The sequence below is a fragment of the Apis mellifera genome, linkage group LG4 (genome assembly GCF_003254395.2).
Source record: "Apis mellifera strain DH4 linkage group LG4, Amel_HAv3.1, whole genome shotgun sequence".
NCBI lineage: Eukaryota > Metazoa > Arthropoda > Insecta > Hymenoptera > Apidae > Apis > Apis mellifera.
In genome coordinates this window covers 2,122,575-2,244,470 of record NC_037641.1, presented here as the reverse complement: position 1 = coordinate 2,244,470, position 121,896 = coordinate 2,122,575, and the positions used below count along the sequence as shown (strand labels likewise).

Here is a 121,896-nt window from a genome sequence, read left to right as displayed (position 1 = left end):
TGTATTTGACTAATTGTTCAGTCAATAACTGATGTGATATTATAAATTTTGAAGATTTAAAAAATGTAAATTTGAAATTTTTTTCGAGACATAAAAATTATATGCTTCATTCAGGAATATACGATTTCTATCTTCTGCACTTGTTTAACATTTATTTTAAATTATATATAATCATCAAATAGTTAGTAGTTTTCATTATCATTGATTTAAGTAAAATATTAATTTACATATAAATACACAAAATTTAAAGTATTTCAGTTCTATATACAATATATATAGTCATATAATTAATCATAAATTAAATGTTTTCATAAATAATAATAAATTCATAATCATAAATTAATTTATTACCATATATAACGTAAATTATTATTTATATTTAATGAAATGTATTAATATAATGTATAAATATATCATTAATGATATAAATCTCTGAAGAAACCATATATGATGAATAAATTATTATTTTCTATTTTACGTAGATTATGCTTGAAAATCTGAGAAAATGTTTCTTGAAATTTACAAAATTAACGTTATAAAATTTATTCGATGAAAATTATAAAATTGTAAAATTAAAACATAAATAAAATTAAAATATAATTATGTATAAAAATATGATATATATCATATAAATTTCAATATTTCAATATTTATTTTAAATATTTGATCAGGTATTTAAAAGTATTTTATTCAAAAAACTGCAAGAAAAAATATACAATTTTATTAATAAAAGTAATAAATAACTTTTTAATAAATATCTATGTATAATCCTTAAATTTTTGAATGTAATGAGAATAATATTTATTTGATTAATATTTTTAAACATAAAAACTTTTGCAATTATGATATATTAAAATTGAAATAAATGTAAAAAAATTATAAGTATAATATTTTCCATGCAAAACTATCAATTGCTAACTCTAATTAATTGCTTTATAATAATCTTTATAAGGATATGTATATTTTAATATGAAATTTTATAATTTTATATTTTATTTAAATTTTACAAGACTCTAAATTTTATTCAAGATTTACATTAAAATAAAAATTTTAATTTTAATCAATATGAATGTTATAATCTTATTTTCTATTAAATAATAGAAAATAACATTAATGTGATAGAATCTTTGAAATCGTAGTATAAAAAATTTATTGTATGTTATATATATCTTATATCTTGTTTTGATTTTATATATATATATTTAAATATACATAAATTATTTAATAACAAATTAACATATAGATTAATTATCTTCGACTATTAAAACTAAATTTTAAATTCAGTTATTAACATAAATAAGATATTTATTAAAATGTGAAGTATTTTTAGACATTATAACAATCAAAAAGTTCATATATGTTCGATAAAAACATTATGAGTATCATTTTAATATTTCATTTTAATAATTTGAGTGTTAAATAAAGTGAGATGACTGTAGAGTTAGAAAACTTAGCTAAATGTGTGACAATATAACTTTTCAATAATAAAAAAAACGATAAATTTATATAAAAATTTCGAAATAGTTTATTTTAATAATATGCAACGTTCAAATTACATTTATTAATATTTTATTTAACAAAAACTTATTTCGAATAAGTTACATTTTATTCAAATCCATAAATATAATATAATTTTCTTTATAGAAAGAATAGTAGAAAAATATATCATTAAGATACATCATGAAATAATGACAATATTCCATATAAGTGTTTCATTGATATCATTCTCTATCATTTATATGTAAATACATAAAATAATGTCAAAACTATTTAAATTACTATTTCAAAAATCTTTACAGAAAAAAAATAAATAAATACAATTCAACAATATCGCAAAACAATTCACAACTTCATTTTTCATGAAGTTTCTAAGGTCTGATCTAACTTCCTTATTAATCAATGATGAAAAGGAAAAACTATATTATCTTTCAATCTATCAATCTTATTTCTATCAAGTTTCGATTTTGGAAATTCCAAAAATTGGTTCCAATTCGTTCGTTTCAAATTACTATATCTTTTCCAGGTGAAAAATTTTGATTCGTAACGAGATCGATCAATATCTTCATCTGAATCTACATAATCGTTTTTCTCCTTTCTTTTTTTCAGCGAAATTTTTTCTTTCGAATGTTTTGTAGATATGGATAATTTTGACGCGAAACAATCATTGTTTATCGATGAATTGTGTTTGCAATAGTCGTGAGAAAAATCGTTTCGAGCATCATTATGGAAATCCAATTGTGATTGAAAAGGGAAATGCGAGAATGATTTAAAACGAGGTAAATGGGGTAGGTGAGAGGGCATAAGCCGACGTTGACGCACACGTTGCACGATTGTTTCCTTCATTTGTCGCCTTTTGTGCCAAATTCTCTCAGCGATCCAAATGGAAATAGCGACCACACCACCAGCGATCAAAATGAAGAAAGCGGAGTAAACATCGGCTAGTCTAGCACTGTGAAACGTAGTTGATGATTTGCATCGAGGCATCTCTGGTAACATTTGTTCCGTTATTCTGTTCAAAACACCTCGTTCTCGTATTTTTAGAATGCTGAAAAATATATCATTAATTAGTGATTTACTTAAAAATTTTCTTTTATTTTTTTATTTTTGAAAAAATGATATTATATAGATTGATATTATATAAAATGTTAAAAAGATAAGTAAAATGAAAGAAATCAGAATAAAATGACATTAAAAATTGACATTAAAAATTAAAAATCCAGAAGATTCAATATTTTAGAATACGTACTTTAAATTAATGATCTTTTTGTAAGGACAAGAATTAGCCATGGGTAGAGCCACCATCGTGAACGTTTGTGGAAGGGATAGCTCCTTCAAAGTGCATCTTTCTTGAATCAAGGTGGATCTGAGAGTGCGACGTGCAAGAGTGGCGCTTACGAAAAAACCATAATGTCCTTTCACGGCCTTCATGAGTCCAGAACTCGTATCCAATTTAGATTCTCGGCTATTGTACGCTCTTATGTATAATTGTCGAAGATTGCTATCGTTTACATTCTTTTTGCAATAAAAAATTATTTAAAAAATTACATTTGAATAAAGTTATAAATTTGAATTTTTTTTTTTTTACAATTTGCAAAAAGTTATTTTCTCACCGATTTCAATAAGTATATTTTTAGACATATACTTTTGATTTAATTATTTTTTATATTTGACATAATTGATAATTAATCTCAATTTTTTATTATTGAATACTATATCAACTATTTATATTATGATTACATTATATTACATTATAATTATGATATATTATATTCTTAACGATATATAAAAAATGAAAAAATATATAAAATATATAAAGTCGCAGAAAAGTCAGTTTTCTTAAGTTTATCTTATATTGTATTTTAAAATAATTAAAATCTGATTCATTCACAAGATTGCAAATATTTATACAAATAGATATATAAATTAAATAAAGCAATATAACTTGAATAAAAAAATATGATTTATGATGATTATAATATATATTTTATTTTGTATTTTTTGCAAATAGATATGCTTTACATATTTATATTCGAATATATATATATAAAAATATACAAGCAATATATTTCATGTGTATGCATTATATCGCGTTTATATTTATCTCATCAAATTAATTTCATTCATCAATAAATCTTTATGTCATAATCAATAATATCATTCATCAATAATAATAATAATAAACCAATATCTATTATAAATTATATCAAACCACATTTGTCTTTCTTTAAAGTAATTGACTGTTAAAGTGTAATTTGTATTTTGAATTTGTATAGTTCAATCTGATTATAGCAACAATCAAAATTTTCTGAAAATAACTTTTGTTATCTAAAACATTAAAAATTCGACAAAATAAAATATTATTAAAAAAGAACTGAATCAATAATGAATTTCATTAAATAAATTGCAGATTTTTACGTAAAAATATTTTGATAGATTGTATATATTTTGGATATTTTAATTAAAAAGTATATGCATATATATTAATTATTATTATCTATTTCTTCATACTTAGTTGTGATTATAATTATCTATGGTAAAATATCAATACCATAGAATTAGAATAGATATAATAGTTTTAATTTAATTTACAATTGATATGTGTTTCAACAGGTTTAAATTGCTCAAAATTTAATATATAAGTCTCCATAGTACAAGCAATCACATATTGATTTTATATACAAAAATAAATAGAAAACAAAGAATAATATTTTTTATTTTGAGACTTTGCTTTCAAATAAATAAAATTTGAAAAATTTTCAAATATAAATAAAATTGGTTATTGCTCAGATATTATTGCTCAGATATGAATGAATCATTAATAGGAATTAATTTTACATAAAATAAGAGAAAAATATAGATTAAATTCTTTCATTTAAAAATTCTGAGAAAATTAAATTTGAAAATTACATGATTCCTTGATAATTCGATTTTAATTTTCTCAAAAACAAGAATTTAAGTGATGAAACAATTTTATTCTTTTATTTCTCGTTTATTTTTACATATAAAATAATTATTAATTCTTCAATCGAATTCAATCGAAAAATAGCTAATTTTGTATTTGAAAAATTTTCAAATTTAATTTATTTGAAAACAAAACCTTAAACAACTTGTATCATGATTTTAGAAACATTCTATATATTAAAATATACTTATTAGCCACAATAAAGAGATTGAAAATTATCGGTTTGCCTTTAATAGATTTTATATAAATATTTATAAATTGTTATAATATATATTTATCTATAGTAGTGTACCCGATAGTTATGACAAATAAATTGAAAAAAAAATTCAGTTTTAAAAAAGAATATATTTCTGAATCCAACTATATATAAAATTGCAAAAAATATTAAACATTAATGAGGAATAACTAGAATCGAAAAAATATAAAAGAATATATAAAAATTGTAATTTTTGCATATTTATCATACGTAAATATCTTTAATTTATACATCATTATAGCAACAATAAAAAAAAATGTATTCCAAAAAGATATGTTTACTAAAAATTTTTATTCTAAAAATTTTTTGCAGATAACTAAAAATGATCGAAAATTAAAGTCAATTACTAAATATATATGCATATAGATTGCTCAAAATAATGTTTTTAACAATATATTTCAAACTTATTGAAATTGATAAGAAATTACTTTCTTGATAAATTTATAATAAGTTTATTTTTTTTTTAATAAACTCACTCTAATATATTCATCATCAGTAATACTGTATCCCAATTTAAAATCATGCGATAAAATATCGGTGATGGACTTGATACCACTTGCTTGCACTGATAAAATTGAAGTAATGAAACCGGCATAAGCATTATACATCACCAAAGCGAATATCAAAGTGAATAATAATATTGTTTTTCCTGATGGATTGCATGGTGTCCATGGAGAACCTGTTTTTAGTAAAATTCTTTTTAAATATGTATTAATAATATATATTAATTCAATAATACTTTTTATAAAACCTTGCATGCACATTATACTGATGCACCAAAGTGCAGCCTCTCCTATTCCAACACGTTTCGCTTCCTCATAATGTAAAACAGTTTTTGCTGTGTAAATGATCAATCCCATAGATATTAGTATCATAAAATAAGTGAATGCGACGCAACTTAATAAGTAATTATTAAATGGTTGACGAAATATGTCCCTCATTGTTCCACTTTCTAATGGATGATAATAAATATTCCTCCTATAAAAAATATATATATTATTTATAATATATGATTCTCGATATATTTGATTGAAAACGTACATTTTAATTTCAATATATAAGTTAAGTAATATAAAATTATACAAGATAATCTGAAATTCACAATGAGATCAGAGAGATTTTATGGATCAAAATAAAATAAAAATGAAGAATAACGAAATTCGGAAGTTTCATTTTCAAAATTTATTTTAATATCAATCGAATTTATAAGTTAATTATTGAGTTAATCAATATTTATTAATTCATATAATAATAACCGATATTACTATAGATTATTATTCTTAAGATATGAAAATGAAATATAAAAAATAATTGATAATAAAATAATTTTATTATTGTACTTTCAATTATTTTTAATTTTTAATTACTCTTTTATTTTTTATTTTTATTTCGAACCATAAAATCTTCCTGATTTGATTTATATTATGAATTTTGAATTCTGTATAAATAAGAATAACAAGGAATAAAATGAAAATATCATTTTTCTACACGAAAAACTGCTATTCTTATAAACTCATAGTATTCAGTTCGACCGAGTAATATGTATCAATAAAGATAAAAAGGAATAAAATGTTTTTCTTTTGAAGCTTAATTTTTTAGAAAATAGAATTTGAAGAGCTTTATAATATTGTATTATAAATTTAAATTAATTTGTAATACAAATTATTAATACTTTTTCACTCATAAAACAAATATCATACACTTAATTTAATTTGAAATTCCAATTTAATTTGAAAAAAAAAAATAATATTAATGATTTAATTTACATAATGGAAAGTTGATTAGAAATGCTTTTGTATTCAAAAAAATGAAAAAATGCTGATTTCATTTCCTTTAACAAAAACATTTTATATATAATTCATTCATAATTCATTTTTTAAATTTATTTATTATGTTTGTAGGCGCATAATTTTGATTTCATTAAAATTAAAATTGAAATTTAAATATGTGCATATCATATCCTTGTATTAATTTTCGAGTTATATTCAGAATATATTATTACAAAGTAAAACGAATAAAATTATAAAATAAAATTAAAATTATACAAAATAAAGCGAGTAAACTTTGAAAATGTAACCATGTATTTTTTTTATATTCGAAATAATTTTTTTTAAATTTCTTTTATCTATTATTCGTTTCCACAAGTGTTTTACTTATCAGTATTATTCAGTTTTCAATTATTATTCGTTTCCAAAATATTTCAATATCATTTAATAAAAGAATTCTAAAATCTCATAGAATTTCTAGAATTTATTTTATGCACGGCTAAAATACAATTTATCAAGCATCCTATTTGTAAACAATGTCTATACAGTATTTATAATTATTGGGTTGCAAAAAAAAAATATGTAAAAAATACAAAAAATATTCTATTAGGAATATTCCATTATCGGTTACGATAAGTGCCACAACGAACTGCATCTTAATTGTTAATGCATATACAAATGTGTTTTTTTTTTAAATTTCATTTTATATTTTTTTCTTATTTTTTTTATAAGAAATCATCATAACGAATTAAATATTATTCGGTCGAAACCCATATAATAATTTTCTTTTTTATACAGAAATTTTTTAAACATTTTAAAAAATTTTATTATTGTAAAAAATAATTTATAAAATATCTCACATATAGCGAATTAGGGGATGGCTAAATGACATTTCCGCTTGTCGTTCTTTGTTTACAGTGATGTATCCTAGTCCAATATCTACTTCTCCACTCACAACATCTCCAAGTAGATTACTCCAAATTTTGTTATTCAAAGTACCTAGTTTCTCGTGTGACACCAATTCAATGCTGCAAATATTTCACTCATCTAAATACTAAACAGATTGATAATTATTTCAGTACTATACATTACTATTTTGTTTACTTTATGGCTATATTACTTTATTATTTTATAAAAAAAAAATTTTATAGAAATGGTGATGGTTCGGACCAGTTAGAAAATTTAAGATTCTAAAGATTAAATCAAACAAAATTTATTAAAAAAAAGAAAATCAAAAATAACAATTTGATTTTATCATGATTTTACGTAATTATTTTATGATTTGTATTTTATAATTATTTTATATTATTTTAAATAATGTCCAAATTACTAATAATAAAAAATTAAAATTAGAAATATCCGGATTAATAATAACATAACTTTTTAATAATCATTATATTTATTAAATTATAATAGTTTATAAATCATAATACTTAAATAAAAAAATAAAATAATGTATTGATACAAAAAAAAATCAAATTCTTTAAAAAAAAATTAAAATATTTTTATTAGATTAGATTATTCAGTTTCACAATTTTAGGAAATATATAAATCATATTTTTTAGATTATTTCTTATACCCTTAATTATTAAATTCTGTGCATCTATTTCTCATTTGATAAATAAGACAATATTTTTAAATGAATTTTCTCTATTAATTAATAATGTTCACTTCTTATTGATATTGTTCTCGATTATACTTTTGGACTTTTTATTTATTAATAATATATAATTATTTATAAATAATTAATTATTTATTAATAATTATTTATTATTAATTATTATTAATAAAAATTATTATTTATTATTAATAAAAAGAAATAATGGGATAAATTCATATTTGTTTATCTATTAGAATATAAATATACTTTAATTATAATTTTATATCATACAGTCGGGTAAAATTGTAAACTCCACTATTATTTATATATATTTTATTCAATTGTTAGCTCTAATTTGTTCCTGGAGTTATGGAATATAGTAATAAAATTAATTATTATGGAATCCGTCAAGGTCGATTCACTATCAAAGACAAAGTCTATCTTTATTGGCCATATACCAATGACGGTTCATTGTCACTAAAGTTCGAAGTTCAAGAAGTGGTTCTTGTTATTTTGATAGTTTCTGCAATTCCGATATTCTTGTAGGTCTAGTGTTCTGATTCTGTTCTTCTAGAAGTTCTTGCAAGTTTTTAAGAATTCTTCTTCAGACTGAACTCTGAAGTCCCCGCGATATTCTATTCTAAATAAACTTGCGGATCTTCAGTGGAGGATATATAAATATTTGCTGAAAATCAATCCTCTGATTGAGCGGTACCGCGGACTAAAGAAAAATTCCTAGAATAAGTTTGAAGGCTACGCCATTAACAAGTCTGTTATTTTTCCAAAAATGTTCTGCACGTGTTTCCATTTTCCCTCAGATAGAATGATGCTAATTGCCGTTGAGAATATGGCTATAATGGTTATAAAAATCTGCTATAAAAATCGGCTCAGAAAATAAGACTATATTGATACTATAGTTATACCGAATTGTTTCTAAATATGCGAAGCAAATGATTAACAATATTTTTTTCTTGAAAACGATATTGTCCTTATAGCATTATTCTAAGCTTTTTGTATATGTCTGGACACCATCTCTTCGGTGAATACAGTAAATAATTTTTAAAGATAAAAATTTGCAAATATTTATTATATAAAATATTTGTATTATTTATAATAAAATTTTTTTAATTTATAATAAAATTATATTTATAATAAAAAAAATAATGAATATTCATCAAATTTGATGAATCCTAAATGTATATAATGAATTCATAATTTTGTATTCAAATATAGATTTTGAATATATTATTTTTGTCTTTTATTATTTTTGATTTTAGTTTCATTTGTATAAAAGGAGCTTATTTATGAAATTATAAGCAATTTATAAACAATTAATTTTGTAATATTAAATAAATCAACTCCGAAATATAGTGTAATCTTATTTTAGTGCAAAATTAAATTAAGTCAGTAAAATATTTATAAATTATTTATAAATTAACATTTGAAAAATAAATTACAAGGAATATTTTTTTATATCAATTTTAATTTTTGTATTTAATCTTGATTCATATCTTAAATTTTCCATTTATTTTGTCTGAACAGTTTTCATAAATATAATTGCGGAAGTTTTTCCTTTGCAAAGAGTTACATAAATATGACTTATTAAAATAAAATAAAAATATTATCAATTTTATGATAACTAGAATCACCAGACAATTATCTTCCATGATATGTTTTTTTTCATATTTTGTTATAAAAACTTATATGTACGTTTGTCAATATCTTAATATTTTTTCTTTCGATATGACGCAATTTTTAACCTATGATCTGGAATGAACTCAAGTATTTTATTATAATAATAGTAGTAACAGTATAATAATAATAATAATAATAATAACGTATTAATTATTCTTGTATCTTCATAAAATTATAATATTGTATGTAATATTGCTATAGATAAAATATGATTGTAAAAACAAGAATATATATTTATGAACACGATCGATAAATGGTATTGTCGAAATCAAAGAAAATTCTGATTTAAACGAAACTTTGTTTTGAACGAAAGTTTGTAAAACATAATAAATTATAATATATTTTTTTTAATGGAAAATTTTGAAAATGTAATTGATTGTTCAAATTCAAATTCTTTTTTTATTTCGTTTTTTAAACATTAATTTTATTTTATTTTATTTTTTTTAACATTAATTTTATGAGATAAAATCAAATTTTAAATATAATTTTATAGCTATTTCTATTCTTATCTTGTAAAAAAGTCTTAAGAAAAACATATTCAATATTCAAAACAAAAAACAAAAGGATATTAATTTAAAGAATTTAATAATTAGAAATGATTCAAGAATTAAACCTTCAGCCATTATATTTTCTGTTTTTTATGGAAAATTTGTACAATTTTAAAAAAAAGTTTGATAAAAATGTATACAAAAATATTTATTTTTCATGCATATATTTTATTTTAATTCCGCATTATTAATTTCATTCGAAGATCTCATTAAAGTTTGAGATTCCCGAAAAATACTATTCATGTTGAAATATTATCGATTTTTTGATAATTAATTAGATAATTAATTGTAAAAGAAAAGAGAATATTTTCAACAATTCTAACAAAAAAGTTACAATAATTCGACAGAAAAAAATTCATAATGAAGATATAAATAAAATATGAAAAATATTTTATATTAGATATAAATTTCGATCAGTCTGAAGAACATTTCAATATCGCAAAAATATATCACGAGATATATATATTTTAATAATTCTATTAAAATTTTATTACAGAATATACAATATGAAAAGTATAACACTTGCTATAATTTTTCTAATAGTGAGACAGAAGAAAATATTTCGAAAAAAAATCAATTTATTATTAATATGCTATAAATATATAAATAAATGTATATAATATAAATTGCACTGTAAAAAATTTCCAAAAAATATATATTTTTTTTAAAAGATTAAGATCACATTGAATTTTTTATATGATGCTATATATTTCTTATTTTATTTATTATTATTATTTATATTATAAAGATCATAGATATGGAAATTATTAAATTTATTTGGACATTAAGTAATAATATGAAATCAGAAATATATGAGAATTTTTTTATATTTTATTACAATTTATAGCATATTCAAAAAAGAATAATTTTTCTTTGAAATATTTTCGTGTCAGATTTTCATTCCATGAAAAAAATTATATAATTATATCCAATATTTATTTTCAATCTATTAATATTTTTGAGTATTAAAAAATGTAATTTAAGAAATGACAATTATTTCATTACTGTCAAATTAATCTTAACTAAAACGACTAAAGAAATAAAAATAAGCTTATTTCCATATTAAAAAAAATATATAAAATTATTAAATTATTATTTTTTTATTTTATGAAAATGAAAAAAATTATGATTAATAATTTTTTAATAACACCATTAATTCTATTTTAGAATTAAGAATTAAGAAAATTGTCAATACTAAAAAATTTCTGTCAATACTAGTCAAATCGAAATACTGTTATATTTTATTAATATGATAAATATTTTTATACTTATTATATATATTTATAAAATAAATATAAAATAAATAATAAATTATGATATATTTTTAAAATAAATAATAAACTATAAAAAATATCGAAATATCTTAATTATCTTAATTAAATCTTAAAAATTATAATATACTGCAAAAATTTAATTGTAATTCCTTTAATGATTCTTCAAAATTTTCTATCTCGTTCTATTGATATATTATTACGTATTTTGACTAAAATAATTTAAATCCCATAAAATTCAATATAATGTATTATACCTTGCATTTACACTATTAGCGACGAAATTGGCGAAATCGAGAAGTGGCGCAATATCATTCATTTCTTCTTCATTTATATCCATTTGACCATCGATTGTTTCATTCAAAACGCCAAAGATAATCGGTTGTCCTTTAAATTCGTTTCTCAGTTTCACGCTGATCGGATTGTTTAAAGACCATGAGTTCAGATTCCAAGAACCAAGGAAATTAGTCACCAAACTGGTATTGTCCGAATATCGGATCTTGTACACATGAATAAAATAAAACAGCAACGTTCCGTTCTCAAGAACCGCGTAATTCAAGTTGATCGACGCATTTTCATTGAAATGTTTGATTGGTTCCGATTCCCGGAAATTGAAATGATTTCCATAATGTTGTAAAGATGCACAAGTTCTAAGAGACATAATTTTCATTGATGGATTTGCGATATAATGAAGAATAAATGAGATTAGTAATTTCAAACATAAAAGTTAATTAAGGATAGTTATTTCATAAATTAAACATTTCGAATAATTTGGTTAATTAAAACTATAGAAATCAGATATCGTAGCGAATTAAATGGAACTTTGAATATGATATTGAATTTTTAAGAGATTATTAAAATTGCAAATTTTATTCAAGTGACTAAATATCTATGTTAAATAAGAATTGAATCACTATGAATTAATATTAAATTACAATAAATACTAAATTATTATAAATCAATATTAATTTGTATTTAATGAATAGAATTATGTGATATATGAAAACAATTTTAATACTATAAAAATGTTAAATTTAATTAAATTATAATTTTAATTAAGAATTCTGAATAAAACATCAAAAGTCAAACAATAATTTAATCATATTCTTAATTTTATAATATTCTTCTTTTATAATATTCTAATGATCAAATGGGGTCAAGGATAAAGATAAATTTAAAAATTTAACAAATTTTATATCTATAATTTTTGAATTATATATAAAGAATAACATATTTGAATTATTTTTTTTTGAACATCAAAATTCTTCTTAATAAGAAATATAATATGTACATGTATAATGAATGATAGTTATAATAATAATAGTCTAATTTGAATTTTTTTACAAGATTTAAATTTCTAATTTCTTATAACATTGAATTAACATTTAAAATATTTTAATTAATTATGTAAATAGTTTTATGTTTTTAGAATTTATTTATTTTTTTCCCCATTATCATTTATGATAGCAAATAATGCGAATGTGATTTTTAACACATTTCTTATTTAAATAATCGATGATCGATCAAAAATTAAAATTAACATAAAACATAACATACATTAAACATAATATAATAATTATTTATAAATTCCCACCGATTTTAATGATCTTGAAATATGTTGTAAATATAAATATTTCAAACAATGTTTTTTTATAGCACAGTTTAACATAGTTTAATCTTAATTTTTAAGATAATTTTTCAAAAAATTACAATAAATTTTATCTATAGTAAAAAATATTCATAAAATGAGATCTCAAATCTAATTTTTAAATTTTTGAATATGTTCAAGCAAAATTTTGAAGAATGCATTTTTTTTGAATAATTATATAGTTATATAAGAATTAAAATTATAACAAAAAAAATAGAATTAACTCGTAACTATTAACTTTATTAATTAATACTTCATTGATCCTAGAAATAGTAGAAAATATAGATTAGATTAAATTAGATTTTAGATTTTTAAATAGATAGATTAAATTTTCCAATTTTTCTTTCGATATAGATTTTAAAAAATCTATCTTAGCCTGATTATAATATATTTTATTATAATTACAATTGCAATTTTGTACAAATTTATATATAATTTTGTTTTTAAAGATTTATATTCAAATAGTGTACATCTTTCTTTTTATCATAATTTTTGAGGCCATCTTTTGGACAAAATTATTCAAAATTTTTCTGTCCAGAATCCATATATTAAATATAAAAATTTAGGAAAATTCAGATTTCTTTTTGTAAATAATTTTTTAGTAAATAGCAGAATTCATTATAAATATATTGATAGTTTCTTGCGAATATTTTAGAAATTAAAATAACAATATAGTTAAGAAAAAATTATTCAAAATCATGCTCTCATATTTCAAGTTATCGAAAACGGTATCTTAACAATTTTTTATAAATAATTATTTATAATATAACATGCATAAATTACTTATTCCAATATATTCGAGATAATTTCTGGATCATTTCATATGTTGTTGAAGGTGTTGCCACTATTACATCACTATCAATACCAATATTCAAATGTCGAAGCACAGTATCGATTGTTGTATCCATATTTCTCATGGTTATCATTAACCACGAAATATAATAATTAAATTGAAATTTTTGCGATGCCTGGAATATGATTCATTTCGAATTAATTACTCAGAACTTAAATCATATAATTATAAAATTATGATTAGTGTATATCTTTTGTTTTTTGACAATAATTTCATAATAATTATTATGGTAATCTATAAACCATTTATAATTTTATTCAAAATTTTAAAAACTTAAAGTCCATAAAATAAAATATTAATGATAAACGTAGAATAATTAACAAAAAAGTAACATCGAATAATTAACATCAAAAATTATTTTATATAATAATTCAACAGAAATAAATATTGAAACTTTATTTTTTCTTTGAAATATTTATTTAAAATTCATAAATTTTAAATAATTGTCCATTTATCTATGAAAACAAATATTTCATAGAGTATATATTAATATAATCCAAAAACTAATGTTAAAACTATGCAATTCAAAATTATGAAATATTACAAATATTGAAAAATTCCGCCTATAAGATTATTTTCATTCTGATTCTTACCACGTAAAGTATATTATCAGGGGCCGTTAGGTTAAGTCCATCCAATAGAACGATCGATCCAATGCGATGCTTTTGGATCGTAAGAGCATCAGGTATATTTGGATTAGTAGCTGATTGAATTGACATGCCGATTCCTTCATCGGATAAGCATGCGATCAAAGGCCTGGTGTAAGTAAAGACACAATCTGTGCCAAAGATAAAGTTAAATGAAAGCGAAGATATATTTTAATTGTGAACGATATATAGAGGTCATGTTATTGAAACTCTCGATTAAATTAACATTCGTTAAATATGATATTAAGCATTACATTCATATTTCCATATATGGAAATGAAGAATGTCGTGCACGTGAATCATTTTGAAGAGGAAAATATCATCATTGATAATTATGATATTCCAATCAACATGTATATGTATGTATGTAATTAAAGTTTGAGAAGTTATATTTTGTTTTCTAATATTTTTTATTGACAGCAATAATTAAATAATTTGTAAAAAAAAATTTTAATACAAATATAATTTAACAGCGAAAGTTACAATTGATGCTACAATTGTAGATTTTTACTGCGTAATTATACTTCTGTCCTTGATGTTTTTAACGTCTTGGAAAAATAAGCAAAGATGATCATACATAAAAAATCATTTGCATCAAGCCTTATAATTAGATGTCAAATTCTTTTGAAATAGATAAGTTTTTTCTAACAATCGAGATAATCTTTATTACAACAATAATAATTTATTACATCTTTTATAATTTATAACTTTTTTCTTATTTTGCAATTTTTTTATTGATATTTATCTAAAAAAAGGAAAGAAAAAAATAAAAATTTAAAAAAAATTAGTAATTTTTTAAAAACGATTAACTTTATTATGATCAACTTTTTTATAATCATTTTTTCGATTCAAATTTTTCAAGTGAAAAATATTAATTTAAATTATTAAAGATAGAATAATATTTATTTTATTATATTTTTCAAATTAATTTATTATCTAAATAATTCTTTTATTATAATAAATTTTTTGTTTGAAAAATATTATTGATATTAAATTTATATTTTGAAAAATACATATAAGTTTTATTTTACTTACCCAAAGAAGTTAAATTCTCAAACAACACTATTTGATCCCATGTTTTCCATTTAGCAAATTCCAAGATTAATTGCAACGTTAATGGCGAAGGTAAAATACAAGTGCTAGTTACCATATAAAACGGTAATATAAAAAATTTCGTTTTCATTTTTGTATAAATATGAAAAAAAAATGAAATATTTATAAATTTCTAAGAAATTTATTCTAATTCATTATTCAGAATATCTCTCTGTAATCAGAATTTTTTAAATTATTTTTAAGAATTTATTTTTTTTAGAAAATAAAGTCCATCCATTTAGAATATCTAGCTGTAATATGACATTTAATTATGAAATTTAAAAAAAATTTTTCTTTTAGAAAAAAATAATAATAACATCTATTCTTTTAAAAATTTCGTCTTATAAATACATAATCCATACATGTGTATTATTTTTTATCTTTTATCTTCATAATTATAATTATGAAAATTTGTGTATCGATTATGCTTATAAAATTAATATTTTCGGTAAATTCGTATATTATTCAATAATTTTTTTTCTAACTTGTTTTATTTAATTTATTTTAATAATTACTTTTATAATAATTTAAATTTAATTAAGAATTGGTGAAAATCCTTATTGTTGATCTAATTTCGATAAATATTATGAAATATGAAAAAATAGCTATTTTCACTATATATATCAATATTTGTACGAAACACGAAACGCTTTAGACAACGATCGAATGTAGACTGAGGATTATTTGGATGTAGTTCTTTCGTCTTTAGTTTCAATGCATGTGAAAATGTTTCAATAAAATATTATTTATTTTTTTCATCATTGAAACTAAATTATATATAAATAATATCATGCATGATATATATTTTTCTTGCAAATGGAAATTTTTCAACTTTGCATATTAAAGAATCAATTCTAAGCTGAATCATTATTTTAAGAAAAAATTGCCTAAGGTAATATAGAATAATTTTCCATAATTTAATGTACTAAAAGTTCATTAATTATTCAAAAGATGGAAATCATGTAGAAAAAAAGATAAGTTCTTTTCTTTATTTCATATTCATGTTTTTTAGACAATACAGTAACTAAAAGAAAATGTTTTAATGTTAAAGTTCAAAATAATGTTAAAGTTTAAAAAATCACTTAATAAATCTGATGATATATTAAATCTCTACATAAACATACAGGAAAACAATTGGAAAATAACAAATCTATACTTATGTAACAATAAAAAAATATCAAATTTTTTCTTTTATGATCTTCATATATAAATTTTATTTTTATCAATTCTTATAATTGTTATTTAATTTGTTTATATAGTTACGATTATTTTTTTCTATTTTTTTTGAAAGTGAAATTATATTATACACACACACACACACACATATGTAGTTATATATATACATATAATTATTTAGAAATTCCATTTGCTGATGATGATTTGCGAGAGAAAAGAATTATAATGATGGATTCAGATTACTATATTTGAAAAAATCAACGAAGTGTATTGACGATACAAAACTCTTGAATGAGGACAATGATGTGTCGATAATAGTATTTACCTCACGTTGACAGCAAATCGATAGAATTGATGCAATCGATGCAATTGCAGAAAAGAATCGCTATTATCCATGATATTCACGAAACTGTGTATATAGTGTAAACGTATGTATAATAATATAATTTTGTTTTTCAAGAAAAAAACAAGTTCATGTAAAAAGTTTCATAAATAATAAGTTCATAAAATAATAAAATAAAAAGATATTTTTTATTTTTTTTATATAATTTTTTTATAATAAATTTAGAATATTTTTCTTTAATTGTATTAAAATTGTATATATTCATATATATGTATATTTGTAAAGATACTTTTATTAATATTATTTTTAAAATGAAATATTTTTATATCTAATTTTATTAAATTTTAACTATAATTTGTAACAAACAAGTTTATTTGGATATTAAAGTTTTAAATTTTTGCTTTTTTTTTATACACTTTAAAGTTAATAAGAGCAATCAATATAAAAAAATAAAAAAATAATTTATATGTGAATTTGCATAATTGACATTTAATAAATATTTTTTTATTATTTATATGAAAATCGTTTGCATATTAAAATTCAAATTTGTGAAATGAATCGTTCAAATATAATTGAATTAATTAAAATAAATGAAATAATTTTTTATAAATAATATTCTTTAAAATATTTTTTTGTCATTGAATATATATATATATATATATTCAAAATTATTTTTAAAATGGATATTTAATAAAATTATTAAATGAAATTATACTGTAAATATCTCTATAATATTTTCCAACGATTTTCTTTTGATAAATAAATATATGATGTTATATACAAACATTCTCATTAAAAAAAATTGTTGACGTTCATTATGATCAATTTTTTAAAAAAATGTAATTTATTAAATAAATAAGTAAATAAATAAATAATTAAAAAATAATTTTCCAATAAATTTTTTTTTACTATTCAATGATATGCATTTAATATGGAAAAATATATAAATATACAATTAGTAATTAAAATCAAAGCAATTAATTTATTACAATAATAAATTTATTTTTTATTATAATATTATAAATATATGTAAAATTAAAAATATGACGATCTGAACAAAGATTCATGCTAATGAAACTTCAATATGTAACTATAGATGTTACATCAGTCATAATTATACTTTAGACTTTGGAATTTAGATTAATTTGACGATACTGATATATAGAAAATTTAAAAACAGCTATGACTAAGTAATCATTAAATTTCATTGAAATTTCCTTAAATTTTTCTTTTTTTTATTGATCTTATAATAGATTTTAATATTAATTAGATAGTATTAAAAATTATAATAATATAATTTATCATATTATGATATGATATATCATATTATGATATGATATATAATATAATATAAGATTAAAAGATATATTCATATATTATTACAAATGAATTGCCAATATACATATTTTCTAAAAGTAAAATTTCAAGTTCAAAATTTCTAAACACATATATTTGATGCACCAATATACTATATATTTATTAAAAGTAATAAAAAAGTAATGCAGACATGTATAATAAAAAAAATATAAATATGTATAAATATGCAATTAATTTTTAAAAAATTATTTCTTAGAAAAAATTGTCTTTTTGTCGCATATACATTTTTTTATATTATAAATTAAAATTATATTCAGTAATATATAATATAATATACATTGAATTAATAACTATATATTAAAAAATATATTTTAATAAATAAATTTATAAAATATGTCGATATTAAATTTTAATACTTAGAACATATTCATTTTTATTTTATTGAAAAATAAAATTAAAATAATGTTATAACTATTTAACCGACTGTTGATAACATTTTATGAAAATAAGATTTACATAAAGTTAAGGAAACTACAAATATATATTTATATGAATATTAATTAAATATATTTTTATTAACATTAATAATAATTAATATTATTAAAATAATTAAAAAAATTTATAATAATATTATAATAATAATATTTAAATAAATTTTAATTTTAATTTTAAGTAAAAAATTATAAGCAAAAAAATTATATAATAATACTTAAAAAAAAATTTTAATCATTGTAATAAAATTTTAATCATTGAAAAAAAAGTTTAATTATTGAAATATTATTGTACTATTAATCAAATTATTCAATTTATATTTCAATTTTAATTATTATTTTCAATTAATTTAATGCTAATTAATGAAATATATAAAAATAAATTAAATTTATGAAAATATTTATCAATACAATATAAAAATATGTAAAATAAGGGATAAAATTGATTAAAATTAATCAATTCTAAAATTTTAAATATTGAAATTGAAACGAAAATTAATATTTTTGAGCAGAATATATAATTATTTTTGTTTCGAAAAAAAAATGTATATTTAAAATATACTTATAAGAACAAAATATAAATACAAATATAATATAATATTTATATAAATTTATATATTATTATATATATTATATATATATTTATATATATTTATTATAAAATTTTTATAAATATAAATAAAAAATAATAAATAATTATAAACAATAATAAATAAAAAATAAAAAAAAATAAACGAATAATTTTTCTATCTTATCTTTGTTTTGCAATAATGTAACTCGGTGGTAATGTATAAGATGAAGTATGCAATATTAATGAACTTAATTAAGAATAAAAAAAATTCTTTATATAAAATAAATCAATAAATCAATAATAGATTTTCAATCTTAATCAATTGCTACTGTGATATGATTTTAAATATATAATTGGTCAAATGAAAAATGTATACATTATATACAGAATAATAAATAAATAAATCACACAATAAAAAAAAAACATATTTTAATCTTAATATTCTATCTCAATCATATAAAAATATATAAAAAATATATAATTTAATAATATATAAATTTAGTAACCATCAAAACAGAAAGAAAACTCTTATTAATTTTTGTAATTTAATTTATTATAAATATAATAATTTTTAATAAATTATAAAATAATTATAAAATAATTATTTATTATTATATTTTCAAATATATAATTATATAAAATAAAAAAGTATTATAATTATTTTTTATTGACAATATTGTAATAAAATGAAATAAATTTCTAATTTTTTCACTTTCTTTTATCTCTATCTTATATAATATAATAATATAATAAATATTAATATTAAATTAATATTAAAATTTTTATATAATTTTATTTAAATAAAATATTTTTAAAAATTATAAAAAAGACAGATAAGACAAGATAGATATTATAAATAAAAAAATATATATTTTTAAATATTTTTTATATTTTGTCATTGATATGAAAGAACATGTCAAAAGCGATACATTGATGTGTGTGGTAAAGAATCACAAGCATTTGTTCCCAATATCAATGCAAGAAAACTCCGCATCGAGGCGCTGTCTACTACTTCCGTCTAGTGTCAAGCGTTAGTCGTGTTTGTGTTCGTTGGCAATCCTATTTAGTTCCTGCCGCGTGGTGCCGGTGTTTCAGTCTTGATTCTCCGTTAGATCATTCAGGTTATTAGAAAGTGTTATAAAATATAGTAAAATCAAAGATTTGATATAATTGGAATCTTTTGTGTCTATAATTTCATACAGAATCGTGTTTGTTGTACATTGTGCATAGTATTGGAAATCGACGTTATATATATATATACATCAACCTAATTCAACAAATAAGGTTAACCGGCGATAAGTTTAAGATAAGACAATAGAAATAGAGGTACGTTTTCCATTTTTTTATTATATTTCTTATTCATTATTATTATTCATATAATTATTATTGTTGAAAATAAAATTTCATTCAAAAAAATAAAAAATTTTAAAATAATTATAAAATAACATATAATAATCGGATAATAACCGGAAATAATTTCCAGTGAAATAATTTTTTACGTATCTTAGATATTCTTTTCTTTTTTTTAACGTTTTCACATTGAAAGGTAACTCAGAGATTGTAATAATTTCTTTCTTAATTTTCCGACATCATGATATTATTGTATAATCATATTGAATGATATATGTTATATTTTTTATAATTTTGAAATATTCAAAATATAACGATATATATAATGTATTATTTTGCATCTGATGATAACGATAAATTCTAACGATTAATTCTAAGAAATCTTTAAATTATTTTTTTTCAAATGTGAAATAATATTTTTTTTTTCATTTGATCGAAGGAAGGAAAATTTTTTTATAAGATATGTGTTACAACGATGAAAAAAATAGAGTAGAATTCAAATTTGGAAAATAATGAATTATGCTATTTTTTTTTTCTATAAGTGTCCAATAGGAAAGGAAAATTAGTTTATAATCGGTCTAATTAATAAGTAGATAATATATTCTTAAATAGTTCCATTTAAAAAACAGTCGATTAATATCGATAATGTAATTTGCATTTATTACATAACGTAATTTATGAATATATAAATAATAAATGTTCTACTACAATTACAATACTGCGATATAAATATTGGCTTGAAAACTCATTTAGAAAGATATTAAAATTTTTATTATTATATGGTAACTAATAAAAATAGTAGTACTTTTATCATTCTATTATATTTATCTATTTAAAAGTATATTGATGTGTTATTTACTATTGAAATTAAATTCTCACTTAATGGTAGAGATTTATTTTGATTTATTTCATATAATTTCTTAACATTTTTATTAATTTATAGAAGAATTTCATTTAATTTTGATAGTATTATTTTGTTTTTTAACATTTTTTTAAATTTATATAGAGAAGCTGTATTTATTTAATTTGGATAGTATTATAACTTATAGCAAAAAATATTTTAAATACAAATTGAATAAGAGTAAATATAAGAGAGTATATTATTTATGATATTATTAGTTTTTTCGTGAAAAATATATAGTATATTATGAAAATATATAACATATATAGTTATAGTAAAAGTTACATGGAAATTAATTTTGTTTTTTTTTAAATAAATATATTTTATAAATAGATATTTATTAATATATTAATCGATATTTTATAAAAAAAATATTAATTTATATAAAATTATTATATTATATATTATGCTTAAAATTTATTTTACTTGTTGCATATAAGACAAGAAAATTAACAAATGAACATCATTTTATATTCATTTTATATTATTTCTCATGTGATAAATTTTTATATTAAAATATTTTCTAAACTAATAATTTTTAGACATACATGGGTTAATATTTTTTTATAGAAGAGAATTTTATATAAGTTTTTTATAGAAGAAATGATAAAAATATATAATTTCATTAAAAATGAAAATATATAATTTTAAAAAATTGATCTTTATATAATCTTTATGATTTAAAAAAAAATTAATACTAGAATATGCCTTTCTTAATTCCATTCAATTTTTATCTAAAATATTAAGTACAAATAATAATAGTGAAAAAATCGATATATCAAAATCAAATGAAATATTACATATATGTATATATTTATTAGATAAAATTTGATGATTTTTAAATGAATTATTTATTCTCAATACTTAATTCTTGACTTTGGCATATGTAAACATAATTTGATTCGTTATTAATTTATAAAAGATATTGATATAAATATTATTAATATGTACATAATATAATATGTATATATAAGGTATATAACATATATTAAGTAACTTTATTATTAACAATATATTTATGAATTCTATTAATTTACTACAAAAAAAGATAAAAAATTACAAATTGTACAAATGTATTTATGTCATAAATAGATGTAAAGAAATGATTAACTTCAAATTTACTCAAGGTCATTTGATTTCAATTCTATAATTTCTTAAGTGATTTCGACAAGATATATCATTGCTTTTAGGCCAAATAGTATGTCAATGTCACATCTATTGAGCTAACTATTCGTATACATATATTTCTTTAACTTTCGTTGTTGACAATATTATTGTGGAAAGATCTTATCGAATTTGCCTCGAGCGATTTAGCGGAATATTATAATTTGTCTGTACACTTTGAAATTGAATTTAATAATCTAAACAATAAATATGTAATATAACATTAAATATAGTATAATATAATATTAATTATAGTAGTATTATAATAAATATATAATAATATAATAAATATATTAAGTAAATATATTAAATACATTAACAAATTTTAAAGATATTTTAGATGATAAAATTAAATGAGAAATTTTGTATGTATAAAAATTTGTCTATAGGTAGTTATTATAAATAAATATTCATTTTATAATCAAATTATTAGTAATAATTGCACCTTTTGTAACAATTAGTTAATTTGTGGTATTATTTAATCATAATTTCATACGTGATCAGATGTTAGGATGTAATCGGTCACCGGAAACGTCAATTCGATTAGGGTCGATTAGTGGCACCGCTTCGATCTAGCTTCTCTATACTTCTCTATAAGCCTTCGACGTAGTGCAAAATACTTTTGCGCGTCAAAAAATCCATCAGACGACACATGATGGATTATATGAAAATGATATAAATTTCAGTGAATGACAATGTGATCATATATGTGATTTATAATTTATATAATATATATTTATTAATTAATAATATTCTTAAAAACTTAATTATTTATTATAAGATTACTATAAGAATTAAGATTAATTAAGAATTATTTAATAAATTAATGATTACTTAATTATAATAAAAAATCAGTAATTTGAATATGTTTTAATATATATCATTTTTAATATTAAAATAAATCATTATATTTGAGTTTGGATATATATAATGTATAATAATTTATATAGGATTAGTCACATAAATATATAAATAATTTTCTCTGAAATTACTGCATCAGATAATTGACATAATTCTTTTTTTTTTTAACAAAAAATGTTCCTAATAAATATTATTTCGATGAATGATATTTATATAAAAAAATATTAATATATTGTTCTATTCTATATATTGTTAAAAAAAAAGAAAAAATGAAAAGGAATTTTTTAAATTTCAAATCATATCACTTTAAAACTTTGCAATATTTTAAATTATTAGTCCTTGTCGATCATTTATTTGAAAAAAAAATATATCAATATCTCTAAATTGTGATAATTTCAGAAAAAATATGTTTTATATAATTTATTATGTAAAATATAATATATATAACAATAAATATAATATAATATATAATAATAAAATACTATATATAGATAATAGATAATAGATAACATTATATATAAATGTTATTACTTATTCAATTTTGTTCATTTTGAATTTATCTCATTGAAATAAAAAATAAGATATAATATGAGCATTTAAATGTATATTAAACATAAATTAATAATAATAATTAAAAATGTATATTTAAATATAAATTAATATGAATAAAAAATTAAAAATTATATATTTTGATAAAATATGAGCATAATTATAATGTAAAAAAAAATGGAAACAACTATCTCTAACTATTTGGTATATGCGTAATTTAATTAATATATATATCTATAGTACATTTATATATACTTACACAGATAAAGCATATTTTTAAACATAATAAAAATTTGCCTATAATTTCTAACTAAATTAATTTTCACAAATATGTGAAAATATATATATATATATATATATATATATATATAATTAATTAAGATTCTATCATGTCGATAATATGCATACTATTATATCATTTATTTTATCTATTAATAACATAACACAAAATTATGATTTTAAAGAAAGAAACCTAAATATAATATTATATATATAATATTTTCTCTAATCTCTATAAGAATAAAGATATTAAAATTTTAAATTAGAAATTCAATATTTCAAAACATATTTATAACATAATTTAATAATTCTATTTTGATATTAAAAAATTCAAATTTTGAATTATATAGAATTACTATTATAGTAAATAAATGATATGTATTTAAAACTTTCTCGTAAATCATAAATTGTTAGTAATAATAAATGTGTTAATATTTTTTCAATAAAATAAATGATTTAATGATTTCATATTATTAATTAATTCATAAAAGAAAAAATTGATGTTTAAATATATAATCGCAAATTAATTTCGCAGATATCTGCGATATTATATATATATATAATTGATCGAGTACTTAATACACATTGTTTTTATTATATACAAATTTTAAAATCTTATATAATTATATTAATTATAAATATTTTTATTTAATTCATTATTTTATTTTCAAATTGTTTATTTTAAAATTATTTTAATATATAATATATATATATAATATAAATATACAATAATATGAATAATTAATTCATAATAAATATTATTTAAATTTTAATTTCATTGTTACATTGAATTTATTTAATAAAGTTTCAATAAACATATATATATTTGAATAATTAAATTGTAATAATAAAATTGTCATTACATGATATTAAGAGTATATACATCTTACAAATTGTCATATTAAAAATTTTATTAAATGTTTTTAAAATTTATTTTAAATTTCTATATGATAAAATCTATTCATGATTTCATTGATTTTTTTAATGACAATATACTTTTATGTATTTGAAAATTTCATTTTAATGAGAATGTAATGTATTTCTCAAATTGTCTAATAATTAGATTTTTGGATTTTCATAATTAGATTTAATAATTTTTCAAATCACTGAAAATCATTCTTGGAATTTGTGAAAACATTTGTATGTTTATTTTTTTATGCATTTTAATTTTTGTATAAGTCTTACATGAAAAAAAAATTGAAAAAAACAGTCTAGTAATTTAAGATCTATATTTTCTTCAATAATCATTATTTCACAAGTTTTACATTTTTGATATGTAGAATGAAATTATAATCGTAATATAATCAAATAAAACATGAATCTGTTTTCTGTTTAAAAAAATCTGTTTAAAAAATAAAAAATAATTGATATAACATTTTTTCCTTCATTTTTGAGAAAATCGATTTTGATGATTAATAATAATTACAAACAATAGAATTTATTTTAAAATTTACAATCCTGTATTCTATGTATCGATTATCTTTATCTGAAATAATGTTTATTCATAATATTATTAATTCGTTTATGTTTTTAATATATTCATCTATTATTTTTCTTGTTACAATGCAATGACCCTTTTTCATAAAATTTTTAAATTAGAAAAAATAAAATATACCAAATAAATGGATTATTTAATATATTTTTAAGCGAAGATTACATTTTTAATAACTTCATTGTGACATCAATGATTTTAAATTTTTTTTGTTTTTTTAGTGATACGATATTTTGATGTTATATTATATATAATTGATATTTCTATAAGTTTATGTATATTTAAATCCATTGATGTTTATCGTACTTATTTTCAATCTAATTATAAATTCTTAAGTTGGGACAGTTTAGAATATTTTGTTAATAATAATTTTAGGATTGTTTTTTTTTTCTTCAATATTTTATATTTTCATAGAGTTCTGATTTAGCGTTTTATTTTTGTTTTTATCTAAGATATTTTTTAATAAAATGTTCATCTTGTTTTCTTATAGAATTTTAAGTTATTATTAATAGAAAAAGTCATCTAATAATTAATAATTAATAAAAGAAAAATAAATTCAATACATTGTATCATTATTTAAATGAGTTCTTGAAATTTATTTATTTTTATATCATTAATATAGATATAATAAACTTATTAGAAAATGAATGTTTGACTTTAGATAAGTCAACTCTTAAAAATAACAAATTAATAATTTTCTCTTAATATTGAATTTATCGAATATTTCTTCAATTATTGTGTATAGAATTATTTGTGTTTTATTAATATAAATATCTATCGATAAATTTGCTATATTGATTCTTCTCTATTTGCTAATTAATTCATTAGTAATATTCTTAATGGCCAAAAACATAAATTCTATTATTTGGTATTTTGGAAGCAAAGTGAAATTAGTGGGATGAGAAAATTTAGATTTTTTATTATTCTTTTACTTTTATTCCATCTTTAGTTATATGATGATAATTTGTCTTTTATTTGAAAATATATTATTTTGTGTAACGTAACTAAATTATAAACTAACTTCATATTTTTTGTGCCAGAATTTTTGATTGCTAATAATATAAAGTGATTTTTATGTTAAAATTTTTGTAATTATTATTTCGATATTATTATTAAAAAAAATTAAATTAAAAATAAAATTCGATATTATTATTATTAAAAAATTATTCATATAATTAGATGCAGTTTAATATTAATGTTACAATATATATATTATATAATATTATAGATTCGAAGTTATTCGAGATCAGAAATGTTTACATTTACAATAACTACGTTTATATTATTATTTGACAATAATCAATACTCAAGAATTCTTTCGATGATTTGTTATTCAGAATTGTTCAAGAAATGATACAAAACAATGAAGAATTTTTTTTTTCTATTTTTTTCTCAATGTTTCTTGTATAATATACGTAAATATTTATATAACAATATAAAACTAATTTGTTAACTGAATTGATTCATCAAATTGAAATTATTATTATTATTATCCGTGTTATTATTGTTATTGAAATAGCATAATTAATTTTTTATATAAAAAAAATAAACATTATTGAATAATTAATGTTTTTTAATTATTCATAATATTTATAATATGAAATAATTCAATTAAATGTATTTATGTAAATTTTAAAGTTTCATAGATTTCATTAATTTAAAATTATTAGATTATTATACTCATTTTTTTAATATTAATATTTTTAAAAAGCTTTTCGACTTGTAAATTTTTAAATTATATTATATTCTTAATTTTTTTAATTTTAATATTTTTAAAAAAATTCTTGATTCATTAATTCTTTAATTATTAAATTTCTTCATTTTTTCTAAAATTTTAAAATAATCTTATATTTCAACTTTTTATTTTTTTTAATTCCTTACATGAATTTTTTCACACTTCTATCTTTCTTCTATTTCAATCGGAATATCTTTCATTTATTTCTACTATCTCACCTTTCTTTCTTTCAACAGTCATTATTATATATGGTAAAAAGATTAAAATCAATTAAAATTTAGAATTCGAGCAACTCTTGTCTTTCTACTCTTCTAAATTTTTTTCGAATTTCAAATTAGCAAATTTGTTTTTTTTCTTTTCTTTTTTTTTTTTTTAATTAGAATTTGAAGATAAATTGATGTTTTTCATTAATAATATTTAACTAATAATTAAGAATGATTATTTGTCATATTAACTAATTCTTACATTTGTAACTTTAATTAATTTAAAATACTAATATCACATCATCAATCATATCGTGTATTACATTATAAAAAAAAAGTATGTTAAATATATAAAGTATCGTTAAATAATTCAATTAACTGAATGTATATGTGTGAGTTATTATCAGTAATATAATCTTCCAATAAAATTTAAATTTATCAGAATCAATTTTAATTTCTAATAGAAATATATATATTGAATTTGAATTTGAATTTGAATTAAATCTAGAATTTCAATAAAGAGTACAAGTTAAGAATCAAAATTTTATATTAAACGTTCATTGATAATCACTCATAATATTATCTATTTATTCAAATTCGTATATGTCAGATTCATATTTGATTTTAAAAACGAAGAATCTATTGTATTGATTTTGTAAATTTTATAAAATTGATTTGTAAAATTTATAAAATTATTTTTAAATTGTATAATAAATTTTTATTATATTTTTTTTTTGTCATATGTATAATGAATAATTTTTTATGAGTATGCTATTTTTAATAAAGTATTATTTTAATGAAATATTATATAAATTAATTAATTGACGAATTTGTTAATATTTTTATGAATATACATGATATAATAAAATCATAAAATTCATTAAAAATTAAAGAAAAATATTAATTTTAAGAATTAATTGATAGCAGTTAAATACAAATAAAAGTTTTTCAAATAATTTTATTGAAGTTATAAAAAAAAATTCTTATAAAAGTTGTTTAATATATAATGACATATTATATTTGTGTCAGAATACATAAAAATTATATGAATATTAATTTTATTTTTTAAATGGAAATATAATTTAATGTGATAATATAATAATTTTTAATACACTGATTAATGTAACTCTATTTTTTTATAAAATAAATAACTATTCATTATTTCAAGGAATTATATAATAAATATAAATAAAGTTATGCTCATTTGTTCATTCTTTCCTTATATTTTTTTTATTTTTATTAAATTTACAAATTAAAATATCTATTAAATTAATAATATTTCGATATAAATAACTTATAAGAAAAAATGAATTATATAATTTTTTATAGAACATAGTACTTTAATATCATCATTTCATTTAAAAAGATAATTTTCATATGATCTATTATACATTTATTTGCAGAAAAATTATTAATATTGTATAATATATTCCTTTATAAATAATATTTATAAGAAGATTTTTTTACAATTTTTATGTAAAACATTTCAATTTTTTCAATTAAAGGAAATAATAATAAAGAATTCTTTAATAATAAAGAAATATATATAGATAAATATAGAATATAAATATATATAGATATATATAGAATAGTATAGATTATACTATAAAATATAGTATAGATTATACGATATGAATATAAATAATATAAAAATATAAAAATAAACTCTATTAGTTTTACTTTATAGTACATAAAAAAAAATATATGTTACAATTTCTCTTTTTTTTTTTTTTATAATAAATTAAAATAAAATATAATATTCTCAATATATAAACATACTATTTATTATGAATACTTACAATTATTCTTAATAAATTAAATACAATTAATATCTACACTTCACATATTCACTAATAATAAATCTAACGAACTAAAGATCCTTTTAGGATTGCTCCTATATTTGAGAGTGATCTATCATCCAAACAAGAGGATTGGAGATGAATTAATATATAAATCTGTTTAAATAGATGAATGAAATTGCTATCATTTAAGATAATTTTTTTTAAGTATTTTTGTCAAAAAAGTATCAATATTTAGTAGAAGTAAAATCATCAAAACATCTAATCTAAATAAATTTCTAAGACAATGATAATGAAGAAAATTATAATGTCAGTCTCTAAAATTTAAAAGATGTCATCATCATAATGCAAAATCATAAAACAATGCTATATATACTACACCACAAATGTATTTTGAGTTCTAACAATTCTAACATCAACTTTTATATCGTGTATATAATATATTCTTTGCGATATCTTTCTTTTTGAATATTTATACAATAAATATCAATTATTTATTTTACTTGCTTACTATAATATTACATAACTATAATAATTAGCTGTTGTATTTTTATATCATTTATTTGATCAATTAAATTATTAAAAAAGAAAAACTTTATGTGAATTAAATTAATCTTCAATTAAATTAATATTAATATCTAACTAGTTTTATAGTTATTAAAAAATTTTTAAATGAATGAAATATTAAATTGTTATTATTAGCTATATTTAATATAGACTTACATAGATTTCAAATAAAATTTTATCATTAAAAAATTATTAAAATAAACATTAAATAAGTAGTATTATAATATGACTTATATTTTTGTATATATAAAATTTTATTTTTATGTTAATAAATCAATTTCTTAGATCATTTTTTATAAAAATATTTCTAATAAAAATATATATAATAAATATAAATATTTCTAATAAAAATATTAGTGCCATTATTCACTGTAAGTCTATCACTGATGACTAGATCGTACGCTTCCGATGATGATAGGCTAGTAACAATTACGTCATGTATATGTTACACATTGTATATGTACACACGCGCGCACGCATATATACACACACAAAATAAAATATATCTATATTATGAATTCTAGAAATCGATGTACATAATTTTTCTCGCAATTTTTTTCTGTATAGAGATTACATAAAGAATGCGTAATAAGATTATAAGTAATAATGAATAATAATGATTTTCACTTCCAAATTAATATATAAGTCAATGGATGAGAACCGCTGATTCACATACATGCGGATAAGGAAGTATATAAGTACATAAACTGAAGTTCCGCGATTCTCTCTCATACAGCATCTCGTTCACATTGTTCACGTGCACACTATACTTTGTCGCGCACGTGATCAACCGTTACGCATGCGCGTTCATCATTGGCAAACTGGCGGGTAGTAGCATAGTATATATCTAGCATAGTATATATCTTTTTAACTTTTTCATTATATATATTCATTATATTTCATATTATATATGTATAAAAAAAATTTTTTTTTACATATTCTATCCATTTATTTAAAAGTATTCAAATAATTAGAACAATTACAATTCATTAGATCAAGGTTAAATATGATCTGTAATATAAATTTAGTAAAACAAATTTTATTCAACAATTACGTAAGTAAACATTCCGTGTATGTTACTATTGAATTATGTTATCTATAATTATATAATTTGTATCTATTATTTTATGATTTTAAAAAAAGAGATGAGATTAATATAATTCAAACTAAATTTTGTTATATTATTATTTATATTATTGTTTTTTTATTTATATTATATTGTTATATTATTGTTATATAATTTGAAATACGAAATATATAAACATATGATGGAATATAAAATTGAAAAAACATTATAAATTTAATACATAACATTGTACATTTGATAAATAATATGTACAAGTTTTATTGACAAACGAATTCGATCAGATTTCGTATCGTTATCAACATAAATTCAGATGCAATGTCAGAAGTAAAACTTAATATGTATCTATTAAATGACGATTAACATTAGTTACATTTAAAATAATATAAGTGGAGATTGTTAAAATAAATGAAGTGATTTGAAGTTATTTTATATTAAGTAACATAATTTCCTCAATTTTTTATGTTATATTTTATTTTGTATGTTATTTTATATTATTTATTATGTTATATTATTAAAATTTCTAATAAAAATAACAATCAACAAAATAACATATTTTTTGTTGAAATAATATAAAAAAATATATCACAATCAAATTTTATTCATTTCACATAAAAATATTAAGTATACCATAAGAATAATTATATAATAATTAATTCTTTATTTTTTTATTCTAGATAATATGTTACATTTTTTATATTATCTTTTTCAAAAGATAGATATAAATTACAATTCAAATTAACAAGTATATAATATTTAATGTTTTTGATATGTGAATGATTTTAGAAAACATCCAATTCTTTCAGAATTATCTTGCAGCATATATAATTTCTTAAACATGGTTTTTTAAATATTTGAAGTTATATTCGAGTTATTTGTTGAGCATAAAAGTTGATATTATTGAAAATATTTCTTGCAAACAAAACTAATGTGTGATAATAAACAATGAATGTAACTTATTAGTATTTAAATTTTATTAAATGGAAATTACTCTATTAGTCACAGATAATGAATATCTTTTTAATGAATGGAAAAATCGAAATCATTTTCTTCATCAAGTTTTTCGTAAGAATTTTTTTTTTTAAATTAATTTGTTAAATGTTAAATTTAAATTTTATTAAATAACAATAATTTATAAAATAAAAGTTTAAATCAATAATAAATATTCTTAATTTAAAAAATTGTTAATAATTTTATATATTTTTATAATAATGATAATGATAAATAATAATTAAATAAAATATGATATATAATAAAACAATATTTGTTATTTTTTCCTTTTTCATATTTAAATTTTATCTTTTTTCATATTTCAATTCAAATTCATCAAAAATAATAAATTTATATCAATATTTATTCAAAAAAAATTATTTAAATTCAAATGATAAATTTAAACAATAAATCTAAATTCAAAAAACTTTTATTAATCTAAATCTAATCTAACTTAATCTATAATTTATAAAGTTTATTTAAATAAAAATATAAACTTGATTTGAAAAGAATAATATTTGTTAATCTAATTTTTTGAAAATATGTTTTTAATTATTATTAATATTATAAATTTATTTTCAAATTTATAATATCTAATGAATTTTTTTAATATTTTCGTATTTTATTGAATTTACTATTATATATTATATATATTAAGTTCTTATTAAAATAAAAATTTAAAAAAATGATAAAATTATAATCTATAATTAATCAGAATTTATTAATATATATGAAATATATGAAATATATTAATATTTTTAAAACTTTACTTATTTGAAGTCACTTTTTTACAAAATTATAATTAATATATTGTAGATAACAAAATATATTTTTGGTTCATAAACATGAAAATTAGAATTTTATTAAAAATTTTAAATTATGCATAAGCATGATTACAAATTTTCATTCATAATATGAGTGATATCATTGAAAATGCGTGCACACGATTTTCTCTTTAGTAAGAATTAAATAATATTACCTTGTATATAAATATGTATAATATATATAAAGTTAGATAGATTGAATTAACATCATCAATTACATTATACTTGTACATAGATTATTATAATACGCATGAATTTTAATCATGAAATATGTTGTATCATTGAAAACATTTATTTATAATACTTTCGTTTATGTTATATATATTATTAGAATTAGTAGAATTTGAATATTTATGTATTTTTTTCAAAGTTATAGTTTCTTTTTTAAATTCTAAAACCATAAATATTTTCTATTATATAATATTTATTGTTCTTGTGCCAATAACATAACATATGTACATGTATATGTAAATATTTATATTTTCGTGTTAGATTAGATTAATGTTAAAGAGATATTTGTAATTATTTGTATAAAACTATCTGATTATATTAAACATAAAGTATATTTTTATTAAATTAATGTATTATTTAGAAAAAAATATTAAATTAATTTTTAATATTTAATTAATATTTAATTTAATATTTGTTACTTTAAATCAACAAAATTTGAAAATCTTTTGAAATCTGAAAATTTAATTTGATAATTAAAATTGAAATAAATATATATATATATAATAAATGTATAAGAAATAAATATAAAATATTCATAAAAAATAGATTTTCTTTTTATTTATTATCTTCAAAAATTTCATTTCTAATATTTTGATCAAAAATTTAAATGTTTTTTATGTAATTCAGACCGTGACGGTTACATTTACTATTTGAAAATCAGTTTCTTATTATTCAATCCACTTTGAATTACAAGTTAGTTTGTTTCCCCTTCTCGGACTCTCTTTTAATCTATCTTGCTCGATCTTTGACTCGATAAATTCGTGTTTTCTCGTGCTCATAATGCATAGCTGTCTGTCACACTCTACCTACCACATGGACACGTGGTCGTTTGCTGGCGCGCCAAGTACGACGCGGGAACACGTCGATACGATTGTAGTGTACTGTACAACCAGTTCTGTGTATTTCGATGGATACCATTCGCCAGTTTCAGGTGGCGAGAGCAAGCAACACGCAACGCGATTGGCTCAGGCCATCTCAGCTGAGCCGTAGGTCGAGCAGCGTCAGAACTTGTCTGATTTTAGGTGTCCCTCTATAAAAGACCTATTCATTATTATCGATGCCATTCTGTCAATCTTCCACGAAATAAACAATATTTATAGTATGTAGTTCTTTATATTAATGTTTTTTGTAGTAGATTAATAGATTTTAGATAATATCAATATATTGATAAAATCATTTAAATATCGATAAATTAAAATGAAGAAATATAATTAATGACAAAAAAATATATAGGTATATACACATAATATATATTTCACTTTATTAAGTATTTTTTATTCAGTTTTTAAAATATTATTTTTTATTTTTATTATAATATAATTTTTATTACTTATTTTAAAATTAAATTAATAAAATAATGAATTTATAAAAAATATATTTCAAACATTTCAATTTAATTTTTTTTTCTTTTATTTTGATTTTATGTAAAATATAATATATTTGATATAATGTTCAAATAATATATTTGAACATTAACAATAGTTTTATTGAAATTTTTAATCTAAAAATCTAATTTAAAAATAATGAAATATTAATAAACTTATTTAAATTTTTTTTAAGTTAATAACAATTTTATTAAATGAATATTGAATTAAGATAGTCTCAATGAATTATTAAATTTATTAAAAAAATTTTTATTTTGTTATTGTTTATATTCATATCGACTTTTTGGAATTACATTAATATAATTATATTAATGTATTAATATGAAATTTTATCTATATAAATGAATCTATATTTTTTTAACTATTATTAGATTACTTAATGTAATAATATTAAATTACTCAAATTTTAAGAAATTAAACATGATAACTAAAGATTATAAGTCAAGGATAAAAATTAGTGATGTAATAGATAAAATCGATCGATCACGTGTTGATTTTATTGCTTTTAAAACTTACTACTTTTACTATATTTTTTAAAAATATTCTGATATATTATAATATGATATCAATATTCAGAAATATCATTTCATTTATGAACTAATGACATATAATTAAGTCTTAAAGCATTAATAAAAATATATCGAGACTCAAGTATTCTAAGTATTTTTTTATGTAAAAACATTTTTTTATGTAAAACATTAAAAAATTATGTAAATAAATTTTAAATATAAACATAGATTAGATAAAATGGAGCTATTCTATTTTTGTTTCAAATATGTATTTTAATTCTCTTTTATATATTTAAGCGTTTTGAGATATTACTTAAAAATAGATGCTTACTTTTTTATTCAATTCAAATTGATATTATTTATAGAATTTTTCTCATTTATTTTTTTTTTTAAATTAATATTATCCATTATCATTTGATTATTTTCACAGAATCAACATAAATATTATAATTAATATTCGCAAATGAATCATATTGAAATATAAATTATACTGACTCATCATTGATGAAATGATTTAGATTTTTATTTTTAATAATATAAATACCAAATTATAAGCAAGTAAATTTCAAAAAGATATAAATTAAAGATAAAAATTAAAAAAATGTTTCGAAGTTTTATTCAGAAAATTATTATATTATAATTAAATAAAATTTAGTTTAGTTAAAATTAATTTTATATAAATGTAATTTATCTATTTAACATTTAATTTCATTTTATTATCTTCTTATTATAATTAATATTTATAAAAATTATAATTAATATTCTTTAGATATCAGATCAATAATTCACATTTAAGATATCCTCAAGATGTTATCAGAAAATTAAATGCGATATTTATTTTTATCCTTTCATTTATCATTTCATTATTATAAGAAATAATATATATAAATAATATATAAAATAATAATAATAATTTGTAAGACTTGTACTTGATTAAATAAACAAAAATATTAAAATTTAATTTTTTTTACTTATTGAAAATTTTAAATATAAAGTGAAAAATTGAAATAATTGCTTAAATATCTTATATACATATAATATTTGATTGACATTTCATGTTTTGCAAAAATTGCACGTCATTTATTCTATCAATTATCTAGAATTTTGCTTTGTTAATTAGTTATTATTTCCAATAGAAAATTTCTATCATTTCTTAAAAATATTTTTGTAAAAATTACATATCTAACATAAATGAATAAAAATGTGCGTGTACTTAAAGTCTACATGATTATACAACATCTATTATAATCTCGATCAAGTGAATGCCTGATTCGATCCAAAACTTAAATATAGTCTCTAAAATGTAACTTTATTAAATTTCGAATATCATTTATTTTTTTATATTACTTAGTATTCTATATTATTTAATATTCAGATAGATTTACATATATATATATTTTTTTTTATTATATATGATATATTGTCAATATATCTCTTCTTATATATTTATTGTTATATTATATCAAATAACAATTTCGATTTCTTCATATTGACTTATAATGACTTTTCTTAATGAAATCTAATGATTAAGTTCATTTAATAATCAATGAAGTTACAAGAACATTAACCACATAACCTTGGCACTGATAGTTCTGATCATCAACTAAATTCTTCTGCATATGTTAATATAAATTATTTTTAGTACGAATAAATATATATATTCTTGAAACAACTTCAATTCATGAGATACACAGATAAATGTTGTTTATATTTATTAATCAATTGTTTATATTTTTAAATATATTTTTTTTCTCATAATAATAAATATCTATAATTAATATCATATTTAATATCATATTTGTTAGATATATTAAACGTGACATGATAATATACGTGATAATGATAATCTATAAATAATCATTGTTAATCATTTCATATTAATAATTTGTGCCATTTGTTTCTTATTTTTTTATAATATTGCAAAATTTATTACAATAAAAATTAATATATTAATATATTTAATATAGATATTACAATAATACTGTAATACCTACAATATTACAGTAAATAATAAACTACAACTACTATATAATAAATTACAATATATTATAATATATTATTTGAAAAATGAAAAAAAAAGAATAAAAAAAAAAATTACAGAAAAACGCGCAACTTTCTTAAGAGTGTTATAATTTCGTTATTAGTTTATATAAATAAGACTAGTTTACATGTAGTTACATGTATCTTATTTGATAATCTTTATCTTAAGATACAGAAAATATTATAATTTTACACTGAATTATAAATTTCTCATAAAGCAGTCAGAAATTATTTGATAACATTTATATATTATATTATTATAACATTTATATATTATATATTTATTTATATTAATAATAAACATTTCTTGAACTTATACTTTTATGCAAAATAAAAACATAATACGTGTTCTTGATTAACATAATTTAAAATCACACAACATTTAAAAAAATTATTTCAAATAACAAATATATAAATTATAAATTATAAATTAATTTATAAAATAAATTATTATTAAATAAAACTAATTATTAAATAAAATAATTTCATTTATGTAATAATTGAATAAATATTGTGTTAATTTTACCCATTATTTTATTTGTCTATTATTTTAAGCTACATTATTAAGTTTATGATTTAAGTTTTCCATAGTTTAGTTTTCTCATCTTTTTCATATCTAATTCGATACACAGATTCTATGTGCACACACATATATCGATTTTTATGCATATATACAAATACTGAATAATAAAAATGAATAAATAATTAAGGAAGTATTAAATATAATACTATAATTAAAATATTAAATTTCTATCCATTTCATTTTTTCGATATTAAGAAATTCTATTTTCCACAATAATAATTTTCTTTAAAAGCAAAGTAAAAGCCTTTGATGATCTAAAAATTTTAACATCATCTTTTTCCATTTAACATAGATTTTTCCATTCTAAACATACTCATGCTTATTCTATATCATATTTTCTCCTTTTATTTTACATTCTTTTTCTTTTATAATCTTTCAAAATATTTCTATTCTACGATATCTTCATAACTTTCATTTTCATTTTTTTTTTTAATTTTTTTCATTATTCTATAAATATATAAATATATATTTTTTTAATTATCTTTCATTTAAAATATCTCAAAATTAATATGGCAAAGATGTCACTTAATTTTAGTTTTAATATGAATCATTTTTATTTTCTGTAAGATATAATATTGAAATTTTTTAATTAAAATTTCAAAAATTAAGGATTGAATATGCATAATATAAAGCATAAAACTCCATAATACATAAGTAAAATGAATATCTAATAATATTAAAATAAAATAATCCTTTGAGATGATCTTCAATTTCATTGTAATATATAAACATCATAATTAAATTAAAAATTCCCCAAAAATTGATTATAATATTCTTATAATCAAAAAAAAATATATATATATATATATATATATATATATATATATATATTATAATATTTTTATTATAATAAAAAAATTTTTTTCTTTATTATTATTTCGTAAATGTCCTTTATTAATATCTCTAAGTCTTTTATCATCCAATTAAATTCTTTACGTCAAAGTTAATGTCATGACAATGGATGTAACTTTGGTTTTACAATCTTTTATATAGATCAATATTTGATAAAAAGTTTCGAATAGTATTGCGACATATCTTAGTGTTACTATGTAATAAAAGATGTCCTGTATAAATTGGTGGCGTTAGGACAACATGATGAGCTTGCGTCGCAAAGAGGATGCGCGTTTCCCGATCCAGTTGCCAGTCGATAAATGAACTTGTTCGGACATTGACTGGATTTTTTGTCCTTTTTCTTGGCATTATTCTCTTTTATTTTTCACGATATATTTTTTAAATCAGCAATAACTATTCTTCAAGATATAGAAAGTGTTACATATAATTTGCTAGATCATATCCATATAAAGTTTCTTTAACAATATATAAACAAGATCATATGTTAACATCTGTGATATTCTTGCAATAATAGTGAAAGTGTCATATCTTATGGACGACTTATATATTAATTTAAACGAAAAAAAATATATCATATAAAATATCAATCTATATTTTTAAAATATTTTTGAAGATTCTAGAAATCAAAACAAATACAAAAATGTCATTAAGATTTATTTATTATGTTATAAGAAATTGCAATTGCGTCAGATAAAATAATGAAAAGAGTGAAATCACTTTGTCTTTGTTACATCGCTATTGCGTTTTGTTTTCATGTTACTTCATCTAATGATATAAATTTATATTAATACAATTTAAATTTATAATAATATAATAAATTTATATTATTACAATTTAAATTTATAATAATATAATAAATTTATATTATTACAATTTAATATATAATATATATAATAATATAAAATAATATTTTGACTAATATTCTTATATATTAATTTTTGCATTTGTTTTGATTTCTAGAATCACTTTAAAGATTCAAAATATTATTTATATTAACATTTTATATATGTATATTGAATGGAAAATGTTTGCTCACATTTTAGATCAAGAAACGTTTAGTAAAAATTTATTAAAAATTATTTACGGAAACTTGGTAAATATTAAGTCATTAACATAGATAGACAAAATTTAATAGTTGAAATTAAGAATAATGTTACTTCAATAATTTATTATTTATTATTATTATATTATAATTATTTATAATTACAATATATATTAGTTGAAGTTATATGAAGAACAGATCAACTATCATAATTAATAAATATTATTTAAGTATTTTAATAAGTAATTATTTAGAGTAATTTTTAAAAAAATAAAAGAATTTTAGTTATCAAGTGAATAATGGGAATTACAGGTAGTATTAAAAGAAGTCATGATTAAGAAAATGCTATTTTCGCATCGATATCGATTTCATTTGGATATTCCGTTTTGAAAAAAATATTATATGAAATATTTTGTATGGTAAGTTTTCATTGGAAATGTTTCACGAAATTTTTATGTTATACAACGTACATAATATATTGATAAACTATTATGATTATATAATATTATTTCGTTTCTATGGATTTAGTTAATTTTAGTATCTTCTTATTATTATTTCTTTGTTATAATAATGTTTTATATATTTTTTTAACGTTTTTTTGCATTTATTTTATATTGATTTTCGAATGATAAGATTAAAAAATAAATCATTTATTTATTTAAATAAATAATTTAATCATTTTAAATAAATACAGTACAATATAAAAGTAAAATATTATTTATAAGATGGACCACAGATTATTTATAAACGGTTTAATAATATATATATACTAGTTCTTAATCTAGTTTCAGAATACTAACGTTCCGTGAATTTGTTACGAGTGTTCCGGTAAATTATGAAACTATAATGTTTTCTTTTTTTACTGTTATGTAATTTATAATCCATAATTTTTAACAAAAAAATATATTCGTAGAACATTTTTGTTGTTAATTTTATAATTTTATAATTTTCATATTGAAATATATCGAGTGAATTTTTTTTTGCTTTTATAATCGATTTTGTGAATAAAACTATTTACTTTTATAATGTTTATAATAAAGAAAATTTTCAAAAAATATAAAATAGAATATATAAATATATAAAAAAATATTTTTTATATTAAGAATATTTAAAAATAATGATATAATTGTAGAAAAAAAAAAATATTGAAATCAATTTCGTGAGATAAAATTCTATAAGATTTTAAAATTTTTCCAAACAATTATTCATATAGTTAAAACGAATCTAAACATATCAAAAATGTTATTTATAAAATGAAGTTGATAAATAAATTATGAATCAATGATTTTATTATTTGTTATTTTTTTGAATATAAATTAATATTCATATCTAATAATTAGATGTAACAGTTTTAAAAAATTTTCCACTTATCTTTTGCCGATTTTTTGCTTCTATAATTAAATATAAATTTTGATTTCATTAAAAAATATAATAATATTTTTTATATTCTCGCATTTATTAATCGTATCATTTTTGATTTTACATTTTTTTCTAATTTCGATGAGAGCAATTGAAGAGAATATATTTCAGTTTTTTGAAGTTCTCACTACATAAAATATATTTTATTTAAGTATAATTTCTTTTAAGAATAAATAAGTATATATGTCTGGCGTAGCCAATTATCGCATATAATAACTACGTATAATGAGCATATATAATCAGTCTAACTTAACTAAAATGTTAATAGTAGTTTTATTAAAATTAACAATGTTAGTTTTTTATTTTTCTGTAATTTTTGAAATCATTTCAGGTTTATCCTAAATATTATAACAATTCATCGTTGTAAATATCCATAATAGAGAATATTCATATAAATTTGATTTCTTTTTCCTCTTTAGATTTGCGAAAATATATCTTTTGAATATTTTTGATTATTGTTATTAAATTTTTTATCAAATCTTTCTGGATTGCTTGTAAAAAATATTTTGAATTTAAAAAAATAATGAATCTTTTATTGAATAAATTTCTAATGTATTTAATGTATTTCTAATATATTCTAATGTATTTTTGAATTGTAATTATTTCACATAAGAAATTTAAATCAATTTTAAAAAGTTTGAAAATTAATTATTTATTTTATGTTGATTATTGAGCAATCAATCTTACTTAATTTTAAAATCATCTGTATAAATAGATATGATTATATAAAGATATACATTATTACTTTGTAGAGTACTTAAAAGTCAGAAAGTTTAGTTTCTTAAAGTCTAGTTTCACTCTTTTTTTTAATATCAACATTTATGTATAATAGATTGATATATCATAGAAATTATAATATTCCTTTTTGTCAATAATAATAGCGTTCAAATTAATATTCCAGAAATTTTAATATTTCTTTTTTGTCAATAATAACAGCGTTCAAATTAATATTAACTTTTGTTAAGTATTTGTTCATTCTTTTATAAAATGAAATAAGAAGTTTTTTTTTTTATAAATATATTTTGATATATTGGATTATTAAAATATGTTGCAATATTTATTACATAGTTTATACGAAAAAAATTTGATTTGATATTTTTTAAGAATATTTTTTATATTTCAATAAGATAAAATTAATTTCAAAGAAATCTATTTGATGATTACAAATATTTTATTTTTTTCTAATTTTCTAATAAGTGCTAATATTCTGGAGAAATTTTTTAAATCATAATTGTTATTAAAATTTTCGATAAATAAATTTATTGATTCATATTCTGTGATTGAATAACTTATAAGGGAAAATTAGAAAAATTTCACGAAATTTCTTTGATTTTTTCTAATTTTTTTTCAATATGTATCATTTTTATTAATAGAATATACATAGTTCATTCAAGATTTTTTTTACATTTTTTTCCTGAACTGAAGATATTCAAGATATGTCATAGTCTTTTATATTATATTTTATTTTTTATTTACAAATGTTTTCTGAACACATTTAAAGTATAATTTATTAATGTTATTAATAATCATTTTGCAGCTTTTTTTCGTTTCATGATGAGATTGAATGTTTCCTATATATTTATTATTAAATGAAGGTATTGAATGAAGATACTTCTTATTTCATGAATTATATTGATAATTATATTTTAAAGTATTATATTAATATTTTTTTTATTTAATGTATAATAAAATATGATAAGAATAATATTACTGTATATTTGCCCATAATAAATTGAATAAATATCAGTTCCTTTTTTTGTATTCTTCGGAGATCAATGAATGTTTGATATTTTTAGTGTTACCCTTGATATCGTGATTGGGTCATTTCCATGTGAAATAACTATTTATAATATTTCCTTTAGAGTTATTTTTGTTGGATTCCCATAATGTTCTCTTCTAACAAACTAAAAGAATCTAAAAAATTACTAAATAACTACTAAATTACTAAATATCAAGTTAATAATTTTGATAAAGTAAAAATAAGTAGTTGTATGATATATATAATATATATATATATATATATATATATATATATATATATAGAAATTTTTTCTACTTTCGAAAAAGAGTAATTTTTAATATTTGCAACAAAATTTTCTTTTTTTTTTCTTAAAATTTTTTTTAAAAGTTTCTTAGACAAATGATTTCTAGATTGATATTATTTATAAATATTATATTTCTAGATGTATTTTGTATCTAATATTTTATTCTAAGATTTCTATAGTTAATTTTTATTACATTTTAAAAAATATGATAGTTAGAAAATTTTTCTTTTGTTTTAAAATTATGAAAATAAATTATAATTACTTTATTCATTTAAAGATATAATTATCAAGTATTTTAATAATTCTCTGTCTTTATTTTTTATCTTATGATCATTTAAAAATATCTTAATTATATTGCTGAGAGATGGAATATATATCAATGTTAATTCATATTTGGATTTTCTGTAACATTTTTAAATTAATAATAATTGAAAGTATATTAAAAAAAATATCGAGTAATTTCACAAAAACAATCATTTTTTCATATTTTACATTTTTATATAAAATAAAAAAAAACTTTCTTTGTTTAATTTTTTTTCTTTATTGATTTTCATATTTTTGATGGACATGATTTATTTGAAGATTTTTCCAAATTAAAAATAAATTTTTTTAAAAAATTTATTTTTTTTAAAAATAAATCTGCTTTGTTCTGCAATAAAATTTTTTTATATTCTACGAAGTTGAAAATATGAAATTATTTTTTTATTATATTATTATTTGTCAAATCTTTTCAATAAAGAAAAATTTTTTATCTAGAATTTAGAATAATTATGTAATTCCAATTTTTGAGTTATTAATAATAGATCTGATCTGATCTATATTATTATTTGCTATATTAGATATCTTAGAAATATTAGATATCTTTTGCCAATTTTTTGTCCTTCTCTTTTATTTCAATACAAATTTATATTATTTCCTAATAAATATATTTTTTCCTAAAAATATTCAATAGAAGTTTATTTATATTCTCGAATTTTTTCCATTAATTTGGAAAATGGAAGATTCCTGAAAAATAACATAAATAACATGCGATAGTAGTTTTATATTTAATTTTGTCTATTCCTTTTCAATAATTTACCAACGTATGATGTTATAGAACATATAAAAATATATTTCTCTTGTAATTATTAATTAAATTTACAGAATTATTCTCTATTTGAATTATCAATAATGTATTCTGCTATTTGTTTACTTGAAATACATATATGAATACATATATGAATATTAAATTCTTGATACAAATCGAATGTTTGCTGAGTCGGTTATATTTCCTTTGAAACTAATATAATTTTTAGTGGAATACCGTCAATGGAATCGAACAATAGAGTTTTGTTTTTTGTAGCTGATGTACTACTTTGTTTTAGTGTCATAATTGTTATTATGAATTATCGGTATAGTAGTAACTAGTCAGTAACTGATTAATATTCATATGGTACTGCATATTGCAATATTCTTACACTTATATTACTTTTATTTATTTAATATTAATATATATCTATATTTTTCATTTTGTTAATGCAAAATTTGATTATATTCACGATACTTTATTAAATGGAATTTTTCTTATTCAAAATTGGTTTTCTTTTTTTTTTTTTTTTTTTAATTTTTCTTAATCTTTCTTGCCAGATCCAAAAATATTTCAAAAAGTATATTAATTATATATCCTAAATTATAATCCTAAATTATAATATCACTCTTTCAAATGAATATTTAATTGATTAATAATTGAAAAAAGTATGTATCAAATATTTTTTTGATTCTTCATATATAAATTTCATCAAAATTATATGTGCAAGTTTAATATGTTCCTTTATTAGTAATTTTGATATTCCGGAAATTTTTTCTACATGTCATCGAATATGATTTTTAAAAAAATTAAGAATTACTATTTTATGCAATTTTTTTATACATGCGTATATGTAAATATATATATTTCTGTAAAACAAGATATTTCAAATAAATTTTTATTTTTTATTAATTGCATTATTTTGTATTTAAATTGCAAAATATATATTAAATTTATCGAAATATGATTAACGAAATATATGAATATAATACGAATATAAATACATTTTTTTTACTATTTTATATTTTTTCATATATATTTATATAAATATAATATGAATATTTTTTGTTTATGTAATATTTTTCTAAAAATTATAGAATTTTTGTAATATATATTAATTTTTTATTAATTTTTTACAAGTACATATATTAATGTGATTAGAATATTTTAATTATAATTAATAGATTAGTTAGACAAAATTCTATAATATGAATACTTTCTATATATATTTATTATATATTTTTTTTACCAAACGTATCTTGATGAAAAAAATAATTAAGAAGATATATAGTTATAATATATAGAATTGTAATATCAAATTTATATTTGAAATGTCATAATAATTAATAATTAAAGATATAATCTAAAAAATAAATTAAAATAAAAATTAATTAAATTAGGAATTTTAATGTTTAGATAAAAGTAATAGATGATTTACACGTCGATAAATCATAATTTTTAAAGATGAGTATAATAGTAACAGGTTGAATAATCAGGGCCACAATTATTGATCGTTCTTATATAGATATATATTCATTATATATATATATTCATTATTTGATATTTAGTTTTAAGAAACATGATTATTTTATTGAACGTAATTTAAACATGATTATATCGAATTTGAATAGAATTTATATTTATTTATTATTATTTTATGTACAGAAGATTTAATGAAAACAAATATGTTACTATTAGCAACATAAAATGTTAGTAAAAAACATACAAAATATTAATAATAATAATAATAATAATAATAATAATAATAATAATAATAATAATAATAATAATTAGATAAAATTAAAAAATATATATATTAAGAAAATTAAACATAATTTTGAATTTTTTCTCAATTTTGAATATTTATTTTAGTTTTACTTTTAATTATTATTTTATTATGCATAAAAAAATCAATCAAGGAAGCTTAAAAAAATATTATATTAAAATATATATATTATATATTATATAATTAATATATAAAATATACATAATTAATATAATAATATAATTAAAAATATAAAAGTATATATTAAGAATATATTAATATTATCATAACTAATTAATTAGAAAAATTAGAAAAACTCACGGATTTTGAACAGAATTATTTTTAATCATTTTTGTGATGTATAATGAAAAAAATTTTAAAAATTGATAGTTTAACTCAATTTTTAAAATAAATCTAAGAAAATTAATTTATATTAGCATATCAAAAATTAAATATATTCTAATTCAATTCAAATCCAATATTCATGAAATGATCGGTTATATATATTTATTAATATTTTTTTTTTATATATTTTCAAAGTAATTAGAATATGATTATAGTTTAAAATTATTTTTCAATTATTTATATATCAACAATAAATTAATTAAAAAAGTTCCGTTCAAATTCATGAAGAAATAATAAATTTTTCATATTATTATTTTATTGCAAATTTTTTATTTTTTTTAATTTTTCCTTTTTTAAAGAAAAAGCCAAAATTAAATTAGAAAATTGAAAAATTAAATTGGAAAATTTATTGAAATGCAGAATTATTAGTGTTATATTAATGTTAATAATAATAATAATAATAAAACAAATTTTAGAAATTATTATTAGTTCTATAAAATTTCAACGAAAACTTATATTATAGAATATATTATATTATAGAATATTAATTATTAATAAAATTTCAACAAATAAATAATACGTAAATATTTTTAAAAGTGTAAAATAATTTTTAAAAAATATCTATATTTATTGTTAAAATATTAATAAATAGAAAATAATAAAAATATAAATATATAATAAATTGTGAATCTTTATAATTATATTTCATTAAATAAAATAAAATTTATAAAAGAAAATAAAAAATTATAAATATATATTGCATAAATGAGAATTATTATTTTGTTAATATAATAAATATAAAATATTATAAATTGTAATTTTAATTTTAAGAAATTATAATTTTTAATTCTAAATTATTAGAATTTAAATTTTAAGAAAGATAAAATATATTTCGTAAAAAAATGGAAATATGAAATAATAGCATTATTTATATTATATATTATATTATATATTTTATTTATATATTATGAATTATCAAAGATTGTTAAATGTAATAAATAAAAAAATCACTTTTTATATTCATGTACTTTATTTAATTATCAAAAAAATATTTATTTTAAAAATTATCAAAACACAATTATTTTATTTAAAAAATTTCAAGAAAATATTTTAATGTATTTAAAATCTTTAAAAAATATTTACAAAATATATTTTTATACTTATTATGTATTCTTTATCTTTATTTATTTATTTATATTTTTCTATTCTTATTTATTTATTAAGAAAATGATCAAGATATTTATTTTAAAAATTATTAAAAACAATTATTTTATTTGCAAATTCTTTTAAAACAAACTTTTAACTTTCAATCTTTTAAAATCTTTAATAAATCAATAAATTTTTTTTTTGTTTTTCATTAAATTCTATTAATCATTTTTATTCGATCACAAATAAAAAAAAAATGTCATAAAATCCAAAAAATTTTGTATCCTAATTTACAAATATAATAATTTTTTTATATTCCGTTTTAGAAATAAAGAAGAAATGGCACCTAATGTAACAAGTACTCCGTCAGGTATATTTGATGGAGATAATCGTTCAGATCAAACTATAATCGAGACACCTAAAAAAAAATACAAGAAACACATTATCTGGAGAAATGTGATTATCTTCTCTTATCTTCATCTAGCCGCTGTGTATGGATTGTATCTGGTTTTTACGTCTGCACAATTTAAAACTACTTTGTTTGGTAAGTGAAATAATAAATTGTTCAATTAATTAACTTCTATATTATTTTAAAATATTTTACGTTGCAAATTTTATTTTAACAAATAAAATAATTTTTAATTGTGTTTTTAATATTTAGTTAATTATTATTTTTAATAATACATACATATATGTGTGTGATGTTATTTTCATTAATAAAAAATATATAATAAGTAAAATATAAATTAGAATCTTTTATTTAAATATATAATGATATATAATAAAAAAGATTAAAATTTAAATATTTTATTTCCATTTTATAGCATTATTCCTATACGTATGCACTGGATTGGGAATTACAGCTGGTGCTCACAGATTATGGGCACACAAATCTTATAAAGCGAAATGGCCACTTGAGTTAGTATTAGTAATTTGGAATACTATGGCATTTCAAGTAAGTCATCAATTTATTAAATATTATTATTATTAAATACATTATATGAATTCAGAATAGAAAGTACTGATATAAATTAATAAAGTAATTTTCATAACTAAAAATTAAATTGAAAATTTTATCGTAATTTTTTTTTTTTTTGCGATGTTGTGATATTGTAGAAGAGAAAAATTTTTCTATTAAATTTTTAATTGCTATTCTTCCATTCAATTGTTTTTTTTATAGGATGCAGCAATTCATTGGGCTAGAGATCACAGAGTTCATCATAAATACAGCGAAACAGATGCGGACCCTCATAACGCGACGAGAGGATTTTTCTTCGCGCACATAGGCTGGCTCTTGTGTAAAAAACATCCGGACATTAAAGAAAAAGGCAAAAGAATCGATATAAGTGATCTGGAGAAAAATCGTATATTGGCATTCCAGAAAAAGTAAGCATGACTTACTTTAATTCTTTTTCGTGATCAAATGAAATAAAATGTTTGACCTTTTTCCTATATTAAATAATAAAAAGTGATAGAAATATATTTTATATTCAGAGTGTTAATATATTCATTTATGGAGACCAAAATAAACATATAAAAGTAAAATATACAGAAATTAATTAAAGCTTATTTATTAAGAATTTATAAGCATATTGTTACATGAAGCAAGACAAAGACAAAGTAAACTAGCGATGTGATAAAAATAGAGACGCTTACTATGCCGCTTCATTTAATGGAAATTTAAATTATTTATAAGTTAGAAAATAAATTTCAATTGACCTCCAAAGATATAATGTTAATGAATATATTAACATTCTAAAAAGATAAAAAAATTTGATTACATTCTTAATATATTTCATAATATATTTACAGATACTATTTAATTCTGATGCCTCTATTTTGTTTCGTTTTACCGACTATTATTCCAGTCTATGGTTGGAATGAAACTTGGTCTAATTCATATTTCGTGGCCACAGTTTTGCGTTATGTTTTCGTGCTGAATATGACTTGGCTTGTCAACTCCGCTGCTCATATCTTTGGAAACAAACCATATGACAAGTTAGTGTGATTATCATTTAAAAAATAGATATTAACATTTTATATTTTTTTCTGAAAATAGTATAAATAATTATTTACTCAAATAATAATTCAAAAGTTCAGTAAAAAAAGAAAATAATAAACATAATGAAAATAAATAATAAATAAAATAATTAAATTATTTTATTTAGGTTTATCAATCCTTCGGAGAATAAAGCGGTGGCCATAGGAGCACTTGGCGAAGGTTGGCATAACTATCACCATGTATTCCCATGGGACTACAAAACGGCAGAATTGGGAAATTACAGATTTAATGTTACAACAGCTTTTATTGATATGTGCGCAAAACTTAGACTCGCATATGATTTGAAGTCAGTTCCTTCTGATTTAGTGAAAAAACGAGTGGAAAGAACCGGCGATGGAAGTCATAATCTGTGGGGTTGGGGTGATAAGGATCAAACACAAAAAGATAGGGAGGTGACGATGGTATATCATAAAGCTTATTAAAATATGGAAAAAAGACCATTAAGAAACATAATTAACAATGCGAGCTAGTTGTTCACTTGTTTCCTACAAAACGATTGAACTATGGCTCACTTTGTACATATTTAGGGGGTGAAGGAATACAAACTATCTGGGAATCATTGGAAATATTTTGGAATCGCTTAATATTTTTAATTACCCAGTTATATTAATCTTAGCTGTACTCTATTTTTATCAAAAATATGAATCTGAAACTATTCAACTATTCAGTGATGAGTAAAACATTTATATATTGTTTTGTTATATTTTCATAAAAATTGATATGCACAGTAATAAGATTTCTTGTTTTTAGAAATATACATTAATGTATGTGTTGCTATCTAAAAGAAATTTTTATTTTTACATTATTATTAAATAATTTTTAGCGTAATAGTGTTGTGCTGTAAATATTGATTTTTACAAATTAAAAGATATTAATCGATTTGAAAAACTAATATATCGAAAATTAAATAACAAATATGTCGATTATGCGACTGATTTGAGGTCATTTGGCGGGTTCTAAATGTCCTTAATAATCTCGCGAGAAAATCCTTAGTGAGATATTTCAACGAAATTCGAAATTACAATGATATTCGCATGCGGAAATCATTTGAAATTAGATACAGTAGAATTGCGATAATTCTTTGGAAATGCTTGTCAGATTATCAAATATTTCGAATTCTAAGACTACATCTGAAATTTGATAAGAAAAAATTTATAATAAATTAATAAATTAATAAAATTTATTAAGAAATATGAAATAAATATTTTTTTACGAAATATGTTTTGTAATATGCTTATTGAATAACAAGCTAAAATAGAATTATGCGTCTTGGATTATTGAATATCATATTATCGAAATTCTACTGTCTTCTAAAAACTTATATTAATATTAGTACTAGTTCGTTAAGTACAGTCTATATAATCTATAGATTTTTGATTGAATAATTTTCCTTTCCATCTAATCCATACGTAAATTCTATTATTGAAAAATTGATTTTCTTTTTTTTTTTTATTTACTAGTTTAACAATTTTAAAAATCGATGTTAAAGAATATAAACTTGAAAATTCTTTTAATATTTCTTATAAGAAAAAAAATGATTAGATGATAGTTAAACAAGACAATAATCTTTTGTTAAATAACTTCTTTCACATATTTAATAGCAAATTAATATAATTCTTATATATGAATAATTCAGTACTGATTTCTGTCTCTCGTTTCAACTTTTATTTTCCCGATTATTGTTATTTTTATATTATTTATAAATATTTTTTCTAAATATTGAAGATGTATCATAATAAAACCTCCCTTTCTTTGTTTTTTCTTACTATTTATTCTCTTTCTTAGTATTTTTAGTCACAATATAATATTAGTCACAATATAAAATTTTATTTAGTAATTATAATTATCTATTTTTGAAACATGAGAATTTAAATATATTTTATTTTTCTTTTTCTCTTCTTCCATTTTTGTTTGTTTGTAATACTTTAATTCTAGAAAGCGAAAGCGTGAAACAAATACAAAGTTGATTTATTTTTAAGTAATATTTTTTTTGATTATTAATTTTTTATTAACTGTACTTTTATTAATTTCAACCATTAATTATTTTCATAAATTTATTAATACAAATCTAAAGATTTTTTTTTTGTGTTATAAAAAATAACATTTCTTTTTATTTTTCAAAATTAATAAATTTGTAATATGTATATGTATGTGTAAAATTATAAAAGATATAATACCTTTTGTCCTTCATTATCTAATAATGATATTAAATAAAAATTGCAGAAAAAAATTTACCAAAAGTAAAAAAAAGAAATATTTCACGCTTTCTGAGATTAATAAATAAGAAAAAATAAGAATAAGGATATGGTATCTTTTTAATTTATTTTTTTCTAATAATTTTATTAAAAATGGGTGAATGGAAGATATAAAAAATCTGTAATCGACGATTTTCTTTATTGTAATAAATAAAAAGAACTTGATTTTAAAAAGAAATAAAGAAAATAATATAATTGATTTTTTTAAGAAACAATGATTTTTAAACATCTTTAAAAATTATTATATTCTTATTTTGATCAAATTTTATTAAAAGATTTTGTTAAATCAATTGTTAATAATTTATATTAATTTCTGATATAAAAATATTTTAAAACTAATTTAAACGATGAAATGAAAAAAATAAGAAAATATATTTAGATATATTCTTAATTAATAAATATGCAAATAATGCATAGATTTTTTTTGAAAACTTAATTTAAATAAAAATTTTTTTAATAATCATTAACTTATTGTTTTGATATTAGATTGAATAATTTTTATGTAACGTAGTAAATCGTAAAAATATGTAAGTATATAATAAGGAACACTTTTTTTTTAATTGTTTTTAATTTTATTTATTCAATTACATTTATTCGAAATCTTGTAATATTTAATATGTCAATAAAATAAATATTTGAAATGAATATATGTAAACAATGAAATTGAATTTTGGTGAATTAATTTAGTTTAACTAATTTTGCATTTTTAATTCAATGTTTTTTTATCAATTTTGTTTTCTCCATATTAAATATAGATTTTTCTTTCAACTTTTCGAGACTATCTTCAAGAGTGATTTCTTTTATAGTCATTTCATGAAGCATATCTCTGATATCTTCAGTATCGACTGTTAGTAATGAATTAACCAGATTAAGTTCGTGCGCCATTTTAATAAAGAATGTGGTCCAATCATCATCATAAATACCGAATTCACCACATTTCCAATCCCATGGAATTTTGTAATGATATTTCGGCCAAAATGATTTTTTCAAGAAGAAAATGCTGATAGTTTTTGATGGAATCCTGAAATCATAATTAGATTAATAAATTGTGATTGGTTAATACTTCTTTTTGGTTATAATAAATATAATATAGAATTATGCGAATATTTTTAGTTTTAATTTATTTTTTTAATTTAATTTTTTAGTTTAATTCCTTTTTCTTGGTCAATTTTGAATTTTCAAATTGAGAATTTTCATTTCAATTGTTACATATTTGTCTATTAATTTTTATATTTCTTTAATGTTATTTCGATAATTAATTTAATATTAGAAAATGAATTTTTTTGACAATGAAATTTTCTATTTAATAATTTAACTTCAAAATGCTTCTTCAAATAATCAAAATAATTGTGAAACAACATTAACAATAAAAAAATACAATTTTATTAATACATATATTGAGAAAATTCAGTGAAATTATTTTCACCATAAATAAATAGTACCCAAGTCAATCAAATTCATAGAATTTGTATTTTAATTATTAATAAATAAAAATTAAATAATTAAAAAAAAATTACATCTATATTTGTATAAACTAACGAATTTTTCAATTTTAATATAATAAATACAATCAAATGATTATATATAAAATTCTTCATTATTTCAATGATTGCAATATTTTATTTAATATGGATGCCATTATTGTCAATAATGACAGTACCATGACTTTGTGGCATTTTAAAAAATAGTTTGTATAATAAGCTAATTGTATCTGAAATGTGTATTAACTTTTCTCCTTCCTTGATATTCCAGACCAGAAATGCACTATTCATTAGCCAGGATATATTTATTATAATAGCGAATCGTAGGAATCCTGTTATTAATATAGTCTCAATCAATGATTCATTCCAATATTCCAATGGTGCATTCAGAGGCAATATAAGTCCAAATATTAAAAATAAAGGCCAGTAGAAGCTGCGAATAAACGAAAATTGCTGATAAGTAAATATATTTGATTACAAATATATTCTGTAAGAATTTTCATAAAATATCGAATAATATGAAAATAATATATGTGAGTAATATTGTTTTAATGGAATATTATATTTACAATTCTTTTTGTCTAATTAAACAATGGCTTACAGGCAAAATTGTAGTAATTAGTTTAAGTTAATAGCTCATATGTTGGATTATCACTATATCATTTCAACATTATATAAACCATTAACTTAAACTTACTATTCATATAGATATTTTCATTACAACATGTTTCAGCTAAAAAGAATTTAGAATTTTATAATTTTTCATATAATAAATAAATAAATAAATATATATATATATACATGTTTAACTGAAACTTACATCTTTTGAAAATAAACATAAATATCATTCTCGATATCGCTTAGATCAATTCTACGTTTCATCTCTTCAAGGTTCATATTAGGCGACAATATATTGCTTAGATAATGACTATAGAGAAATCCCTTCTTATGATTGTAAGGATCTTTATCAGTTCCATAATATTTATGATGGATTCTGTGATATAATACCCAGTTATATATCGAACCCTATAAAAAATATACTATATTTTATAATTTATTAAAAATAAAGATGAAAAGAAAAAACAATTAAATAATATGAAAAATCTTTATTTGAAATTTTATTATTAAATTATCTCATATATATATATATATATATATTTTATATATATATTATATATATTTTATATATATATATATATATATATATATATATATATATTTTATATATATATATATATATATATATATATATATATACACATATATACAATGTAAATATTTATATATGTAAATGTCTAGATAAAAAAAATAAAAAGACAATTTATCTCATTTTTATAATTGTTTCATTAACACCATGACTTTAAGATATTTACCACTCCTGTTGAAGTATGAGCGAGCATGAGAAAAAGTTTAACCAAACTCTCGCTTTCATATGTCCTATGAGCCCATAATCTATGAGCACCTGCTGTCATTCCAAAGTAACCAATAGCTGTTATGAAAATTGCTGAAAAATTAATTAATTAGCTAAATTATAAAAAAAAAAAGAATAATGTATCGGAATTTGATAGAATAATGAGATATTTTCATTTGTCTATTTGCAATGAACAAAGTTATTGATCATTTTGATGACTGATTTCAGAATATTAATAACTGTAATTAATAGTCCATATGCAATTATTATTAATTCTATAGTATATTTTTGTAATATTATAATTCTTAATTTTTATAATATTTATTTTTTTAATTTTTTATATTTTTTTATAATGTAATATATTTCATATATATTATAATAGATATAAGATCATTATTTCTTCATTTGTTAAGTTATTTTATATATTTTATACTGATGTTTAAATGCGATTAAATATGATAAGTTATAATATGATTATTTTTAATTTTATTATTCATTTCTTGAAAAAAATTATAAATTATTGTAACCATATTATAATCGCTATTATATCAACGAGTATTGTTAAGCATTGAAAAAATGATTTGATATAAATAGTATAAAATTAATAATATTAATGAAAAATTTTCTGAAAAATAAACGATGTAGAAAAATTTTCTTACTATAGAAAATTGTCATCCATTTGGCAGAAGTGAACATTAACCAGATAGCGTACACTCCTAAAACGTGTATGTAGATATACCATAAAATGGCTATCCATTTCACTTTTTGTTTCCTTTCGTTCATTATCCTGTTTATTTTAACAAATTACAAATTATATTATATTTACAATACATTTCTTATCATCATTGTTTCATCAATGTTTTATTTATTTTCAAGTACATTATATATTATTTTGAAACTTTAATAATAATTTCAAGGAATTAAAAAATGAAAATTATATTCAGAATACAAATATAATATCTATAATAGAAATTTTCATTAAAAAATTAAAAAAGTAGTTTTGAAAGGTAACTTTTTTTAAGGATAAATCATATATAAAATTATCGAATTAATCGAATAAATTGGAAATATAGTTTAATTGAAAATGTCACAAGAGATTAAACAAGAGAAACGTAGATTAAGAAAAGATTAAAACAAAATAATTTGAAAAATTAAATCATATATCCAGTGGATCAGAATATTACCTGCTTTATAACACGAAACTCACTTTTGAAAGGTTGGAAAAGAACTAATTGAATAAATCCAAAATACGAGCTTCATTTGATTAACCTCTGGACTCCGTTTGTTTTCTATTATCATCTAATTCACATTGTCATTTCCTTTAGACTACCTTGAGACTTCTTAAAAACTATTTTCTACTTAATTATTAAATATTTTAATTTTTTTTATTAAATGAATTGATTTAAAAAATTATTATATTTTGCAGGATATTAAATAAAATAATCAAATAATTAATAATGATATTTATTTAATTTAATATTGATTATTAATAATCAAATAAATCAAAAATAATTTCAAATTATTTACAATTTCAAATTATTTATATTATTATTATTATTATTATTATATTATTCATATTATTTTTTTATATTTATTAAAACATTCATATATATACATAATATTTATACATGTTAAATGACGTAATCAAGTTTAATATGTATTTATAAATCTGAATAAAATACAATGCAAAAGATTTCATAAAATATTATTACTAAAAGATAATGATTCATTAAATAATCATTTATATGTTATTTTTGTCAGACAAAATTTTAAATTTCAAAATAAATACTTGCAATTTTAAAAAAAATATATTTCTAAATTTATAAATTTATAAATACTTTAATATTATAATCTATTTTTTTTTACATAATAATCAAATTTTGAAAACTAAAAAATACATTTTTTTAAATTCTTATAATTTTAAAAATTCAATTATAAAAATTTTGTTTATAGTTTAATATCTTTTTTTTTATAATATATTACTATAATAATTAGAATAATCTGAAATGAAATTTTCAATTATAATTTATTTGATATATTTTTTAAATCTAATTTTTAAATTTTGAATGGAAATATTGAATAGAATTTTTAATTGTGAAGTCAATTTTGAATTAGAATTAAATATATTGAATGATATTCTTCGATAATTCTAATGATAATTTTAAATTTACTTTTTAAAATAATTCAATTTAATATTTTCAAAATAAATTTTAGAAATAGATAAATAGAAATAATTTGTTAAACATAGCAATTATATAAAAAAATGATATTTTATAGGATTCAGCGTTTATAGCGTTCAATGTATTAATTATATCTTTATATCCAATATATAATACTGAAAAATTTTTATTAATTTTAAAAAATAAAGAATATATTAATTTCAGAATTTATAAAATATGTTAGAAAATAATAATTTGCGAAAATTAAAATTTTATATTTTATATATTTATTTCTCTTTTTTATTAACTTCTTTAAATTTTAATCAATTGATTACTAATATTTTTTGGAAAAACAATTTACTTCTTATATCCTAAAAAATAAAAATAGATATTTAAAAAATGAAAAAAAGAATATAAAATTCATTAACATTAAAATGCTTACTTTTCAACATAATCATCATTTATAGATATAAATTTCTTCAATATGTAAGATATATTTTTATTTTGTTAATGAATTGTTACTATGGTCGATTTTGAATTTAAAAATTCAATATCTTTTTCACTTTATTGTCCATGAATATTTGAATTATGTGAAGTTTTTCAAAGTAAATTTTTCTCTTTTCTAAATATAAAAAAAATTACAAATTATAAGTGCGAGTATATGAAATGTAGAAATGGAATTCAACTTTAATATCTTTAGAGTACTTATGATTATGTATATTACACATAGATATTTATCAATCTCCAAATGCATCAGTTATAAATAGTAAAAAAACAAAAATTGTTTTATTTATAAAAATAAAATAAATTTGTTCATTTGTATATATAATGATTATTAATTGTATATACAATGCTTTCTAACGAAAACTCAAAAGCATACAATGCTTTCTAACGAATCGATTTCTTTTAAAAAACTGATAGATTTGTATTGGGAACTATTTATTATTTATTACAAACAATATTCATGAAAACTTTGAGTAGTAATTATAAAATGCAAACTATGCGTATATTATGCATATATTAAATCTTAACAAAATATAAGATTCAAGAATTATCATAATACAACTACAGTTCAAAAAAATCACATAAAATTCGGATAAGAGATCTAATGTCTTAGATTTTATATTTAAAATATTAATTTCGAATATTAAAAACTTTCGATATTATATATTGAAAGCCTCATCTGTGTACAAATGTTTTATATATTAATCGAGATAATACACCAGTTTTCTCTGTCATAATTTTCATCTTTGAATAATCAATATGTAGTTATAAAATTTGGTATCTGATTATAGAGTTCCATTTATAATCATTCATTCTCAAGAAATGACTTATCAAATGCCAAAAATAATATCTTTTATAAACAAAAAAAAAATCAATTTAAATATTTTTATAATGTACATCTTTTGAATAAAAACAATTCTGTAATAGATATTAACTTAAAATTTAAAAATAGTTTTTATGATATGTGTATTTATAATTTTTAATGAAAACGATTGAAAATTTTATATAAAACATTCTATATACATATAAATATCGAGATTACTTGATGACAATTTTGATAGCAAAGATGATTGTATAATTACTATATTATAGATATATAATTATATTAATATATTCGATGTATAATTTTTAATATTTTGAAAATAATAAGTACTCAAAATTAAAATTTTATATTAAATCATATTAAATAAAATATATTAAATCAATGAATCATTGATATGTTATCTTTCAGAAAAAAAATCTATATTGTTTTTTTGTAAATATAATTTGTATAGAAAATGAATAAAATAAAATAAAAATTTGTAAAAAAAAAAAACAGATTAATAAGATTTTGTTAGAGATAAACGAATGAAAAATGTCGATTATAACATATTTACATATTTTAATCGATGAAGAGGAAGCTGATCAATAAGTTAATCAAATTTCTAAAAATTTTTATTATAAGTATAATATTGTAATTTTATCATTTTTAAATTTTCTTATCATTTACGGCACTTATATATTATATAATATTAATATATAATAATTATATAATATATCAATGAAACCATTTCTTATTATCAATTTTTGTAAGTAATAAACTTGAACAGAAATTTGTAAAAGAGAAAGACAAGTTCATTTATCATAATATACATAAAACATATACGTAAACATAATATAAAATAACAAAATATAATATCACACTATTTTTCTCTTCAAAAATAAAGATTATTTATTTTATACACATTTTATGTTACACAAACATAATTAATCTTAATTATCTTGATTAATTAAATAATAAACTTAGTAATAAAGTATTTACATATAAGTTCTTTAAATAAGAACTACCACAAATTTTCTGAGAAAAAATCTATGAATTTTTTAATCACAAGTCATTGTAAGAATACTGAAAATTATATTTTTGAAATTAATTAATTATTTTTAATTAATTATCAATAATTATCGAACGAGAAAATAAATCAAATGAAAATGATCGATAATTCGTCTAAAACATATTTCATAAACTTGTTTCAATTCATTTAATATAAATATATATTTCCCAAAATTTTTCACGAAAATCAAAAGAATACTACATTCATTTTTTATTTCATCATTAAAAAAATATAATTACTGTTTGATTTTATCCATCAGTTCCAATTCTTGGAGATCTTCAGCTGAAATATCAGCGTCCCCATAACCCCAAATATGACTGCCATCACCAGATCTTTTTGCTCTTCGACGCACCATTGCTGGAGATACGTATTTTCGATCATAAGCCCAACCGAAGCGCGCGAAAGTATCGATGAAGCCCGTAGTCAAATTAAACGTGTAATTGCCCAATTCTCCAGTCTTGTAATCCCAAGGAAAAACATGATGGAAATTATGCCAACCCTCACCTAGGGCTGCGATGGAGAGCATCGTATTTTCCACTGAAGATATATATCTGGAACGAGTAAATTTTTATTATTATTATTCTTTTATTCTTAATTTTGAATGATTACTATAGTAAAGACTATTATATTCATGATATTTATATAGACAGTATTTGTTATATTATTAATATTTGTACATATAATTTTCAATTTATAATAAGTTTTTTATTAATATTTCAGAAATTAGTAAATACTTATAGCTAAAATTTTTGGATTTAAGATTATCTTTCCTATTATTTCTCTAAATTTTATGTCAATTGATGACCAGAATCTTCTAAAATTAATCTTACTTTCATTCGTATTCACTTTAGGTTTAAATTTCAATGTATTAATAAAAATAAATATTTTTCTTTTATTTGTTTAATTTGTAGTTTTATATTAATAATGCACAATTGCTTATTAATAACATTTTTTTTGAAATCAATATTTTTATTTTATTTTTTATTCTTAGCATTTCATATATGAATTAATATATTAAGAATAATATAATGTTAAGAATGTATTAATTAATCAACATATAATTAATTTTTATATTTTGAATAATGAAAATAGTATTGATAAAATATATAAGTTAATATTAAAGATAAAAAGAGAATTATTATCATGTATTTATTTTAATTAATCAACATTTTTGTTTAACTTTATATATATACAAATAGTGCTAATGATTCTGTCATTGCTTTAATAATTATTAGTAATATATAAACAAATAAATTTTAAATGAATTGTTAAATTATTTTGTACATATAACTATTTCTGTTATAAAAAAACAATTAAAATTTGTTTATATAATATTTTATTGCTTCTTTCATAAGATATATATAGAATAAATAATAAATTCGAACAGTATATAAATACTTTTTATTTCATAAATATTTATACAAATATACTTATGAAAAAAATATCATTAAAGAAGATAAATTTCAACTAGAATTGTGTAATGATCATTTCGTAATAATTTTTTTACTGATTATGAAAATATATAATTATATTAATTATAATTAATCAATGTTATTTTAATTATTGTAAAAACTTGAATTAATAATCATGTATGATTTTTTATGATCTACAATTGTAAATCAGATATTTGTCATTGTTGATATTTATTTTTCTATTTATCATCATCATTATTATTATCATTATTATCATTATTATTATTATCATCATTATTATCATCATCATTATTATCATCATCATCATTATTATCATCATTATTATTATCATTATCATCATCATCATCATCATCATCATCATCATCATTATTATTATTATTATTATTATTATTATTATTATTATTATTATATTATTTGTAATTCAACAAAAAATTAAAACTGATAACTTACTTGTCATAAGGTCGTTTACCCCACATGTGAGCCACGCTGTTTACAAAAAAGGCTATGTTGAGAGTAATACAGAAACGACAATTAAAATTCACCCAGAAAGACGTCCAAATCGATTCTGACCAAAAATACCAAGGCACGACAACTGGAAATCCGATAGTTAAAAGAGGGAATAAAAGAATGTAATATCTAAAAATGAATATATCTTTGTTAAAATTTGTGATATTATTTGATAAATATAGTTTTTCATTAATTGGAGCGCCACCTTTTTTGCCACATGACAAGTTGATCGGCCTCCAAATCACTCATGTCCACTGCCTTTCGTTTCGAGACAACATCGGGATGCGGAGTTATAAAAAGCCATCCTACGTGTGCGAAGAAAAAACCTCTTTTAACGTTATGAGGATCTGCATCAGTTTCACTATACTTATGATGCACTCTGTGATCCAATGCCCATCTGTATACATCTTTCTATAGACAAGATTTATACATATTTATTAATAATTTGAAATTTTTAAATTTTAATGAAAGAGATTCATATTTTACATTTCAAAAAATCTTTACATATTATTTTGAAAATAAATTTTTTAGAAATTTTGTAAAAAAGATTATATTATGTTAATAATTTTAAATTTTAAAATTAATGAAAAAGAGTTATATTTCATATTTTGAAAAATTTGAATTCTTTTATATATTAATTTTTATTGTTGAATTGAATTTCCCAGAAATTAATTTTTTTTATATATTAAAATTATTTGTTTAAAAATAATTTTGTAAATATTGATTAAATTATAATAAAGAAAATCATATGTCATAAGAAAATCATATACTTGTCCGGTTATGGTAAAGAGGAATATTAGAAGTAATCGAAGTGGCCATTTTGCTTTGTATGCCCTATGAGACCACAATCGATGTACTCCTGCAGTTATGCCGAATCCGGTAGTATAAGTAGTAATAAACACTGCAACAGAATGCATGATATGTATTTATTATATGTATAATTTCGATAAATTTCATGACAAAAGAATTTTAAATAATATAAATAAATACAATTATTAATATTGTTTGATATATTAAATATTATATGCATAAAAATATATATATTTAATATATTTAATATATATATAATATTACATTTTATATATATATATATATATATAGATATACAAAGAAATTTAATTAATTAATTATATTATAATATTTATAATATTTAAAGTATTACATAATTTAATAGCATATAAATTACATCGAATTTTTATTGTATTATAAATTGTTTATATACTATTTTAAAATCATTTATATACTATTTTAAAATAATAAATGATTTAACAATTTATAATTTATTCATCATTTTATTATTATTTTTTAGTTATAATTATCAATCAACAATGTATAATTAATATTATTAATATAATTAATAATTTTTTAATCTTTTAATTTTTATAATTTTTTTTCTCTTAATTTTTTTTTTTAATATACTTCTCATTCATGAAAAATATTATTGAAATTTTAATGAAATATTAATGAAAACATTATTTTGCTTATACATAAAAATGATTATTAAATTTTTAATTCTTTATAATCTCAAGGAGGAAATATTTTATATAGTAATGAGATTTTTTTTTTTATTAATATGAATACTATGAATTAAATTAATTTCTGAAAAATGAAGAATAAATTTGGTTTATTGATAGTTATCTTTGTAATTCATTCAATTACTTATTTAAATTATATGTAAAATATTGATATCCGCGAAACATATAAAAATTAATAGTTAATTAAAAATGAGAATAATATTCTAATTAGAAATTGATTAAATCTGAAAATTTTCTTTTAGATTTTCATTTATTTTTTTCTTTGAGATTATTGAATTTGAATTTGAATTTCAATTACATAAAATTAATTAATTAAAAATTAAATAGTATATTTAATAGTAATTAAATATACTATTTTATAGTATATATATTATATATTATAATATATATATTATAGTATATTTTTTTATATTTAATAAAATGAAATTAGAAATTAAGAAATTAAAAAATGGAATTGATCATTTTAATTTCTGACTGGATAGCAACTTAAAAATATATTTCATCCAAGTTTTCCTTTCATCTCTATATAATATTTTATTAATAATAATATCAGTAATTAATATAATTAATAATCAGTTATTAACACAAATGTTCTAATATCCTATTAATAAAATATATCTTTTCAATTTCAATCTCAACTTATTGTTAATTTCTACAAATGCTCTGTTTTTAAAATTTTATGAATTTTTTTATGGCAATATTAGAAATATTTATTCTAATTAATTTTAAATATACTTACTCCATAATATGGTAGAGAGCTTAGCTTCAACAAAGATGAGGTAAAATCCGTACAGACCACCTATGTGTACAAAAAGTAATCCTATCAAGTTCGACCATGAGATACGAGGCACATATTCCGTCTTGCTGCTACGATAACTTCCATCAGCCGTTAAAAAATCATCTGTTTCTGCTAATCTACGATTCTTTAAATTATTCTTCTTGAAATCATCTTCTAATCCTTGATACATGATGGGCGATATTCGTTCTTTATCTGGAGATATTTTCATTTCTCCTTTCATGAATTTGTCTAAAAATTTTAATTATATAGAGATTGGTCTTCAGTCTTCATCAACTTTCTTCCTTGCATAATAATTTCTTTTGAAGGTGATGTCGAGTTGATGGCATTTGGAACATTAAAAAATAAATTCTGTAATAAGAATTAATAGTAGAAATTTTTTTTTTCTTTTATAATTATTCTTAATAGAATTTTTATGAGAATTTATTTCCAGAAATAATTTTTATTTTTATGACTTTAATAAAAATAAAAAAGTAAAATATTATAGAAAATGAAAAATAGATTACTTAAGTTTTTCAAAAATTTTTTAAATATTTTAAAAATATTATTGTCAATTAACTCCAAAATAAATGTGAAATTCAATTTTATAAAAAATAATAATAAATTAACTTACATCTTCATAATTTTCAATCTATAAATATGTTATTCGAGAAATTTATTAAGATTGATCTTGATATTGATAAATTGATATTGAATAAATGAAATATTCTTTTTTTTTTTTATAATAAATTATTTAAGAAATATATGATATATTTTTTCATAATCGATAGTTTGATTATAAATGAGCATTTATATGAAGTCGATCTATCACTGCACAATATCACCATACGCCAACTAATAATTATGAAAGACTGAGCCAGACAATCTGACTGAATGTTAAATGATATCGCTTATCAATCATGTATGTACAGTGTTTCATGAAAATATTTATTTGAACACTATCTTAAAGGGATTGAAATATGAAAATTATGATATGAAAATTTTATTTTCGAATGAAAATTTATATGCATAATAAGTTAAAGCGTAATAAGTTACGCATTTTTTTTTCGATAGAATCTATTAAAACAAATAAAATTTTTAAAATTTGAACATTTTTTTTTATATTTTATATTTTGTTTCAAGTTTTTTTTTATCGAAAGTAATAGAATATTTTATAATTGAATTATAAAATATTTTATAATTGAAAATTATATTTTTTTTGTCATATTTTGTATCATTATAATATTAATCTAAAAATTGAAAAATATATTGAAATTTTATTTTGAGCGTTGATTTCATTTTCTTAAAATGATATATTTCGTTAAATTATATATTAATATATATTCTTCTTCATTATATTCTAAATATTTTATATAATTATAAAATTTTATTAAAAGTAAAAGAAACTTTTTAATAAAATTTTTTAAATTTTATAATTCTTTATTTTTAATGAAAATTTGCGAGTTGAAGAATATAATGATATATTTTTTTATTGAATATTAATTTAAGAAATCTTAATATTCAAAATTTCAGTGTATTTTTTTTTAAATATAATTTTATAATGATATAATGACACAAGATACAATATTCAAAGATACAAAATTTTAATGTTATCACCCTTGATAAAAAGAATTTCTATTCATAAATGTAAAAATTTTAGAAATTGATTTCACTCTCTCAAAGAAATTTTTCAATAAAAAAATTGTTTCATATAATTTATTATGTTTTATATTATATATAAACATATATATATATATATATTTGATTAAGCAGCATAAACATATATATATAAATGACAAGGAAAAAAAAATAAAAATTCACAAAACAATTTTTTTATATCTAATCTTTAATTTTTCCAATCAGAATTAAATTAAATTAAATATTTCTTATTTTTTATTTTTACATAAAATAAAATCAACAAATCATAAAAATAATAACATATATATGTATAAAAAAAATATTTAATATCAGTTTAAATATATAAATTTCTTTTCAAACTGATTTTTTTTAATCAATTTTTTTAAATAAATTGTTTTAATATAATACAAAAAATATTAAAAAAATATGGAACAAATGTTAAATTGATATCAAACTTTTCTAGTATATTTTTAATGTTTCAAAACATTATATATATATATATATATAATTTTTTTATTAAGTTTATCATTTGTAACTGTATCAATTCTTTTCAATATATTTTAAATAAAATATAATCTCATATATATATATATATATATATATATATATATATATATATATATATATATATATTGAAATATTTAAAATATATTGAAAAGAATTGATACAGTTACAAATGATAAACTTAATAAAAAAATGTAGAATGAAAGAAACGATACGACTGGCGCTATATATCTTGAAACTTAAAAAGTAATAAGATCTTGCTTAAGAATATAAGAATATACTTAATAATATCAATTGCCTTTGTGCTGATGTTTTATAGGAAAATAAACTATAGATTAAGGGGAAAGCAATTCTTTCTTAAAAGTTAATTTATTGTATTCTGATTATGAAAATTAATTAAATAATTAAAAAATTAATTTATATTCTAATTAAAAAGAAAGTTGTAGTTTCGATCGATCGATATAACATTTGGTGACATATTAGCGAAGGAAAGTAATGTGAAATATAAAATTTTAATTTCAATCAATTATTATTTCCTAAGATATTAATTAAAAATTTCACTAACATCATATTGAATACATATACAAATGATGCTTAATCAAATATTATTACTTATATAATTACTAATAGAATTGTTTTTATATAATAATACAAACGATCATTGATTGTTAAATAACGTATGATATATGCTTAATGATATCACACATATCGTATATCATATATCATATATCATATATCATTCGTATTATAGGATGTCCCATATAAAATTTCAATGATAAGCATTATCAATCCATTTCTTTTCTTCCTCCCGCCTTTTTTCCCTTACCATCCTTCGAAATTTCATGTCTATTGGCCTTTCGAAATTTTTCAAATTGATTCAAATTGATTCTTTTTCTAAAATGTATGATAATTATTCATACATTTTAAAAAGATTTGAATAATAAAAATAATACATTTTTTTTTTAATATTTTGTATTTTTATATAAAAATATTTTCTTTTTTTTTCATTCTTATACTTTTTTAGATTTTTTTATTTTTTTTGTATAAGATAATAAATGTACTATAATATACAGAGTGTTAATATATTTTGAAATTTATTTTAAACAAAGATAAATATAAATAGAATAAAATAATTTTATCTTTGTATGTAATAACGATATAGGAGAACGATATAAGAACATAATTGATGATTGTTAATGTATAGTTAGTTATTGTTTTGCATTGTTATATTGTTGCATTTATTTTAATCAGTTTCTTTTTTTAATCATCTAATTATCTTTTTTATATTTTTTTCCGTCTTCATGTGCTGTCTCTAAACTGAAATTACTTAAAATACATTAAATAAATTTCAATCAACATTTTTATATATTAACTTATATTTATGCTTGTATTTATTTAGATTTTGAAACTAAGAATATATAATAAATATATATATAATACATATAATAATAGTTTTACAAATATATTATGTGGTTTATATATTTAATTCAACCGCTCAAGTATTGTTTCAGAAAGTGTATTGTATTTGATGAGGAAGACTATTATTTATAAAAAGATCTATTATTTTTAGTGTAAACAAGAAGCTTTATTATTACATATATAAATTTTTAAATATTAATTCATAAAACATAATTCTTTTTTTTTTTTTAGAATAGTTTCTTATTTGATTTCATTTTTCAAATAAATTTCTTTTATCATTATTATTATTATAATATAATATTATTATTATTATTATTATTAAATTTATCTTTTTATCTTTAATCAATATTAAATTAATCTTTCATTTTTATTATTATTATATATTTCTTGTATTCCTATTATAATTATACATTGTATATATTATTATGTTATATTATATTATATATTAAATATATAATATATATATATATATATATATATATATATATATAATTGATAAAATATTCGATAATAATCGTTAAAATACTCTATATTTCGATTCTTTTTTATTTTTTTGATAAAATAAATGTATTTCTAATAGATTCGTAATGCATAATATCATTTCATATAAATTCATAAAATGTTTTAATATTTTCAATTTTAATTTTTTTTTTTAATACAAGATAATTATATAATCAAGTAAAAACTTATTTCTATTATCATCGGTGTATACTCGTACTAAATATTTCATTCGGAATGTTCTTCGATTCTTACGAAACAAAATAACTTCTATTTTACGTCGCGGATGCTATATTATTTTTCAATCAGCATCCAGTTTGTTCACCATTTGGTCTTAAGAATCGATTAGATGTTCACGGAAAATTATATTTTCGATCGAAATGATATTTACAAATCTGATTAACAAATCTCTCTCTTGGGCGATTCTTCTTGTTATATATATCTTATAAATGAAAGAATATTACGATTTTCAGAATATTAATCAAAAATATTTCATATATGATTATAAAGATTAGCAATGATTTACAATTATTTATATTTCGGAGCAGATTGAATTGATTTTAATTTTCATCTTTTATTTTTTTATTTTAATTTATAAATCATGCAAGTTATTTTTATTTGAAATAAAATTAAAAAATAAATTGAACGAAGATTTATAAAAAAATATATATTTAAAAAACTTATCAAATATTAAACTTTTTTTTAAGAAAATAATAAATTTTTAAATGAAAAAATAAATTATTTTAGAAAAAAATATATTAGTTATTTTTATATAGATGTAGATATTAGAAAAATAATTTTAAAATTATATATTAATATAAATTATATATAAGAAAATTATTTTGTCAAAAAATATATATTCATATTTTTTTAATAAAATTGAATCTCTACAGACAAATGTTAAATGTTAAAATAATTAATATTTCGAATATATCATTATTAAAATAAAATTATTTAAGGTAAGATAATAAAGAAAAAGATAATAAATAAGATAAATATCTTATTTATTATATATTATAATAATTTATTATAATATTATAATATTATAATATCTTATATATTATTTATTATTATAATTTAAATATGTTTATTTAAATTATTATTTATTTAAATAAAAATTTATTTTAATGACATTCTATATTTTAATAAAATATAATATAATATAATTCAGATTTAAATTGTACAGTAAAAATGACTTTAATGATTTCAATTATATTAGCAAATCTGAATATTATGAAATATATCTATATATGTAGTATCTATTTCGTATATAATCTAAATAGAGATTATTGTACAAATAGACGAATAGATCCTAGTGTTTGAGAATATACATATATGTACACATATTCTGTCTGCCAATAAATGCTCAGAAACTCATGACGTAATAATATCATCTAATTATTTTTGTAGCTTTAGTGATTTAAATGGTATGTTGCTGTCTCTTAAGTTCTGAAAATATTATTCCATTGACTTTAAACAAGCTAATTATATATTTAATTGGTATTATAAATTAATTATTATAAATTATATAATATATAATATAATATAATTATAATATATATAATATATAATATAATTATAATATATATAATATATAATATAATTATAATATATAATATAATATTATATAATATAATATCAATTGTAAGTATATAAAGTATTTTTCTAATTTATATTAAAATTTTGAATATACATAAAATATTAAACCTAATTACTCAATAAAAATAATATATACTCGATAAAAATAAAATATTATTAGAAATATAGAAAAATTTTTTTGATTCATAACTTCAGAATTATCATTCAATGATGTTCTGCATAATTTACTTTAGATTTAATATATAATATAAAATGATGGCATTAGGATTTTAGTTTTAGTGGATATTTAAAAACGCTGAAAAAAATTTTGAAATTTTCGCTTTTGAAAGTTAGCACAATGGATGAAAAAAATTTATAAAATTTGATTAATAAAATATTCGAATTATAAAATAGTTTTAAAGAATATTTAATATCTTTCAGAAATACTTATTCCGATAATATTAAATTAATTAGTAACATAATTCTTATTTTCATTTTAAGAAAGTACAATATTATTCATGTGCAAATACTAATATATACGCATATATACTAATTTTTTAAATTAGTAACATTGAATTATATATACAGAATATTTTATAAAAAACCTTTCTATTATATTCTATTAAATATATAATTTTTATATATCATATGATGTATAAAAATGCTTTTTACATACAAATATTTCATTTCTGAATAAGAAATAAGAATTAATTTTCTCTAGAATCAATAAAAACGATTTATTATTCATTGATAATAATTAAGGCGATAAAAGATTTAATTAAGAATGATTAAACTTCATTGATCAGCGGGAGTTTTTCTTACCAATTTTTTTTACAGATTTATCTACACAATCATGTAATTAAACGAATTGATTAATTAAAACATAGTAAGTTTTTAAAGAGAGAAAAAAAAAAGAAATCTAAAGTAAATATCGTAATTAATGATTATAATATAGAGGCAAAAATTATAATGAGCAACAAAAATTTTTTATTTTATCTTTTTGCTAATATTGATGAAAATTTTAGTTAGAAATATGCTCTTAAAAAAAAAAAATAATCTAGAAAATTGTAAAGAAAGCAAAAATAATCGCGATTATCATGTTTGAGAGCTCATTTTATTTGGAATATTCAATAAATTTTTATGTTATTAGTATATTTGATATTTATTAAAAAAATAATAATATAAATATCTATCTAAAAGTAATAAAGAAAACAAAAAAAAATATTGTTTTTCAAATATTTTGGAATTTCAATTATGAAAATTATATGAAAAAAACAGCATTATTTTTAGCATAGAAATTATGAAGTTTGTCTTTATATAAAATTTGAATAAACATGGAAAGTGAGTGTGCAAGAATTAAAGTGTGCACATGTAAATTGAAATAAATGAGAAATGAGGATAAGCTGTGACTGTGTTTATAAGAGAAAGCGGGAATTTTTGTAATTGTATAATATAATTCAATCGTATAAATTAAAATACATTTATAATTTTATAATTTTATAATTTTCAAAATTTTTTAAATAAAATTTTTTTATTATATATATTTTTTTATATATTTTTTTATATATTATTATATATTATAATCAGAATAGATATTGAGTTTATTTTTATGAAAAGAATAAAAAAAGAAATATATTAAGAGACATTTGCAATTATTTGCAAAGCAAATAATTGAATGACGTACAAGGCGATATAACTGTATTTTATAAACTCGAGATGTAATTTGTATAGCTCACTTTCCATTTTTAACGGCATTGTCTTTAATAAGTATTCACTGTTGAGAATTCATGGTTCATGGTCAAATCGTTCTTATAGTGAAGTCAATATAAAATGATTTGATAGCAACAATTATAACGAAACATTGCTCGTAAATCTTAATTCTTCTATAATATATATATATATATATATATATATATATATATATATATATATATATATATAATTTGTATCTTTCAATAAAAATTAAATAAAATATAAAACTAATGATAATTAAAAAAATAGAATTTTCATCGATAAATTTAATATATTTCAAAGAGAACAAGATTTTATGTATCCCCTTATTTTCGAGATATTTACAAAAAATAATATTATTATCATTATTGAATTTTATCTTTATGTATTTATATATCCATGATAGTTTATGGGTTAGTATGCAATTACTTATCTATTATTTCTATGAACTATATCATTTCATCATGATCATTTGATATTCAAAATATATATGGATAAATTAATATTATCACATTTAATATTTATAGAGAGCTTAAGATATATATATATAAAACATAAATTTAGGCGATCGAAATTACAATGACCATTGTTACGATAATAAATACTATAGTAATGATACTAAATTATTGTAATTTTCAAAAGTAATATTCAAAAGAAAACAATTATTTTATATTTTATTTTAAAGTTATTTTAAAAGTTGATGAATAAATATTAATAATAATAAAATAATTTCTGTGGAACATTTAAGTTCGATATAAGGATTAAGATATTTCATCAAATTTATTACATATTTTTATAAAAACCTGTCTTTTTAATTGAATGATTTTATTATATTCTATTATATGAATTGCCTATTATTACAATCTGTTTGCATAAAAAATTTTTAATAAAAAATAAATGATGTTCGCATGCTTATGTACATGTTATCATACGCGCAAATAAATAAATGACACATTTAAATGAAATTCAATATAATAGATAATCTTCCAAATATATATTAAAAACTAAATCTATTAGTTAGACTATTAGTTACATGTATAGGAAAAAATTATTCAAAATATTGATTTCTAGAATATATTCGAAAATCATCGAAAGAAATTAAAAAGAAAGTAACTTTTTGCATTTTATTATGACTACTTTGTAATAATGAATCATTTGAATACATGTGAATATATAAAAATGTCTAATATTTAAAATGCAAAATATGAATATCGAATTAAATTTCTTTATAAATATTTCATTATTTCATTCTTCATAAATGTACATTAATTGATAAATCGATAAATCAACTTGATGTTTTATTTGATGTATTTCTTATTATATTTACTATGTTTCAAAAACAAATTTTTCTTTTAAATTATATAAGCATAAATTAGATCATTAATCAATAAAATGATTATGATGATTATTTTTAAAAAAGAAACATATATTATATATTATAAATATTAAATAATCGTTAATAGTTGCATTATTAATTACGAATTTTCAATTTAAATAATAGATTATTATATTTTATTTAAAATGAAAATAAAAAATTTGAAATTGTGAAGTATTTTAAACTATTTATTTTTCTTATTTTAGAAATTATATATAAAAAAAATAATTTTATTTTGTTTTAATTATAAATAAATCATTTCCAAATAATTTTTATTTAAATTTTAATTGATTAAAATAAGATATCAGATAATCTCATTAATTTCTTTTAAGAGGCAATATATAAAAAATCTTTTACACATTGAAAATCTTTATATATAATATAATAATTTAATAGAATTAGAAAATTTTTTCATGAAATCTTTATTCAAAAAAAATTATACAAAATACAAAATATAATACGAAATACAAAATATTTGAATAGCATTACTAATAAAATCTACTATCCATTACTTATCAAGATAGCATATGATAAAATTTTAAACAAAACTCAATTTAATAAAATTAATAAAGTTCTCGATATAAAAATATAATACTTAATACAAAATTTATAATGCAAAATTTATAGAAAAAAATTTTAAATGAATAATTCTTATTTAATTATAATCGATACATGATTTATAGAAAAAGTTATAAGAAGAGTATATTAGAATCGAGCAAAATATACAGAAAAATGACTCTTGCGGAATTGTAATTCGATTCCATAAAGTTCCATTCATAATCAAGAAACAGTATAGCCATCAATTATCGATTAATTTCCGCTCAAACATGTAATTTAATGCTAATAAAATTGAAAAATGTAGATTAAGGTAACGCACTTAGAACTGAATGTTATGTTAGATATTTTTATGTTAGATGTTTTTATGTTAGATTATAAAAAAAAATATTATAAAAAAAATATCTTGTTATACAAGAGATTCTAAAATACTGAAAAATTATTCACTTTTCACTTGAATTAAATAAGATTTTTATTCTATAATTATATAATAATTAATAATATTTTGACAAATATTTGCATATATACATATATCTGATTTTTTCAATTCAATTATGATTCTAAATATATAAAGATATATATTATTAAAATTATTTATAAAATTATCTATAAATTTTTTTTATGAATACTGTTAAATAGTATAATAATTAACATTTATAATGATTATATGTAAACTATATTACTAGGATATATATATATAGGATATATAATTTTTATTAGAAATATTATTTTTTTCAGAAGAATAAATAATATTTCTTCTTAATTTCTTGATAAATTAAATATTATATTATAATATAATATTAATTTATATTATATTTCATTTATTATCAAATCTATCATTATTTAATTGATTTATATAAAAATCATATTAATTAAAAATACCAACAATTCTATGAGAACTATTCAATATTTTTCTTTAAAAAAAACAATCTAACGAATTTTTTTAAAATTATTAGAAGTTTTTATCAATCTCAATTTCACATCGAGTCATCAAAATACGTGTATAAATCCCTATAAATAATACCTCTCGTCATTGTATTTCAAGGTTAAATATTGAAATACATGATAAATAACGTGAATCGTATAAAATACTTTGAATACTAGCTGACTATACATGGATACATACATGTGTTTCTCTAAATTAGATTCAAATATTAACAGGCCGATGCTCTATAGTAATATAATATATAATATATAATTCTTTATTTTAATTTTTAGATATAGTTCGATTAAATTCATATGCGTCTACTTACATATATGGTATACAATCACAATGAAGAAGATTCAATAATCGATAAAAAGAACTGAAATCAAATTTTCATGATAATATTATAATAATATACATTATTCCCATAATAGTATCAAATGCGACGATTATAAATTCACGATTATAAATTTCACATGCTTATCTGTCATTTCTACTTAATTTCACTTCATTTAAATTATTATATAAAAATCGATCAAAATCATGTGCAAATTGTTTTATAAATAATGCACACATTTTCAATTTTATATTATCGTTTCAAAGTTATATCATTATTACCTGTTCGATTCTTTGCAACGCACTTTCTTCACATCAGTTCTTTATTTTGATATTTTTAAACTCGAATTTCAAAAGAGCTTTGAAGATACGATTCCTTTATCCGATTGATTAGAACACAATAGAACACGATAAATTCGAAGAAAATTTTGCAAGTGTTTTCCAATTCTTCGAAATCAATTGATTGCACAATGGAAATTCACGAATTACTATAAATAGGGTCGAATAAGATTGTAATCACGAAAATCAGATCAAATCAAATCATATTTTCCACCAATAGTAGAAAAAAAGAATTCTTTGAGATAAAATAAAAAAAGATTTATCAAGTAATGCTTGGATGTCGATTGAATGAAAGTAGAAGCGTTTTACAAATGAATTAACGAATGACACCTGTTTCTTCATGTATTTGATCAATTTCACGATTCGTTCCGTAGTACGCGTGAAATAAACTGTTCTCGTTACAAATCCGCGGGCCTCTAGTAACAAAACCCGTATTTGCGCGCACTGTCACGAGATGCGCCGACTGGGCACGGATTGGCACGAAGTAGAAATATTTGGTTAGATACATATCGTTTTTAGAAGTCTCTTGCACAATAATTTATAAACCAATAATGAACACACAAAAAAATGAATCGATACGTAATAAATTTAAATTTTGTTATACGATCGATTATATATACAATTTCTATAATATTTAAAAATTAAGTTATATTGTATATAAATGTTATTTCAGAAGTTTATTTTTAATATAGAAATTATATTATATTATTAATCAATAATTATTATTTTGGGGTTTTATCAATTTTAATTTAATCTATTTAAAGAGAATTTAATTGTTATAGTGTAATTATCATGTACATGTAATATTATATGTACTTTTATAGTGTAATTAATATTAATTAAATTACTTATATTATATAATATAATAAATATAAGTATAAATAATATATTAATTTATTAATTTTTAATTTAAAAATAGAATTCAAAAATAGTAACGTGTATATTATTTGCTTATTGAAAAGAATTTTAAACAATTCTAATGGATGCATATTGATTCATTACATAATGTTTCACATTTTATATAATAAAGTTATAATTCGGAAAAATCGATTGATAAGAAATTTGCAGAAAAGAGGAGGAGCATAGATTCCAAATATAAAAACTGATTATATTTCATATAGGATACTTTATAATAGGGAAATCAATATTGCTATAGCGTTATCGTTATCGGTTATTCGACAATCAATGATGATAACTATTATGGCAAAGACGGTTGTTTATTAATATCTGGATTATGACATTTAATATATTAGTCATATTTGTATTACATAATGTTTGTATTCAATGTATAAATACTCAAAATTTTTTATTATATTTTTATTAATATTTCAGAAAATATTAATTGGTTGAAATTAAAATTTTATGATAAAATTCCTATGTTTTGATATATAAGGTTATTAGAGTTAGAATCTTTAAATCAATTTTATAATATATTTTAAGATCTTTTCCCTTTTCTTTCTCTAACTCAATACATTTTTTTTTCACCAACTGAGAGATCTTATAAAATTATTATAATATTTAATTTGTATGTATTTAATTTAATTAAATTTTTAATTTAATTACATTTAAAATAATTTGAATTTTCAGTCTTATAAATCTAAAACAGTTTTGGATTATTAGAATAATGAATTTAAGACATTAATAAAAATGACTGCTACTATTACATTAAATTTTTATTACATATATGTGTCCATGATAATAATATATATAGATTATGCGTTAGCTTATCTATTGTTTTTATGTATAAGCACATCGTGATAACCGATTCTTAATATATGTAACGGATAGACTATTATCATTGAACTAATATATTAATCCATAGAAAGTTTGGGATTTTTTAAATTCACAAAATACGAAAATAAAATATAAAACAAATGATTTTGATCGAAAAAAATGATCGAAGTTACAACAATAAATATTATTAAAGAGACTCTTATTATTATTTCATTTGCAATAAAAATTGTTTTATATTTTATTTTCGCATTCCACAAATCCAAAAATACGTATATTATTATATATTATTATGGATGCATACATAAAAGAAATAGTAAGTAATATAGTAATATAGTAATAGTAAGAATTTTTATTTATCGAAAATTATAAATCTAGTCTATAACTATTGTAATTCTATATAACGAAGCATAAATTTTCAATCAAATTTTCACAAAATTTGAATTTTTCTTTCAATTCATTATTCTGATAACTTAAATCAAATTTAATTACAATTTAAATAAAATTATCAAATTTAATTTTATGATTATTTTTATTATTATCAAAAAATTATCATATATTTCATAATTAATTTAAGAAGAAATTTAAAATTAATTTGCAATTAACTTAACTATTAACTTAAAACTGTCTTTAATTTCGCTATTAAAACATTCATATTCGATAACGTTTTACATCTTAAATTAAGTATGTAATGTCATATTTTATATACAACTGTTCATTATAAAGTGATACATTACTCATTAAGTAACTAACATGAAATATCATTGATAAGAGCGAGTGATAGAGTGATAAAGTTAGATTAACAATCTAAATAAGAAAATACCTTTCTGAATGAACAACCACGTATTCACTCATGGTAGTGAATATGTGTATATTCAGATAGAAATTTTTTTACTTTTATTTCTAATTATAATATAATTCTAATATCTAACTAAATGAAAATTAAATTAATATTAATAAATAATTAAAATGAAAATTATAAAAATCCAATTTAAGAAAAGGAATTTTTATAAAATGAAGATCTATGTTTGAATTTCTTTTTTTTGTTATCTTTTTGTTATCTTCTTGTAATTTTTTTTTTCATAATCTTTTCGGATAATTTTTATTTTAAATTCTTTTACTGCGTTTAATGCAATCTTTTTTAATTTGATTATTTTTTATTGAATTTTATATGTATATTACAGAAATGACAGATATGCGATAATATTCAGAAATTGAGTTTTTGCACTTTTTATAAATATTAAAAGATATCTCATATTTATTGAATAATATTAAATAAAATTCAAAAAGTCAAAATTCTTGTTAGACTAAGATTACAATTATAAAAATATTATAATTATTTGTTTAATTATTTATCTTTTATACTTTTTTTTGTAATGAAAATCATTTCATATTGATACTTTTATTTTTCGACAAAAAAAATTTTATAATAGTAAAAGAAATTCATTTTTATAGAATAATAATAGTAATGTTATGAGAGTATTTAGTTGTTAAAAATATTTAAAAAGAATTACTTTTTTTTATAAACATAGAAAAAAAATGATATTATTTTAAAATATTTTTGTAAAAAAAAAAAAAGATATTTTTTATACATTTATCTCCTAAATTTAGATAGACATATGATAGACATATCTGGATTTAATAGATGAAAATATATCAGAAATTTTTTCTTTCTCAAACAATAAAAGCTCGCATTTTTTATCATTTTATCAAAATAATACTTATATTATCATTTTGTCTCATTTATTTTTCATATAAATACATCAAACTTAAAAAAAACTTAAAAAAAAAAAAAATGTGATTGATCTTCTTTTATATTATAAAAAAAAAAGATATTTTACATATATAATCATAAAGGGATATTTTAGTACATAACTACTTTTCTTTATAAAAACAATATACAATTTATTTTCAAATAAATTTTTTTTTACGATATGAATTTACAAAGCATTTTTAATTTTTAATTTTTTATCAAAACAAATAAAAAAAGAGATATTCAATCTTTATACATGTAAAATTTAGATGCATTGATAAATAAGCTTTAGTTTTTATATTTTATATTGATCTTTTTTTAAATTTTTATCTTAATTTAATAATAATAATTTTATACTTGTTTTGATCTCTAAAATTAATCTTTCAAAAATGTTTCATGAATATTAATCTAAATATATTAATATAAATTAATATTTTATCCTATATATTTATATTCTATATTCTATATTTACAAATAGTTTTCTTTTAATATTTCTTTAATAGTATATGAATATTATATTTTTATGTTGTACATAAATTTATTATAAATCATAGATCATTATTATTTTTTTCCATTAAATATAATAATTATTGTTAAAATATATTGATATTTATTGAATAATACGGAAATAATTAATATAGAGAATACCAAACTTTTTTTTCCGAATTTCTACTTTTAAATTGGTCGGTAAAACAGAACGTGAGTATAATCGCTCAATCTTTTTTCATATCGATATTTCAGAATACATACTACAAACTTCCATAAGATATTATTTATTTACGTTATGATTATTGTGTTTTATTACAAATTATATTATATATAAGACACTTTTATATTTAGTTTATAATTTTCTTTAAGATTACAATCTTATATTATACTGAATTGATTATGAATCATAATATCGCAAATTATAAAGAATCTTATAATTTTTGAATTCTCGTGATAAAAAAAATCATTTAAAATATTTACATCCTACAATAAAATTTTATTAATATTTATTTTCTAAAATTTTACTATTATCGATAGATTCAAATTATTCATATTAATAGTTCTTATTATTCCCGAGAATGGCGCCACATATCAAATTTGCTGAAAGATCGAAGTATTTGTAATTCGTTAAATATTTCTGATATAAATTTTTTTTGTATTTTTTACAATATGTGCATATATGATAATCTTATATAAAAAAATAAAATTTTGAAATATAAGATGGAGAAAAGCTAACAAATTGTGAGATAAAAAGTTGCAGTTGAGTTAAGGGGTACAATGGCTGCAACCCTTATTGCAATAGTGTAGTTAAATTCGTTTTTCATTTTGTAACTTGAAACTGTTAACCGATTTTTTTATGGTGTTCATGAAAGTGATTTCTTAAAAATTTCTGAATAATTTTATTAGTTTGGAACGAAAAGTAAGTAAAATATATTTTAAAGATTGTTTATTAATAATATTCTTAGGTTATGATTCATAGTTTAATGCAAATCATTGATGCAATTTATATTTTAAAGAGAATGTCGAATAGATTTCGAGTGTTTTAAGCAATAATGGAAGATATTGAAAACATATCAATGTTAATTAAGCTTGACATATCAAAATCAATTAATGATTTACAGATTGAACTATTGGATGATGAATTTTACTTTATTCAATTAGTAGATGTCGTTTATAAAATTTAAGTGGAATTTGATAAAAATTTTAAAAAAATTTATGGAAAAATTAGATAATTAAAATTATATTTAGATGTCTATAATTCTAATAATCTATAAGTTTAATAATTATATAGATAATATTATAGATTAATATTATATAATAATTATATAATATATATAATTATTCTATAATAATTATATATAATAGAATATGTTTTACATATCTATTACTTTTTATGATATAATTATTACTTTTTATATTATAATTTATGCATATATATTACTTTTTAAGTTATTATTTATGAGTATCCTTAATATTATTTATAGATAAATAAATAATTTAATAAATAAATAATAAATAATATTTATAGACTTCATGATTAAATAAATACGATTTTAATAGATCATTTAAAATTTGTGCAATATTTTTAATTCTTATTTCTAGTTATTATTTATTTTATTATATATTGTTGAATATTTCTTGCATATAAATCAATTTAAAATTGCTTAAATAATAATAAATTAAATAATAAATAATAAATTAAATAATAAATAATAAATTATATAAATAATTATTTCGTAAAATTATAAATATTAATTCTTGAAATTATATAAATTTTTCATAAATTTTTTCATCATATTATTAAATCCTATTATATTATAATAGGATATAATTAAGAATTACTTAATTTTACTATTTTATACTATATATTGTATATTCTATATATATATATTATGCTGTATTAACCAGTTATTATTAATTTATATATTTTTTTCAAAATCGATTTTAAACTTTTATCAAACTTTTTTCTATATAAGTTAAAAGAAAAATCAGTTTTTATTAAAATCTTATTGTTTTCTACTTTATTTAATTTTTTATATAATATTCAAATATTCAATTTTTTCAAAAAGTTTCAAATAATCAAACTTCTTTTCAATTCCTATAAGTAACATTTTCAGCTATTCAATTGCATTAACTTTATGAAATGCAAAATGTGGTACATCTATATATCAATGTAACATTTCATTATAAAGAAATCTACATATAGCACGAACTTAGTAATTAAGTCATATGAATCGTGCTCACGACTATGCACCCACTTTCTAAAGTGATATATTATACGTGATTCTATTTTATTTTTGAATATAACCTTGTCGTGTCTTCTTTTTATATATGTTATATTAAACTTATATGTACAAAAGCTAGTACCGTTTAATCGCTCGAAGGCAACTCGAAAGTTTTAGTTATCTTTGAGTTTACAACCTCAATTTCGAATCTTGTGTTTTGTTTTTTATTCTCTTTTATGAATATTTTTTATGTCTTTCTTTATCTTTTCGATTTTTTCTTTGTTAATAAAGAATATCACTAAATCGCTGAACTGATTTGATTGTTGAAAAAGTTTCGTTTACTTTTTTTTAACTATAATAATTAAAATAATCGAAAATATTTTAAAAATTATAAATTTAAACTAATTTGTTGCTATTTTTTATAATTCTTGAATTTTGAAAAGATTGAAAAAAAATATTCAAAAATGTAGTTTTGAGATTGTATGGATCAATATTCTTTATTAGTTTGATTTTAGGTAGAATTGTAAAATAAATTTAAATATATAAATAGAAATAAATATTTTTATTTTTTCAAAAATTTAATAAATAAATTTTTTTTAAAATAATTATATAAAGAAATGATATTTCATATTTATTTTAATATAAATTAATTTTGAAACGATTTATGTAATATTTTATTAAAATGTGAGAAAATAGTTTTTAAAATAATAATATTTCAAACGAATAATTTTTAATTTTAATTTTATTATAATATAATATATTGAAATCATGTTTAATATAATAATATAATAGAGAGATAATGTTATTATTAGTCAATAGTAATAGTCTTTTTTTTTATAAATGCTAAGCAGTATTTTTTATAAATACTAAGTATTATAAATATAATGAATAGTGATAGAAAAAAATAAAAAAGAAAGATATTATAACTTTCTATGATTAACATAAATTTGTATGTATTTCTATTTATTTTTTATATTTTCGGATTATATTAATAGAATATTGTATATTTTTTTTTATTTCATATATATAAAAAATATCAGATTAAATTTGTTATCAATGCATTGTATAATGATCTTCATAATTCTTATAAGATCAAAAATAAAAAAAAATATTTTGAATATATTGTATCAATGTATTTCATTCTTTAAGAAAATTTAATATATTTAATATGATTTATTTTTTGTTGTTATTTATATTGAAGTTTTTTTTTTTCTTTTTTATTATAGTACAATTTCACTATTATATTATTAAATTATAATTGAAAAAATTTTCGAAAAAAATAAAGTATAAATACAAATAATAACACATTATACATTATACAATTTAATATAAAAAGAAAAACCTGAATGAAATGTATAAATAAAATATAAAGCATAAGAAATTAAATATTCAATTTTTTTTTTAAATTATGTTATCGCTTTAATTATGTTATAACTAAATATATTGCATTTATATAATATATTGATATATTATGCTAATTATTTTAAATTAGTTTATTTAAATCGTATTATAATATAATAAAAATAATAATTGTGCTTTGAAAAAATTACGCTTCAATATCGAATTTAAATATTTTTCTTATATTTTTTAAAATTTAACAATGTATCAAAAATTGATATTATATTTAAAAAAATAAAAATTTTTTCATTAATATAAAAAAATTAAATTAACAAATATAAATATAAAAAAGTAAATTAGTTATTAATAGTAACTATTATTAATATTATTAATAATATTAATAATAATAATCCATAAAATATTTTAATTATAATAATTTTAATTTTGTAACTTTGTTTTTTGATGTAAAAAATAGATTAGATTGTTATATATAAATCAAAATTTAATCAATATTATTTTCAATGAAGAAATATTAACGTAAAACATGTAAATGTATAAATATTAAAAATTTTATTAAGAATTTAATCATTTCATCTGCAACTTAATAATTTATTAATTTGAAGGATTTTGAAATTCATGCATGAATATTTCTTGATATATATGATATAAATATACAATATTCCATTAAAAATGAACTAAAAATCAGTTTTATTTTTGTAAAATACATAAAATATAAAAAGTATTACACACGATTATTTTGATTAGAATATATATAGATTATAATAAAAATATAAATTAGAATAGGATTATAAAATATTTTTTATTGCATTCTTCTTTAACATATTATTTATGATAAAAATATGTAATGACATACTTTGTAAAAAATTTAACTTATTATTAGCAAAATTTTAGAATTCACATTATACAAATTTTAATAATAAGTTTGGTTAATTTGATTGATTATTGTATTTCAAATGTATATTTTTAATTTAATTTTGTATTTTATAATAAAAATACAAAATTAAGATTTAATTTAATGTAATTTATTTTATATAATTACATATTTATAATAATTTTGTAATTTCAACAATAATTTCAACATTTATAAATTAAAATTAATAAACAAATAATCATTCAAAATGCTATCAAATTTGTAGTTTAAATTGATGTTATGTAATTTTTTGTAATTTAAATCGACATTCTATTTAATGTAGATCTTATAACTTTAATTGAGATCGATTTTTTTATTGTTTTTTATATATTATAATTTATATCTTCGAATGTATATATGATATTTTTTATTCTAATTTAAATAAATGAAATGAAGAAAAACTAAATCATAAATATTACATGTAATTAAAAATTATAATTATGATAATTATTATTAATTTTGAATTTTGATTTTTTTTAGATATTACACATAATATTAACATGTATAGAATATTAATATCCATTCATGGAATAGGATTTTATATATATGCAATAATAATATAAAATATAAAATGTTGAATTTTATTTATTAAATTATAAATAAATTTAATTGCTATTAAATGAATCAAGACAGAAATATAGAATGAGATAAAAAGAATGAATTTAAGAAAGAATAGTAGAATATCAAAGAATAATACAAATAAAATAGAATATCAAAATATATAATAAATAATATCGTAAAAATAAACCAACTATCAATATTATCAAATCTGTATTTTGGAATAAAAATTTATATTTCAAGTATATTGTTATTCAAATAAAACCTAAAATCTAAAATCTAAAAAAAGAGTAAATAATAAATAGAATAAAATTTTTATATATTATATATGAATAATTATTTAAATAAAATATTCATAATTTATTTCCATAATTATTTTTACTTATATTTATTTATATTATATTTATATATAATTTTATTTAAAATATATATGTATGTTTTTAACGAGATAAAAGATATTTGAAAAATATAAATTAAAAATAATTATATATAAAATATATATTCAAGAAATTAAAATTATTCAAATCAGTTTATCATCAGAATATTGATCGTTTTATCATTGCAACTTTGTATAATGATTATTTATACATTTTTTACTGATTATTTAAAGAAATTTCTCGTAGAAAAGTATATCTGGAATATACTGTATGAAGCATGCTATTTAGCAATTTTTATTATTATTTTCGCGCAATCAATTAATTTAAATGGTATTTACCATTATCATAATTGAAAGGAAAATATTAATTTGTAAAAGTACATAATGCGAAAATACATAAGACAATCATAAAGTAAACTATCAGAGATAAGAAAGAAAATAAGAGATGACTTCAATTGTAGAACTTGACTTTTCGTCAATAAAAGATAAATCTGTTATCTTTAAGTCTGAATTCTTTTTCAAGAATAGAAATTATTTAATATTTTTATTTAATATTTTTAAGAAAACAATTTTCTGATTAATAGTTTCTTAACAATTAATAAAGAAATGAATTCTATGTTGTAAAAAAAAATGAAAGTCCATAGCTAGAATTTATTACAACTTTTTTTTTTCATTTTCATCCAATCTACAATTAACTGTGTTTATGTTTTGTTTTTTAAATAATTAGTTAATTTAAATGATTGAAATTACTTCAAGATGAAATTTCTTATCAAGAAGTAACTGTAAATATGGGAAAAAGAAAGTATCATTTCAAATTGAGAGGTAAAGATATATCCTTGACCTAATGCCAAAATGACCTAGAAATGCGGAAAACTAGCTAAATATTCGGACACCGATTGAAAAAATTTAGATAGACATTTAATTAAAAATTCTACGAAATATTCTAAAATAAATAATATAAAAAAATTACTATGAAATAACATAAGTAAAATAATTTCTAGATATATAAAATATTATTATATTTGCAAAATCGATTCTAGAAACCAAAATAAATATAAAAGTTAATATCGATTAAAAACTTAATTTTTAAATTATAAGCAATTGAAATTTGCTGCATTAAATGAAATGCATTGCATAACTTGAATAAAGTTTTGAAAAATATTGATTAATAAGTTTTAAAAAATTGACGCAAAATTTGAAATAATAAAAAAAAAAGAAATAAATTCCAAATATAAAATTTTAGATTCAGTTTATTATTTTTCAGTCAATTACTATTTTTTAAAATATTAATAAAAAACCCTTTAGCATTATATATTGAAATAAATTATATTATATACTATAATAAATAATATGTTAAATGCTGTTTTTGCAGATATTATTTATATAAATATTTTTGTAATATCATTTACAGTATCATTGTTAGGTAGCCAATGATGTGTGTATATTGATTTCATATTATATATAATTTCATATTAAATTTCAATGATTGGCATTGTAAATGTCGGAATCTCTACTATAAATAAAAGATATTTTGTGTGTGTGTAACAAAATATATATATATATATATACTTATTTTATTATTATATTATATATATATTATTATAAATATTATATATATAAAATATATAAATATATAAAAACATATAAATTATATATATATAAACTTGGTATGAATAGCACAAATGAGAGAAAGATTCTGTAGTTTAAACTAAAATGAAAATCACCAATAGTAAAATCACGCGAAACTTCCTTTTTGAGTAAATTAAATTTGAAATTGTTCAAATACATTAATTTTATTGTCTATGTTTTTAGAATCGAGGTGCCAAAGATATTTCATAAATATATTAAAATCTTCTATATTTTTTATTACATTCATATAAAACTTAATTATTAGTTATTTCATATAAATCTTAAATTATTTATGATAAAAATTACTTTAAGAAATAATTTGAATTTTGTAAAATTTATTGTATTAAAAAACAATAAGAGTATCTTTGTCTTTTGTAAATATGATAAATTTTATAAAATACAAGTTAAAATATCTTTAAAATTAACCATTTTTTTGTTATAAACAACTAAGTAGTTTTTTTTATAAAAAATAATTATCTATATTGGTTGCTATATTAAAAAATATATGATTCTATTTATATATTAATTTCTTTAATTAATTATTTTCATATGTCTTCTATATATCTATATATATATATATATATATATATATATATATATATATATAAAAAGAAATAATAATAATAATAGAATTATGTTTCTTTTACCATACAACTAAAATATTTTTTATATGAGAAATAATTTTTTTTTTATTATTTTTTTAAATGTTCATATTTATTCATCTTGTGCATATTTATATATTATATTATATGTTTATAATATAATATATAATATATATATATATATATATATATATATATATATAATATATATATATTATATGTTTATTATTTATTTATAAATAAAATTTACGTAATAAAATTTGTTTATCAACGTAGAATAAATTTCTTTAAAAATTATACAATGAAATTACGTTATTATGATATTATTATTAAATTTTTAAATTTCGATGATGGAACTATTGTTAATTATTTGAAATATTAATATTCTAACTAGAAATCGCAATCTTCATTCATTCTCAATATTAACTAATATTTAATGTACTTTATGTATGACAAACTTTTTTATTTAAAATGTATGTGAAGTTTTGAAGAAGTAAATAACAATTTTTACATTGCACCAATTGGCGATAAAAATCAAGAATATATAGCAATGAATTTATGGCACTTCGAAATATGGTTGAACGGTATATGTTCTTTCTCGTTTTGATTTTAACGGTCTTTCTTTAGATTCTCTTTCTAACTATATTCTTTTTCCTTTTTGCTAAAATATATTATTATTTTGTGTTTTAATCCTTAGATTAAATTGTATTTAATTTTGTACATGTTATATTTTTTATTTAATTTTTATTTTTTTCTTTTATATATATTTATTATATTTATTATATTTATTATATTTATTTATCATATTTATTTATTATATTATATTATGTATACTTATATATATATTATATTTTTATTCTATATATTTTTTATTCTATTTTTTTTATTTCCTTTTTTTTTTCATTTTACTTATTTGCTATTTTGAACGATTCATTAATTTCGGAAATGAATATTAAAATATTTCGTCAATGTTTTTTAAAAATTATATTTTTAACGAAATATAATTCTCTAATTTTCTTTGTTAAATATTGATAAATAATTAATTAAACATAATGATATAATGAAATAAATCTTAATTCTATGTCATTATCATATGAATACTATATAAATTAGATATATTTATAGATACAGCTAATAAAAACCAGAACATGAATGATTGCATTATATTATTTTGTCTCAATTTACATAGTCATTGATTAGAATCAAGTGTACTTTATCAATTATTCAAACATTGCATAAATAATATTTACATTTTTAAATATATAAAGATTTTAGGTCGGATGTCCGACGGAAATTGCAATATATTTCTGATTTGCAATTTTCTAAAAAATTTATAATAATTTTATTAATAATATAATAATTTTCTAACCTTTTGATCATTTTTAATTTTTACATAAATTTATCTTAAAATAATAAACAATTAATCCATGCATTAATTATAAAAATTGTTAAAAATTTTTGAAAATTTTGAAATTTTTCATACTTTCCATAGAAGTTAGATTTAATCGAATAAGAACAAAAATTAAGAATGTGTATTTATATATATCAAAATTATATAACAAAAAGAAAATAAAAAATTTAAGTAAAATATGATTCTAATATTGTTCTTTTATAAAAATTCAAATTAATTTATTCAAATCTACAATCTTTCTATATTTAATAATAACATGATAGTTCAAAAGAAACTAAACAATTCTATCTTTTTTTCATCTAACATTCGTCTTTTATTATTATTTCAAATTATGATTTTTCAAACTTTTTTTTTATAATTTTATAGCTTTAACACAATACAATATTTTATTAAAGAATATAAATTATGATCTATTATTAATAATAATACTTATTCAAACTGATAATTGACACTATGCCACATAAAAATTTAAAAATAAATTTCATATAATAAAAATGTTGTTATAAGCAACAATTTTTTTTTTGTTCTAAAAAAAAAAAAAATTTAGTTCTCTTCAATAGTTCGTTCTCAATATTTAGTGTTCTTTGTTATGGTACGCATGTTTTGCACGTAAAAATTTACATCTCTGGAAATTCTTGGAATCAGCGGAAACGGATCAGCGAAAAAACATATCAAATTGGGTTAATATAAAGAAAAGCAGATGAAGCTAAGTGGTACATTTGTTTTTAAGAAACTTACGATTTGATGATTACATGTTCTTATTTAGAGAATTTCATATTTATATTGGCAAAATGTGTATGTTCGCTTTTTACATATTTACAGTTATTTAGAAAATATTGTTAAACTAAATATCAATGATGTTTTCGTGTTTTCTTTTTTTAAAACTTATGTGAGATATTTCGTTGTTTTAATATTTGAATGATTTATTTTTTTGACGGACTTAGAGAAATTTGTGAAAAACTTGAAGGAAAATATTTCTAGAATAGAATTTCGTTGAATAATTTGTATTTTCTATTAATAAAAATTACATGATATACTTATTGATATTACAATTACATTATTACATGATATTATAATATATTTATTGTAATATCTATTTTATAATACCTTTCTTTAAAAAAGATTTAGATATAAGAAGATGGAATAGAATATTAATAAATTTGTAGTTTTAATTTTATTTATTAAGCCTTCTATGAATTTGTAAAAAAATTTATGAAAAATTTGAGAGCAATTTCATTTTTTCAAAAAAATGTGGCAAACTTGGCAAATATGATAAAATATTCTAATAAAATTTCAATGTTTTATATTTATAGTTTTATAATATTAATTCGATATATTTAACATTTTTTAATGCTATTATTTAGTAGTATTTTATTTTCATTATATATATATTGTTATAATGTTATTTTTTTTATTGAAACGTTGTCAATATGTAACATCGATGATGTAAATGTTTAAATATTTTTAATTGTTATGTCTATTTTTTTATAATTTTAATTTATTTTTATGTCTAAAAAAATTATATTTTTGTGTCTTGAAAATTTGTTCAATAAATAGATGTTTTGATATAAGAGATAAAAAATTATTGATATTACTTATAGTCTAAATAGAAATATCTAAAGAAGTCTAAGGAAAAATAATTCAAAGGAATGATATAAAAATAAAGTTATTTTAACAAATATAGAGATATGTAATTTTAAAATTACATAGCATTTTGAAAGATTAATTTTTAATTAGAAATAGAATCAGTTTATAGAAATTTGTTATAAGATAATATAGAAATTCTTTAATATAGAAATATTTTCACAAAATTTTAATTGTCATATTTTTACAAATACAATAAGTTAAATCTATTTATTATCTAAATAATTTATATAATTGTGTTTTCTAAAAACTTTTTGTACTAGAAAAGAAATTCAAAATAAAAGACTCTTCTATTTCTTCTATATCAAAAAATATTTAAAACGAACATATCTTTAATATCTCAACTTTATAAATATTGATATTGATATATTTTACAGAATCGTTTCAGAATCACTTTATTTATATTTTAATAAATATTCGTTAAACTTATAAATATAAATAAATATAAATTTGTATAAATATCTCACACTAAATGTCAAAAATGATCAAGAAAAAATTTGTCAATGAAAATTCTCTCTCTCTCTCTCTCTCTCTCTCTCTCTTCTTTTCTTTTTTCACAATGAATCATTTCTTTGCGGAATGAATTTAAATAAGAAATTTAGCCTAACGAAGTAAAAGCTCTTTGTGTGATTGCTTTATTTATCATCGTCGAATTGATTTAATACTGTCGAATAGTGTTGCATTCATATAACTATTCCGAATGGAGCATGCAAATTGGCAAGTTAACAAGGTGATTTTTTTTTCTTTTTCAATGAACTCTTTGCCTTGAACGTGTCTCCAAAGAATTTTCTTTATGCGTTTCGCGACGATATGAATGTCATACTTGACGCCTTTTTGTACCCTTTCCATTTGGGTATCTCGACATTTGTCTGTTTAAAGACCGCAAGTGTGAGAATGAGGCAAGAGATATGGAAGTTTACTTTTTTTACACCAATGAGTGGTTGAAAATAAAGTTTTTCCCTTCGGAAACAAAAGATTTCAATTAAGAAATATTTGTATAATGTAATATTTTATTCATTATGCTGTATACAAAAATTAACAGATAATACACGAAATGCACTAAGAGATATTTGGAATAGTATATTTGATATTGTCAATATGTAATAGACGATGTAATAGACTTGTAAATGCAAAAAATTAATTGTTAATATGAATAAATATAAATAAAATTTTATTTTATATATTATTTTATATTTATTACAATATTTTACATAGAGTGAATATAAAATTGAAATTCATTTAACTTAATAGAAATTCAAAATCAAATAAAAATAAATAAATTCAATTTATAGAAATTAATTAGATATTAATTCTGATATTTGAATTATTTATTTATTTGAATTAATATTCAATTATTATGATGTATTAATGACAGGATATCTCATCTCATATATCAATCAATGCTCTTCGATAAAAGAAATATTAAATTATAATTATTAATTTAAAAGATATTTGAATTTGAATTTTTTAAAACTTATTATATGGGAAACAAGAAACACAGAAAATGACATTCATCTGTTAATTTTTTTTGCATGCAATAAGATTTTCATGCAATAAGATTTATAAAAAAAAATATAAAATTCAAAAATTATTTTTTAAATTAATATTTTTTAGGCATTTACAAATATAGAGAATATCGAGCTACATTGATATATGATTTAAAAAACTTATATAACTTCATTTAAAAAATAAAATTGAGCCTTACTCATTTATTTACGAAAAAAAAATAACATTAAAATATACTCCATTCTCCATTCTATTTAATTTTTATTTTGTGAAATTTTTTTTGTTTATAAATAATAATTCTGAAAAAATATTGCATTTGTTTTATATATAATATATTTTGAGATAGTTTAACATGTTAATAATTATTTTTTATTAATAATATTCTATATTTTTTTTCTTATGGATTTTATTATTTTTTTTATCTTTATTCTTTATTTATTGAATGAATAATTCCGATATATTAGAAATATAAATAATCAAAAGAGACTTGTGCAATTGCATGATCAGTTTTGTAATAATGATTATGGAATGAATAAAAAATATATAATAAATACAATATAATAAAAGTATAAAAATAAATACATGTGATCTCATTTATTATGTATTTTTTTACAATCATATAATTTTATTCATAATCATTATTATATAAAACTGATCATGTAACTGCATAAATCTCATTTGATCATTATATTTCGGAATATATATTGGAATATTTTCATAAATTAAAAAAAAGAACATTCTTTTTGTTTGTTTTATAATGATTATTTTGTAACATTGTTTTGTAATAATATTAATAAATTAATTAACAGATTTTTTTATTTCTAACATATAATAAATCAATAAAATTTTCATTTTTAATACTTATAATATTAATTATAATATTAATATTAATATTAATTACTTATAATATATTATATTGCAATATTATAAATTTTATATACATTTATGATATTTTATATATATATCCAATATTAAATCTATTGATTTATTACCTGAACATTATATGAAAAAAATGTATTAATTTATGAGAAAATTCAAATATATTATAAATTATAAAAGTATCAAAGTAATAAATTTTGATCAATTTTATGCAATAAATTGACTGTAAAAAAAAAACGGTATATACTAAAGAAAAATTATAAATTTATTAAAGGAGAAAAAAATATGTAATTTCTTAACAGAAAATAATTTCTAATATATTAATTAAATAATTAATTACTAAATATTAAATCTAATAAAAAATTACTATTTATATATTCTGTTAATTTATTTGTTGTCTGAATTATTCAAATTTTTTTTTTAAATTTAAATTTTACTATTATTTAATTTATTATTTATTATACAAAAAACTATGCATTAAATAAATAAAATCTATATATGTACTAACTAAATATTTTAATATGTATTTTAATTAAATAATTAATATTAAAATCAATTCAATAATTATAATAAATAAACATATAGAGCAATAATTTCTAGTACTTTATGTATTCAAAAGTATTAATTCAAATATCCAGTTATAAAAAATTGATTTCTTAAAAATATAATCTTGCTTTTTTAAAAAATGATATAAATAAATTTCATTTTTTGCAAATTAATTAATCAGCTAGATAACCGTCAAAAAAAGATATCTTAATTTTGACAAAAAATTATATCGATATTTTTATCGGATTGTTGGAAAAAATATTAATAGAAAAGAAAATTTAATAAGTTTTAACGAATTATATTCTCTTAAATTCCATTATATTACGATACATCTTCATTTATTACATTAAAACATTATTTATAGTTTTCCTTTTAGTAAAATCAATTTATTTAAATTAGAAATCTTCTTATGTATATCATTTTTGGTTTTAATGATTTTATGATTACAAAATATGCATTAATTATGCACGCAAAAATATAAATATAAATTAATTCGCCAGAAATGTTATTATAAAAATCAAATCTTTTTTTTCTACTCCTAATTATTTATTTACATAATAAATTGATTTTTAAAAAAATTATAAAATTAAAAACTGTGTAAAAATATATATATATGTACATAAATTTTATAAAAATTTTAAATACAAAAACTTAATACGAATAAGTTATTTTGAAACAAAACGTATGAAAATTATAAATTCTGTTTAATATTAATATGATAAATTCATAAAGAAGCTAATTTTTTATTAATTTAAACGATTTATTTTCTTTTTACAATTATATACAAAATTAAATAATCATAAAAATTATAATTATATGTTATAAAATACAAAAACAATTAAATTTCTCTAATAAATAAATATAAAAATAAAATAAAAATTTTAAAAAATAACAAAGTCATAAAATGATATCTCTCTTACTCTTATTTTGTAGAAAAAATATTATATTTATAAAATATCACAATTATTAATATATTTTTTTAAATATTTTTCTAAATATTTTTCCTTTCCTGTTTTTGTATGTTTATTTTGTACATTGGATAGCCAAAAATATATTTATATGGTTATTAATTCAATTTTATTCGTTATTTTTTAACTATTTTAGAAAATAATAATTATGATGCAATATCCTTTATAATAGAATTAAATTTAAAGAAAAGTTTTAGAAATAAATTAAATATTTATCGTTTCCGATCTCTATATGTTATTCTGAAATTATGTATACGAAGGATTAAATCTATAATAATTAAATAATTATTAATAATTAAACAATTAAATAATTAATTGTATAATACATTATATTTTTTTAATTATATTTTTATTATCTTTCTTTGCTGTATAAAAATAAAAACATTTGAAAATCCGAAAATTTGAAATTTTAAAAATTTTGAAGTTTTGGAATCACTTATTTCTACAATAAATGGATAAAATAAAACATTTTGCTTTCGTTCAAATAAAAAATGAAGGAGAAAAGATATCTTTATAATTGTAAAAAATAATAAAAATAATATCTTCAAAGCTTATTTTAATCATGAATATTAAGTAGCATTATTTCTAATGTCATTATTCTTTTTGATATTTTTCACATTTCATTCCAATCCAGACTACTCGAATAACTAAGGAATCGTGTGGGGGATTTCGTCGACGCGGTTTTATGGGTCGTCGTAGAGTTGATAAGTAGTACACACGCTCTTGCATCTCCGTATTTCGTAGTGAACTTCCCATCAGCTCGGATCACATCTTCAGTCTAGAAAGTCATCTTAGAAAGACAAATTTTTCACGGAACTCCGGTGATATATGTCATATTCAAGGATCTATTAAGGTGAATACAATAATTGATATCAGTAAGTTATTATTCAGCTCGTGTTAATGTCGAAGAATAATAATTTTTTATAAATAAATTCGATAAACAGTAGATGAATGATTTCAAAGAAAGTTGATTTTTTTTAAATTGAATGGAAGAGGAACTTTTGTTGGATGCATTCGAAGTGTGAATTATGGATTATCATTGAAAAGTGAGAATAGGAATAGGAAGATTTTTATAAAAGAGGAATTTTGTTTATTTTCAAATACGTGAAGAATTTAGAGAATTTAAAGAATTTGAAAGTTAATTTATTTATTGCAAATAGATAAAAAATTTTTTATTGGATATTCGAAATAAATTATGGATTATTGTTAGAAAATTTTTGTGAACAATGATAAGTTTTTATAATTAGTTAAATAATTAATGAATAAATTTTTGAAAAAAATTGATTTATTTGAAGATATAAGGAATTTTTGATTGCATACATTCAAATGAATTATGAAAATGAAAATGAAAGATAAAAATACAAAAGATTTTTGTAAAAAGAAATTAAAGATACACTTCTTAAAGAGTCAAAGAATAATAACAATTTGTAATAATATGTATATATAATATATATATAATATATATATATATTATTACAATATTACAATTATATGTATACTTATAAAAAATATATAAATATTTATTGATTTACCACGGTTGATAAGAATTGAAAAAAAAAATAAAATTTCATTTTTATTTAAGGTTTTTGAATCAAGTTTAAATATTTTTTAAATACAAGTAAATTTAATTGTTGATTATAAATTGTCCACATAAAATTATTCTATGTAAGAAAATAAATAAGAAAAGAAAATAATTTTTTTTTTTTACAAAATCAAAATTGAAACTATATAATTAAAAAATAATTAATTGCTCATATATTTAATCAATTTCCAAATTTGATTTTTGTAAAAATTAATTTTTAATTGAAAAAATGTTATATGTTATATGTTTTGCTTAATTTTATTTATAGGTAATTTATTCGTATTTCATTAGAAATTAATTATCTACGATTGATGAATTTTCATAATTTATTATTATATATATATATAATTTATTATTTATATATATAACAATGATAGATAATTTATTGCTGTGATTTATTGATACGCGTTTTGATAAGATTTTGTGATTTTATATATATATTATCATTTAAAGATATTATATACTATATATATATATATATATATATATATATATATATATATATATATATATATTATACATATTATCTTTAAATGATAATTATTAATAATATTAAACATGTTAAATATCAAATATCTTTTTTTTTAATTATAAATTTTTCAAAAATATATTTAAATTTTGAGAAAATATTAGTGAAATAGAAATTTTATTTAATGAAGAATTTAGTAGAGATTAATTAAAAGCAAGAGAAATATATTTCTCTTAAAATAGATTTCTTTTCATCCAAAAAGATTCCATTGTATTAATATTAAAAGTTATTGAAATTCAGAATACAGCTTTTAAGCAAATATTCTATTATTATTGATCTTGTCCTTGCAAAAAAAAAAAAATGCTGATAAAGTTTATATTTTTTTTTCACTGGTAATATATTTTCACTGCGCAAAATAGGTTTCAAATTTCATCGAATCAACTTGCAGTGTTATTTGTTTCTTGATGAGAAAAGGAAGAAAAAAAAATAATTGATTATATTTAGATGATCCTAGGAAAAAAAAATTGGTTTCCATTCTTCTTTTGTGTTTCTTATAATATTTTAATAATATAATATATCATGAATAAATACATATTTTAATATTAATTAAAATTACAAAAAATTATTTAAATTGCTAATATAAAACTTTTTCTTTATTGTTATTAAATTACATTCAAATTTTAAAAAGCTAATTTCTTTATATATAAATCTTTTATTATCTATTAGTTATGATAATTTCTAATTTTTGAAATTAATGGTAATTTTTTAAACTTTTCCAATTATAATAATTTTTAAAAATAAATTTTCAAAATTGAAATTTTTTATTTTTTAAAATATATATTTTTTCTTCTTAAAAAGTTTGAAATTTGAAAATATCTTTTAATTTCTTACAATATAATATTATTTAAAATTTACATTATATTTGTATATTATTTTAAAATTATAATTTATTATTTATTATATTTATTTACTTTAATATTTATATTACATCATTGATTTATTTTCATGAATTTACAATAATTATAATTTTTTTTTTGCAAATTCTGTTAAAAATTCATTCATTTTCTTTTCATAAAATACGTATATAATTTATCAAATCAGATAAAACAAAGAAAAAAAATGTCCATGTTTTTCATATATCATCAAATTGATGATATTATTATGTATTTGATTTTTTTTTTATTTTCTGTTGCAATTTGTGTTGATCATTCCAATAAATTTCAAGCATGCAAAAGCAAATAACTTCAAAATAGTGCTTCATGGTTCGTTTTACTATATTGTCGATGGTAGTGATGTGCTATATGTTAAGACATTCCATTCACTTATTGTTTCGAGGTCTTGCGATCATCCAGCTCATAGTTTAAATAAAAAATCTGGAAAATAAATTTTTCTAACATGATAATGAAAAAAAGAAAAAATTTGAAAACAAAAATAAGGAAAGAAATTAAAAAATGATATTTGAATAAAACATTATACAAAAGCATTGTACAAAAATTTGTAAAATTTTTCAATTGATTTTTTGGAATAATTTTTTTATTAGAATTGCATTTTATTATATATTAATTCAATTTTATTTTTAAAAAAATATTTCTGATAATGAATAATTGGAGTTGTTTATTATATTATTGAATTTGCATTTCTATTCTATGTTCTAAATAAATAAGATTAAGATGATAATTAAAATCTTTTAATTATAATCGAAGAATATAAATATAAAATAGATTACTTCATTAAAATTTCAATGTATAATTAAGAATAATATATAATATAAGAATAATATTAAATAATGAAAATGAATTTTTTTATACAAATTATAAATTCATTTTTTCAATGAATATCAATACAATTGATATTGATGCATAGTTATAATTTTATAACTATTGCAAGTTTAATGTAAAAATATTTGTAAAAATTATGCAATATAGTATTCTATATGCGATATAAATTATATTAATACAATATAAAAATATAATGTCTATATAATATCAAACATTATATTATATTACACATATATTACAATTATATTATAAATATTATATAATATTTATACAAATATTCAAAGTTAAATTCTAAATTAGATATCATATCATTTTATTTTTATATATATGTATAAAAGTTAATTTAGGTATTATTATATATTATATTCATCATTATAATATTATTATAATAATATTTTTCTTATTATTTTAATTTTTTAGTATTATTGTAATTCTTGTAATAATAATAATTTGAATAATATTATATTGTTATTATGTAATAATTTAATATTATCATGAATAATATAATTTATATAATTAAAATGTTCTTTCTTAAATGAACTTATAAGTTAAAAAATTATGTAAATTATATCGGAAGATTGATTCCAGTTTCTTAAATATATTTTAAAAAAACTATATTAACTATAATTAACTATAATTAACTATAATTTAAAAAAAGAAGTAATGCATAATAATATATTAAAATTATAAATCTTTTTTATTTATTTTTTAAAATTAAATTTAAACTTTAAATATTTGAGATCATTGATTAAAGATCATTGATTTTCTATATCGCACATAACATATATGTATAACTTCAATATTATATTCTTAAAAAAATTAGTTCAAATTCAAAAAGAAGTAACTAACATTTTTTTTTATCTTTTTCTCTCGCTCGATTAAAATATCGAAATTTTTCCCTGATATTTTCGATCTTGTATTTATTTCGTTCTATAATATATAATTAATCTTTTTCTACTTGGCATACTTTCTTAAGCGACTTTTCTGCTTACTAGAGTGGAATTGAATCATTTCGAAGATCCTGAATACTGAAATAATATGGACATGATCATTTGCAATTTTGATAGTCATTTAAAGACATATCAAGATTATAATTTTTCTATTTTTTTGTTTTTTAATCTCAAGTTTTCTTTTCAACGTTTATAGGATCCTCAATTTGATTAAACTTTTTGTGATTTTTAACAAATACAGCATTGATTATTTATTTCTTTAATATTTAGAAACATAGTTAAATATTAAAAAAAAATTAGGAAGTTTTCAATTCCAATATGTATTAAATTGAAATGTTCAAAGAAGCAGAAACATATGTTATATATATATATAAATTTCTTCTTTTTTAACATTAAATTCTTAACATTAAACATCGTAAGATCAAGGAATCATAAAAATCTTGTTAATATTGTCTCTATCATTAATTGGATTTTTTCTTTGTTAATTCATTTTTATTATCTTTATTTTTGAATAATTTTTTTTTAATAAATTTAATTCATTTGTGTAGAAAATCATGATTTCTATTTATATTCCCAATTTTTAAACAAAATAATTAATAAAATACAAATATTATAATTATTAATGAATTATCATTTTTAATGAATTATTCTAAAAATTATTCTATATTCTATTCTAAAAATTTTTATATTATTTTTGTATTTCTAAAAATTAAAAAAAGAAAGATAAAATAATGAAGTAATTAAATTACTATTTCTTAGTAATGAAAAATTTGATTTTCGTTTTTAATATAAATCAATAAATTCTTTTTCAAAATATAGAAAATATTTGCTAAAAATATTATTTTGTGAAATAGTGTATATCCATTTTTAGTTCATAGATATTTAAATATTAATTAGATAATAAGAACAATGATTAAATAAAATTAATTAAAATGATTAATAAAATAAAGATTTTATTGAATTAATGTATAAAAAAACAGTGTTAAAAATATTAAGTTTATAATGAAAATATAATGAAAAATTGGAAATGAATAAGTAAAATTAATAATAATTTATTATCGAAAAGTTATACGATTTTATTTTATATTTTATTTTATATTTTAATATGTCTTTCATTTTTTAATAAATTTTTATAGAAAAAAAAAAATAATAAATATTGTTGTGAATAGTATATATATGATGAAATAATATATAATCTAGAATATATAAAATAATATAAAAAAATAATTAATAATTAATCATTAATGTAAAAAAAGAAAAAATTATTTTTTTATAATAATATAATAAATTATTAATTATTTTATAAATCAATCAATTAAATAAAAAAATTACAATTTCGAAATAAAAATTGACACAATTGATTAAATAATCATATTTCAAATCACTCAAGATAACTAAGGTTTATCAATTTTCTTTTTAAAATTTTTCATTTATCTTTGTTTAATCTGAAGAATGTTTCTTTATTCAAAAATAAAAATTTCGTCACCTTGCAGATTCTCTGTGAATTGTAGCAATCATGCTCTCATCTGATGTAATTTAAACATCTGAGAATTGCGATAGAATAATGTAAGATCATAAAAAGTAGAATTCGGAAAAGTTTCAAAAAAATCTTATTCCTTTTAATCTTGATTCAACGATCTCGTGAATGAAAGCATTGATCACGAGATTATTCTAGGATTATTTCGATGATTTTCTAGAAATAGAAATTCGTGATAAATTCTGTAGAAATTTTAAAAATTCATGAATAACGAATTTAATTGGATTAATAAAAGATTTATAAATCAGAAAATTATCTTGCGAGATATTATTTATATTATATGAATATAAATAATATAAATAAATAAATATAAGAATAGATATAAGAATATAAATAAATAAAGAATTATTATACAAATTAATTTTTTTTCTTTTTTATGAAATAAATATATAGTATAGGTTAATAAAATGTATAATTTTCAAAATAGAATAAATTAATTTTTTAAAAATATCTTATTATACATTTTATGAACATATTTTTCAAAAAAATATTAATATTAATATATTATATATATGATTTTATTTCGTGTAATTTTCATTTCAATTCATATTTCTCACTGATGAATGATGAACTAAATGATATATGCGATATTTATGATTATGATAACTATGCACTTCATTTTATACAAATTATTGATTTATGTAGTCGATGATATTACAATTTTATTGCTTTGTAAGCTAACGTGCTAACATTCTTATATGAAAGAATTCGCATTTTTGCATTTTATTGCATTTTAAATTGTCAAAAGTTACTTGTGTTTCTCCATTTCGTCTTCAAATTTATTATTATTTATAAATCAAATTTATAAATTTTTTTATATCTATTATTTAAGAATATTTAAAAATTTTTATCTGAAAATAAATTATGATTATTTTTATAATATTTTTATAATATATATATAATTAATTTTATTATATAACTTTATTATATTTTGATAATTAATTGAATATAATTTTTTTAACATAAATTATTTTTATAATTGTTTTATATTATTTTAATAATTAGAATTTTTTATTTATGAAAAAAATTGTAATTAGAAATAATTGAAATAAAAAGATAATTAAATATTTGAAATAAATTAAAATTATTTATTATTTCAATAGTTATTGAATTATTATCAAATATATCATTTGATTAAAGTTATTATATTATAAGTTATATGTATATATAGAAATATATAGAAATATATATATATATAGAAATTTGTTTGATTTTATATACAAGATTGAAGAACTATGAAGCATGTTGACCTAGGTTTCTCAATTGACTCTTCGATTGATTACAAGCAAGTTTTGCTTTATAGCTGGCCTAAATAAATTTCTATTAAAATATATAAATGTATTCGATATTCTCTAATCTTAATCTATATTTATTTTTCACATTAAAAATAATAATATATCAGTTATTTTAAATTTTGTTGTTAAAAGTTTTTGTCAAAACAAAACATTTCTATATATTGCTAGGTAATATTTGCAATAGATTAATTTGGATAAATTAGATTATTTTTAAAAGTTTCTTTACTTGAAATATTTTTTTCTTAATTTTGTATAAATATGAAATTTTTATATTTTTGTATTTATAATTTATATGTTTTCATATTATAATATTTGTATTTATAAATTTTTATATTTTCAGTCTTCTCTATTTTTTTTTAAATTTTTTCAAAGATTTCACTAATTCTTTTTAATTTTTGAAAAGTTTACCAAGAGGTTATTTTTTAATTGTCAAAAATGTTATTGAAAAATTTCACCGATATTTTTATAATAAATTTTCCATAAAATATATGAATGCTTTATAAATATATGATTTTTCAAAAGATTTTTGAATAGTTTCTTTGAAATTGTTTAAAGTTTTTCGAGAAAAAAAATTTCAAATTTATTCTATTTTCATTATCACTTCTAAAATACTTTCTATTTTCAAAAGAATCTGCTTTAGTCTATTATTAAACAGATTATTACAGTTTTTCGTCTTTCAAGTACTAATTCTTTCGAGTACTACTTTTATGAAATTTACATGTTAAAATATAAGCACATTCTCAATACATACTACACTAAATGCCCTATACGTTCTTAAAGCCACTTTATATAATCTGTATACTTTGTAAATACTAAAAATGAATAATCATCTTTTGACGATAGCTTCTTATAAAGATAATGATTAAATCACTTCATACGAGTAATACTTGAATTCTATAAAGTAAAATTAGTCTCAATTAAGATTTTTGAATATAAGTGTAAAAAATAATTCTGTGTAAATTATAAAGTTTATTTTCATTTTAATTTTTTTGGGAATTATATAATGCGAAGCGATAGTAATTAACTAATTACTAAAAAGCATTAAATTAAATGTTTTAAAATAATAATAAATTAATTTATAATTATATAATTGTTAACATATACATTATAATTCATTCATAGTATAGTACTCTAATTAGAAAAATTAAATTCTTGTATATAATAATTCAATAACTCATAACTATTTTATAATTCGAACTTATTCTATGATATCCATTTTTTCTTTACAAAATACAATCAACTTCTTTCAAAATCGAATGAATTTATTGTTAATGTCTATTTTATTCCATTTTTTGTTTATTTGCTATATTTTTATTCATTGTTCACATATATCATATTTGAATTTCAATACAGATTTTATTTATTATTATATTTAATTATCTTACTTTCAAATATCATTTTTATTTTATAATAAATATCCCAGCAATAATAATAATAAAATTATAATTTATTTGCTTATTTGCTAAGATCTTAAAATTTTCAAAACAATTTTTATTTTTTTCAATACTAAAATGAAAAAAAATCTACAGCTAGTTTTCCTTGGATTCTAAAGTAGATACCTATCTTTTTTTCGAATTCTTGAAATACATATCATGTTTTCAAAAAGAAAATCAAAAATCCATGTAAGATACATATATATTTTTTTATATTGTTAAATGATATCGAGATCACCAATCTTTTCTATAAAATCTACAGATCTCAAAAGATCTCACAACAAGTTTCAAATGGTATGTGATCTACAACGATCTCGATTCCATTCGCTTTCTCATCGAAAGCGTACTTTCTTATAACACGTGTCTTTCTTGTATCATCGAAGAACGACATTAAGAACGAAACGATAATTTTGATCGAAGTGGACGCGAAATGAAAAAACGAGAGACGGAGAAGATTCTTCGGGACCAATTGGTAATGACCTCAAACGCGCCATTGACCTCCTTTACGGAGAACCTGTTCTTCGAGTACAAAACTTCATTTCTTTCCTTCTTCGTTTCTCCTCTCCTCATCCTACTGATCTTTCCTCATCACTTGCTGCCTTTCTCCGTGGATACTCCCTTGTGAATACTTACGCAGCATGTACCGTTTTGATCATGAAGCACTTTTACTAGGACGATCTTCTGTGCGACTTGATTTTGAACAGGATCTTTAATTTTTACATTTGTGATTGATAATGAGCTTATGGTTTGTTCGAATTTCTTTATTTTTAATATTTTGTTTTCTTTTTTTATTTTATAGAATTGATCGATAAGATGTTTTGAATTTTCTATTAAGTTTTTTGAATTTTGGATTAAATGTGTTAAAAAGTTGAAAAGAGAGAAATTATTTCTTTTTAAAATGATATTTAAAAAAATTTGTTTTGAATCTCTTTTTTTTTCAAGAAATTAATCAATAAATTCAGATTTTCAAATTGAATTTAGATTTCTAATTGTGTCGAAAAATTAATTAGAATTTGAAAAAAAAATATTTAAAAAAAAAGTTTTGAGTTTTTTTTTAATCTTAATTTTTTTTTAATTTTTAAGAGTTTTCTTGCTACATTTGTTGTATTTCTTCAATCATAGTTTGTAAAATGAATCTTTACTTATTTTAATAATTTAATAATTAAAAATCAATAAGATCAGTAAAATGAAACTTTGAGAAAAAAATTTTTTTTTCCTTTTAAAATTAATATTTTAGAATATTAATTTTAAATTAAATATGTAATAGATTCAATGAATTAAATTGTTAAAGAAATTTTTTTTTATTCTTTTTATAAGTATTTTTAAAAATATTTTTATTCGGATTTTGTTTTTAATTTTATTTTATGCATGATATAGGATATAATTATAATTATAGAATTCAATAAAGAAATCTGATATTAAATTGTACAATTTATAAGTTAATTGGCAAATGTATTCCAATTTTTTATCATAGTATGGAGATGGAAACAATTGATTATTGATAATTAAAAATATCAAAAAAGAAATTATTAAATATTGCTTAATTTATTAGTAAATCATTTATCTATTAAGATAATTTAATCTTAGATAATTTAATCTTTTTACTGCTAACTAGTTTATATGTCGATTTATTTGTTTATTCTGACTATCTCTGTTGAAAACATATTAAATCGACATACATTTTTCGCAATATATTACATATTTAAATTAGCAATAAAGGATTTAATTTACAATTATTAAATCAAAAAATTCATTAATATAGTAATAAATATAAATATCTAATAAATCTAAAGAATTTATTAATCTTACTATAAATAAATATTAATTAAAAATATTTAATTATAGGAGTAAATTATTAAATTTATTTTATTTTAATATTGATTTAAAAATATTCGATAATATTAATTATATGAACGTAAAAAATTTATTTTTTTTTCATAATTATGAAATATTTTTTACATGTATTTATTAAAATACACTAAAATACGAGTTTTTTAGTTTGCCGAATTCATTTATATGTTAATCATAAACCAATAGAGAAGTAAATCTAGAATACATAAACATGGTAACCATTTACAATTATTTTTGTATTACATTATAAATTGTGAGATAATAAAGTTGCATAAAATGATCATTATAAATCATCTTTTAAATTTTAATTTTTATATATACGAAGATCAAGTTTTATTCATTTTGATAATTTTATTTTATTTTCTAATATACTTGAACTTTCCAAATAATTTGTTTTAACAATTTTATTAAAAAAATAATAATAAATTTTATTAAAACATTTCATTACAAAATTTCAATTGAAACAAAAACTAATAAATTTTTATTTCTTATTTATTTCTTTTTCTTTAATAAAAGTATTTTTTAAATTATGTAACATATTCTGTTTATAAAAAAATAAATTATTATTACTTATTTAAATTAAATCTTAATACTTAATAAACATTCTTATGCTCATTACATATATTTTTTCATCTACACACATACATACGCACTTGATAAAAAAAAAATGAAAAATATTCAATTTTTATAACTTTAATTATCTTATTTTCATATTACTATCAATTATTCAATGAAATATCATTTATAAAAATCGATGTATAATTAAAAAATTCAATTTCAATTTTTAAATAAACTTTAAAATTAAAATTTTTATTCATTTCATTTTTTATCATTACAAATTTATTCATTAGAATAAATTTTTTTTTATAGAATTATTAAATTATTATAATTTATATTTATTAAGTTCTGCTAATCGCTTGTAAATAATAATATTGTAATGACGATTATTCTAAATTTATATTTTATACCAATTTTCTTTTTTCTCTCAAAAATTAATAATTAGTATATTATTAAATCGATCATTTTGTAGTTTTATTTTTATTTTTCAAATCTTGTACTTTATTTTATTTATTACAATATGATATGAAAAAGTAATATTTCAAAATTCATAATGAAAAATTGGATCGATATTTTTTCTCAGTTTTGGAATTCAATTTTTTTTGAATATAAACTGATAAAACTTAAAATCAAATTTACAAATTTGAATAATGTAATATTTTTTAAAATCTATACATGTCCTATATCAAAAGAAATTTTTAATATTATCATACGTTTCCAACTTGCTTAAACTTATTAATTTAATATATTTAACTTATTAATTTAATTTTATTACTAATTTTTCCATAGTCATCAAACTCAATTCTTAATGGATTTGCATATGATGAATAATATTATGGATCATGTGCAGATCTTATTAGAGAACGTAGATATATTGTCAATATTGATAAATATCAGTATTATTATTAATGGTGTGCCTTTTAAAACAGCATTAGAAAATTTAATGTTAATACAAGCCATTTTTTACCTTCACTTTCAAAGAAAATAATAAAAGTCACGCATAGTATGTGTCTCTAATATTATTAAACGAAAATACTAATATATACATCCTTTTATTTGGCAAACACAATGCGGTGCGAACTTTCACGCGTTTAAAAACGTGTCGCAAGTGGAACGAGACTAGTGATTTTGCATTTTTTGAAAGTATTTATTACTAGGTCACTGGGTCCCGATCATGAAGATGTTTTAACGCAAGCAATTGTTGCCTTTCACAGCGAACATTTCCAATGATACATATCATGTATCAAAACCTGTAAACATTTAATGTTAAAGGATCTTCTAATGAATATTGTAACCGATATTGAATCGATTTAAATCTTTTATTTTCCTGTGTGTACGCTCTTTCTTGTAATTGCCTTTCATTAATTTGAAACCTTACTTATAGATCGGCAGAAAAAATATATGTTTCCAATTTACTGAAGTTCCAGATACATTGATTTCTTCTTCATTAATGATGCATTTTATTTGAATGTAAGTTTATCTAGTTGTAAGTTTAAATGTTTTTGTGAACCATTTTCTTAGAAAAGAATTTAAATTACTTTCTAAGTTTAAATGATATCAAATTTTTAATGTTAATATCTTATCTTATAAAATATAATAAAAAATCACAATGAAATGTTTGCCTATAAAGTTTTGAAAATCTTGAGAATATCGAAAGAATGTTAAATAATATAGAAATTTGAAAATTTTAGAAATATTAAAATTTTGAGATATATAGATATTTTGAAATATTTTAGGGATTGGAAAAATTTTGGGAAATGTAGAAAATTAAAAATTTCGATTTTATCTAATACGAGTTAGATTTTTGAGGCATTGATATTTTTAAAATATTTTTAATATAATTGAAAATTATAATGTTTATGTATATATATATATATATACAATATTTTTCATTATTCATATTTTTAATTATGTTACATTACGTGACAACTATTTATATTATATTTTTATTCAAATCAGTCTTCAATTCTTCAATAAAAAATATAGCATGTTACATGAAATGTGAAATTTTCTTTTTATTTCTCGATAGAAAGTTAAATTAAAATTGTCAATTAATGATAATATATTAAATATTTTATAAAAACGAATATTTCTGTTTTAGATTGTTCAAAATGGCGCCAAATTTATTTGGTTCATCGGCGACATTATATTTGGAAGCATCACAACAGGATGTTCATCAAGAAAAATCGACAATAGAAAAAGAAAATAATCAGAAATTAATCCAAAAATCGAGTTCCAAATCGAAATATAAATGGAAAATCGTTTGGAGAAACGTGATTGCGTTTATTTATTTTCATCTTGGAGGTCTATATGGATTCTATCTTTGGGGTAATGGAAGCACAAAAGCATATACAATTTTATGGAGTAAGTATAATATTTAGTAGTATATATATATTATATATTATATTTAATAGTATAAATATTTTAATTTATTCTATGAAAATTATTGGATTTTATAACATTTTATGAAAGTATAATATAGTATAATATATATTATATATAAGTATAATATATTTGATTTTTTAAAAAAATATTTTAAAGATTTAATAAGAAAATTTTGTTATTCAATTTTTTTTTTAAATTAATGAATCATTTAAGTTATAGTAACGATTTCCAATCTATAAAAATTATTTAAAAAAATAATCAAATAAATATTTATTATAAAACAATTAATATTTATAGAATCATAGAATATTTTAAAAAATTTAAAAAAATTTATGATTAATATAAAAAAATTGACAATTTAATATAAAAAAATCTATTTGAAATAATATTCAATAATTATCTATTTATTATGATATAATGTATAATTTAAAAAAATTATGTCGCATAAAATAGTATAGTATATAATAAATATCTATAAAAAACATTTAATATTTATCAGAGAAATCAGACAAAAATTTTAAAAAAAATTATTAACTGTTATATACTTTTTCAATTAATTCAGTTTAATATATTCAAAATCTATAAACATTTTATTAGATTAAAATCTATATATTGATTGTGTATATATTGATTATTATTTATAAAATAATTATTTATAAACAAAATTCCTTTTTCTTTTTTCCTTGGTTTTTTGAAATTGATAATAATTTTTAATAACAACGTATAATTATAATTTTTTATCATTATGATTTCAAAAGAAACATTCAGTATTGATCATCGCATTTCATTTTCCACTTTTGAAAAAACGCATATATAAATGCAATGAAGAGAAATATAAAATCGCGCGAAAAATCTTCAATAATCACAATTCACTTTCTTGTTGGTAGAAATTAATGAGATGAAAGCATACACAACGCATATTGCAATTTATACGATAGGCAAACATTTTAATTTTTAATTTTTTTATTAAAATAGAATTGTTATAAATTTGTTGAAAGAATATTGCAAAAAAAATTTCTTAAAAATTCATTTAATTATAAAATTCTGAAGCAATAGTTTTTTTAGTATTATAGAATATTATTAAACAATGCTTAGAATGTAATGACAATATTTTTTTATTTAAGAATTATATATATATATATATATATTTCTTATTATTTCATTCATTCTATATCTACAATATTATATCTACTATATCTACAATATCGTATATATTTTAAATGATAAATATATTTAAAAGAAATATTATTTTTTATCGCATTTCTAAATATAAAATTTTTTCAATTTTCTGTTCTTTAAATTTATCAAAATATAATGTGCTAAAATATAATGCTTTTTTTTAACTCATTATTAATGTAATCATCCGTATTAAATATTGTTTTTATTTTAGAAATAAATCTATATAATATGTAATTTTTTTATAAGAAATATATTTTTGAAATTATTATTTAATTCCAAATTCTTTTAAATACATTGTATTTTAATGAAAAAAATTTAATTAAATTATTTGTTAATGTCATAATAATTTCATTATATTTCATTATAATTTCATTATAAAGAAACAGTACGTCTTTTTTTTATTTTTGATATAAGTGAAATTTCAGAAGAAGTTAGTTGCAATGTTAACAAAATGTTGCACAATCTCTCTTGAATATAAAAAATATCCAGATATAAAAACTGATAGAAGATAAATACAATAAAGTTGAAAATGGAATAAATTAATTAAATAAATTAAATTAGAATTGCAAAATAGAATAGAATGATAACAAAAATAAATAAGAATATACATAGAAATAGATACATGTCTCGAAATGAATATATTTAAATTTAATAAAAAACAAAATAAAGTAGATCAGATAAAGTAAATAATATATCGAAATAATATGCAGAATAAATTATAACGAAGATAAATAGAAGTATCGAAAAGAAATTAAACTATAATTGAGAAACATTCTATAACGGTAAAATTAAAATAAATTCAAATAAAATTTATTAGAATGAAAAGATTTGCTAACACATTATACGACATTAAATATAAAATAAGAATAAATATATTATATTATATTATATTATTTAATTAAAATAATATGTAAAAAAATTTTAATGAAATAAAAATATTATAAATTAATTGATATGATAATTTCAGCAATTTTAGTGACATTTTGTATTGCGATGGGTATCACAGCTGGTGCCCATAGATTATGGTCACATAGAGCTTATAAAGCAAAGTGGCCCCTACGTTTCGTGCTGATGCTTCTTCAAACAACCGCTTTCCAAGTAAATTTCTATTTTTTTCCTTTCTCTCTTTATAATTTATTATGACGCTTGTACAAAAAAATATTGAAATTCGAAAAATGTATTATATTTTAAAATTAATATTATCTATTAATTATTCTTTTTTTTTCTAATTTTTCTTTTTTTTTTTTAATTTTTTTACTAATTCTTTATAAAACTTTGAGTTGAAATTCGAAAAAAATAATTAATTCGAAATAATTAATTATAATGTTTGATATTCAGATTCTTTTATATATTTCCTTTTCAAACTTTTAAAATTTGTCAAATAATATTGTTAGAAATCAGAATATTTCAAATTTCGATCTTGCTTTACAGAATCATATTTATGAATGGGTGAGAGACCACAGAGTTCATCATAAATTCACAGATACTGATGCGGATCCACATAATGCACAACGAGGATTCTTCTTCTCGCATATGGGTTGGTTATTAGTTCGAAAGCATCCAGATGTATTTAAAAAAGGTGCTACTGTTGATTTGAGTGATCTGGAAAAAGATCCTATTGTTGTTTGGCAAAGAAGGTAATTTTGGCTTTTATTTCAACATTTTAATTTTTTTTAATAAGTAAATTTAATTTAATTTCATTGAATGAATATAATAGAAATGTATAACAGAAAACTTTGCTAACTTAAATTAAGTTTATTTATAAAATTGATTAAATTTTTTTATGAAGAAAATTATATTAATATTGTATTTTATATTTGAAATATAAAAAAAAAAACATAAAAAAATACATAAAAAAATCTTAATGAAAATTATAAATAAATTTATTCTATAATTTTGTAATAAAAATTCCACATCTTTATATTTTTTTTAATGAAATCACAAATAATAAATATAAAAATAATTTACTTTTTAAATATTAGTTAATATCATTTAAAAATAAAAAATATAAATATAAATTTAGTTAAAATATAAAATAAAATAAATTGTGTAAATATTTATAAATTGATTATTTAATATTATTATTTTAATATTTGATTATTAAATATTATTTATTTTGTATAAATATTTATTTTAATAATAATCAATATTAATATTGATATAAATATAAATTGCATTATAAAAAAACAAGATTTATTAAGTCTGTAAGTTAACAATGATAAAGTGAAAATGATGAAAAAATGAAAAAATAAAAGCAACCGTGAATATTATATAACAAAATATTTTCTATTGAAAGTTGCTCATATAACAATAATCCGAATGGAAGCTGTTTATTCCTCTCAATACAACTTTTCTTTCTAATGTTTTTTAGATTGTATATTGTATTAATGCCACTTTTATGCTTTGTGGTCCCTGTGTGGATACCCTGTTACTTTTGGAATGAAAAATTCATTAATGCTTGGTATAGCAATCTAGCAAGATATGCCTTTTCCTTGAACGCAACGTGGTTGGTGAACTCTGCTGCTCATATGTGGGGCATGAGACCTTACGATAAGTAAGAAATTAATTTATTTAAGTTTTTGTTAGAAATATACAATTATATCATATTATATACATTATATTATAATATTTATTTTTTTAATTAAATTAATAATTATATATATACTTTATTGTTTATAATTTTTTTTTAAGTTTCAATGTTATACTATAATATAATGTATTTTAAATTTATATAATATATAAAAATTACAATTTTTTTATTGTTTCCAATTTTTTTTAGAGATTGCAGTTGAATTTTGTTTTTTTAATAATATTAAATGGAAATGATTTTTTCATTCTTTATTTCCATTAAAAGTTATAAATATTAATATTAAATTGCATTTTATAAAATTGCAAAAATATCGCTTCTTTGTTGTTTCTTATTTTCTTCAGAAATTATAATAAATTATAATAATCATAAATAATTATATTTTCTAATTTTCAATAAATAAATATAAAATATTTTGTTCAACATTTTGTTTTCAATTTTTTTTAAAAATTATTATGCACTGAAAGAAGAAGATATAGAATAGAGATTAGATATATATAGATATAGAATATAGAATAGAGATATAGAATATAAATATAAATATTTAATTTCAATTTAATATTATAATTTAATTTTTTTTTCAATTTTTTTAAAAAGTATATATGTTTCATATAAATAATTTTTAGAAAAAAATTCATTAAATAAAATGTAGAATTTCATGAATTTCATATAAATTTTCAGAAATATTGGTCCGACGGAAAATCTAACTGTATCTATACTTGGATGTGGTGAGGGATGGCATAATTATCATCATGTATTTCCATGGGATTATAAAGCCGGTGAATTTGGCAACTACAACACTAACTTTTCCACTGCATTCATTGATTTCTGTGCTCGATTAGGATTGGCATACGATATGAAAACTGTCCCTGTCGAAGTGATTAAAAAACGAGCCGCTAGAACTGGAGATGGATCGAGGTATCAATATAATAATATTATTATTAAATCAAATATTAAATCAATATTATTATTAAATCAATAATATACGTTAAATCAATAATTATTGATTAAAAATATATTAATTTGACAAAAGATGTTTATTGATTTTTCTAATATATCTTTTAAAATACGTATGCAGAAACTTTCAAAGAAACTTTCTTCATTGATTATTGAAAAGAAAACATGGAAATCTAGAATTAAACGCAATATAAACATGGAAACATGGAAGAATTGAAAAAAATATAAAAAATAAACATTTTAAATATCTGAAATTAAAAAGTAGAAAACAATTATTCATTCATCTGATCAAATAAATTGCTTACTTTGTCAATATTTATAAAATGAATTTTATTATTTATAGAATATTCATATTTAAAATTTTAATTTCTAGATACAATAAAAATGAAACTATTTATCATCACAATCACGAGGATATGAAATGGGGTTGGGGTGATACAGATATGAAGCCTGAGGAAATCCAAGAAGTCAATATTTATAACAAAGGCGATTAATCGATCGTTTGATAAATAGCAGAAATGACTGATCGATAGTGCACGGATAGTCACTAATTGGAAAACAATTAATCATTCATTACATCAATTATTGATTATCATAAAAATTATTAACAGTTTGTCGTTATATTACCTCCATGAAGGATCGATTGCTTAGTCGATAATGTGATTAATATAATTTTGATTAAAACTCATTAAATTAGACAAAATAAATACAAAACGATTTGATTTGAATGATTTAATTTTTTACAGTAAGATGATTTTTTATTTTCATTGAAATTTTTATAAAAAAAAGAAAAGACAAAAAAATCAAAAGAAAAAAATGAAGAAGAAAAATAAAAAATTTCTTCTGCTAGTAATCGACTTTTCACTCGAAAATTTAAATTAAATTCGTGATCTTTCGATGCAGTTGTTCGAAATGTCACGATCTTTTCATTTTTTTTCTGGATTGATTGATCCGGAGAATTGGGTATATGGTAATTAATTTTATTAACTCTACGTTATGCTGAATGTGATGGTGATGTATTTATTTTGAGTAACGTAGATTTATCGTAACCAAAGCTATTAAAGGAACTATATAGTATAATCATTGATGAACTTATTATAGGTACACGGAAAAATATACGCGCTAAATATTGATTCCTAATGATTAATAAAATTTAGGATCTTTCGTGTGATATCGTGGGATCGTAGGATCGATAAAATATATTAGAATCAGGCATCACAATAAGTAAAATTTGACTATTGGAAGATTTAGAGAAAGTAATAGTATTAATGAATTTAGCAGAATATTTTATTTGTATTGTACTTTTAGAATGAGTAAAAACTTATCCAAACAATAGATACAATAGGATATTCTTTCTTTTATTTTTGAATTCTATTATTAATAGTATTTTTTCTTATTTTTTCAACAATCCTGTAATAATCTTGATTAGAATGTTACATATAAAATATTTTATATTTTATATTTTATATACATATTGAATGTTACATTAAATATAATGAAAATAATATATTTATAATATTATTATTAATAATATTAATAATAATGTAAGGTATATTTTAATTGATGTGTTTTTTCGCTATAATATAAATTTTTATATAAATTTCTTGGTTGATACTTTTTGATTTCATATTTTTGACAATTTTATTTTCTGAAGAAAAAAATTCTATATATTTTTAAATAAATAAATTTTTTTAAAGGAAATTATCAAAATATTTAGAGATAACATTCTCATTCAAAATCAATGAAAATAATTGTTAAACTTTATGATTTTAATAATCATGATCTCATTGATAAATTTATTATATAACATTCTATTTTATTATATAATTAAATAGATACAGTTCTTGATTGGACGATCAAATACTTTCCATTTGTATATTATTATTATTATTATTATAAATAATATATTTGTGAATAATTATGAATAATATAATATTTATATTATAAACATGTGTGTACTCTATACATAATATGTGTCATGGAAAAATAATTGGTTATATATTAATTTATATCATAAGATTCGTAATTATTTAATACATTAATAATCGATTCCTTTCGAAGTGATATACTCTCAAGAATCGATATAATTTAATAAAAATTATTATTTATAATAATTAAGTTTTTCTTAAAAAACTATAAGATTTGTATATCTGAATTTAGAAATACAATTCTCAATTATTTTCTCAAGAATATTTAATCGTATACAGAAATAGAAAATTAAATTACTTTCACGAGAATTGAATAATATTAAAATTCAAATGATCTTCAAAATTTAAATTTTCTTAATTAAAATATATATTATCAAATAATACATTTATATATTCTTAGAACTGTATTTAATAATTCTAGAATGAATATAGAAAATTATTAATAATTATTCTGAAGGATCACTTTTAGCAGTGTACCTAAAATAAAATCACGCACAACATGTATTTAAAACGTGACATTTAAAAAATAACGTAAACGCTCTAAATAATATTCTATATATACAATTTTATTAATAATCTATATAATATTTTAGAAGCACAATTTTCATTCAATAGTCAAAAATAAGCTTCCAAAAAAATTTTAAATCTTGCCAAGTATTTCACCATATATATATTATTTTAACATTGTAATAATTTGCATTTATGAATTTACATGAATAAAAATCATTCCACGATCCTAGATATTGAAGCAACAGTTTAATAAGAACAATCGATCTTATTATTAGATAGAATAAAATGACTCGGTTTTGATTCGTTCGTTAGTCTTCCGTGAAATATTTATGAAAAAATCGGATCCGAGTCGTTTCATTGTATGGCAAGTGTCAATTAAATGAAATATATAATTGTAATTTATAATTATATATTAATCGGCGATTATGAAAATCATGATTGTGAATTATCTTATAAAATCGTGTAAAGAGATATTCGATAATCGTTTTTTGAGAAAACTATGAATATCCATGACCAGTACGACAATCTAACAAATTAATTTGCCTTGAGAATCCATATTTTGTTAGAAATTGATTTGTCGCATAAATCCATAAAATTTGTTTAATGAATATAAAATGTATAATATGTATGAATTGATGATCTGAAAAGAAGTCGAAGATTTTTTAGCAAAGTGAAAATTTAGAAAAAGTTATATATATAAAACTTCCAAATTTAATTTGGAATAAAATAAAAAAATTTAATTTAATTATAAATATAATATATTCTATATTTAATTCGAAATTATATAATAATTTAAAAATTATAATTATAATTATATAATTTAAAAATTTAAAGTTTAATTTATAATTTAAGAATTAGATATAATAAGAATTTATAAATAAAAATTAAATAATTACTAAAAATTGATTTACAAAGTTGATTGCAAATATAGATATATTTTAATGATTGGTTTTTCTGATTTTATATTATGAATCTTTGTTCTTCGATTTCATATTTAAAATTATTTATATTTCTTTAATATTGATTTTTTTGTCTTCGCAATAACTTTTAATCTTTAAAAGAGATTCACACAATTTTTCTTCGTTCAACAAGTATTATTTATTCTTAAGAATATGAAAATTTTTTGTTTATTTGCTTTAATGTATAATATAAACATTATTTTAATAGAATAAATATTATCAAAGAAAAAAACAAAAATATACAAATTATTCTTTCCAAAATCTGTTATGATTTAATTTATTTTATATAAATTTAATTTATTGCTATGTAAGTCTCGAATCATTCTCGAATACATAAAATATGGATTCTTACAATAAAGAATTTATCTTTTTATCACAAAAGTAGTACATGGTTACATCTAATATATTATTATTTAACTGTTTATTTTGTAATCGTTCCTGAATTCTTCTAATTAAATTTCCGTTGTGTAAAACAAACATGTATATATTTATTCGTGTAGAAAAGAAAACTTGTTTGAAGTTCTTGCAATAACTTGTAAAAATATATATGGGTAATGCTGAAAATCGTTTTTTACATATAAAAAGCATATTTATAGATATATTATAGAGGGTGATATTTATGCTTGATTATTTAAATATTACTTAAAAAAAAAAAAAAAGAAGACAAAAATTTTTTATGTGTTTTTTCTTTAATACCCATTATTATATGAGATAATAATTTTTTTTTTAAATTCCTAAATAATCTAATATTCATTCATTTTAATTCAAATAATTATAATATATAACTATATAATATATTTTTTATTCAAAAATTCAATTTAAAAAAATAAGAACGTACATTATTACATTATTTGAATCATTTCTATATATTTTATATGTTTTATTATATATTTTATTATATTTTACTATATTATATTTTATTATATAATTACATAGTAAATGTTTTTAAAGAAATATTTAAGAGAATAGATCAATAGAAAATTAATTTAAAAAGAGAAAAAAAAATTTAAACTTAAAAATCTCATAAAAGAATTTCTATAGATTTGGAGCAAGAATAAACGAATATCACGTAATTGTAACATTGAATTAATAAAAATAGAATGTATGAGAAGAAACACAAATTTTAAAAGATATAAATAAAATATAAGAAATGTAAACATACAAATAATGACAAAAGAAAAAAATACCGTAATTTTAATTGTTTATGTAAATTTTGAACAATATTAATAATATTTAATATATTTATATTTATAACTTGATAATTGTGATTTTATATTACATATTTTTTATCGTGAAAAAATTCGATCCATAAAAGATTAAGATTAGATTTTAATCCCATTCTTATAATTCTATTTGATCATCTGACTAATTATTTCAGTATTTAAATCAAATTGTTAGTCACTTTTATTTCAAATTTTTTGCCTCTTATATTTATTTGCAAGTATAATATATAATGATTTGTCATATATTATGGCTCATAAAAATCTATTTTTAAAATGATTTTCGTGCAATTTTTTTTTTTATAAATTAATTATTTTCAATAATAAAATTAAAAAAGATGTATATAGATAGTATGTAGCTAGTTTATATAGAAAAATATTAAAAATTAAAAAAGGAAATAATGATTCTGATGATATTATTTTTTAACAAGAATATGATGAAAATTTCACTTGGAAAAAATTTTAAATTAAAGAAACAGAAAATTGAGAATTTGCATTTTAAAAATTTATTTAATAATTTTTGCTTATAGTCAATTTTATTATATTAATGAAAAATTATAAATATGAAAATATAAGAGAATCTTATATTTAATTATTTATAAAAAAAATTTATTAGAGATTAAATTTAACTTAAATTTAATTTAAATAATTTAAAAAAAGAAAAAAAAACGATTATTAAATATGTAAGAAAGTTAAGCATTTATTTTCAAAAATTGTAATAATTTAGAATATTTCTGACTTGTATAAAAAAGTTTTCTATTAATTCTTTATTACTAAAATATTAATTTCTACTCATAATAGAAAAAGATGCATTAAACTTAATTATTAACTATTAACTATTTGAGAAAAAATTAAATATTTAAATTTAAAACCTTTATTTATATTTTTTCATAGATTATATGCTGAATTAATTCATTAAATATTTAAAAACATTAAATACAAATAAACATTTAATAATTAAAGCAAAATATTTGATTTATTACATTACGTTTATTACATAAAATTCATTTAATCAATTTATAGTATCATCATTCCAAACATAAATTTCTTAAACAATTGCGAATGTATGGTTTACTTAATGTAATTTGTAATTATAATTCGATCAGGTATTCATATTGATTTTAATTAAGAACAAGTTTTGTAATCTTGGGAGTTGTTTCAGTCTTCATTTAATGAACAAATAAATGAAAAAGCGCAGAAATTAATTTTTCTGAGTTTTATTTAAACATATAAAAGCATTTGTAAAAACATAGATTTGTGTGATCATCGTCGAAAAAACATTTACGGAAAATGAAAAGGTAATCAAAGATAAATAAAAAATTTAATTGCTTGATAGTCAATAGTTTAATTGTGATTTAATTGCATAAGAATAAGTGAATGAAAATTCATTGTTTTCTTAATAATATAATTTAATTCGGCAAACATATTAAGGATGTTTTTTATTATTTACCATTGAATATAAATTATCGAAAATTTAATATTTTTTTTTAAATTTATCATTAATATATAGTATGTAGAATATATGCAAAAATAATTTCAAAAATTAATGTAAAGTAATTTTAATAAAAATAAAAAAATTTAGTCAATAATTATATAGTCTGAAAATAATAATTAAAAATTATATTTGAAATTAAAACATTAAGTGAACCATAATATATATAATAATTATATAATATATATAACAAAAATCAACATTCGAATTTCAAATGATATTTCTGAATTAGTAAAGAAATTGTTCATTTTAAGAAAAAGCAAAATCTACAAAACAAATTTCATACAATAAAATTCTATATTTTTCAAACTCTTCAAATTCCATTTTCATATTTGTTATGTCAAGTATAATTTTTTTAGCAATCGATCATATATCGATTTATTGAAAAATTATCGATTTCCGAACATTTTTATGTGTAAGTATTTATCGCATGTATAAAATTTTAGATAGCGTTTGAATTTTTTATTATTCAAATACTAAAAATACTATAAAATCTTAATTCATAAGATAAAATACTATAAAAGAATTCATCATTTTTTAAATTATAAATTTAAATATTTATATTTTATAATTTGATAACGATTAATCGATATCGATAACTAATGTTTTTATTAAAAATATTTATTATTTATCGTTTTTGTTGTTTAATATTTGATATTTTTTAAATTGTAAATCATTGTTTAATTTTATTTGTCAATTTAGTTAAATCTTTTTTATTGATGAAGAAAAATAGAGATAGAGAAAACTAATTTAATAATTCTATAAACTTATTTCAATGTTATCAATATTGCTTTTGTCAGTGTTGTGCAGATATTGAATTGTGCCTGATGTTTTCTTTATATATGTTGTAATTTGATCTGTTTTTTTCCATTTTTAAATAATTAAGTTTACTATATATATATATATATATATATATATATATATATTTGTACTTGATATTCGAAAGTGTGATCATATTTTGATAAAGTTAGTATTTAAATAATAATGGATTTGTAATAAAAAAGACAATAAATAAAAATAATGATAATAAAAAGAAATTAAATAAATATTTATCATATATAAATTATTGAATCACTTTATAATGTTCAATTTATATTCAAAATATCGATAAAATATTATTTAAAAAATTTTCTATAAATCATTATAATAGTAGTTTATAATAATATATCTAGTATTAAACTTCTAATATTTTATTTTTTTATCATTATTTATTTCGAATTTATTTTAAATTTTTCGCTTGAGTGTTTTTTTTTTTGTAATTTATTATGATTTTTATTATGATTTTTATTATGATTTATTATGATTCTTTTAGATTTCGAATGCAATATTTTATTATTATCTAATATCGAGAAAAATTTCTCAATGATTTTTTCTACTCATATAATAAAAATAATCGAAGTGAAAACTTATTTCTAGATTAAATTTAATTAAATTATCTATGGCGCATACGCTCTGAATAGCGCGAATAGCAGACATCAAAACATAGTTTTAGCCAATATTATATAGCGTTCTCAATAAAAATATAGCATAATGTGGAAGTGGTCTTCTTTGTTTTAAGTGCAATTTATTATATATGCTTTATTTTAAATTTAATTCGCATATTCTTGATCATGTTGTTAGTTCTTTTTGATCAAAAAACTATCAATTATCAATATCGTAAGTATATTTTTCAATTGTTAATTTTTATTAATAATAGAGATCGTGATAGCAAAAAATTCAAAATTTTTTTCATAATAAATATAATAATAAATAAATATTGAAGAATTTGTAAAATTAATTTAATAAAATTTATTTGGAATTTAGCAAATGAATTTTTATTTCTTCTTCTTTTTTTAACTGATAGTATATTTATATTTTTATTACAATTTTCAATTTTATTATATTAATTATATTAATTACATTTTAAATCTTCAAAATGATCGTATTTTCAATCATTTCTATCAATTATAAATCATTATAAATCATTTCTATCAATTTTTAAAGAATAAAAATTTATATAAATTAAATTTTATAAATTTGTATTGATATAAATATAATATATATGTGTATAATATGTAGATATAAATATATTTAAATATTATAATATTATTTATTTTTTTTGCAAGGTGTCTTAGTTTTATAATTATAAATACTTTCAATGAATAATAGATCATGTATGCATTTATAGTTGTTGTACATTCATTAAACATAACAATAAATATCACATTATCATAAAATCAATCACCGAATAAATTACATTTTTAAATTACATTTTTATCAATTTTATCAAATGATGCTGGAGTTAGTTTAAGTATTTTTAATTAAAGTATTTATTTATATTTTGCAATAAAATATTTTTATCGATTAATTTTTATCGGAAGATTATATTTCGGTAACAATATTTTACTAGTTTTTTACCATTATACTATATTAGTTTTTTACTATTGTCATATAAATCTTTTTTTAAAAATCAACAAAATCCGCGATAATATCATTATTTAATTTTAGCACTCACTGAGATACAGTGATGATTGTCGATTTATCCTTCCGGTTCAAAAGAAGTAAAACGCCTGCATTATAATGTGTATTTATATCCGGATCTTGATAAACAAACATTTCAAGATAAAATTATGATTTTGATCAATATGCTTTAAAAAAAATTATATTACGCAGCGCTTTAATTATTAAAAGAAATTATGATGATTATATGCGCTTAAAACTTTCCAGATATCAAAGCACGAAATGTTAATAATAAAATGGTAATAATAAAAAAAAATTTCATAAGTTTTGAAATTAATGACATGGTATAATTTTGGTTTTATTGTTGGTTTTATCTAAAAATAAGTATGAAAATATGAAAGACAAAACCAAATAATTTAAACGAAATTTTTATTTATGAAATTGTTATTATATACATTGTTTAAAATGAGTGAATTTTATACAAATAAAAAACTCAGATTTTTTTATTTTATTTATATCTACTAGGAATGTTATATTACATTATATAATGATTTATTATAAATCTATTGTTTATGTAGCATTTTAATTATTATGAATTTTATTTATAGATATATTGAATCAAAATTTGAATTTATTTACATCTGAAATATTTAAAGAGATTATTTCAAAGAACTAAAACGAAATTTATACTAAGATTCTTCTGAAGATTACTATGCTTTATTCAATATGAATAGAAATATAAAAAAAAATTTTAAAAAATTGTATTATTAAAATAAAAATGATATATAATTATTTGTTACTTTTTTATATATATAAATAAATTAACCATCGCTAAAATTATCGACATAATTATTTTATTTCATAATCAGTAATTGTCGCTTTTACCAAAATGATAAAAGATCAGAATGGTCGCCAATTATTGATCAATATATGTATCATTAAAATTCAAAAAAAGAAAAATATATTTGCTTTTAATAAAAGCGTGAAATTTATTAAATATTATATTAATTTATTTAGAATTATTTATTATTTGCTAATATTTATATTTGCTATTACATTTTTCCTGTGAGGCACGATAATAAATAATAATCAGTGTTTGACATGAAATTAGAGAAAAATTTTTTCGAATTAAAATGATATTGGTTGCTATTGAGTTAGCTGTGTCTAGAGTATGTCACCCTTGGGATCGGACTTCGAGTCAAACTGAAGTAAATCAAAAATATATAATTATAAGTAACTCGACTAAACTCTTCTCAAAAATGCTAATCTTCTCAGATAACATTATTCTTTGTTTAGATTTAATGAAGATTAGCAACCGATAATAATAAAAAAGGAATTCCATGTGAGG

General features: G+C 18.1%; 5 protein-coding genes across 15 annotated transcripts; 2 read left to right on the top strand and 3 right to left on the bottom strand.

Moving 5' to 3' along the window:
• Positions 1–1,674: 1,674 nt before the first annotated feature.
• On the bottom strand, positions 1,675–16,522 carry LOC100576135 (glutamate receptor 1-like). Of its 3 annotated transcripts, XM_026440204.1 has the most exons (10): positions 16,354–16,522; positions 15,782–15,885; positions 14,693–14,877; positions 14,030–14,214; positions 11,856–12,248; positions 7,345–7,512; positions 5,470–5,696; positions 5,195–5,397; positions 2,747–3,012; positions 1,675–2,545 (listed from the first exon to the last, which is right to left on the bottom strand). In XM_026440204.1, exons 3-10 carry the CDS (start codon positions 14,816–14,818, stop codon positions 1,897–1,899), a joined length of 2,217 nt encoding a protein of 738 aa, XP_026295989.1. In that variant the 5' UTR covers positions 14,819–14,877; positions 15,782–15,885; positions 16,354–16,522; the 3' UTR covers positions 1,675–1,896. The 3 variants fall into 3 exon arrangements, with proteins under 3 accessions (XP_026295989.1, XP_026295988.1, XP_026295990.1); XM_026440203.1 differs by lacking the exon at positions 16,354–16,522 and having other exon boundaries at positions 1,676–2,545; positions 15,782–16,155; XM_026440205.1 differs by lacking the exons at positions 11,856–12,248; positions 16,354–16,522 and having other exon boundaries at positions 1,678–2,545; positions 15,782–16,153.
• Positions 16,523–20,761: 4,239 nt separating this feature from the next.
• On the top strand, positions 20,762–50,808 carry LOC412166 (acyl-CoA Delta(11) desaturase). Of its 2 annotated transcripts, none has more exons than XM_026440108.1 (6): positions 20,762–21,062; positions 48,289–48,506; positions 48,787–48,917; positions 49,143–49,348; positions 49,775–49,960; positions 50,131–50,808. In XM_026440108.1, exons 2-6 carry the CDS (start codon positions 48,302–48,304, stop codon positions 50,444–50,446), a joined length of 1,044 nt encoding a protein of 347 aa, XP_026295893.1. In that variant the 5' UTR covers positions 20,762–21,062; positions 48,289–48,301; the 3' UTR covers positions 50,447–50,808. The 2 variants fall into 2 exon arrangements, with proteins under 2 accessions (XP_026295893.1, XP_026295892.1); XM_026440107.1 differs by lacking the exon at positions 20,762–21,062 and adding an exon at positions 40,488–40,595 and having other exon boundaries at positions 50,131–50,452.
• A 2,020-nt stretch (positions 50,809–52,828) lies between these two features.
• LOC727166 (acyl-CoA Delta(11) desaturase) lies at positions 52,829–56,485 on the bottom strand. 2 transcript variants are annotated; one of them, XM_026440105.1, is made up of 6 exons: positions 56,379–56,485; positions 55,831–55,958; positions 55,134–55,264; positions 54,581–54,786; positions 54,008–54,193; positions 52,829–53,300 (listed from the first exon to the last, which is right to left on the bottom strand). In XM_026440105.1, exons 1-6 carry the CDS (start codon positions 56,468–56,470, stop codon positions 52,991–52,993), a joined length of 1,053 nt encoding a protein of 350 aa, XP_026295890.1. In that variant the 5' UTR covers positions 56,471–56,485; the 3' UTR covers positions 52,829–52,990. The 2 variants fall into 2 exon arrangements, with proteins under 2 accessions (XP_026295890.1, XP_026295891.1); XM_026440106.1 differs by having other exon boundaries at positions 56,356–56,481.
• Positions 56,486–59,898: 3,413 nt separating this feature from the next.
• Positions 59,899–75,280, bottom strand: LOC107965749 (acyl-CoA Delta(11) desaturase-like). Of its 4 annotated transcripts, XM_026440376.1 has the most exons (7): positions 74,797–75,280; positions 74,507–74,557; positions 63,920–64,327; positions 62,416–62,546; positions 61,851–62,056; positions 61,589–61,774; positions 59,899–60,256 (listed from the first exon to the last, which is right to left on the bottom strand). In XM_026440376.1, the coding sequence occupies exons 3-7, from the start codon at positions 64,197–64,199 to the stop codon at positions 59,941–59,943; spliced, it is 1,119 nt and encodes a 372-aa protein (XP_026296161.1). In that variant the 5' UTR covers positions 64,200–64,327; positions 74,507–74,557; positions 74,797–75,280; the 3' UTR covers positions 59,899–59,940. The 4 variants fall into 4 exon arrangements, with proteins under 4 accessions (XP_026296161.1, XP_026296160.1, XP_026296163.1 ...); XM_026440375.1 differs by lacking the exon at positions 74,507–74,557; XM_026440378.1 differs by lacking the exon at positions 74,507–74,557 and having other exon boundaries at positions 63,920–64,275.
• A 4,286-nt stretch (positions 75,281–79,566) lies between these two features.
• LOC552417 (acyl-CoA Delta(11) desaturase) lies at positions 79,567–113,335 on the top strand. 4 transcript variants are annotated; one of them, XM_026440371.1, is made up of 8 exons: positions 94,165–94,292; positions 106,277–106,362; positions 106,994–107,256; positions 109,424–109,554; positions 109,888–110,093; positions 110,828–111,010; positions 111,725–111,961; positions 112,374–113,335. In XM_026440371.1, exons 3-8 carry the CDS (start codon positions 107,004–107,006, stop codon positions 112,492–112,494), a joined length of 1,131 nt encoding a protein of 376 aa, XP_026296156.1. In that variant the 5' UTR covers positions 94,165–94,292; positions 106,277–106,362; positions 106,994–107,003; the 3' UTR covers positions 112,495–113,335. The 4 variants fall into 4 exon arrangements, with proteins under 4 accessions (XP_026296158.1, XP_026296155.1, XP_026296156.1 ...); XM_026440373.1 differs by lacking the exons at positions 94,165–94,292; positions 106,277–106,362 and adding an exon at positions 79,567–79,745; XM_026440370.1 differs by lacking the exon at positions 106,277–106,362 and having other exon boundaries at positions 94,140–94,292.
• The last annotated feature ends 8,561 nt before the right edge of the window (positions 113,336–121,896 follow it).

Coding starts and splice junctions, on each gene's coding strand:
- LOC100576135 (XM_026440203.1), bottom strand. CDS start 15,929: ATGAAAACGAAATTTTTTATATTACCGTTTTATATGGTAACTAGCACT. Junction 12,249..14,029: donor TCTCGAATATATTGGAATAA/GTAATTTATGCA, acceptor TATGTCTCTTAG/AACTTGTGCATCTTTACAAC. Junction 5,398..5,469: donor CAGTATAATGTGCATGCAAG/GTTTTATAAAAA, acceptor TACTAAAAACAG/GTTCTCCATGGACACCATGC.
- LOC412166 (XM_026440108.1), top strand. CDS start 48,302: ATGGCACCTAATGTAACAAGTACTCCGTCAGGTATATTTGATGGAGAT. Junction 48,918..49,142: donor GGAATACTATGGCATTTCAA/GTAAGTCATCAA, acceptor TTTTTTTTATAG/GATGCAGCAATTCATTGGGC. Junction 49,961..50,130: donor GGAAACAAACCATATGACAA/GTTAGTGTGATT, acceptor TATTTTATTTAG/GTTTATCAATCCTTCGGAGA.
- LOC727166 (XM_026440105.1), bottom strand. CDS start 56,470: ATGATAATAGAAAACAAACGGAGTCCAGAGGTTAATCAAATGAAGCTC. Junction 55,265..55,830: donor ATGGATGACAATTTTCTATA/GTAAGAAAATTT, acceptor TTAATTTTTCAG/CAATTTTCATAACAGCTATT. Junction 54,194..54,580: donor TATGTTTATTTTCAAAAGAT/GTAAGTTTCAGT, acceptor GTTTATTCGCAG/CTTCTACTGGCCTTTATTTT.
- LOC107965749 (XM_026440376.1), bottom strand. CDS start 64,199: ATGAAAGGAGAAATGAAAATATCTCCAGATAAAGAACGAATATCGCCC. Junction 62,057..62,415: donor TCTTTACCATAACCGGACAA/GTATATGATTTT, acceptor TCTTGTCTATAG/AAAGATGTATACAGATGGGC. Junction 61,775..61,850: donor CTTGTCATGTGGCAAAAAAG/GTGGCGCTCCAA, acceptor ATTCATTTTTAG/ATATTACATTCTTTTATTCC.
- LOC552417 (XM_026440373.1), top strand. CDS start 107,004: ATGGCGCCAAATTTATTTGGTTCATCGGCGACATTATATTTGGAAGCA. Junction 111,011..111,724: donor GGCATGAGACCTTACGATAA/GTAAGAAATTAA, acceptor ATAAATTTTCAG/AAATATTGGTCCGACGGAAA. Junction 111,962..112,373: donor AGAACTGGAGATGGATCGAG/GTATCAATATAA, acceptor TTTAATTTCTAG/ATACAATAAAAATGAAACTA.